We start from the raw sequence: 139,641 nt of genomic DNA, 5'->3' as shown, positions 1-139,641 counted from the left end.
AGAAAAACTGTTTATTAGTTTGGTGTTTTTGTGTTGTTGGTTTTTAAGTTTAAACTTACAAAAAACGTTTTGCATTGTCTACATAAGACACACAAATGGAGACGAAACTATCAGTCGGCAGAGTTTTGATTGTTGACGAATTTCAGACATCCTTTATAACTTCATAAGCTTCTTTATTTATGTTTTGTCCAGTAATAGTTATTGAACAATGAAGTAAATTATACTACACAGCTTAACAAACAAGCGTGTATTAAACAGTTAACAATCTTATACCGATCTGATTGGTCAATGGCTGTTTAGTTATCAACCTAAATCAACGTTTGGGAGATATAAATTCAGGCAAAATAAGTTTTTTGTACATGAAGACCTATTTGATATTATGCTTCTACTTATTTGGTGGTATAATATTTGTAAAAAAGTGGTTTTGGTGGCATATCTTGATTAATTCTGATACATTTGTCTCAATGTCCATATAGATTTGGGACACAACAAGAGCATAAATAATTGCGTAGACACCGTCTGTTGCTCAAAACTGTTCTTTTATTCCTATTTGTCATAACTATAGATTATTGAATATTTTTCAATTGATTTTCTTACTTTATCAAAAATTCTATTCAGCGGAAGAATAATTGTTCAGGTATTGCAAAATAAATCCTATTAAGTAAAAAGAATACGAAATATTCTTATGTTGTATATATATATATATATATATATATATATATAACAATATTCTCTTGTTTCAGCTTAAAAGCAAATACAACTAAAAGGTTATTTAAAGATGATATAGACATATACCTCCATAATATATCAAGTGCCCCAAACTGACAGATAGATAAGAAAACATGTCTCAACTATAAACGGGTAGTCCTGTATGTTAAAAACTCCATTATTCTTCATGATAGGTGTTAGTAGCAGTGGCCTAGAAAGCAATTCATGATAAATGAAAATAGACTAGTATATACTAAAGATTAAATAACTAATTAATACTGATAGATTCAAATATAAAATAAAGACAACTATGATTTTGGAGTCCAAATAGTAAAAAACAACATGACAATAATCAACATAATGGAAGAAATTCTAGAGAAAGTATAAACTCTAAACCGATTTTGCGTTGACAGTATTCTTTGATTTTACAACAAAAAACAAAATAAATAAAGTTTGTTTTTCTTTACTCTTAATGATATTGCAGTCCGTCAATCAAACAGTCTTAAAATTTGTTCACATGGTTTCATACTTTGATCTCTAACTACAGTATGACTGCAAATTATCTGTTGAACATTTTAAAATAACCTGTGTGTTGCTTGTATGTTGCCTTAAATCAGATTTCGAGTCACGTAGAATTATAAAACTTAATATAAATTTCGGCCATCTGTCTTGAGAAAAAGAATTTGGATTCAAATAATAAACATAGATGTAGGTCATCACATAAAGTAATTTTATTAATCTTTACAATAATCAGGGTTATAAGATAAATTAAAACAAACATACCCCTTTTTACTGTTAGCCGTAAGTCCTTAATTTCAGAGTCACCTTATAATTATAAAACTCTATATAAATTTCGTCCGTTTTAAAATAAAAATGTAGGTTCAAATGATAAACATAGATAGAGCATGTAAACGTCTACGTATAAACTGAATTCGGTAATCTTGACAATAATCAAGGTTATTAGATAAATTTAAACTTTTTACAGTGAGACGTGAGTCTTAAATTTTGGAGTTTCAAAATCTGTGTATTAAAGTACACCGTGTAATACCTAAAGTGCAAATTATCTTTCGTTGTCATACAAACAATGTTCACATTTCCAAAATGTCACTTCCTTGTGGAGTTTAAACGTATGTTCGTTCCAATAGAGACAACGCAAATCGACAGAGAAATAGCCATAAATAGAAGATAACAGAAATAAATAGAAAATTAGTATACCTAAGCTTTAATAAAATCTTAGAAAGGGGATGTACCAAGTCAACTGTAACGAGTTTCTTAAAACTAAAATGTATATGACATTAATGGAGCAATGCATGTACATTTACCAAGCTAAGTATAAATACAAAGATGCGGTATGAGTGTCAATAAGACAACTGTCCATCCAAGTCTTAATATGTCAAAAAAAAAAAAACAATTATAGTTCAAAGTACGGCCTTAAACATGGAAACTACTTGGCTCACGTCAAACAGCAAGCTATAAAGGACCCTAAAATGACTCGTGGAAAACTATTCAAACAGGAAACACAACGGTCTTATCTATATAAAAGAACGAGAAACGAAAAACAATTATATATCAACCACAGCAACAAACGACAGCCACTAAACAACAGGCTCCCGACTAAGGACAGGTGCATACAATACAGCGTTATAAACGTCTTAATAGGCTCAAACTTTCACTCTAACCTAAAACAGTAGTGTTACATAACAACATAAAAAGACACACAATAACCTTTATGGGTTGGATGTTGTTTTCTTTAACTGAATACTAGTAATTGTCAAACGATATGTATTTGAAAAAAAATATAAAATATAAAATTTACATGTTTGAATGTTTGTTTCCATGTGTTTAATGTCAATATCGCTTTCGTTATCCTCTTCGGTTTTTTTTTTTTTTTTTTTTTTATTTGCAGGATTTGGTTTTCGTGTTGATAATCAAGTCTTAAATTTTTTATTAGTTGTAAGTGGCTTTGAACTAGCTGTCAGTTTACTGTGAGTACTCTCAGATCTGTACCTAGTGTCTTTTTGTTGTTGGGATGTACAAGTAGCCGGTCAATTCCATTTGTATGTTTATCAATCTGATGAGTTAAGCCTTTTTCATTTGATTTGTATAGTTTGTTCTTATGTTGTACTGTTATACCACTGTTTTAGGTTAGGGGAGTGTTGGGATCCCGCTAACATGTTTGACTCCGCCACAATCTGTATGTATGTGTCTGTCCCAAGTAATGAAGTAAGAAGCCTGTAATTCAGTGGTTGTCGTTTGTTGATGTGTTAAATATTTCTTTTTTGTTCATTTTTTGTGCATAAATTAGGACTTTAGTTTTCTCGTTTAAATTGTTTTACATTGTCATTTAGGGGACTTTTAAAGATGACTATGCTGTATGGGCTTTGCTCATTGTTGAAGGCCGTACGGTGACCGATAGTTGTTTTTTGTTGCGTCATTTTTTTTTTATCTCTTGTGGAGAGTTGTCTCATCTGCAATTACTATCACATCTTTTTTTTTTATTTCTTAAGAAGAAACATGTTCCTTGTTTTAATGGTAACTGCGCTTTTTGAAGTATAAGTATGATTTGTTAGTGAGCATAAACTCGGTAATTATGTGTCTGTCTAAGCTCAGTTTGAGTACAGAATATAGGGTTCATTTTAAGTGGCATGTATTCTCGTTTCATACACCGTGAGGACATGTTAAAAATGTTCCACACTGAAGGGCACAGTGCAACTTGTAAGTTTCTCTTTTTTATAATTACTAGCAAGATAGTGAATACCGGTACTGTTCACAACAGTTGTTGCAATATAAAATGATGCCAGTACGACAAAGATAAAAGTTTTAAAAGCCAATGACATACAACATTATATCTGTGTATATCAATGTAATTAAACATTCAAGATCAATGGTTTCAAAAGCCAATATGCAACATTGTATAGCAATGGAATGAAATGTTGACTAAAAAACAGTCAAAAGTCATCCTTGCTACAGATGTATGCTATATTTGCATAAAAAGGAGATTTTTTTCATCATCATTTTTTCAATTGATTTCTTTTAAATTGAAAGGGGTTACCTGTTTAACTTGTTTATCTTTGAGTGTTTTGTAGCGTTATTTTGTGGATTTAGAACTGGATATCTGACATATGAGATGGAAACGTGCTTATTCCTCAAATTAGTATCTGGCTCTCTAGATATCTTTCCGTTTTTTCTTGTCGTTGTAATCATAAAGAGTATACATCAAAACCATAAGTTAAAGGGCAACAAGAAAGATTGCGGTTGTGTTTGATTATGATAAAAAAAAATGAATAAAAATTATGTTCTTTTCTTTACATCTTTATCATGAAAATTACTAACAAATGTTAAGAGGACGTCAAATAAAACTACAGTATCTGATCAATTTCCAAACTATTCAATAATACAATAAGGAAAACGACTGAACTTTTTAGATATTGAAATATGTCATCGCAAAATGTTCATTTTTACAGTTATCACGTTCTTTGTCATAGCATATATTCTTTACACCTGAATGGAGAAGATGAGAAGAAAAAAACGTTAGTGCAATGTGTAAACGAAATTTTTTTAATTTCAGACTTCTATTAGCATGCCGATGCATGTAAATGATGTTAGATCACATTCTGTATAAAGAAGGTAGTAAGAAAATCGTTAACCATTCTTATATTTTGATTATTCAGACTATTTTCAATTTCAAATTTTTAGATATAATAGTAGTATTTCGGGTTAGTCGACCTCTCGTATGTGGAGGTGAGATAAGCATAGCTGGCGTAGAAAAATTCCACAGCGTTACTTCTGGTTTTTTTTGTTGTCAATGTCAATAATGGCGACTGTAATGGATAATAATGTTCCCAGTTCGAAAGAATGCACGTACCGGATCTGAAGACATTCCTAACAAAACAAGGAATAACATGTAGTCTTTATTGGAAGCAGCAGCTGGTTAGGCTATGTGAAATTGCTGTTGAATTGAGGTTGGAAGTTACGCAAACACAGGACGACTAAAAACAGTCGAAGAGAATGGGGCTAAATATTTTTAACAGAAATTACAACTGTGTTGAACTGGAATTCTGATTTGCGGGATTTGCCTTTGATAGAATCATACGACATTTTAATCTATCTGATGAAAGTTGGTCAATGGAATGAGTCACGTTTATCAAATTACAGGAGAGATAAGGGATTCAATTTATATACATCCAATCACATTCATGAATTTAAATTGCACAGACTCATAAACACTGAATATGTCTATGTGAGAGCAGCATGTGTTTCCGAGACAAGACAGTCAGAAAACCCTTACAACCCCTGGGTTATTGTTGGAACAGAAGGCCATTTAAGAAGTGGTGGATGCACTTGTGTTGTGTAAGTTGATTAGTCTTACCTTAAAAAAACTGGTATATATATATCAAGCACGGCATTCAACTTACCAATATTTTTTTTAATTACCTCTATAAAATTATAAGAAATTAACAAAACCATGTGCAGCTTTAATTTCATTTCTTCATATCAATACAAAATACATATACCTCTGTAAATTAAACATCACATGCTTATTTTAAAGCCATATTCATGCTACATGTAGGTGCAGTGTTGAAGGCTGTTCTTTGACCTTTATTCAAATTGTGACTTGTATGAATAGTTGTCTCATTGGCAGATGCACTTATTCCACATCTTATTTTTTATAAAGATGTTGATGGACTAGAAATTTTGATACTAGAAATATGACTTGATAAATATATAGTTTAACATGAAAACAAGTATTTAATTTGTATCTGGGTTAGGGTAATAATTTACACAGAATTTATCAAAATATTTCCAAACACTAACCATTAAACTATAGAATATTATGAATTTAGTTCTTACATGTATTATGTTGTTTTATTGCAAAAATACAGCATGATATATAATCGGAATCACTTGTACTTGCCTTTTGTTTTGTTTTTCATATGAATTTAACAGGGTTTTTTTCTCAATATGGCAAAACTTTTGAATCCACTTTCAGTCTTCAATTACACAATGACAATTTAAATGCACCCAATAGTTTATAAATTTACAGTTGTTATAATCCTACATGTAATATTGTAAATGTACATGTAGTGTACTTTTCAGTGATAATGGTACCTGCAGGCATATTACAGCTCTCCTGTTCTCATTCGAAAACTCTTCAAGAAGACACAGAGACCACAGAGACAGAAATACAGAAGTTGGTACTGGTGTCCCATGTACCTGATATCGAGCAAGAAAATTGTCAGAACCACTGACAATTAATAAAATCGATATTAGAAATAACCCTTCATCTTCTTTGCCAGTAGAACCGCATTCTTCGCATTATACACCTTCAACAGGATTAAAACTTTCAGAACATGAGATAGAAAAGCGTGTTTATAATTTGTGTAAAATAAATAAATTGGTTTTTTCACATATATTAGAAATTTCCAGTGACGAAAGTGACGGTGAAGTTGAAATCCCTATGTCAATGAAACAATTAGCTGATAAAATCAAAGATAATGGTAGTAATTTTTTAGACTTTATTAAATTGTATCATGATGATGACATAATACACCAAATCCAAGCAAGAACAAGCGGGCAAGCTGAAAATCTGGAGTGGTTTTTTTACAGAGTTGGAAAAATTACAGCATCTTTATTTCATTCTGTTTTACATTTTAAATTTGGAGATGAGAAAGACAATTACATTTAAAGAAATAGTTTACAGCAAAACAACAAAATTAATACACCAGCAATGGAATATGGAATCAACAATGAACCAATTGCAAGACATTTATACTTTCAGAATTATAAAAAAAACATAAATGTGCTAAGATATCTTTATGTGGTCTTAATGTATCTAAAGCTAATCTATTTTAAGGAGCATCACCTGATGGAATAATTTGTTGTAAATGTTGTGGAAAAGGCTTGATTGAAATCAAATGTGGCTTTTCATTTAAAGATTCAACTCCACAAGAAATATGAAGACATACTGACAAAAAATATCACCTATGTTTCGTTAAAATTAAAATGTATGCCTCAAACAAAGTTCGCCATGGTACACACAGATTCAGGGACAAATGGGAGTGTGCAATATAAAATGGTGTGACTTTATTTTTTACCCTTACAAATCTTTCAATTGTGAAAGAATTTACTTTGATGATGATTTATTTTTATGCTTCAATTGTTGACAAATGTGACATTTTTTCCCAACAATATATTGAGAAAATACCATGCAATAAATAAAAGAATAAAACTGAATTTAAACTTTGTCACGTTCATGTTCTTCATGTATTTTGTTTTTCTTTTCAGAGTAAACAAGAAAAAAATCTTTCAATTTGCATTTTATTTTGTTACTAGTGGCTTATCCAAGTTACAAATGAATCTACTGACTTTTACCATTTGATTGGCTTATTGTTTAAATGTAATGTCCATCACCTGAGACAACATACGAAACAGTTTTAGCCTTCGATTTGATCGTTCCACGTGGATTCTATGTTTGGTAATATATTTAGTCTTAATAACATCTGCTACAGAGAGTCGTTTCCCCTTTCCCCATTTAAATTTCTTTGTAAATGGAGGAATTACTAATGTTGCCATTCGATCAGTCAATATATCACGAATAGTTAATCCTTTGTCAGCCGTTATTTCGTCAACAGGTTTAATTGAGAAAAGAAAGCCACTGTGCTCTGTGTTGTATCTTCTGAAATGAATGAAGACATTTGAAAGTGTTCTGTGATTTGTACGAACTGTATGTTCTACTTTGAGCTGTAGGTGATTTTGGCTTTTGAATAAACAGTTCTGTGCAGTCAATTATTCCAGTAGTTTTGGGAAAACTGGTCTGAAAGGATCTAGGCATATACTTCCTAATGTTACGTCTTGATGGCCACTTAATGCAAGGTTTAAGAACCATATGCATTAGATTTATCCATGTGGTAAATATTTGAGATACACGAGATTGCGGTACACTAAACAAATTACCCAAAACAAATGATTATATAGCAAGACGTAGCTTCATTAAAGTAAGAATATATTCATTGACATTTGAAAGTTTTCTCGGCGGTCCACTCTTGCATCTGTCTACACTCCGGCGGTTGACATCATCAGTAGACTGTTTACCTGACCAGTACTTCACTTTTGGTCAACTTCATCTAATACTTCTACAAAACAAATATACATAGTCATAGATTTATTAAAACATGTAAAATCCGACACTGATTTGGCGATTTTTTAGTACAGCTGTACATACATCTTAAAGTATAAAAAAAGAAGATATGTTATGATTGCCAAGGAGACAACTCTCCACAAGAGACAAGATGACACAGGAATTAACAACTACATACCGTCGCCATACAGCCTTCAACAATGAGCAAATTCCATACCGCATAGTTAGCTATAAAAAGGCCCAAAATGACTGCAAAACAATTCAAATTGAGTGTAAATTTATGCTCTCCAACTTTCTATTGACTTATTTGGCCTTGCAATTATTTGATTCAAGCTCCACTGATTAGTGCACGTGTTGCATAGACAAAATGCATGTCTTTTGTAGAAAAAAAGTATATGCCAGGTACCTTTTAATTGTATATATGTATACATTTTGAACATGTATTATTTTAATGTGTACTTACTATAGTGCCCATGCTGTAACAGTTGAATACAATTTTTCATGAGGTCAAGGTCAGATTAACCCACTAAGTCAGACATTTTACAGTAGTAACTACTTATACCACTCGGGCACCGAGGCCCCAAGACCATGTTGAAAAGATATGCCAATTCATATTTCAACGATTGTTCATCACTTTGGCAGGTAAATCTTATTGTCACGCTTTAAATTTAAAACGGAAAGTCCCTAATCAGCTATTGTTTAAGTTATCTACCACGAACCATATATATATATTATCCTTTTATCACATGAAATTCTTAGGATTAATTACCATCAATTCATACAGCTGTCCATCTAAGGACAATTTACCGACTGTCACCTGTTGCGTTTTTTGTTTTTTCTTTTGCTGTTAAAATGTGTATAGACATTCACATTGTCATAACACTGAAAGGCAAACTTATTTCACATAGGGATTGACAGATTTTTCTTTCTTAAACGACAAAAGTATGTGTTTCTTGTTCAAAGATATTGAATCTTACATAGTATATCAGTCGACCAACCAACCAACCAACATACCAAACAACCAATCAATCAATAAAAAAACTACTATGTCTCAAAGGAGAAAAGGGGAACCGTCTAACAATTGTTTTTAAAACAATCGATTTATATTGTAAATGTGCACTTTTAACCATTCTAATTCACTATAAATATCATGAAATGCCTAATTGGCACACACACAATTCTTTTCTTTCCTCTTTTGGAAATTTATTAGTTCTTTCCACACAATTGTATTTGTTCTGATTATTAGGTCTTTCCACTTTTCTGTGAAAAGACCTATTGAATTTGTTCTAATTTTGTACTTGCGATTGATATGTGTTTCGCAATATGTTGCTTAGATATTTCTTATATTGTATCGTATAGTTCATACGCTTTTAAATTTCACCCTGCTAAGAAAAACAATTTTCTTTGTTAAAATTATATCCCCGAACACTGTTTTCCTCGTGACTGCATCTCCTCCGTAAACCGTACAAAAATGTGATACATGTATTTTATATCTCCTTATGCGTTTGATATAAGTGATATGCATTTCTATCTTGTAAACCATAAATGATAGAGACCTAGGATCTTTTGATTTGAAGTCCCTGATCCAAAATTAAGAAAATTAAGTCAAGGTCGGAGGTCAAGGTTATATTTTTTAAATAATTAGAAACCAGTGTTTTTGTCGGTAGAAACAGAGTTATGAGAGACAGGTTTAAGTGGTAGGGCTACCCTCACTTAGTACATTATGTGTATAACGATATTATTATATTTGAAGGTAAAAATTGAATATTAAAGGAGCTGATCGAGATGTATCTTTTGATCCTATTGTTTTCATGTAGCAAGAAGAAACACAGACAATCATTAGTACGACTAATCCACCGTTATCTGACAATTATTTCGACATGCTTTTGAAATTATTGGTAGAACAAAGACAGATTCAAAAGTCACAGGAACAAATGATAAAACAGCTTCAACAGGAACTTTAAAACACAAAAATTGAAATAACGCAGAAATTTCACGATATGAATAAAACATCATGCAAAAAACAGTTTCAACAAATTACCACCTTGAAGGATAATTCGAAAAAATATCCAGGTTTTGGAACATGAAATTGCATCCTTTAGCCCTATGGTAAGATAGATTAATCTGCAAAGTTAGTTCAATGTTTTAAATACGACGAAACATCTGGAAGCCGGGACACATGCAACAAATTATAAACCTGCTGCGATTGGAAATGACGCTGACGCTAGAAAAAATGATTTCATAGCACTTTTTAACAAAGCCGATTTGACAGAGAAAAAATGGAAAGTTTCTCTCATGATCTGGAACAGAAATGGAACGATTTAAATAATAAAGGTGAGTGCAATTTCATATTCATAAAAGTAAAAATGAATCGTTGGTTTCCTTAATGTTTAAACTCTTTGTACTTATTTCATTTCAATTACCCAGTGTTCAAATGATAATGACAAATAATGCAAAACGCAAAAGATCAAATGAAAGCAAGACACACCAAACGGGTATTGGAATAACAAATGTATGATTGTTATGACAGGATCCAGTCTTCTCAGATTTAGTTCTAAACGTTTCGGGAAAATAATGTTCTGCGTACTATAGAACTGTTTCTCTAGTTCTTCGTCAATTTATGCGCCCATTGTATACAAAAATTTAATCAACGTGTGGTTTGATCTCAGTTCTTCATTGGTTTAAATCCGATTATGTCGTCAAAATTTCTTCCTTTCGTCTGAATTTCCTATTGTGACGGCATGAAAAAGGCGACCATGAATGATGATATGTCACATAGAAAGAACACATCTTTGTGCTGGTCATTCGAAAAGAAGGAATACATTTGCCTGCATATTGTTTGAAAAACATTAGAGAAACCGATTCAACCACTGCATCTCGTGTAATACGATATTTATACACTCCCGACAGTTAAATTTTAAATATTCAAAACGCTCGGCGAGCCTCGCGTTTCAAATTTGAAAATTTTTAAGTCTCGAGTGGATAAATATCGTATCACACTCGATACAGTGGTCGAATCTATATTTAACTTACATTTGTACTTGTCCTTTTATATTTTGAGAGTAGTTAGAACTCAAACAATATTCACAAATAATACAGGATGGTTTTGAAGTTTAACTGACTAAAACACAATAATGGATTTAAGGAGGCTCGAGGGTATAAAAATTTCAGAAAAAAATCAAACATTTGTTTTTCATTACAAATTTTATTTATTTCCTTTTGTAGTTGTTACTTTATCATATGGTACAAAAATCATTCAAAACAATCAATTTGTGTTGGCCCCAGATGACTTTCAAAATGTATACATCATTGAAAAAGTTCCAAATTATCTCCCTTTGGTGGAAAAATGCCATTTTTTGGCTCTAAAATTGAAATATCTTTTTCAACTCATCGGTGACCTATCTTTTTTAATATAATTTCCATATAAGCTGTACTAAAACTAAATTATTGTAAAATTTTAGCGATTTCTGTAATAAATTTCTTTTTTTTCATTTCGATATTACCTTTATTTCTCCTATTACTTCAACAGAAAAAAAAAACACCTTTATAAAAATGTATGCTTCTTTTGAAGGCAGATTGTGAGCGCAAATGAACGGTGACCCCACTTTTTTATTTCATCTTTCTATTAACTATAAGATAAAGTTCATTTATAGAAAAATATAGAGAAATCCTATATAAATGATTTAGACCCGCGAACCCCCTTAAAACACATATAAGTGCTGTCAATACCCTCAATACTCTCGATATGTTAAACCTTGTCTTTATGACTTTTTTTGTATATTCATTATCACAATTATTTATTCATTTATTTTTGTACGTAGATCAAATAAAAGAACTAATAGTAGCATTCTCGACACCTAAATTACCCCTTTCTTCTTACAATACAATTCTTAGAAAAGTCGTTTGTATGACAGAAGGAAGGAGTTGTACGATTCTAACGTTATGATTTTTGTTAAAGCTGTGAATGACGTCACCACTGTTTCGGAGTTTGTGATTGAAAGTTAAACTTTCTTCGTTTTAACTGATATTCAGTCCAGGTGAAAATGATCTAATTTGGATTTACTAAATAATTAAACAGGTAATATAAGATCGCTTGCACTTAAATTAGTCTGTATATATATATCAGTTATATAGGACACATTAATTTACCGTAATAAATGAATTGAGAGAAAACAAATCTGGGGTACAATTTTCAACCAAAACAAAAAACACACAAACTATAAGAGGAAAAAAACGGAACAACAGAAATACTGAAGTGCAACAAAAAACAAAACCGCATACAACTAACATAGAAACAAAATTTTCTTTAAAAACTATCAAATATACTAGCTTGTTTTGGTACATTCTAGGAAAAATCCTGGGTTGAACATGTTGATGCTAATGGAATGGCAAAACAATTCCGGCTGATACAAAATACAGCTAAAATAACAACACATATGCCAGAAATACTGCACAAACTAACGCAAAAAGCACTCATCAAAGAGGGACGCATAAATAATATAATCAGGATTTCAGGATTATGAATATCTGTATTCTATTGCTATATCGTTACTTGTTTTGTGCTGAGTGCCTGTCTAATTAGTCCGATCTTACTTTATCTTTTTACCTTATGTTTATAGTTAGTTCTACTGTTTACAACCGTACAAACGTAGGAAACAGTAGTATATCGCTGTTCTAACCTCATAAATCGATTCAGAAAAAACAAATCCGTGTTACAAACTAAAACTGAATCAACGACACAACGGAAACACTTAAAACAACACACTCAGAAACGAACTATAATATAGCAATGGCCATTTTCCTGACTGGGTACAAGACATTTTAAGCTTAAATGATGGGTTGAACCTGATTTTGTGGCTAACGAAACCTTCCACTTTTATGGCAATGTTAAATATATCATTAAAATGACAACATTATATGACAAGACGAAAATATAAATAAACGGGAGAACATACAGGACAGAGACGCACACAAATCAACGAAGCAATAAAACATTACGACAGGGTAATCATTATCATAGTTATCAGGCTTAAAATTTACTTCCCTAATATGTTTCGTCTACATAAGACTCGTCAATGATGCTCAGTTTAAACTACTAAAGAAAGCAAATCAAAGATGAAAGCATTGATTACAAAAAAACAAATCCAGAAAGTAGTGCTTAACAAGCTAAAGTTATCTACCGAGGATAAGAAAATCCTTAGTATTAGAATAATCCTACTTTTGCAAACAGAAAATTTATGAAAATACTATCTAATAAATATACATGTTAACACCGAAGTGATTACATGTACTAACTACAGAATAAAAACGAACACGTAAAACAATCTAAATCAGCACATATGTTAGCCGAAGAGATTGTCGCACAAAAGTGACGACAAATTTAAATTTCTTAAATTTTCATAAATATAAGAGAGAGAGAGAGAGATTAGGTTTGTTATACTGTTGTTACATGTATTAATAACAACGAAGATAACAATACTTATTGATATAGGATCGTGGTAGTTATTAGACAATTAATTGTGTTATCTAGGTATGTCGGTATTTCTTCTAAATCAAACTGTAAACAAAACACATCGTCTGAATTTAATTGACCCAAACTATAATCTTATTAATGAACTGGTTGATTAATTATATTTACCCTATCACAAGGATAGAACAGAAAACAATAAGATTTACAACTGCAAACTATAAGACATTTGACAATATGCGATTAGAACAACAAAAATAACATCAGTTCTTGAGGATGTTCGCTTCTCAGTTTCAAAATATATAACTTTTCAAAAAACTAGTATATATTGATAGGGGATTTATTGAGGAATCAAAAAAGCAAAAAAAATATAGGGGTCACTGGGCTTGTTTTCGAGATATAAGCCAATGGAATTTTTGCGGGAAAATGTTCTCTCTTGATTTTTCATCGCTTTATCATTGACCAATTAAAGTTCTCAAGTACTACTAAAAATAAATAAAATTTTATAAGACAATTGGCTTATAATTTTACCTGTAAAAGATTTATAAAAAGAAAAATGGGAGTCCATGGGAAAATTTTTTTTAAAGGCATTCAAATGGATAAAACAAGAGCATTCCACAAATCTGACAAAAATTCCAAAACATGACAAGAAAACATCTTTAATACATGAATTTTTGATAGCAAAATACCTGACATGTCTTATTGCAATGCGAATTCACACTCAGCAAAACAGTCACAACCATTAATAAGTCACGGTCAGTACCAAAGAAATCAGACGACGTAATGGCAAACCATAATCTAAGATATGGTAAAAATGTCTTCAGTTAATTTGGACACAGACACTTCGTATGGATCAAAAAAAATTACGGAGTGTCATTTTTAATATGTCCTCCTCATATCTTTGATGGAGCAATTTCTGGATAAGGAACACACTTCTGTTTATATAGTCCGTGTAATGTGAACATACACGAGCATAACGTATAAACTGATATATGTAAACACCATACTAATGGGCAAAGGGTATGTTACTGCCAAAAATGGGAAATTGATAATTGGAAAGTTGAAATCGTCCCGTTTATCATAGATCTCGGGTGATATCGTCCATCTCTGTTAATATTGACGAAAATATCTAGGTATGAAGCATTCCTTCTAGTATAAGAAGTTTCCATAGTTTTAAGTTAAAATATAATTATTGGCTGAAATATAGGTAATTCAATAATAGGACATCATCAATATATCTGAAAGTGAAAATTTTGCTAGAAGCTTTTTCTTTTTGCCTTTTAGAAGGTTCTACAAAAATTCGGCTTCATTCATTACGAGTACATAAACAAGTAGGCTAGAAGGATATACAATCAGAACCCAATGGAATACGGACTAACAAAATTTTCCAAAACGCTTACATATCCATTAACGTAATGAATGTCTCTGTCGTGAGTCGAGTTCAGGTAATTTAGTGGTTGGAATGATTGATGTTTTAGAAAAAAGTGTTTTTATTGTTTTACAACTTCAACAGGTGTTTCCCTCATTGTTGAGTGCAAATTTGTAACTTAACTGTTTATTCAAAATACACTCAGACGCAGATTTCCTGCGTAACAGGAGCGACAAATACACATACATTTACAAATAACATAGAAGTGAAATGAGTAGAATACATACAATGAAACATTTTTACAAAGCTAAATGTATACTAAATCTATTGACCATACCACACAAAGTCCGTGCAATATGTAAGCTTAAATAACCACGTGATCACATGAACACAATCAAATAATAGTGGATAGTAACAAAAGGTGTAACATATATAAATATATTCATATGTGCTGATTTACAGAGAGAGCAGTAGTTTTTCAACCTTTTGTATGAAAATAGAAAGGTTAGTTAATACATGTAAATTGCAATATTTCAGCATTCCATAAAGTTTATTGATATTTGGGTTGATTCTGTAGTAATTAGGAATATATGCATTTCTTATTTTAACAACATCAGCATTGTTACAAAGTGATATGTAATGATACTCATCTCCAAGACCAGTTTTACAAAGCTTACATTTTCTTTCAATTTCTGGAATTCTATTCCATCTCCCTGTTTCAATCGGAAATTTGATATTGCAAGTACGAAGTTTGCAAATATAAAGTCTACTAAATTTTCTAAGTCTAATTAGATATGGTTCCATACAAAAGTCAGTCTTAAATTTTGAATAAAACTTCCCCCTTGATGAGTTATCGATATCCGAAAACCATTTTTGTATGAACTGGTCATGGAGTATTTGTTTAACGTTTAATTTAAAAAAATTCAAATTAACGTTTTCTTGTACCTGCCATATTTCGCTGTTACCAGTTTCATCAAATATAGATTTTACATAATTAATCCACTTAAAAGAATTATTTCCATTTTCACATAAATTAAACATAAGCTTGTAGAGTTTTCCAGACAGTTTATCAACATTTGTTACAAGCTTATACCAGAAACAAATCATTTTCATCTTGATGCTAATTTCGATAGGAAATCGGCCAAGTTCACCATAGACCATGAAATTTGCGGTCGATGACCTCACCCCAAGAATTTTTTTACAGAACTGTAAATGTATCTTCTCAATATTCATCTTATTTTCATATCCCCAGATTTCAGAGGAATAAGTCAAAATTGGGGCTACCAAAGAATCAAATAGTTTTATCTGTAAATCTAAAGGGATACTAATATTATTAATTCTTTGGTACAGACTGTATAAAGCTTTTTGAGCTTGATCAGCTAATTTGTTTCTGGCTTTACAAAAATTACCATTATAATTAAATAACAAGCCAAGATATGTATATGTATCTTGGATCTCAATTTCATCATTACATAGATTAAATTTGAATTTCTTGTTACAGTTACGTTTAGAAAAAATTACAATTTTTGTCTTTGAGACATTGACAGTAAGTTTCCAAGTATCACAATATTGTTCAAAGACATTTAAAGAATTTTGTAAATCTTCAGCAGTATCTGCAAAAATAACTGTATCATCTGCATATAGTAATATAAACATTTTCAAATAAATACCTATGTTATGTATACATTCTGAATCTAGATATTCTAAACCATGGGTCAAATATTGGCCTAAAAAGTCTTCTAGATCATTCAAGTATAGTGCAAAAAGAAATGGAGATAATTTTTCTCCTTGTCTAACACCCGTTTCACATGGAAAAAATGCAGTTTTCAAATTATCAAGTTTAACACAGGACTTAATATCAGTGTACATATTTTGTATCAATGTAAACATTTTCCCTCTGATGTTATTTTTAATAAGTTTTTGGAAAAGCCCAGCCCTCCAAACGGTATCAAACGCCCGTTTAAAATCCACAAATGCACAGAATAATTTCTTTCCGGCAGATAAATATAATGTAATAATAGAATGTAAAACAAACATGTTATCATGGACAGAGTATCCCTTGCGGAATCCACCCTGTGAGTCCAAAATAATTCCAATTTCATCAGATAGTTTATTAAGTCTTGTGTTTAAAATTGATGTAAACACCTTGCCCAAATTTGAAGTCAAGCAAAGTGCTCGATAATTATCGAGATCATTTTTATCTCCTTTATTTTTAAATACAGGTTTTATAATACCAAGTAACCATGCATCAGGAATAATACCAGTATCGAATACAGTATTAAATATTTTCACATATATAGGCAATAACTTGTCAACAGTACTTTTCAAAAATTCATTTACAATTTCATCATCACCTGGTGCTTTATCATTTTTTAGACTTTTTATAGCTTTACATATTTCTTCACCAGTTATCTCACAATCTAATAACTCAATAATAACCTGATTATCTAAATTATTGACACTTTCATAAGAATCATCGTAATCATGATCTTCACATTCGTTTTTATTTAGAGACCTGAAATATTCATACAGTTGTTCTATAGTTATATCAATATTTTTATTTGTTTCCCTTTTTCTAAAGCGATTCAAAATTTTCCAAAATTTTTTGCTGTCTTGTTTTGATGTGTTTCTGAGATCTTGTTCACAGCTATGTTGGAATTTATTGTAGCTAGCATTCATCTGGTTTTTGTATTGTTTGCTTGCCTTTCTCATAGCATCTCTATTTTCTCTGTTTTTTACAAAACTGTATCTATTACGTGCTTTGTGGAATATTTTCCTTGTTTCAAAACACTTGTTGTCAAACCAAATTTAAAACTTTTTATTTGTATTTGTTTTTCTTTTTCTACCATTAGACCCAAAAACTTTCTTTGCAGAATTTTTAAAGAGTTCGCCAACTTTGTTCACTACTAAGTTTATAGTGTTTTTTGTGTGTTGACCCTGACCTTGTTCCTCTAGTTCATCCAATAGAGATTCTATTGTCGTGAACATTGTGACGTCATTATTAATAGACTCTATAAACTGGTTTTGGTTTTTGGGAATAGTTGCTTACAACCTATTTTTCTGGTCTTTTGTGTAGACTTATCTCTTAATTTGTAATGCAAGACAAATCAAAACTTTTGAAACATGGTCAGTAAATCTAAATTAATTGAACGGAAACAGCTGAAATTTAAGACCTGGAAAGGGCTGTCATTACACAGACGGAAATATTTCAAACAAAACAGATCAGTTATTCACAGTCACCTAGTACCAATTTTAGTCATGTGTTAGTTGTAATATTAAATGTTAAAACCTAAGCTTTAATGTTCATTTATATTTCAAAGGCTCCATTGAAGATATATCTCAATATATGGTTTGGTATGCAAATTGCAATATTTGTTTTCATAATTACTCACAATAACAACCACAGCTAGTTAATCCTCCACTGAAGCGAACAATAATTAAGGCACTTACATATAATTAATAGATGTAAGTGAAACGCGACAAAGATGTGCACATTTTGTGGTAGTCGTTGCGTCTATTTGTTGACTTCAAACTGTCTATGATATTATTGAAGTGGGATGAAGTGTTGTGAAAAATATTATATTCAATATACAAATGGGATGATAGCCAGTATTACAATGAACACATGTATACAAATATCATTATTTCTAGTATGCTGCATTTTACAAGGTAAATTTGATAGTGTATAATGTAATATCATAAAATTATAAAATTATAAATGCTTAGAATGTCTGCATAGTTACAGATTGGTGACCTTATGCTGTTGTCTGTTATATGGTCGGGTTGTTGTTTCTTTGACACATTCCCCATTTCCATACTCAATTTTATGTCATTGTTTATAAGGCATAAATTACCACAGGGTATCAGACAATAACAATATATTACTCGATTTATTTCACATGACTGGGCGGAGTTTAACCGGTTCGCTCATAATAAACCAGTCCATCTATAGACAGGTGTTTAAGGATAAATTCATCAATGAAGTATCCAGTCATTCTTTTGATAATTCCTTTGGTGACACTGATAGGTGATAAAAAATCGGGAATAATTATAAAGGCAATCATCGTTATCACACACATCTTCAAATAGACTGTCCTTGTGCAAATTAAAACGTAAGCTCCGCCCGATCAGTTGAAATAACATTGGTAATAGTAAATGTATGTCATACAACACTGATAATTTATCATCAGGAATTGCCAATTGTATATTCCTTATTCATGATTTAAATAAAAAGATCAAAATATAAAAGGATAATTAATGTGTAGTTATGTTGTACAAAAAAAACGAAAACCTTTACAATGTAAGGATACACATTCCCCGTTTCCATTCTGAATTTTATAAGTAACATAAACACATAACTTGAAAAGAACTTATACCTCGGGATAGAAAGCTGTTCGCAATGTTAGTTACATGTAAAAAAAAAATAGTGAATACGGGGGAAATGAGAGGTAAAATGCAACACATTAATAAGTAGCTCGTCAGTTATGAATTTAGTAGATTAAGTCCTTGTTGATAGTCTATCTAGTTTCCTACATTGGAACAGTATGTATCTGTATACATCTGGATAATAACGGTCAATAACAAAACTGTGTTTTTAATTTTGTATACAAAACTTAGAAAGCACACAAAAACAGTGGTTTTTTTCAGAATATAAATTAAAGTAAAGTACATGTGTTATCTTCTTCTTCACTCTATTACTTTTCTCCATAACACTGTTGTTTATTGACACCAAAACCATAAGAACCCACTACAGAGAAAAAAACTAGACTAAGTGCACTTTACGTATACATTCTTCTGCTTTATCATCAAAGAATTGATACTAAAGAAAAGTACAAATGCGTCATTCAATTATTACTTGACAGAATTCTGTTACGTAACACTTTTTTGTTGCTGTTGTTGTTGTTTTGTTACTGCGTAGAATCTTATTGACGATTCTATATTTTACGTTTTAGTCTTGTTTATACAATATGATGTTTGGAGCGCTCGCAGTAATTGTGTTTTTATTTTTAGTGAGTGACTGTCATTCTAAATCTATTCAGCAACAAAATGTTTCGGTTGATGAAACCCAGGATGAACACATTTTTGCACTCGAGAGTATCATTAAGAAATTGGAAATCATAGTTCAAAATGTGACTAAATCAAAAGGTAATATTCATAGCCTAAGGTTTTGTTTAGATTTGATAAGAAGGACATCAATATGCCTTAAACAAATAAATGATAATAATCTGATTACCAAACACAGAGGACTACAACATAACTTTATAACTATAAAGACTTTATATTGTCATCTTTGAGACCCATTTTTAATTCTATTTGCTCAAATTGGTAAAATCGTTAGTAAACATAAAGTTTAGAGATACTCGACTTGATACTGGATATATATATTTATATGTAATAAAAAATGCTACCTGTTAAAATGCCGTCTACGACCATATTTGTCGATTCCTGATAGTCAAATTTCAAAATATTTAAATGATCAGTTAACATAGAGATATCTATTAACAGTTAGCCTTTAATGACACAGCTTCAAATTTAATTCCAATTCTTTATATCACACATCTTAATTATAATGAGATAGATATTTGAAGTAATGTGGTTAGTTAAACGGTGTAACTTAGATATTTATGTTTATTTTATGTAGATAAATCTGAGCAACCAGTGATGTTTTACGCGAAGATAGCTAACAGAGACTTTACATTACAGACATTATCGACAGTTGTGTTTGAAACCGTCATTCTTAACATCGGTGGACATTATGATCAATATGATGGAATTTTTGTTGCTCCGAGGAAAGGCGTCTACATGTTTTCCTGGACCGTGTCTATTCAAGGTTCGAAATATGCTGTTACAGAACTTGTAGTTGAAGACAAAATCATATCAACCACCGGAAGTACGGATAATGCTGGAGGGATTCATTCTGCATCGATGACGGCATTATGTAACATGGATAAAAACGAGCATGCGTTTATCAGAACCGCAAATCATGGCAGTGCAAATGATTTTTACAGCAAACCGGTTTATCCCCAAACGTCGTTTCTTGGAATGCTTGTATATGATGAAAAGTGAACATTTACAATTCAAATACTGAAATCGATGTTTATAAGATGTTGCTAGTGCATCACGCAAGGAAAGTTTCACGATATATAGAGTATTAAAATGTTGCTTGAAACATGAAAGTTATGAAACATTTATGTGTGAAGATTCTTTGCTGTTAAATTATAATATGTGCTTTTGTATATATATGCAGCGATAACAGTAGATGTGTATTACAATAGACAGTACATTAGTACTAGCATAAGCAAATCGATATTGCTTTATTAAAGTTTACTAATGGAAGGTTTTTGGCAATCATTTTGAATTAAGGAATGATTTTTTTTTCTTATCTAGGTCTTAATCTCTGTCTGTGTTTGGCTTTACTTCTGGTCCGATTTGATTTTAACCGCTATTAAAAGTATGTATTTTAATTTGAATTGCAATAACAGCCATTAATAATCAATGAGTTTATGTGAGTGCAATTTGTTCAGTAGCCATAGGTTCGATATTGTCTGGTTTAAATAAAAAGTTAGAAAGGAACGGGGAAAGTATTAAAGAGACAAAAACCCGACTGAAGAGCAGAACATGTATTTGTCATAAAATTAACAATTCAACTTGCTTATAAAAAAAGAAGATGTGGTATGATTGCCAATGAGATTACTCTCCACAGGAGACCAAATGACACAGAAATTAACATCAATAGTTTACCGTACGGCCTTCGACAATGAGCAAAGCCCATACCGCATAGTCGGCTTTAAAAGTTCTTTTCGCAGTTAAATTTTACCAGTCTTGACTGTTCTTTTCAAACTGGACGTATGACCTTCAACAATGAGCAAAGAAAAAACGTAAAGTAAGCTCCAAAAGGCCTCAACATAACAAAATGTTAAATATTTCAAGGAGAAAACTTCAACAGTTTGATTTTTTTACCGCTGATATTCAATAATTAACTTTAAAACATAAGCTTCGATTGTCTTCATTGTTGTATGTTATGAAACTTCATTAATAGTATTCTAAACTACGTTTGCACTTATAACTATGTTCTCGGAAGTACATCAGTGCAGTATTTTTCAAATGCATGAAAGGGAAAGTTTGAAATACATAAAGTAAATGGCAATGTTACAACACAACGAAACCAGATAAGGCACTTATATATATACAGTATATATATGTGTTTTTGTATTGTGAGTCAGTCTTTCAATTTACCTATTCCAACGCATGTTGATAGCTAAAACTATATTCTAAAAACTTAAATTTTAAATTCCATCATCATGATCATGGTAAAGTTATAAAAACAAATTTCCATTTCTACTTTGATTTTTAATAAAGACACTACGATTTGTTAAGGCTTTACTCGATGAACAGGTAGAAAATCAGAAAACTTTAACGTTCCGAAAGGAGGTGTTTATAACACGTCAATTTGTAAGCAACTCAGTGACACTATAAAGCCAAACGGTTAAAAGTCAACATTGGTCATTTTGTAGCTTTTAATAGGTCGGCTTTCTATCATTTTGTGTGACCGAACTGTCCATATTGTGTGAAATTGATGTAAACACCTTGCCCAAATTTGAAGTCAAGCAAAGTGCTCGATAATTATCGAGATCATTTTTATCTCCTTTATTTTTAAATACAGGTTTTATAATACCAAGTAACCATGCATCAGGAATAATACCAGTATCGAATACAGTATTAAATATTTTCACATATATAGGCAATAACTTGTCAACAGTACTTTTCAAAAATTCATTTACAATTTCATCATCACCTGGTGCTTTATCATTTTTTAGACTTTTTATAGCTTTACATATTTCTTCACCAGTTATCTCACAATCTAATAACTCAATAATAACCTGATTATCTAAATTATTGACACTTTCATAAGAATCATCGTAATCATGATCTTCACATTCGTTTTTATTTAGAGACCTGAAATATTCATACAGTTGTTCTATAGTTATATCAATATTTTTATTTGTTTCCCTTTTTCTAAAGCGATTCAAAATTTTCCAAAATTTTTTGCTGTCTTGTTTTGATGTGTTTCTGAGATCTTGTTCACAGCTATGTTGGAATTTATTGTAGCTAGCATTCATCTGGTTTTTGTATTGTTTGCTTGCCTTTCTCATAGCATCTCTATTTTCTCTGTTTTTTACAAAACTGTATCTATTACGTGCTTTGTGGAATATTTTCCTTGTTTCAAAACACTTGTTGTCAAACCAAATTTAAAACTTTTTATTTGTATTTGTTTTTCTTTTTCTACCATTAGACCCAAAAACTTTCTTTGCAGAATTTTTAAAGAGTTCGCCAACTTTGTTCACTACTAAGTTTATAGTGTTTTTTGTGTGTTGACCCTGACCTTGTTCCTCTAGTTCATCCAATAGAGATTCTATTGTCGTGAACATTGTGACGTCATTATTAATAGACTCTATAAACTGGTTTTGGTTTTTGGGAATAGTTGCTTACAACCTATTTTTCTGGTCTTTTGTGTAGACTTATCTCTTAATTTGTAATGCAAGACAAATCAAAACTTTTGAAACATGGTCAGTAAATCTAAATTAATTGAACGGAAACAGCTGAAATTTAAGACCTGGAAAGGGCTGTCATTACACAGACGGAAATATTTCAAACAAAACAGATCAGTTATTCACAGTCACCTAGTACCAATTTTAGTCATGTGTTAGTTGTAATATTAAATGTTAAAACCTAAGCTTTAATGTTCATTTATATTTCAAAGGCTCCATTGAAGATATATCTCAATATATGGTTTGGTATGCAAATTGCAATATTTGTTTTCATAATTACTCACAATAACAACCACAGCTAGTTAATCCTCCACTGAAGCGAACAATAATTAAGGCACTTACATATAATTAATAGATGTAAGTGAAACGCGACAAAGATGTGCACATTTTGTGGTAGTCGTTGCGTCTATTTGTTGACTTCAAACTGTCTATGATATTATTGAAGTGGGATGAAGTGTTGTGAAAAATATTATATTCAATATACAAATGGGATGATAGCCAGTATTACAATGAACACATGTATACAAATATCATTATTTCTAGTATGCTGCATTTTACAAGGTAAATTTGATAGTGTATAATGTAATATCATAAAATTATAAAATTATAAATGCTTAGAATGTCTGCATAGTTACAGATTGGTGACCTTATGCTGTTGTCTGTTATATGGTCGGGTTGTTGTTTCTTTGACACATTCCCCATTTCCATACTCAATTTTATGTCATTGTTTATAAGGCATAAATTACCACAGGGTATCAGACAATAACAATATATTACTCGATTTATTTCACATGACTGGGCGGAGTTTAACCGGTTCGCTCATAATAAACCAGTCCATCTATAGACAGGTGTTTAAGGATAAATTCATCAATGAAGTATCCAGTCATTCTTTTGATAATTCCTTTGGTGACACTGATAGGTGATAAAAAATCGGGAATAATTATAAAGGCAATCATCGTTATCACACACATCTTCAAATAGACTGTCCTTGTGCAAATTAAAACGTAAGCTCCGCCCGATCAGTTGAAATAACATTGGTAATAGTAAATGTATGTCATACAACACTGATAATTTATCATCAGGAATTGCCAATTGTATATTCCTTATTCATGATTTAAATAAAAAGATCAAAATATAAAAGGATAATTAATGTGTAGTTATGTTGTACAAAAAAAACGAAAACCTTTACAATGTAAGGATACACATTCCCCGTTTCCATTCTGAATTTTATAAGTAACATAAACACATAACTTGAAAAGAACTTATACCTCGGGATAGAAAGCTGTTCGCAATGTTAGTTACATGTAAAAAAAAAATAGTGAATACGGGGGAAATGAGAGGTAAAATGCAACACATTAATAAGTAGCTCGTCAGTTATGAATTTAGTAGATTAAGTCCTTGTTGATAGTCTATCTAGTTTCCTACATTGGAACAGTATGTATCTGTATACATCTGGATAATAACGGTCAATAACAAAACTGTGTTTTTAATTTTGTATACAAAACTTAGAAAGCACACAAAAACAGTGGTTTTTTTCAGAATATAAATTAAAGTAAAGTACATGTGTTATCTTCTTCTTCACTCTATTACTTTTCTCCATAACACTGTTGTTTATTGACACCAAAACCATAAGAACCCACTACAGAGAAAAAAACTAGACTAAGTGCACTTTACGTATACATTCTTCTGCTTTATCATCAAAGAATTGATACTAAAGAAAAGTACAAATGCGTCATTCAATTATTACTTGACAGAATTCTGTTACGTAACACTTTTTTGTTGCTGTTGTTGTTGTTTTGTTACTGCGTAGAATCTTATTGACGATTCTATATTTTACGTTTTAGTCTTGTTTATACAATATGATGTTTGGAGCGCTCGCAGTAATTGTGTTTTTATTTTTAGTGAGTGACTGTCATTCTAAATCTATTCAGCAACAAAATGTTTCGGTTGATGAAACCCAGGATGAACACATTTTTGCACTCGAGAGTATCATTAAGAAATTGGAAATCATAGTTCAAAATGTGACTAAATCAAAAGGTAATATTCATAGCCTAAGGTTTTGTTTAGATTTGATAAGAAGGACATCAATATGCCTTAAACAAATAAATGATAATAATCTGATTACCAAACACAGAGGACTACAACATAACTTTATAACTATAAAGACTTTATATTGTCATCTTTGAGACCCATTTTTAATTCTATTTGCTCAAATTGGTAAAATCGTTAGTAAACATAAAGTTTAGAGATACTCGACTTGATACTGGATATATATATTTATATGTAATAAAAAATGCTACCTGTTAAAATGCCGTCTACGACCATATTTGTCGATTCCTGATAGTCAAATTTCAAATATTTAAATGATCAGTTAACATAGAGATATCTATTAACAGTTAGCCTTTAATGACACAGCTTCAAATTTAATTCCAATTCTTTATATCACACATCTTAATTATAATGAGATAGATATTTGAAGTAATGTGGTTAGTTAAACGGTGTAACTTAGATATTTATGTTTATTTTATGTAGATAAATCTGAGCAACCAGTGATGTTTTACGCGAAGATAGCTAACAGAGACTTTACATTACAGACATTATCGACAGTTGTGTTTGAAACCGTCATTCTTAACATCGGTGGACATTATGATCAATATGATGGAATTTTTGTTGCTCCGAGGAAAGGCGTCTACATGTTTTCCTGGACCGTGTCTATTCAAGGTTCGAAATATGCTGTTACAGAACTTGTAGTTGAAGACAAAATCATATCAACCACCGGAAGTACGGATAATGCTGGAGGGATTCATTCTGCATCGATGACGGCATTATGTAACATGGATAAAAACGAGCATGCGTTTATCAGAACCGCAAATCATGGCAGTGCAAATGATTTTTACAGCAAACCGGTTTATCCCCAAACGTCGTTTCTTGGAATGCTTGTATATGATGAAAAGTGAACATTTACAATTCAAATACTGAAATCGATGTTTATAAGATGTTGCTAGTGCATCACGCAAGGAAAGTTTCACGATATATAGAGTATTAAAATGTTGCTTGAAACATGAAAGTTATGAAACATTTATGTGTGAAGATTCTTTGCTGTTAAATTATAATATGTGCTTTTGTATATATATGCAGCGATAACAGTAGATGTGTATTACAATAGACAGTACATTAGTACTAGCATAAGCAAATCGATATTGCTTTATTAAAGTTTACTAATGGAAGGTTTTTGGCAATCATTTTGAATTAAGGAATGATTTTTTTTTCTTATCTAGGTCTTAATCTCTGTCTGTGTTTGGCTTTACTTCTGGTCCGATTTGATTTTAACCGCTATTAAAAGTATGTATTTTAATTTGAATTGCAATAACAGCCATTAATAATCAATGAGTTTATGTGAGTGCAATTTGTTCAGTAGCCATAGGTTCGATATTGTCTGGTTTAAATAAAAAGTTAGAAAGGAACGGGGAAAGTATTAAAGAGACAAAAACCCGACTGAAGAGCAGAACATGTATTTGTCATAAAATTAACAATTCAACTTGCTTATAAAAAAAGAAGATGTGGTATGATTGCCAATGAGATTACTCTCCACAGGAGACCAAATGACACAGAAATTAACATCAATAGTTTACCGTACGGCCTTCGACAATGAGCAAAGCCCATACCGCATAGTCGGCTTTAAAAGTTCTTTTCGCAGTTAAATTTTACCAGTCTTGACTGTTCTTTTCAAACTGGACGTATGACCTTCAACAATGAGCAAAGAAAAAACGTAAAGTAAGCTCCAAAAGGCCTCAACATAACAAAATGTTAAATATTTCAAGGAGAAAACTTCAACAGTTTGATTTTTTTACCGCTGATATTCAATAATTAACTTTAAAACATAAGCTTCGATTGTCTTCATTGTTGTATGTTATGAAACTTCATTAATAGTATTCTAAACTACGTTTGCACTTATAACTATGTTCTCGGAAGTACATCAGTGCAGTATTTTTCAAATGCATGAAAGGGAAAGTTTGAAATACATAAAGTAAATGGCAATGTTACAACACAACGAAACCAGATAAGGCACTTATATATATACAGTATATATATGTGTTTTTGTATTGTGAGTCAGTCTTTCAATTTACCTATTCCAACGCATGTTGATAGCTAAAACTATATTCTAAAAACTTAAATTTTAAATTCCATCATCATGATCATGGTAAAGTTATAAAAACAAATTTCCATTTCTACTTTGATTTTTAATAAAGACACTACGATTTGTTAAGGCTTTACTCGATGAACAGGTAGAAAATCATAAAACTTTAACGTTCCGAAAGGAGGTGTTTATAACACGTCAATTTGTAAGCAACTCAATGACAATATAAAGCCAAACGATTAAAAGTCAACATTGGTCATTTTGTAGCTTTTAATAGGTCGGCTTTCTATCATTTTGTGTGACCAAACTGTCCATATTGTGTGACATTCCGTTCTTAGAACTCGTTTTCGAATAATTATTTATATATTGAAATATACTAATATCTATTTGACAACTGATCTTAATTCGAAAAAAAAAAATCATTGAATACTGATTAGTCCTACATATACACGGGTGTCATTCGGTTTAACGAGAGAAATGATCGTGAGAGAATATCTAACGGGAGTCAAGTATTGCGAGACGATCGTGAAAGCTCTGGTACCGGATCGTGAAAGACATTTAATCGAGAATCTATAATACTAAAATTACGAGGTCCAATTTGTCAGCCGTCATCACGTAAAAACGACGAATCAAAGAATTCAACTTTATATATAACTAATATAGTACAAAGATGTAGATTAAAAATTACACCACTCCAGGCCCTTTTGTTTTCAACGTAATTAATATTGACAATAATTAAGAAGTTCCGAGTCGAGTCCGATACCGATACCAATAGTATATTCACCTGTTACCTATTACCTTATTTGTACGTTCCGCATCTGACAGGCGCACCAACAAACGGTGTATTCATGATTAATATGATATATACACGGGTCATAATCACAGGGTTGACACTACTAAAATGTCGAATTGTTACCTATAATTGTAGTATTTTAATCAGTAAGACTTTCTAAAGATAACAATACGAATACTAAAAATCTGGACTAAAATAAGGCGTATAGGTACAGTTTTCAATTTGTTAGCGGGCATGACGTAAAACAGCGAATCAAAGAATTCAACTTTATTTATAACTAAATTATAGGACAATGCTGTTGATTAAAAAATACTCCATTCCAGGACCTTTTGTTTTCCAAATAATTAATATTACCAATAATTGATAATTAAGTTCCAGTTCGACGGGTTCAAACAGAAAGATTTGAAAGCAGAGAAAACTGTGTATCTTATAATCGGCATGACTTTATCAGATGACAATACTAATACTAAAATAATGCTTGCGCATAGTTATATTCTTTAATTCAGTCACGGACCCGTGATATCACGGGTGTGTTCTAGTACATATAAATATTCTAATATAATTAATTACACAGACAAATTAACAACAAAAAAAAACTGTCTGTCAAAATGGTTCAACATTTTGATCAGTATGTGAGAAAATCCAGTTTTAAAAGTATATAGTTTTAACAAAACAACAAAAGGCAGATTTTCTTCTCGACATTTTAATGACATAAACAATGTAAACAAACAGGATTTTTTCACAAATTCAAATTAAATAAACTAATTTTATCCGAATGAGGGCATTCAATTTGAATAAATCAAATGGTTCTCATAGTTATTTTGTATAAACATAATCTGAAACTTAGTAAAAGAAGAAATATTTACACAAAATTGATTTGTCGGATCGTGAAAGATCACGTACCACTTTTTGAAGATCGTGAAAAGGATCGTGAAAGATCTGATGCTACGAAAACGTTCAAATTATTCTTCAATTATATGAGAAAAACTAGATAGGCCAAGATCCTCAATAAATTTAGGCATTTGAAAGTATCAATATTTTCAGAAAATATTACCTGTAATGATGATTTGGTGCCACGCAACTTCCAATATCACTCTAGGACTTAGTGCAGTTGCCAAAAAAGCAAAATTTATATTAGCTGGGAACAGTATATCTAAATATATATTTTCCTGATATTATCAACCAATGTAAGTATTATTAGGAATTTACTGACCCCATATATACCGTATTACGTCACTAGCACACTATGTAACGAATTTATCTTACCGACTATCTTTACGTGTGAAATTAAGACTAGTGATTCTCAAAATAGCAAATCTTCAATACTGTTAGCACTAAGAAAATACTTCCATTGATCCTACAAAACAGATGCCAACAATACCAATTTGTAAGGTTTAAATGTGTTTTATGAATTTGTTTCAATCTTAATCATCAATTTCTTCGTCTGTTGGAACTTTTAAGATTCTTTCTCAGTACCGTCATGTTTTTATAAAGGGACATAACACCATTACTAACCGTGTATGAAATAAGCCCCGCCCCCTTCTTACCTAATAAGGAATATAAAGGGACGTAACTTCACTACTAACCGTGTATGAGATAAGCCCCGCCTCCCTACTAACCTAATATTAAATATACACGGTTTGCACGCGGACGCTTTTAACCAATCATATTCCTGGAAATGTATAGGAGGTAAGATAAATTGTTATTATCCTGCAAGTTACACCCGGCACTTGAAACGTTTATTTAAACATGGACATCGAAGAGGAGCCAAAAATAAACTGGTACGCATAATGACAATCCATATTACCGCTTGCTCAAGATATAAGCGGGGTAACAGGAGATTTTATTTGTACAAGTACAAATAATACAAACAAATAATTATTTGTGCATTTGAACATGTTATTTGTATAATAGTTGGCTGATTGTAGGATGAAGGTTTTTAATGTCATGGGAAGTACTCACTAAGCACGAGTTATAAGATAACTACATTTTGAATATTGGGTCCTATAATCACATGTCCGTAAGACAGGATTCATCTGACCTCGACTTTGCCTCATTTCAAGGATGAAGATTTAGATTTGTGGTCAACTCCGTATCGAGGATTCGTTAATCTTTAGGATAACTGTCTGTTGTTATGATTGTAAGGTGTACCTTTTTTTACTTCTGTAAGGTTTCAAATAACATTGATCTCATTATCATGCATCATTCAGCAATGTTCGTTTAATGTTGTTTGGCCTTTTGTTTATATACCTGTATGTTATAGCGCCACGGTATTTGGTGTATGGTGTACATTTCTGTTTGCATGGTTCATATATTACGTCAATTGTATTTGATATATTGAATGATAGTAAGATGTCTATGTCTGGCTGTCGGTCAGGGTTCATATACTTTCGACCGTATGTTTCGAATTAACATAACTATTACATTTGTCAGTTTCTAAGGCACTGTAAAAATCGGAACACCTATATTTGGTGAACGGGATGTTTGTAGAGATCTGTGTGGCCTATCTGACCTTGACCTCTTTTTATGAACCATTGACAATCTTAAGCGTATTGAACACTTTTATTAAAACCTTTAATATCACAGACGTTCAACAAATATACAATCATAATATAAGTAAAGCAGACGAGACATTTTAGCATTTTCGCTCTGGTATTCTTTAGTCTGTAGTATATAGTTATCTCATTAGAAATCAATCCATATCCGCTACGTTGTGTATAAAGATACATAGAACTTATTATATAAGACGACAGTACTGTTGCACAAATGTTGGTTATCGTTCAATCTCAAATTGTTCATAAAAGAATTTCACACTGATTTAGACATGTGTTTAGTTGTTTTTTTAACTTTCGAGGTAAAGTGTTGAATTAAAAAAAAATAATAGGTTTAAATAAATATTCATTCTTATCAAAATAGTTACAGGATTCAATCAGTTGCAGGTATATCAAATGGTGAAAGAAATATTGACTTCTGATTACTAGTTTTAGATCTGGTCACGCATTATTCTGATCGTGCATTGCCTGATCTTTCACGATCAAATTTGATAAAAATCAACAAAATTCAAGGTTTGCATAAACATATCAACGCTTTTAAGGGAAGAGCATACTTTTATTTTACTGTATTATCAGATACACCAAAGATTAAATTTCAAATATATCATGATATATTGAAATAAGACCATCATTATAGGTACAAATAGCGTGATTTTTAGATTAATTCCACAGACATACATTGTGCCTTTTGTGTTTTTTCATAAAATACTGCATATTTTCTTTATCTTATTGCACAGTAATGTTGAGGAACTTGAACCATTTTGACAGACGTATTTTTTTGTTCGGATTTGTTCCGCGTTTTGAAAATTAAGCGATTTTTCACAGATTCTGAACTAGAATTTACAATAAATGTCTTTCACGATCCGGTACCAGAGCTTTCACGATCGTCTCGCAATACTTGACCCCGTTAGATATTCTTTCACGATCATTTCTCTCGTTTAACCGAATGACACCCGTGATATAGGATGTTGTATTGCAGCCTCGAAATCATGAACTCTATGCTTACATAAAATTGTATTTTATAGTTGAATTTCATATGATGAATTTCACGACACAATTTTTATTCATCCGCGTAAAAAATCCCTGCACCAATTCAAATTTAAAAATTAATGAGGAATGATGTTGAATAATTTCCAATGAGATAGCAATTAAACGAGACAAATAGTAAACATGATAAAGAGACATCAAGGTCAACTTATAGTCTTCAACTAAAAGTGTTTAATAATAATTTGTTAACTACACTAAATATTATAATCTCTTGATGCAGTTTTAACAATAAATCGTCTCATCTGTTTCTTTCTAGTACTGCTTTTTCACTGAAATAATGTAGAATATAATATACTATGATTTAACCTTGGAACTACTGTGCCTTGAGCAACTCATTAAAAACATTGTAATATTATTTTCATATTTTAATATATGTAATATTAAAACATTGTAATATTATCTAAATGATAATAAATGCATACAACGAAATAAATTTGAATTGTGAAGTATACGCCATTATGACAGCAACCCAGCAACACACATAACCAACATGCAGATGCTTAGTCAACAGAGGCAAGTATCTGCGCAATATTTTTAGCTCTTTACCTCCGATTATCATTGCGTTGAGAAACAAAGAAACTATTAAAAAGATCTTCAACACCAAATTCTCCAAACGACTAAAGAAATTAGGACCAGGTTCATGATATAGACAATATTATTAGCACCCTAATAAATCACACTGTAACTCCTATTGGCGAACATCATCTTATCTTTATATAAAGCCCAAGTCACACTGTCAAGTTTTACTACGTTTTAAAATGCTACGTTTCAACTACGTTTTGAATAAAAATGTCCCGTTATTTTGAAAACTAGGTTTTACTAGGTTTGTGCTTCGTTCTAATCACGTTTTGCTACGTATAAGAACGTGTAGACCCACGTTTCCACCATGCATTGATACATTTCGATACGTAGTTTGCACGTTTTGTAACGTTCTGCTAAGCTTTGATACTTATTTACTAGGTTTCTACTTCGTTTCAATTTTCGCTACGTTAGTTGTTAAATTTTTAAAACATACGGTGCAGGTCCCGTTTTGAACAAAGGATCACTACGTTTCGATACGCTTCGTTACGTATATTCCCGTTTCGATTCAGTTTCAAGACGTAGTAAAACGTAGCTCTTAAAACGTGACATGTGGCTGGGGCTTAAACATATACAGGGTTTAAATTATCTGAAACGTCTTTTCAAGGCCTGGTGGTCATAAAACAATTCAAACACGATTTTCCTACTTAGGTATCAACAAATCAAAATACTGGATTTGGTGTTTTGAGCGCATTTACTGTACTGAGTGTACTGAATTTTTATTACCGAGAGTCATGCTTAATTTTGATCAGAGGTCTAAAGCAAGGTACTGAAAAAAGACAATAAAAATTGGAAATGGAGAACATGTCCAAGAGACAACAATCCGTCCAGAGAGCAGAAATTAATCGAAGGCCACCAATTGATCTGTAACACAGCGAGTAAATCCCGCTTCCGGAGGCGTGGCCCCTAAACAAAAATGTGTACTAGTTCAGTGACAATGGTCGCCATACTAAACTCCGAAATATATATATGTACTTTAGTTTAAAAAAAAAGCATACAAGAGTAATAAAGGTCAGAAGCTCCTGACTTGGGACAGGCGCAAATATGCGGCGGGGTTAAAATGTTTTGTGAGATCTTATACCTCTAGCCAAAATAGAAACACAAACGCACAGCAATATATACACAATAACTTTAATTACAGGAGGCAGAAATAAGACTATCCTAAGGAAAATTGTGTGATTATTTTATATCTGTCCTGACAAATGTGTGATTAGAAATGTTTTATGCAATTAGATTTTAGTTTATATGCTTAATTTAAGAAAATATATACTTAAAGGTGCAGTACATTTTAAAATTACGATACAATTTTTTTTTCTTTCGGTAGCCATGCATGATCAGCACTGTGTGAACCCCACACAAAATACGTGATGTTATTGTTCATAGTGAAATAAGTTAACGAATAATGTTCGTCAAGTTAAATGTCTTTATTCCGTTTGTTATGCTAGTTTAAGACAAATTGTATTTTTAATTAGAATATAATATACAATTGTTTGAAATTCTTAATAAGCCGATGTACCAATATTTGTTCATTTCAGCTGGTGGTACTCGACTTCATTTAGTTAAAAGATAGATTCGAACCAACTTATAAGGATGTTATCCCGAATTTAAATATGTTACAATTGATAATTACTAAAACATCAAGTGATCAATTTCAGTGCAAAAAAAAAAGAAAATATATTGACGGGTCAAAAAGTTAAAGCCAAACAATAATATGTACATATTTATAATGACGACAGCATATACAAATCAAATACTCTTAAATGTAAATTCAAATATATAAACATTACAAATGAAGGATTAAAATTTTTTAAAGGAATGTAAGTAGTAGTTTTTAAATGTTTGTAGATAGAAGAAGATGTGATATGAGTGCCAATGAGACAACTCTCCATCCAAGTCAAAGTTTATAAAAGTAAACCATTTTAGGTCAAAGTACGGTGTTCAACACGGAGCCTTGGCCTGACATGATTAAATAATTTGATCTGTTTGAAATCATTTTATAGGTATAGAGGCTCAATGGATGGTCGTAGTCACGTGTCAATAAGTTAGGAACATCAAGTATTCTCTTTTTTTCGGCAAACATTGTGCGTATTGTTATGCGTTTACTTTTCAACATTGGCTAGAGGTATATGAGGAGGGTTGAGATCTCATAAACATGTTTAACCCCGCTGCAATTTTGCACCTGTCCCAAAGTATCCGAAATATTGCACAATAAAGGACTGTCTTGGAGTAAAGGCATACATTGTTGGCATCAAGGACCCAAATAATATATTAATAGAAATGTTCAATAAAAGTACACACCAAGATTCAATTTGTAGGTTTCATTTGCTTTTTTTTATGTAATTGGTTGATTCTAAATCTGTCTCTATTAATTTTGTGATGTGCATGTCTATTTACCATGAATTTATTTACCTTAAGTTATGGAAATCGATTTAATAATTTTTACCTTAAAATGTTGTATTGTCGTAAGTAATGAACTTGAAGGAAGGAAAAATGGGACAAAAGTATACGGTATTCAATAAATGAATTATAACAAAACTTTAATCGCAGGTTGCTAAAATTGCATGGTGCATATCATTTGTCATTGTAAATTTTTCATATCTTGATTCAACCCTAATACAAATATATCCGACACTCTGCAAGTAAATAAAAACATACTTATCCTTGATTAATTTGAGTTGAATTGTATTAAAAATTTGCTTGACACATTACTTGTCAAAATACAACCATTAAATAAAATTACTATAGGGGTAAATTCAGTAAAAAATCTCCCATTGACTTTAATGCTAATCTATGTGTGGAAATACATTTATACCTGATTTACCTTTAGAAATCAAAAATTTTCATATATCATTCATGAAAGTACAAATGTAGCCCCATCTTTTGCAACAATAAAAACATAGGGTCATATGGCATTTTTGGGCATTCACATGGCCTTGTTTACAAACAATGTAGATTCGCACTGAATTCCTATACTGACCCCCATTACTTTTCAACCCTGTAGGGAAAAAAAATAGTACATTCAGCATTTTTTTTTTTTTTTTTCAACTCTAGTTTTGATCCATCTACCATAAAATATTTATTACAAACATTATCTACCAATCAGAACAGCACATGACTTCACTTTTAGACAGAAAGCTCTCCCCCAAATGGGCGGTCCCTGATGACGTATATTTATTTACTGAATTTACCCCTATAAGGGACTTTTTTAATTCTTTTCCAACTTTTTTTGTAATAAACATGTAATGTATCCAATTTCCAAGTTCCAGTTTCAAGACAACCTTCATAAATGCTGAATTTGTAAAGATAGAGCAAAATTTATACTACAGCCCATACTGCGGCCAATGTATATTTGGTATATAAAGTTGCGCATTGACTGTTTTTAAAAGAATGGTGTAAAATACTATGTTTAATAAATATGAATTGTTTTCTGTGTTTGCTTTGACCAGTATTGCAAGTACATCTAGAAACTAAAGTCTTGGTGTACTCTTAGTTAGATTTTTCCTTATATGGAGGTTTTTGATTAAATACCATGAAAAGACCACAAAAAGACTTTTCAAAGGCTTTTTTAAGCAGTTTCATACCAAATAAAACAACAATTATGTTTCATTATACTAAATCTGTGTTTTAATTACTTGTAAATTTCACAAAATGTCATTGACAATCACTCTGCAGAAATTCCTGTTACCCCAACATCAGGATGGGTTCTTCGCCAAAACTAGACAGCCAGAACTGAAGTAGAAAAAAGTGCCAAATATGAACAAATAAGATTAGGTATGACCAAACTTTGCATTTGGGAGATTCAAGTAACAATTTAAAATATTTAAAAGCCATTATTTAACATAAAAATCCAATTACAAACATTTCAACACTTGTTTCATAGATGAAGGACATGTAATCATGAAAAGTTGTCTAGTATATTCTTTAAATAAAGAAACGCAATGCGTTATGTAAAAATAAATGAATACCTTCATGCGGTTAGATTATTCGAGTGTTAAAATACTAGAAAAGTGCTTATTTACCACTTGTTCTACAACTTAACATGGGGAACACAGCTAAAAAAAAAACACTATGTCAAAGGGAGGTAATCCATTTTTTTCATATGATTTTATACTTTATGAGGAGAAATATGTGCAAAATATGATGTAAGTGGGGAGAATATTTATGCCTTTCATTGATATCATAAACCTCAAGTGTAATTTCTATTGTTTCTTTCAATCTGGACACAAAAACTGATTTTTACAATATTCTCTATGCTTCTCTCACAGTACACTGAGTGCATCCTGGATAGCCGCAGTTAAAGATAGAAATTTGTGTAAAAAGCAACTTCAAAAGGTTCCAAAATCCTTCCATTACATTAACATTTACAGGAAATGAGTTTTGTGATTATTGTGTGGCCTTGGACAAGTACAGTGAAAAAGTGCATATTTTCCTATAGGGGTAAATTCAGTAAAAAATCTCCCATTGACTTTAATGCTAATCTATGTGTGGAAATAAATTTATACCTGATTTACCTTTAGAAATCAAAAACTTTCATATATCATTCATGAAAGTACAAATGTAGCCCCATCTTTTGCAACAATAAAAACATAGGGTCATGCGGCATTTTTGGGCATTCACATGTCAAAAAAATGTCAAAAAAATTCTGCAAAACTTACTGCTGAGGAGAACATGAAAAAAGCAAGACGATCACTCTATAGTCTTATGGGTACAGGTCTACATGGAAAGAATGGTTTGGATCCTGGAACAGCTATAACGATCCTATATACTTATGTCATGCCTATTTTAACCTATGGCCTTGAAATCTTACTTCCATCTGGCCGTATTTTGGATACTATACATCAATTCCATAAGAAAATGATAAAACAAATACTGTCATTAGCCAAAAATACAGCTGATCCTGCGGTATACATTTTAAGTGGATCTCTACCTATGGAGGCTGAACTACATCTCAAAGCATTATCTCTATACGGAAATATTACAAGAGCAGATAGATCTACCATTGAATGGAGACTAGCAGAAAGACAACTACATTTAAAGACAAACCAAAGTAATAGCTGGTTCATCCAAATCAAGAAAATATGTTTGAAATATGACATTTTGGACTGTCAGGATTTTTTAAATAACCCTTTAGGAAAATTGCAATGGAAAAGTTTAATCACCAAAAAAATACATACCTATTGGAATGACAAAATTAATAAAGAATCAGAGAAATACTCCAGCTTAAAATACATATCTGGTGAATATATGGCAAAAAGAATACATCCAATTCTTACAACAAATACATCAAATTGTAGAGACATAATCAAATTACCCATTAGGACCAGATTTGCAACTGGCAATTATATCTTACAGACAAATAGAGCAAACTTTAATCAAAATGATGTATCTGCCGTCTGCAGAGTTTGCGGTAAAGAGGATGAAACCATTTCACATTTTCTGATTTCATGTACACCTTTAGAAGCTGAAAGAATGTCTCTCTTGAAATCTCTCCGAGAACAATATATCAAAGTGCTAGAACTACTAAACATTAATATGCATGATATAGATGTAGACTTCATCCATGTTATTATCAATCCATATCATCTAGTAAATTATTGTGGTACCTCTCTAACCAGTGAACTTTGTGCTTTTATTAACATCCATATAGAGCCTGCTTGTAGAACATTAATATATAAGCTTCATTTACACAGATACAAACTTTTAAATTTAGATCAGAAAAGATCTAGAAAAAATAATTTAAGATCATAGCCCTATTTAATGAAAAAAAAAAAAGTTGTGTGTGGACTGCAAATCCCATATTTTCTATTAAGGACTCATTTTTAGATTTTATAGATGAGAACGTGTGTGATTTGTGTGTAAAGATATACCGACATTTGTAAATAGTGTACATCGTTATATATATTCTATTGGTGATTGGATATTGTAATTCACTACTGTATGACATTCTATTGGTGAAGGGATATATTGACTTCATACTGAAGGTGTGCCTATATTGGCAGAAAATATACAGATACAGAATACATGGCCTTGTTTACAAACAATGTAGATTCGCACTGAATTCCTATACTGACCCCCATTACTTTTCAACCCTGTAGGGAAAAAAAATAGTACATTCAGCATTTTTTTTTTTTTTTTTTCAACTCTAGTTTTGATCCATCTACCATAAAATATTTATTACAAACATTATCTACCAATCAGAACAGCACATAACTTCACTTTTAGACAGAAAGCTCTCCCCCAAATGGGCGGTCCCTGATGACGTATATTTATTTACTGAATTTACCCCTATAACCCGATCTTGAAAATTATTTTCCCAGTCATTTGAAGTTGCTTGCTTTTAAAATGTACTAATCTTCTCCTTAATCGTCCGTTGAATACGGGGTTGCATTAATTCAATGAAACTGTTTTTGTCGCTGTTTGTGATAAGTCTTTCAGTTACATCCGTTTCATGCACAACATGCACCGTGGTTTTTTTTCGACAACCAGCTTGTTTTTTTATTATTTCACAACGCGATTCATTTTTAGTATCAGGAATATACGAGGGAACAAATTTTGCACATGTAACGTCGAAAAAAAGCGTTTGTTTGGATTTTTCGACGTTTGGACAAAATGGCTACCGTTTTGTAATGTTTCGTAGCATTTTATTCCTGTAAGACCCAAACATGCAGTTAATAAAAAAAGAATCTAGACTTTATGTACTTTTCGTGTATCTAACGTTTGTTTTGGTAAATTATAAATTACTTAAAATTGAAATATCAGGTAAAAAACACGGATTAATTGTTTGGACAAATGAAATATCAACTTGGACAAAATGGCTACCGCTTGAAAAACGACTGTGTAGAGATGGTTTCATAGAATCTACAATTTTTGAACTCACGAACAATGAGGCAAATGTTTGTTCTTTCGGTAGATGTTATAGTTATCGCACATTTTTTAGACATGTTTAGCTATGTCTACTTATAAAACTACCTTTCAGCCGTTAAGTCAACGAAAAACGTCATTGGACATTTTTCTTATTCCAGCTTAATATGCAGCCACCGAGTCAAACGAAATTCGACAAAAGAACGGCTTTAATTTAACCGAGAACTGACACACTTCGTTGCTTCTGTCAAGTTTCTGGAAGATCAGAGAATAAGAAATAGGATCACTATACATAAGAGATAAAACAGTTGTTTAAAAATGTAACGTTAGACATCCTTTTTTTCCACATAGCTTTGTTGTTTCAATCCTCAAATATACTAGATATTACTAAACATATAACCAAGAGCTAAAAGAACATAAAGGCAAACATATACTGAATTAGTTTTTATAGTGGTTAATGTTTGTTAACATTTTATTTTGTTTTGCGGAGGAAATTTCGAAGATTCTGTTTTAAATCATAGGGGTTGTAGGAACAGCGTGCGTGACGTTTGTGTGTTTGAAACATACCGTTAAAGATATTGCGAAAGTCGTAAAAAACAAAGATAACACGTGTATCCGTATTAGATTTTATCATCGGTATAAGGACATCATTCGTAAATATAGCTCAACATGCAGACTTCTTACACGTTCAGGTATTTCACATCCAATATTTTATGGAAAAATGTCAGAATTCACCTCAGAAGCTAACAAAACCTTTTAAAAGACTTATTAAGAAGGGATATACATTGTAGTTACGATACTGTTGTCAGGTCATTAAAGATTGCATATTTTGGCGTTAATATTGATTCACTTAGGCAGCAACCGTTTGATTTTCGGGGGGGGGGGGGGGGGGGGGGGTTTCTGGACACATTTTTTGTTTTCGCAACAAGTCGAAAACATTTTTTTTCTTTCAATTTTAGCATTACATATAGTGGCAGCTGAGGGTGAAACAAACAATTTTTTTTCTCAGAATTAAAACAAATTATTTTTTTCTCCAAAAAGGAAACAAACTTGTTTTTCCATTTTTATTTATAAACCTAGCATCATGTGCTCCTATGCAAAGGAGGTTTATACACAGAAGAATCAAATTTCGTTTCGTAACGAAGGAATCCGTTTTTAGATTGGCCAATTTGAAATTTTGAACGCAATGTTGATGAATGTTGATGAATGTTGATTTGTTATGTTATGATATGACACATTTTCATTGGATTTAAAGCAATATTAGATGATATTTCACTTCTAAGTATGATTGGATACACTTAAAAACCAGGTACAGATGTTGATTTGAGAACTTTTTTATGCTACGCGAATTCTGCCTATTTCGATATGACCTCGGATGGCACATTGATAGTAAAAAACAAATATCAGAACAGTAAATAGAAATAGTAAATAATGCCCCCGAGGTAATATGATATAGGACTAGACTTTTTGCAGATGACTGTTTATTGTATAGAAATGTAAATAATAGTTCTGATGCACAATTACTTCAAAAAGATTTATTTAGTTTAGTACAATGGGAAGAGGAAACAGGCACTTGTTTTCTATCCATGGGAAGATCTACTATCCCTATATATTACGAGAAGGTGGCTAACATTGTAATAGCTACTTCCACTTCAAAACTCTATTTCTACATAGTTACTCGTCGTATATGTGTCCTACCTTGCGCTGTTCACTTCATTATATATTTATCTTTCGCTGTACAAGTTACAAAAATCCCATTGTCACCCTCGTCACAGTAATCATGAATTATATTTACATAAACTATGATTTTCTTGACCTAGTAAACCCTCACTATATCAACTTCCGGTTGTGGGCAGAATGCTATCTTTTTAAAAACGAAATGATTCTGTAAAATTACCAGGTTATTATTTTCATTATCAATATATTTTTAAAGATGGAATTTCACCGAAATAAGTACATTTATCGTTGTTATTAAAAAAATCAGAAAGTCAGAAACTAATTTGAATGAATTCGATAATACTAGAGAATTCCGAATGTTTAAGGTAACTCTAAAGATTTTCATCGATCTTTTATTTTGGAGGTAAAAAACGTATTCAGATTCATAAGAATTAGGGGAAAGAAACTGAGTCAATGAAAACAAAATAAATTTACTGCGATGTCAACCGGAAGTAGATACATTGAAAATATAGTAGTTCAAGTTTTCGACATGGTTTGGTGAATTGAGAGTAGATTACCGTGAAGAGGAACACTGTGAGGATTATGAAATTAGTTTAGTGTTAAAGGAAAATATTCACTGAATCGATTCATATAAGGTAGGGATTTTTAGCATTAAGTTGAAGGGTAGAAAAAGGGTCCGAAGCGGAGACTGTCGTGACCTAAAAAAAAATCGTTCGCCACCTTCTCGTAATATATAGGGATAGTAGATCTTCCCATGGATAGAAAACAAGTGCCTGTGGAAGAGGACTGGCAAATGAATGTTAATCCTGAAAAGTGTTTTGTTTTACATATTTCTAAAAAAAAAAAGTAAACCTTTGGCTTTTGATTATATATTGCACAATCATGTTTTAGAAGCAGAATAAGACAGTAAATATTTATGCGTAACTATAATCCACGATTTGTGTATGTGTGTTCTCCAAATTATATTACCTGTAAGACAAATAAAACCTTAGATCTTCTTCGTAGGAACTTGAAAACCTGCACACGTAAGGTTAACAACCTTACGTGCACATCACTTGTCCGTCCAGTCGTCGAATACTCTTCCTCTGTCTGGGATCCGTACAAAAAACAACATATCACTCAGACAGCCAGGTTTGTCTTTAACATGTTTAACGATTTTAAAGACAGATCACCTGGAGCAGTTTCCAACTTAATTAAATCTTTAGAATGGAAAAGTTTAGAAATAAGAAGAAAAAAGCTAGAGTAACTACGCTATATAAAATAAGTTTAAGTTGAAGTTCCTAAGGACAATTTAACAATTCTACATTATGTATATATATATATGTAATTGTTAACTATTTTTCTTTGTCATATTAATTTTAAATTAAGCCCATATGTACATGACACTCAAGTTCCGGGGAGTTTTACACTCAGCCTACCTAGGAGTCTACTCCCGTATTCGGAAGAAGAATTGGATTTCAATGTAGCAAGAAACTCCCGCACCCGGAGGCGTCTTTCAGCTAGTAAATATGAGAACTAGTTCAGTGATAATGGACGTCATACTTAACTCTGAATTATACACAAGAAAACTAAAATTTAAAGTGATACAAGACTAACAAATGCCAGAGGATCCTGACTTGGGACAGGGGCAAACATGCAGAGCGTTGTTGTAATAAAAAAAACATATTACTTTCAATATTCTCCTTTTAATTATTTTCTTTTTTTTTTTTTTTTTGCTATTGTTTTTCGGCAATTTGATTTTTTTTCTTTTTGTTTGATATTATTTTTTGAAAAATATTGGGGAAGGTAGCACTAGTTACCCGAATTTCACTTGAACGAACAAAAACGCATTAACGCTATTTAAATAAGATTGATCATCATTTGATAAAGATAGACAAAAATTAAAAATTATGTTTTAATTCATTTCAATTCCTAACAGTTTATTTTAACGCCAGTCAAATAGATTCCTTTGCGGTCAATCATTTAAATCAAGATGGTGGTAAGATGCGTCAAACACATAGGCCACGCCCCCGTTAAACTATGTCAAACTGGCATTAATTCGTTTTAAACATTGATGAGACCCGAGCTTTGCACAGGTAAATCACTCAAGCAAAACGATCTCGATGTATCTATCGTTTTTTGTTTCAAACTTTATCGACTTTAGTTAAATGCGTATATTCTTAGTAAAGTCACATGCTTCACAATTTCGGTCTGCATTTTAGGCATTTTTGACATAAATAGCTTTTCGACGATTTTCGGTACTTATCCATCTTCGGATTTCAAATGTTTAGCTTTGATATGGCACGCCGTTTTTATATTTATTCAAATTTGAAGATATCTTATTTATTTAACAAAATATCTTATTAAGTATTAAGATATCTTTAATTTTTATAAGATATCTTATTTAATTTGAAAGTAAATACGATATCTCTATTAGTTTATAAGATATCTCTATTAGTTTATAAGATATCTCTATAAGTTAAAAATATATCTCTATTAATTAATAAGATATCTCAATTAATTAATAAGATATCTTATAAAGTATATAAGATATCTTACTTCTTTATAAAGATATCTTTTAAATACATACTTTATAAGATATCTTATTAATTAATAGAGGTATCTTATAAACTAATAGAGATATCTTATTAACTTATGGAGATATCTTATATATTAAATAAGATATCTTCATAACCAATTAAATAAGATATCTCTATTAGTTAATAAGATATCTCTAAAAGTTTATAAGAAATCTCTATTAGTTTATAAGATATCTCTATTAGTTTATAAGATATCTCTATAAGTTAATAAGATATCTCTATAAGTTAATAAGATATCTCTGAAAGTTTATAAGATATCTCTATTAGTTTATAAGATATATCTATAAGTTAATAAGATATCTTATAAAGTATATAAGATATCTTACTTCTTTATAAAGATATCTTTTAAATACATACTTTATAAGATATCTTATTAATTAATAGAGATATCTTATAAACTAATAGAGATATCTTATTAATTAATAGAGATATCTTATAAACTAATAGAGATATCTTATTAACTTATGGAGATATCTTATTAAGTAAATAAGATATCTCTATTATTAACTATATAAAATATATCTTATATAGTTAATAAGATATCTTATAAATTAATAGAGATATCTTATATTTTAAATAAGATATCTTATATATTTAATAAGATATCTTTATAAACATTTTAATAAGATATCTTATTTAATAAATCAGATATCTCAATTAATATATAAGATATCTCATTTTGTTATTAAGATATCTCAATTAGTTTATAAGATATCTTATTTAACTAAATAAGATATCTCGAAATTGAATAAATATAATAACGGCGTGCCATACTTTGAGCGTTCCTGATGAAGGTAAATCCAGAAAAGCGCTTCGGACGCAATAAATTATTAAACGTGTTGTTTTCCATTTTTTTTAACAAATGAATAAACAATATATGATTTTAAATAAACACATTAAAATGTAGATGTACGGTTTAAAAAATGCAAGACTTGTGAATTTGTTGAAAATAAAATATTAAGATATGACATGTATAACATAATTTTAAATTGCTCAAATGCAGTAGATCTTTATCTCACATATGCATTTCAAAAATTGCTAAGTGCTATGAAAACTCGTGGCATGTAAGTAACGTGCGGTCCCTTGCAATAACTTACAAAACTTTATATATTCCTGTATATTCACCGTTTCTTTTTTTTTTCTGGTTTACTATATTGTACTCGTAAATTAAATATGTCACGGCAATAAAAGTAACTTCACAGAAATTATTCATTGTGTACATAATTTAAATAGATGTATCTTTTATTTTTGGTAAACAACATACATTTGTATATTCACTAGCTGCATATTGATATTTATCATCTTTCAAAGCAATGTTTTTAATCAAAATTTCCTTTTTTGATAATTTTGCTGGAATTGTTATTACCGGAGTGTCTCTGTTGTTACTAGGCAACACACGTCATCGACTTATTAATGTAGCTGTTTATGCTTTCAATCAATTAAAGTTCGAAGACGGGTTTAAGTTTGTATAAATTTTATTCAATCGTTGACGTTCCAAATCAAACCAAACCGTAAGAACTGAAACATACAATAATAACATTGTATAAGTAAATTTCACACAAAACAATGCATACACATTACAAATGTGTAACCCATTCAAAACATATTATCCGTTAAACATTATTAATGTTGAGTATATCAAATAAATTGCGTACAGTGTTGCCTCGTTGTTGACTATGAGTATTCATATTGTTATATTTATCTAATTGTTCAAAAGGTACATGTAACAGATGCTGAGTATACAAATTATTGCAAAGTGTGTCCTTATTTTAAATGATGAGTATACTTGCAAAAAGAACCATAACTCTTGATGGATTTTAACATACCGACTGAGAAATAAATAATGCAGCTTGCATTTTCGTAAACAACTTATGCACATATCATAATAAAATGTTACAAGCATAAAACAATATAAATGTGTAACGAGGGGGGCAAGGGGTTTAACTGTTATGCTGTTATGGGGTAATTTTATTCTTTGTTATCTGTTATTCTGAAAATATATTTACTGTTAGCTGTTATTGTCTTATTCCTTGTTAGCAGTTATAGGACTATTATTTTTATTATTATCTGTTATTGTGAGATTGTATTTGCTGTTAACTGTTATTGAAAATTGAAATGTTACCATTTTGACAGCCAATCTTAAGTAGAAATTGAAGAAAACTTGAACATTGTGATTTGGATGGAGAGTTGTCTCATTGGCACTCATACCACATCTTCTTATATCTATTCTATTGGGGTCTTTCCGCTGGTGATATGGAGGTCACGTATTTGCAGAAGGATTCCAGTAACATACATCACATCAACATATCTAAAAACAGTCGGGTCCAGGACCATTCCAGTATACATTAGTATTATTCTTTGTAATAAATTCCATTGTCTGTGAACAAGTTTTTGGATGTATAATTTTGTACAATTTGTACAAAAAATAAGGTACAAATAATCGTTAGTTTTTTTTACTTTGTACACATTTTCCTTACAAATTATAATTTGTATTTTGCCTTTGTACACATTTATTGTACAAATTATAATTTGCAAAAATAACAATTTGTATAAAATTTGACTAAAATTCACTTATAACTTTTACAATAACTTATCATATGGATTTTGTTATAAAAAAAGCATTGATACACCTTATATAATTTTAATTCAATGACCAAATAATAAATGTTATGTTGTACTGTTACACCACTGTCCAAGGTTACTTAGGGAAGGGTTTGGCACCAACTGACATGTTTAACCCCGCCACTTTCTGTATGTGCCTGTCCCAAGTCAGGAGCCTGTAATTCAGTGGTTGTTATCGTTCATTATTTTGTAGATAAATTAGGCTGTTAAATTTCTCGTTTGAATTGTTTTCGTTTGTCATTTCAAGGCCTTATAAATGTCTGACTATGCAGTATTGGTTTGCTCATAGTGGAAGGCAGTATGATGAGCTATAGTTGTTAATTTCTGTGTCTTTTTGTCTCTTTTGGAGAGTTGTCTCATTGGCAATCATACCACATCTCATTTTATACTTATTTACAAAATACAAAAATAGTATATACGTATCATTTGTTTGCGCATGTGAGTGAAATATTGCCTTTGGGAATTACATAACATCTTTTGCTTTTAGCATTCAAATTTGGAAGTGCTACTCCTCCTCTTTGCATTTACATGAAAGAGAACCCTGACTATCAATTTTTTTAAAGCTTTTTAACTGGTTCACACAGTGAAAAGTGAAGCTCATAAACTGTCTGCTAATAACGATGTGTCTTTTACAGCTTCAATTAAATTTCTCGACAAAATATCCTTTAAATAAGTGAATACTAGTATATATGTCTCTGTTAAGGCCTAGCTAGATCCATACATGCAACCAGTTATATAATAAGAACTACTGTATTTGTCCTGGACCGGACTGATTTTACGATTTCATTGACTGTTATCTGTTATTGTCCCTTTTCAATTCCTTGTTATCTGTTTTAAGCCAAATCAATTTACTGTTTTGCTGTTATTAGAACCCCCTTCCCCCCACCCCCTCTGTAACGTTTGCTAACAATAATACGTTCTAATCGTCAATACACAAAAAGGGGGGTGCGTTGTTTTCAAAAGCGAAAGTAAACATGGTAAATACGTTTCGTGAAATATCCTTGCGTTAACGTTACAGAACCTTGAGAAAAATGATGAATCACTAATAAAATATTGTAAGAAAGAATATTTACCTTGTTACTTCTTTAAGAACATAAAAAACTAGTTTAAACCTTGGCGTTTGGTGCCATGCCTTGTAAAACAAGCAATGCGCATGTGCGATATTACAAACTAGAAAAGGATAATTTTTGGCGGTAAATTCAAATGTTAAATAATTACTTTCAAAAATGCTATTTAACATTTATAAAATAGAAAAGAAAAAATGCAAACAGTTACAATTAAACCGCGGAACACCTTGCGGCCAAAATACGAAGGGTAAAATATCCCAATTTTAAACAACTAGTTTAAACCGTTCATTTGATCGTTTGGCGTTTGGTGCCATGCCTTGTAAAACAAACAATGCGCATGTGCGTTATTACAAACTAGAAAAGGATAATTTTTGGCGGTAAATTCAAATGTAAAATAATTACTTTCAAAAATGCTATTTAACATTTATAAAATAGAAAAGAAAAAATGCAAACAGTTACACTCCCACCAAAATCAAAATTGATTTTCTACATTATGTGTTATAATAAAATCTTCAAAATATCATTCAATATAACTGTGTGCTTCAATAAAGTATTGTTCAAGTGTATACACCACATTCACATAAGAAGAACTAATTTGTGAACACTACGTTCTAAAACTGAAGGTTTTGTAGAACCTCTTTGTCCCAACAGCACCTTGACACGTCGTACTAATCTGTCGTCATCAACCTTGACTTCTACTACCTTCGCAAGAGGCCAATGATTTCGAGGTAAATCGAACAAGAACTATATCTCCTAAACACATATTACGAACGGGTTTATGCCATTTTTGCCGAATCGATATTTGCGCAATATATTCCCTTTTCCACCTAGACCAAAACTGCTCCAGAAGATATTGTACACGTCTCCATCGTTTACGCAAAAATAAATCCTCTCTTACAAATTCACTGGGTGGAAAACTAGGAATTTCAGATTTTGCAGTTAGAATGTGATTTGGTGTAAGGGGTTCCAAAGCCCGAGGATCATCAATTTCACTGACTGTAAGTGGTCGACTATTAACAATTAACATGACTTCATAAAACATGGTTCTCAAAGAGGAGTCGTCCAATCTTCCTGGACATAATAATAGCACAGAATTAAGAATATTTCTTTCGGTCCTTATTTGCCGTTCCCACACTCCTCCAGTGTGACTAGCGCTCGGCGCATCCATTATGAAATCACATTGTCGTTCGGTAAGAAAAGAAGTGAGCTTGTGAACATTACATTCCTTTTCAAATTCATTCTTTGCTCCAATAAAGTTTGATCCTTGATCCGATCTTATCTGCCTCACGGCTCCTCTAATCGCAATGAAACAACGCAAACTATTGATGAATGAGTCAGTGGACATGTCGTCCAACATTTAAATATGAATAGCACGTGAACACATGCATGTAATCAGTAATCCGTAACGTTTTATTTCCTTTCTACCTTGTCTCACGATAAATGGACCAATACAGTCCATGCCACAGTATGTGAAGGGTGCAGAGGATTGTAATCGATCCCCTGGCAAATCAGCCATTTTCTGAACTTCGGTTGGACGTCTGAGTTTTCGACAGATAACGCATTGACGTATAAAGTTTGCAACAGTTTTACTGCCTCCTATGATCCAGTATCCACGTGATCTAAGTTCATTATGAGTGATTCCTCTTCCTTGATGCTGTACAATTCGATGGACATGACTCAAAATTAATCGTGTTATGAAACTATCCTTCGGCAAGATAACTGGATGCTTTGCAGAAAACGATTGATCAGATTTTCTTAATCTGCCACCAACACGTAGAATTCCATCACAAAGAAATGGGTTAAGTGGTAAAAGCTGCTCCGTTTGCGGTAATGTAGTAGATTTCCGTAAAACACACATGCAATCATTGTATGCCTCGTTTTGCACAAGTCTTAGTATTGCCATTTCGGCTTGTTGTTGTTCTTCAACTGAAGGAGGTTGCGTCCCTTTTTATTCCATTAGAAAACCTCTGAATTCTTGCAACTATTGACACAATCAATCTCCAATTAGAAAATCTTTCTAGACGTTCAAGTAAGTTAAAACTTGTAAATTGTACAGTACATGTATCTGTCTTCAGTGATTTTACAGTCCTAACTTCTGGGTCACCTAATTGTAACTCGTTTTTAACCTCGAGCGTTTCAATTTCTCTTGGCACAAAAACGACGGAACCTTTAACCAATTTGAGTTTGAAATTCCAGAAGCTGATAGACCTCGCGATGCATGATCTGCAGGATTATTCTCAGTCTTAACATAGAACCATTGATCTGGTGTCGTGATATCTCGAATGATTTGAACACGGTTTGCTACGAACACATGAAAACGACGTGCCTCATTGTTTATGTAACCTAATACTACTTGTGAATCGGTCCAAAAATATTCACGGTCTATCTTAAGATCAAGTTCCTCTCTTAGAAATGAGCTCATTTTCACGGATACAACGGCCGCAGTTAATTCTAATCTCGGTATTGTAACTATTTTCACTGGAGTAACTCTAGCCTTTGCAATAAGTAAGGAACAGTGAACATTGTCATCAGTTATGTATCTAATATAGGAGCATTGTCCATGTCCGGCATTACTTGCATCTGAAAAGTGATGCAGTTCAATAGTTGTTGAGTCTCCAAAGTCGACTGGTTTCAAACATCTCGGGATTTGAACATTACGCAGATTCTGAATGTCATTTATCCAGCTTTCCCATTCTAAACACTTAAGTGTTTGGAAGGGGGTCGTCACATCCAATACCCTGTTGACACATGCCCTGTAGTATTCTCTTTCCCTTTAATGTAAACGGTGAAAGGAATCCTAAAGGGTCGAATACTGACGCTACTATTGACAGTATGTTTCGTCTTATAGGCTCTACGTCTTTAACTTTTACTTGAAACTTGAATGTGTCGTCAATTGTACACCACTGCACACCAAGTGCTCGTTCCATGTGCGACTGTACTTGCTTCAAATATAGACCTAAGTTTTGTGCATTCACAGCTCTTTCCGACAAAGGTATAGATTCCATCACGTTTTTGTTATTGGAGATAAACTTATGTAACCTTAGTCCACCTGTGGCGCAAATTTGTTGTACATCACCTATGAGTTGTATAGCCTTAAACTCCGTCTCAACACTCGTTAATCCATCGTCCACATAGAAATTACGTTGGACAAACTCAGATGCCTCTAAAAATTGTTCCTCGTTTGTTTTAGCTAAATACTTCAAACCATAGTTTGCACAGCCCGGTGATGACGCAGCTCCAAATAGATGTTTAGTCATTTGATACTCTAACGGTTTGTCACTAGATTTCAAGTCACCGTTCTCCCACCATAAGAATATCAGGAAGTCTCGGTCATATTCTGATACAGAGAATTGATGAAACATTTTTTCAACGTCGCACATAATTGCAATAGGGTGCGTTCTAAACCGACATAGGACTCCAGCAAGCCCATTTGTGAGGTCTGGACCTGTGAGTAAATATTCGTTAAGAGATTGGCCACGGTACCTTGCCGAACAGTCGAACACAACTCTTAATTTATCTGGCTTCTTAGAATGAAACACGCCATGATGAGGGATATACCAAGTGTTACCATCTTTACCTTCTGTTGTTACTAGCTCAGCATCTCCTCGCGTGAGCATTTCGTTCATGTAAACCTTGTATTGTTCATGATATTTCTGATCATTTGTGAGCCTGCGTTTTAAGTGATTCAACCTAAGTTCTGCAAGTTTCTTGTTGTTTTCCATTTTAGGTCGTTCTCTGAATGGAAGTGGCATTTCAAGATGTCCATCATTACGTTTTCGTATATTATCGTCCATAATGGAGAGAAAGGTAATGTCTTCTTGAGATACCTTTTTGAGCTGACTTTTGTCATGAGCAAAGTCCCCTTCAAGAGAGTTTACCAAATCCTTCATAACAAGAGGAGGTAACTCGGTTACAGCTGTACGATGACTTATGCCTTTCACGTCACTAACATCAAGTGCTGAGCTAGTGTAGCCGACAATACTCCATCCAAGACTAGTTTGAACAGCACATGGTTCATTCTCATTTCCTGTTACAATTTTCGTCGGGGCTAAAGCAGCAGGGCAGTTGTAACCCAATAGAAGTCCGATGTCACACGACTGTAACGGCGGAATTTCATGAGCTATTTCTTGAAGATGATGCCATTGTCTTGCAGTTTCATTAGTAGGAATATGCGCACGTTCTACAGGAATGAATCCTCGAGTATAAGCACAGTTTATATTAAGCCGTTCTGGTGAGGAGAAGCTACGGACGGTTAGACCAATTATCCTCTTACTTTCGATAAAGGTTTGTTGCGAAGTCATTGTCGATAATCTAAGTCTGATAGGTTCACACGGTATATGCAGTGATGCAGCTGTATCATCTAGAATGAAAGTTGTATCGCTCTGAGTGTCTAGTAATGAATATGTAAGAATCTCTCTAGAGGGCTTATCTTTGTGAGACACCCACACAGGAACAATCATGGATGTACTCTGGACGTTATTCTGACTAACCCTTAAAGAGCTTGCTGGTTTTAACTCTATATTGTTCACAGCATTTGAATCTGGCACGTTTGATGTCTGTTGCCTAACAGGAGGGCGTTCTTCATGCAAGCATGATGGATCCTTGCCTTTACAAGTATTACAGATATGTTTCCTTTTACAGTCTTTGTTCAAGTGGCCTTTACGTAAGCATCCATAGCACAAATTGTTTTCAGGCACGAATAATCTTTTATTTGTTATTGAAATAGACAGGAACCTTTCACATTTAAAGATATAATGTCCAACCTTCTTGCAGTATTCACAAACTAATGTTTTATTTGCAGATGTGTCGTTGTTAGGCCTGGTGTCATTTGAGGCTGATGTAGCAAAAACCTTCACTTTGGTGTTTGTTCTTGGGTCTCTTGAAATCTTGCGTTCCTTGTCATTTAAAGCATAAAGTGATGATATTGGATTGCAGGCAACCTTTGCCTCTTTGACAACAAAATTTACGAATTTGTCAAAGGAGGGATATGTAGCACTTATATCAAGGCTTTGAGTTACTTCTCGATTCCATCTTAAAGATGCCCAGTCTGGAAGTTTTTGGTTTTCAGTACAGTCATTTAAAATACTTAAACTTGGAAAATGAGGTATTGCATCTCTACACCCTTGCAAAAAGTCACCAATGTCTCTAAGAGCTATAGGATCCTTAGGTGCTATTTTAGGCCAGGATGCTAATTTGTCTCGGAAGGCCTTCTGCATTATAAAAGGATATCCGTACCTTTCCTCCAGAACCTTTCTGGCATTGTAATAAGCAGTCTGACTATTATTATAAAAGTATCCCTCTAATGCCTTTCTAGCGGCTCCACCAACATATTTCTTTAAATAAAAGATCTTCTCTGTTGTAGGAATACCTTAACGTTCAATGAGCACTTCAAATGATGTCTTCCATTCCATATACTGTAAAGGATCGCCATTAAATACGTTTGGCTCTGGCACTGGCAGACGATTAAGATTCACAGTTTCTGTCACTGCCTTCACAAGTGTAATACTGTCATTAGTATCCTTTGAGGTATTATCAAGTGGCTTGGAGTTGAAAAAGGCCTACGCGGCATCGCCTGGTTGAGCATTTTGTTGGTTTGGTTTGTCAAAACTAGATACGACATTAAACGGGTCCATGCCTGCAGCAGGAGAAGCTGGTTTTTGATTCATGGGTGTTTCCAGGTCCTGTTTCATATTGTTTAAGGTATTATCAATATCTGTAATAAGCGTCTTTTTGTGGTTTTGAACCAGTGTGTTCACTTGAGAGTATGCGTTAAGACGTGCATGAGCAACTTCTAATTCTCTGCGAGTTTCAAGTCTCTTAAGTTCGTTTTGATGTGCTTCCACTGCCAATTTCTGTTCATACTCAAGTCGAGAAAGTCTTTCTTTCTTAATCTGTTCTTTCTTTAACATATTGAGCTCTATCTGTTTAGCAGCAAACTCTGCTGAAGCTTCCACTAATTTTTTCAGAAAGTTTTGATTGAGTTGAACCAGCATCTGATTTACTGAAAATTGATCCGGCGTATGCAGCATTTTTTATGTCCCTCAGACGTGCGGTTTCACGTTCGGCATCGAAACTGTCAATTTCATATATTCTCTCGCTTATTATTCTTAACATGTCTGCAGAAACTGCGCTGCAAGCATCTACCTTCCTTACCGTCTCTTGTGATAGGGTTCCTATTGAACGTAATTCCTTAAAGTGTTTGATAACAGATTCTTCATGTGTCTTTACTCTATCGATTAGTTCTTGTAATTTATCTTCCTCACATACGCCTTTCAGAACATTTCTAACTTCTCTGATCATTTGTCTCCACTTATCGAAAGTACTAAACAATTTATTTTCTCTCTTTTCTAGCTCTTCTGATTTATATTGAACCATCTTTTCAGTTGGTTGACTTATTCTATCTGAACGTTTAGGCAAGTCATCTCGAGTGACCGCTTCGGGCTTTCCTTCTGATGCCTTTACTGTTTCGACTGATGTATCACTATGACTCATGATTATGGATGGCACAAACTTTCTAGGTAGTGAGATTTATTTGTCACATATAGATCTTCTTGAGTCAAGTTCTTACTGTAGCTGTTTATGCTTTCAATCAATTAAAGTTCGAAGACGGGTTTAAGTTTGTATAAATTTTATTCAATCGTTGACGTTCCAAATCAAACCAAACCGTAAGAACTGAAACATACAATAATAACATTGTATAAGTAAATTTCACACAAAACAATGCATACACATTACAAATGTGTAACCCATTCAAAATATATTATCCGTTAAACATTATTAATGTTGATTATATCAAATAAATTGAGTACAGTGTTGCCTCATTGTTGACTATGAGTATTCATATTGTTTTATGTATCTAATTGTTCAAAAGGTACATGTAACAGATGCTGAGTATACAAATTATTGCAAAGTGTGTCCTTATTTTAAATGATGAGTATACTTGCAAAAAGAACCATAACTCTTGATGGATTTTAACATACCGACTGAGAAATAAATACTATCATGCACCATTCTAAATTAAAAACAGCACTAAAATATTTAAAGTTACTTTTCTTATCCTTCATTTTAATCTTTACACAATCACTTCCAATCATGTAAAATTTGTTTATAGCATATACAAATGTTGACGCATATATATATTTAACTGTCTGTGAATATATTGTTCTAAATTTCATTCAACAATATAAGAGATATTCCATTCAATTTCTATATATATTTTATTAAAAATTGGGCGAGAACATGTAGGGTGCGAACAGACGTGAGGGGCGAAAATGTGAGGTGCGAACGTGTAGGGTGCGAAATTGTATTGGGCGCGAACGGACCTGATACCCTAGGAGTGCGTTGTTTTCAAAAGCGAAAGTAAACATGGTAAATACGTTTCGTGAAATATCCTTGCGTTAACGTTACAGAACCTTGAGAAAAATGATGAATCACTAATAAAATATTGTAAGAAAGAATATTTACCTTGTAACTTATTTAAGAACATAAACAACTAGTTTAAACCTTGGCGTTTGGTGCCATGCCTTGTAAAACAAGCAATGCGCATGTGCGATATTACAAACTAGAAAAGGATAATTTTTGGCGGTAAATTCAAATGTTAAATAATTACTTTCAAAAATGCTATTTAACATTTATAAAATAGAAAAGAAAAAATGCAAACAGTTACAATTAAACCGCGGAACACCTTGCGGCCAAAATACGAAGGGTAAAATATCCCCATTTTAAAACTACATGAAGAAAAATGTTTTTTGTACATGATAATTCATATATGGGTGTATAATATTTGAAGATGGTACAAAAAAAAAAACAAGGCTTAATGAAAGTTTGAAAAACAAAAGTATTTCATATCACCAGAAGAAGAAAATATATTCGCTGACTGCCGAACAACTTTTAAGCATACGCTTCACAAAAAAAAATTTCCAGAAATATCGCATCAAAATGTTGTTTGTATTAAGTCTGAGAGTACTTAAATATTTAGTAGTCGTAATTCGTTAAGTAGAAGTCAATTTGAGAAAGACGGATATTGGTAAATCGACCTTTTTAGCTCACCTGGGCCAAGTGAGCTTTTCTCATCACTTGGCGTCCGTCGTCGTCCGTCGTCGTCCGTCGTCATTAACTTTTACAAAAATCTTCTCCTCTGAATCTACTGGGCCAAATTAAACCAAACTTGGCCACAATCATTATTGGGGTATCTAGTTTAAAAATGTGTCCGGTGACCTGGCCAACCAACCAGATGACCGCCATGACTAAAAATAGAACATAGGGGTAAAATGCAGTTTTTGGCTTATAACTCAAAAACCAAAGCATTTAGAGCAAATCTGACAGGGATAAAATTGTTTATCAGGTCAAGATCTATCTGGCCAGAAATTTTCAGATGAATCGGACAACCCGTTGTTGGGTTGCTGCCCCTAAATTGTTAATTTTAAGGAAATTTTACTGTTTTTGGTTATTATCTTGAATACTTTTATAGATAGAGATAAACTGTAAACAGCAATAATGTTCAGCAAAGTAAGATGTACACATAAGTCAACATGACCGAAATGGTCAATTGACCCTATTAGCAGTTATTGCCCTTTATAGTTAATTTTTTATTATTTTTCGTAAATCTTAGTTATCTCTTACAAAATCTTCTCCTCTGAAACTACTGGGCAAAATTTAACCAAACTTAACCACAATCATCAATGGGGTATCTAGTTTAAATAATGTGTTCGGTAACCCGGCCAACCAACCAAGATGGCAGCCATGGCTAAAAATAAAACACAGGTGTAAAATGTATATTTTGGCTTATATCTTTAAAACCAAAGCATTTAGAGGAAATCTGACAAGGGGTAAAATTGTTTATCAGGTTAAGATCTATCTGCCCTGAAATTTTCAGACTAATCGGACAACCCGTTGTTGGTTTGCTGCCCATAAATTGGTTATTTTAGGGAAATTTTGCTGTTTTTGGTTGTTATCTGGAATATTATTATAGATAGAGATAATTTTTAAACAGCAATAATGTTCAGCAAAGTAAGATTTACAAATAAGTCAACATGACCAAAATGGTCAGTTGACACCTTTAGGAGTAATTGCCCTTTATTGTCATTTTTTAACTATTTTTCGTAAATCTAAGTCATCTTTTACAAAAATCTACTTGATCCAAACTTGGCCACAATCATCATTGGGGTGTCTAATTTAAGAAATGTGTCCGGTGACCCGGCCAACCAACCAAGATGGTCACCATGGATAAAAATAAAACATAGGGGTAAAATGCAGTTTTTGGCTTTTAACTCAAGAAACAAAGCATTAAGAGGAAATCTGACAGTGGGTAAAATTGTTTATCAGGTCAAGATCTATCTGGCCAGAAATTTTCAGATGAATCGGACAACCCGGTGTTGGGTTACTGTCCCTGAATTGGTAATTTTAGGGAAATTTTGCTGTTTTTGGTTATTATCTTGAATATTATTATAGATAGAGGTAAACTGTAAACAGCAATAATATTCAGAAAAGTAAGATTTACAAATAAGTTATCATGACTAAAATGGTCAGTTGACCCCTTTAGGAGTTATTGCCCTTTATAGTCCGTTTTTAACCATTTTTCGTAAATCTTAGCAATCTTTTACAAAAATCTTCTCCTCTGAATCTACTGGGCCACATTATTCCAAACTTTATCAAAATCATCTTTGGGGTATCTAGTTTAAAAAATGTGTCCAATGACCCGGCCATCCAACCAAGGTCGCCGCCACGGCTAAAAATAGAACAAAGTAGTAAATGCAGTTTTTGGCTTTTGACTCAAAAAACAAAGCATTTAGAGGAAATCTGACAATCAGTAAAATTGTTTATCAGGTCATCATCTATCTGCTCTGAAATTTTCAGATGGATCGAACAACCCGTTGTTAGGTTGCTGCACCTGAATTGGTAATTTTATGGAAATTTTGCTGTTTTGGTTATTATCTTGAATACTATTATAGATAGAGATAAAATGTAAGCTGCACTAATGTTCAGCAAAGTAAGATGTACAAATAAGTCAACATGACCAAAATAGTCAATTGACCCCCTAAGGAGTTATTGTCCTTTATAGTCAATTTTTAACCATTTTTCATAAAAATTTTACTAACATTTTCTACTGAAACTACTGGGCCAAGTTCATTATAGATAGAAATAATTGTAAGCAGCAAGAATGTTCAGTAAAATAAGATGTACAAATACATCACGATCACCAAAACACAATTTTGTCACGAATCCGTCTGTGTCCTTTGGTTAATATTTACATAGACCAAGCTTAAGGTGAGCGACACAGGCTCTTTAGAGCCTCTAGTTGTATGTAATACCTCGACATCTCGCACCCGCCATGTGTACGTGAGAAGACATGGAAGGTAGGTGTTATTTTTATACCGACTTCCTCACCAAATTGCTTTGGGTTCAAGTTATTGAGTAGTACTATTTCCTAAACGTGCTTTGCCTAATGTCATCATTGAGAAAAACATATTTTCCGGGGGTATGTTCTTTACTGAGGAACAAAAACAATCAGATCACCTGAAATTTTGGAATGTTTTTTTCAATATTGCTTCGCTGCATACTGTTGGTCCATGTACATTAATATAAATCAGGAGCCTCTAATTCAGTGGTTGTCGTTTGTTTATGTGTTACATATTTGTTTTTCGTTCATTTTTTTTACATAAATAAGGCCGTTAGTTTTCTCGTTTGAATTGCTTTACATTGTCTTATCGGGGCCTATTATAGCTGACTATGCGGTATGGGCTTTGCTCATTGTTGAAGGACGTACAATGACCTATAGTTGTTAATGTCTGTGTAATTTTTGGTCTTTTGTGGATAGTTGTCTCATTGGCAATCATACCACATCTTCTTTTTTATATGACTTTTTTTTGTATCATTCTTTTGGTATCATGTTTATTATTCTTGAAAAAATGTATATATGCTTTCAGTGTATTCAACTAGGTAGCTCAGGGGTCCGAAGATCTCTAGGAGAAGGTCTTAGGTTCAAATCCTAACTTAGTTACACTGAAACAGTTAAATACTATAATCATGATAATTGGAATCTAAACATGTTGAACATGTATTCGTCAATTAATATTTTGCCTACTTGAATCTATCTCATGTGAATGATCAATGTACACTAACATACATAGCCAATATCAATATGATTTACACAAGTTTTCACATTGTAACTTGAACTGATATTTTATACATGTATCAATAGAAAACCTGACAACTTATACATGCTAATTGATAATCATAGAAAACCAAGTAAGGTGAACATTAAATTAATGTATTGATATCACTTTAATTTCAGATTTGATTTCAGAGTTCAGATTTGAACAAAGTATTTTAAATTATCAGTTTTTATACTGATGCATAAATGAAATATAGAATACTAGTATAGTAAACTCCAATGTTCATGAATGATTTCGGTTTTAGTTATCACTATCATTATCACTGTCAATAATACAAGTACGTTTTCGTTTGTTCACTTTGTTCAAGTTGTTCTTATTAGAGGGTTGCTGATCGGATGATGTTCCATTGTTAAAAGTAAAGTTAAAATTTCCACCATGAAAGGTTTCATTTGTAAAAAGACCAGTCATTGCAGGATGCACGTTAGGAAAATTAAATTCCCATGATAGATCGACTGATTACTGTTACTGTTAATAATAATTTCTGCTAACTGAGACTGTGTTATTGTTTCTACAGGTTTAGTAATAGTATGTGTTTTACTGTTTGATATTTTTGGATTATTTTTTGATAACATTAATGAAGTCTTTTTCTGCTGCTCTAAGCTAGTTTTTGAATATGATAAGAGACTGTTCACAATTTCAGTGTCCTGAACTGTTGCATCTTTTTGTTTTTGTATACTAGTAGACCCTTTCCTTGCACTGTGACCTGTGAGCCTCTTGTCCTTATTAGTCAGTGCTTCAGTTGCCATACTTTTGATTATTTTTTAAATTGATTTTGTACCGAGCCTTTGACCTTTGTACCACAGTAATTTTGAGCCATAATTATCGTCTTGGAATGTTGTGGCTTGTATATAAAATGGGGAATCATCTTTTTTTCATTGTTTCTGGTCTTTTCTGTCTATAAAGTTTGTATGCGAATAATGGACATCTAGAGTGGTCATTTTTATTCTCCATTGCAATGGGTTCTGACTTCCGTAAATTGGAAAGATTGTCACCCTGCCTTGTTTTTGTTTGTCGTTCGCGACAATACTGGAGATATTCAATTTTTCTGGTATCATTATGTTTAGTTTTCAAATATGATTGAAAGATGTTGAGATCAGATTTGGTTTTTCTGCAGGTATTTTTGCTTTCTTGTTCTTTTATGAATGATTCTAATTCAGCGTCTGTCACATCTCTGAATCTTTGATGGTCTGTTGATGTAGTGGTTGCTTGTTTTTTGTTTACATTTTTTGCTGCGATATCTTCAATTTCTTTTTCTGAGTGTGCATTTTCATCTTGTTGTTTTTGTGTAATTTGATTGGATTGGATGTTTACCGGGAGATTTTTATACCGCTCAATTGATCTAGGTTTTGAAAAGTCCCAATAATTACAACATGGGCTATCCATTTTACTTGAGAGTTTATTTGTGTCTTCTTTTGATTCCCATATTGCTTCATCATCAGTTTGACTTTGACTCTCATGTGCGGAATTTCGCCCTAATTGATGTAAAAAATGTCTGTTTGATTGGTCTTCAAAAGCATCATCTTTGTCAGGAGCAATTTTGTATGTTTGTTTTGTTTTATTTTAGCATACGAAAATAAGACCTTAGACTTGTCAGAAAGGAGTTGTTGTATTGCTGTAGATTTTTTTTGGGCCATTTTTTTATTTGAAATGAAACGTTCAATCAAGAGTGTATATAACATGTGCATTTAATTAATCAATTTTTATTATTAATTTTACTGTGAATTTGATATTCACTATACGTTTTTTTAATAATTTAAACTGCCACCCCCGCATTGTTGACAATTGTGTCGATAGATTGATCTCGATACAGGTCAGATCAATAGTTCAAATCAGGTCAAATAGTTCAGTTTTGAAAAAAGTAGTCCCGGCAGAACTTATCAAGACTGCCGTCGACACCGTTTTATCAACATCTCGTTTTAGAATGTAAAGTTATTTTAGGAAAAAAGAAATGGTCAATTGTAAAATAAGTACTGCAAATGTAATTTGTTTATTAAAAGAATATATTTGGTGACTTATCACCATTACAATACAAGGCAATATGTTGGGAGAATTTGTTGATAAGTCCTGCTCACTTGATAATGTCTCCTCACTTGCACGTGCTAACTGGACACGAGTTTTACGGATATGTTGAGGAAGCTGATATAGCGGTAGGGAAGGATGACAAATTGGAATAGCTTGTTTTGAAAAACAATGTTGTGTTAAATAATAAAATTGATGAAGATAGTGTTGACATTGTTGAATTTAATAAACAGTTTAGTCTTGCTCAAAATTGTAAATGAAGTAACAGCACAGTGAACTTTTAAAACAGCATGTGTTAAATTGTAATACCGGTCACTGGAGCAAAACGGGCGTTAATTGTGGAAGAGCAGCACATGTCAAACGAAAATATTGAAGCGTGGTTACGATTCTGTAAAGGGATTATCGTGCTTTCATGCACCGTGACGTACAAAAAAAATTCTTGCAATAAATTAACATGTATTCTGTATATATGAGAAAAATTTAAGTCTGCGATGACGATGGATAGGTTTAAGTTTAACTACCTTGACAGGCTATCAGTCGGCATTCTCTTACGCCTTTTAATGCATTTCAAAAAAACTTATATTTACGGGCATTTAATACAATTCGTCCAACCAAATTAAAATGGACAAAAACACTGTAAAAAAATCAAAAATTGAAAAGAAACAATTCTGCATTGTTGCTCTCATATAATTTAATTAACTATATTTTAGCGATGATTTCTAAATGAAATCAAACTATCGTATAAATAAAATATTTCATCTAGGTGTTCTCGTCGAAGTCCGCGTTACATATTAAAATGAATTTCATTGATTGGAACGTTTGCAAACTTTCAATCCAGGTGCTCTAATCGAAGTCCGCGTTCATGTTTCAATTCAATACACAATATACACTGGTGGTAAGCGGATGGTCGTAACTAAAAGTTACGACCATCCGGAGATGGGAGACAACTCTAGGCATAAGTTTTTCTTTTCCGATTTTTGTGCACTAAAAGGTTCATTTGAACCAAACCGCTTGTCTCGTACATACTATTCGACAGTCCGGTGATAATAAAACCAAATTTGATGGTCGTAACTAAAAAAACAAAATATTGAGGATGGTCGTAACTTAAATTTGTGATGGTCGTAACTCTGTTTTAAATAAGACCGAATAAGGCAAGTCAAGAGTTTTAAACGTGTCTTTTATTATATGCATACTAGTATTTCATATGATGTACTTCTGAAGATTTTTTTTTTCATTTTTTACATACAATGTAAAATAAAGCAATTTCAATGCGTGTAACACTTATCAATTCAGAAATTTTAAAAGTTTTCAAATATTAGTTTTGGGGAATTTTGATTAAAGTTCGATTTAAAATTCCAAATTTTTCAAATGTAACCGAACCAGTGAAGAGTTCTAAACGTGTCTTCTGTTATATGAATATATCATATATCATATTATATATTTGTGAAATTGTTTTCACCAAATAATAAAAACTAGATGGAGAGAGGGATACCTGTAAAGAAGAAAATTGGAACGAATCGAACGAAACGATACAAAATGAAATGAACAGTCATATATTCTTAAAATATAATGTATAAAATTAATAAAGAGGCAACTAGTTGAATTAATGTAAGCGGTTAAATTCATAAACAATGTAAATTTCTCAAAAGTGGAGAAATCATTTTAAAACAAGAAACACATCTCTGGTTATGATCATTCTTTGTTAGAAATAAAAAGCACAAAATGTATCAAATACATGTAATTGTTTTAATTACAAAATAAATGAGTTTAAGAAACAAATTAACAAATTGGACATCACATGAAATAGCAGTATCCTAATTTTTTTTCCGATTGGAATTCGCATCTATTGCAAACATAAACTTTTTGAGGATGTACTTACTAGTTGATTTTTTTAAATCTTCAATTGAAGAATGATACATTAAGTCGAAAGAGTATTAATAAGGAGTCAAAATAAGCTTAACATATTGATAGGTTATGAAGGTCGTTATCGAGACTAGAGCATACCCGCGAATTCGCAGGTCCGTACCTGAGTTTTAAAAAGAACATACGCTTTATTTTTAGCCTGGATGCTTAGACGTCATATTGTTGTTTGGTGAAATCAAGCTGATAATCAGGTGCACAGTAATGCCCAATGACGAAGTCCATGAGTAGCTTGTAGCCATTCATACAATGTAAACATATAACTTACACATGATTTTCAACCTGCATACCGGGATTTAAATGTAATAATTGCCGCAGTACATTTAGTTTGACCTAAGTCTTTGTAACATTATCCTGGCTACAAACAAGTATTTCATTTTACTCTTAAATTCAGTGCATGTAGCAGTGTAAAATATATATCAACAATTTTCCTACTTTCGAAGTTAACACAATGATCATTGCGACACCATGGATTCAGTTTTCATTCCGTACCAATACTTAGAACTAATATCAATACTATACAGCAATATATAATCGTTATGTAATCGATAAAAAATTACGACAACACGTAATAAAATCCTGGGTTGAGTTCAGTATCGTAGCGGCTACGTAGCTGCTATCAATATCTATGTAACAACTAGTCTATAGCTGCATGTTCAATCGTCAAGATCTACGTAGCACTACGTAGCAGCTACGATATTGAACTCAACCCTGACTCAGAAGTGCATTTGTGGATTTTATTTCCTCATGAACGACCAAAAGACGAATATTTGAAGGCCAATAGTTTATAAGACAATAACAATTAAAAAAGTCAAGGGGTAAACAAAGACCCAAAAACTCTAAGACATAAGAGCTGCAATAAATGATTTAAAGATGATTGTTCAGACTGTACGTTTAATAATTTCATCTGCCGACATGATTGCAGATAAAAAAAAAAGTCGTGAATAAAAAATACTAAAAACAAATATAAGGGAATACACGTGCATTTAATAATTTAATGCCTTAACGTACAGTAAAAAATATATCAATTCTCAACCCTAACATACTTTTTGGCTTAATGCGAGTTGATTAAATTGATGCACTTAATAAATTTGTAAAATCAAAGTTACAAAGGGGTAGTGAAAAGTTCATTATACCAGAAATGAGCATTTTAGATGTAAATATGTATTTAAAAAAACTTGACAAGTCGAAAGCAACTGGTTTAGATGATGTCGGACCAATTATTTTGAGTATGTGCAGCAATGTCATTTTACCAGCTTTGACATATATCTAAACATCAATTATGGTAAATTTCCAAGTATTTTTAAAACTGCAAGAGTATGCCCAATTTTTAAAAGTGGCAATGCCTGTAATCCTGATAATTATAGACCAATAGCAGTTTTGGCTTGTCTATCTAAAATCATAGAACGACATATAGCTAATAGTTTGTATATATTTTTAAATAGTAATGACCTTCTTAATACTACACAGTCAGGTTTCAGAACTAAACATTCGTATACTACTGCACATACTAAATTAGTAGATGAATGGTTAGCAAAAAAAGATAATGGAGAGATAAATGGAGTTATATTTTTAGATTTAAAGAAAGCTTTTAATCTGGTTAATCATATAATTTTATTGAAAAAAACTTGAATATTATAATGTTTCTAATAGTACACTTGACTGGTTTAAGTCATACTTGTTTGAACGAAGCCAACAAGTTAAGGTCAATAACGTCATGTCTAATACTAAATGCAGAAAAACTGGTGTATCACAAGGTTCTATCCTGGGCCCTTTGTTATTTATTTTATATATCAATGATTTACCACTTAATATAGAACATTCATTAATAGATTTATATCCAGACGATTCTACATTACATTGTAAAGGTAATGATGTAATTCAGTTAGCTTCTAACCTTCAAAATGATATTCATGTAATTGAAAACTGGTGCTCGCAAAATTGTATGAAATTAAATGCCAAAAAAGAGTAAATCAAAGATTATTGGTTCAAAACAATGGCTTTGTTTAACTGGAAACAGTTTTGATATCAATATTTCAAATGAACAAATAGAAAATGTAGATTGTGAAAAACTACTTGGTTTATATATTGACAAAAACTTTAATTGGAGTCAGCAAAAAGATAAAATGTCAATTACTATATCAAATAGAATCAACTTATTACAAAAGATAAGAAAATATTTACCTATGCATATACGTATTATCTATTTTAATGCTTATGTTCTGCCATTATTTGATTATTGTTGCAATATATGGGGAAGTTGTTGTGAGAGTGGAATAGATAAACTTAATAAATTATTAAAGAAATCTGCTAGGGTTATAGTAGAAGCTGACATAATGACATCATCCAGTTTATTGTTTAATAGTTTACACTGGTTAAATGTTGAAAAACGAATTCAATACCAAAAGGCAATACTTGTATTTAAATCAATTAATGGTATGGTTCCTAACTATTTAGAAGAAAATTTTCATTTTACTGATAATCAAAACTATAACTTACGTTCAGCTGATAAAAAACTATTAAATCTTCCAAAACCAAAAACAATTTTTTTAAAGAAAACATTTACATATTCAGGTTATCAAATATGGAACAGTTTACCAAATGAAATCAAAATGAGTGATACACTTGTATCTTTTAAAACAAAATGTTACAAATTTTTCATCAATTGTGCAAATTAATATGCCTTTTCATTATTATTTCCATTATAATTGTATATTGTGTATAATATAACTTTATAATACGGTGTGTACTTATAACTATGTTATTATTATTTTGAGGACTCTCAGGAAGGTTAGTTTTAACTAATGGGATCATCCTCTTGAAATAAAGATTATTTATTTATTTATTTATTTTTATTTATTAGTTTTCACTGTTGCTCCTATAAGATGAGCGTTTGAAATCCATCAGAAATGTGTATGTTTAATAATTCTCTAGCTTGATTTCTGCATATCATTACCAGAGTTACAAATAGTATTGTTTGTAGCAAATCATATATTACATCTGAGTCTATTACCTTAACAATTAAAATACATTAATACAAGTTTGTCTAAATACTCGAGTTACGGTCATCTTTCAAAGTTACGACCATCTTGTGTCGGTTACGACCATCATCCAAAATACTATAGTTGAAGTTACGACCATCACACATTTAAAGTAACGACCATCATGCTTGAATTTTTGAATGACTATTTTACGAAAATTGGAATGTTTTAATGCATCAAATTTGGTTTTAATATCACCGGACTGCCGAATAGTATGTACGAGACAAGCGGTTTGGTTCAAATGAACCTTTTAGTGCACGAAAATCGGAAAAGAAAAACTTATCCTTAGAGTTGTCTCCCATCTCCGGATGGTCGTAACTTTTAGTTACGACCATCCGCTTACCACCAGTGAATATAAAGTCAAACATTGTTAAAAATATCAATTTTAGACTCTATACGATGTCCGAGTAAACAAATAGAATTTAGAAAAACAACACTTTTACAATTCTTCCAACACAACAACTGTAACAATCTTTTTGGCCGATGAAAATTATTGATATATATATTAGAACAAGGATTTGTATACTATGCAATTCATTCCACGAGAAAATAAGTATAAAGTTTCGTAAGTAATTGCAAGGGACCGCACGTTACTTACATGCCACGAGTTTTCACAGCACTTTGCAATTTTTGAAACGCATATGTGTCAAAAAAAGAACTACTGCATTTGAGCAATTTAAAATTGTTATACATCTAACTATTTTATTTTCAACAGATCCACAAGTTTTGCATTTTTAAACCGTACATTTACATTTTAATGTTTTTATTTAAAATCATATATTGTTTATTCATATTAAAAAAAAATGGAAAACAACACGTTTAACAATTTATTGCGTCCGAAGCGCTTTTCTGGATTTACCTTCATCAGGAACGCTCAAAGACACACATTTGAAATCCGAAGATGGATAAGTACCGAAATCGTTGAAGAGCTATATATGTCAAAAATGCCTACAATACAGACCGAAATTGTGAAGCATGTGACTTTACTAAGAATATACGCATTTGACTAAAGTCGATAACGTTTGAAACAAAAAACGATAGATACATCGAGGTCGTTTTACTTGAGTGATTTACCTGTACAAAGCTCGGGTCTCATCAATGTTTAAAAACGAATTAATGCCAGTTTGAAATAGTTTAATGGGGTCGTGGCCTATTTGTTTGACGCATCTTACCAACATCTTGATTTAAATTGATTGACCGCAAAAGAATCTATTTGACTGGCGTTAAAATAAATTGATATGAATTGAAATGAATTAAAAAAAAAATTGAATTTTTGTCTTTAATTTATCAAATGATGATTAAATAGCGTTAATGCGTTTTTGTCCGTTGAAGTTAAATTCGGGTTACTAGGTAGGTAGGTTGATATGTTGTTTATTGGTGTTTTTCGACACAATAATTGACTACGATTCTGAATTGTATGCATAGCTGTACATATTTTAGTCAAGTCTATGAAAACACTGCGGCTGGTTTCGGTGTGTTTTCTAAAGACAAAAACATTGGGTCAATACGTCAATTTGTAAACATTTATCCGTTTTCATCTGTATGTTTATACGATTACCTCAAATGACACCAATTAACAACTGTCATAGTCTAAATGCAGATATTAAAAATTGAAAGAGCTGCTTTGTTCAATCTGAAACCAATATTGATAACAAAAATAGTGTGGTATATGATTCAAAGACCTTTTAAAACGTTTATGCCAATCCATCAACCATCTTGTTTCCATCATTGTCGTAGAAATAATTCATAAACGAGATTATGTGACACATATGTATCCCTTGGATATATGAAAATCTTGATATAGATAACCATCACCTTCATACACCAGTCCATCTGAGGATAAGTCACTGCTTGACTGTAGGCTTTTTTGTTTGTTCATTAAGCAAGGGTACAAATCCAGGATTTGTCTTCGCTTCATCGATTTATAACTATTGAAACTGCGTTGTACAGCTGTTGCCATTACAGACATACAGCTTGTTGTCACACTGAAAGGCAAAATGTGTGGTATAAGATTGGATACTTCTTTATCTTACCTCCTATACATTTCTAGGAATATGATTGGTTAAAAGCGTCCGCGTGAAAATCGTGTATTTAGGATATTAGGTTAGTAGGGAGGCGGGGCTTATCTCATACACGGTTAGTAGTGGTGTTACGTCCCTTTATAAAAACAAAACGGTACTGAGAAAAAATCCTAGAAGTTTCAACAGACGAAGAAATTGATGATTAAGATTGTAATAAATTCATAAAACACATTTAAACCTTACAAGTTGTTATTGTTGGTATCTGTTTTTGTAGGATCAATGGACGTATATATAGTTTCTTAATGCTAACAGTATTGAAGACTTGCTCATTTTGATAGGTCACTAGTCTAAATTTCACACGTTAAGATAGTCGGTAAGATAAATTCGTTACATAGTGTGCTAGTGACATAATACGGTATATATGGGGTCAGTAAATTCCATATGAGGATTTGAGCTTAGCTCTCATCCCATATGGAATTTACTGACCCCATATATACCGTATTAGGTCACTAGCACACTATGTAACTAATAATCTTCCTCCACGACCAAATATGATGTTCGGAACATATTTCTCAATAAATACAAAAGAGTTTATATGGATTTTTACAACAAATTGTGTTTTGTTTTATCCCCGTTTCGTTTACTGTTGCAAAAACGCAATTGTTTATTTATACAACAGGATGTTTCAAGTTTTATTGTAATCACAAAAAGAAATACCATCACTTCACTCCCATATTTGTGTTCAATCAGAATCACTCTTTATAAAATGATGATAATACTCGGTTTTCCTCTTATCTAATGTAATGTGTAATGATTTCAATTTAGCTATTAAATTGTAGATTCCCAAAAACTATTATATACAACGAATTTGCGTTAGCAATTACAATTATAAAACTGTTACATTCTAATCCCTGTCTTAATTGTCGTCTATTTATTGAACTCAATCTCTATGCCGGAAAATACTATGTTTACTCATGATATTGGCATGTTCAGTTGTGATACAGACCCATGATGTCTATTCAAAAAAGATTTAAAAGTTGTTTTTTTAATAAAATGTGAACAAGCTAAATGTTTGTATTATTATAATGTATTACCCAATGGTCTAATAATAAATTTTCAAATAGAATATTTAAGTAAGTCCTGTAACTTGACATAAAGCAATCAATACATATTAGTTGAAATATAAATTACTACATCGAACTAAAATTAAGAAAAGGAAACTGTCTATACATCCCATACAAAATTAAAAGCACGCAAAAAATCCAATGGCAGTAACATATTACCATGACTATGTTCATAAGTACAAATGTTCGATGGGTTTCAATAATAATTATTATCATTACGGGGGATTAGGTGGATCTGGCGGCGGTGGAGGAAGCCACGCTACTGGATATGCTTCCTGTTCTTCACGTACGTCTAGTACTGTTAATGATGGCTTCATCGCTTCTGTAAGAAACAGAACATTATATGACGAGGAATTTAATTTCAATTGCAAATTAAAATTATATTGTTATTATATAAGTTAATGTTGTCGTTTGATTTGTGACTAGGTACACATCTTTATGAAAATGTATTTTTCAGGAAAAAAGTATATGCCATGCATGTATTGATAGATGCGAGAAACTGTATATAAAATGTTAAGGATAACTTCGTTATTTTAAATATTGAAACTGTAATTCAGCGAATTATAGAAATTATGAAAAACGTGGAATATAAAAGATGCCATACTCTAATGGAAATTAAAAATGGAAAGTCCCTTATTCAATGGTAGAATCAAAAGCTCAAACGCATCAAACGATTTTGACATTAACTGAAAAAAAGAGTTGTACACAAATAAGGACACCGGCAATGTTTGATATACCGAAAAAATAATTCAGAAAACACTAAATTTGATGTCATACAAGTGAGAGATTAAGTTCGCTATAAAACCAGGTTAAGTTCAATATGTTCTACATAAATCATGATATGACAGTTGTTATCCATTCGTTTGATGTGTATGAGCTTTTGATTTGCCATTTGATAAGGAACTTTCCGTTTGGTTTTTTTATCGGAATTCAGTATTGTTTTGTAATTTTATTTTTCATTTTACTCCATGTTTTGACATGCTCTTGAAACTGAAGTTATTATATAACACTAGTACATATACAACATTATATAAGAGACGGTATCTCTCCGTCAAACAATCACAAAATAGCAGCCTAATATTAATCACGATTTCGATTTTCAAAGACATTGTACGTGTTGCATTTTATGCACTTGTGCTAGTTCCCAATTCACATATAATCCGGCTGACCTCAACATTTAAAAAAAACAATTCCCTTCGAAATGTGTTGTCGAAAGGTCCGAAATATCGTGAGCCTAAATCCATCAATTGGAAATACAACTTTAAAATTTTGATGGATTCAGTCGAGGATTATGCCAGGCAATGGGCTAAGCGCGAGAAGGGAGTCTCTTTCCGAATGGATTAAGATGGTGATGTCGTTGATACAAATCAGAATTAAGAAACTGAATGGGTCTATCAATGCCCATGCTACGTCAATTTTTAAAGACTCATATGTTGCAAAACACTTATCCTTCCTCCATGACAAATATGTTGTTGTCCCCGCGGATAAAGTCCCAAATAACATCGTTTGTGTGTGTAAAACTCATTACATTAACTGCTTGATAAACGAATTAGGTATTGACAATTCACTTGAACACTCAACATATACCCTCACGACACTTACCAAAGCGGAAGTCCTGGATAATCAAGTTCTATGTTCCTTCGGAATTTCAACCAAAAATGAAGAACTGGATCTTCCATCACTGTATTTGATACCTAAACTACATAAGTGTTCTTACAAACAACGGTATATTGCTGGATCTTCCAAGTGCTCCATGAAACCTCTTTCTAAATTATTTTCATCTATTTTATAGGCAATCAAAGACGGGCTTCAAAGTTATTGTGAAACTGCCTATTCTAGAAGTGGCGTGAGTCAGATATGGATACTTAAAAATTCCAAAGATTTGTTAAGAGTAGATACAATCTAACTCTCTTTCATCTTAAAACATTTGGCTTGTCTACACTTTACAAAAGTATTCCACATTCCAAACTAAAAAAACAAATTGAAAGAGGTAGTTTTGCTTTGTTTCATAAAAAAGAATGGCCAACGTAAATACAAGTATCTTGTCTAAGAGAGGGATAAATCCTACTTTGAAAAGGATCACTCTTATTCAAACAAAAAATTCTCAGAAACTGACATTATCAAGATGCTGGGTTTTTTTTATTGAAAACATATTTGTTACGTTCGGAGGACGTGTTTTTCAACAGACTGTCGGCATTCCAATGGTAATCAATTGTACCCCTCTTCTTGTCGACATGTTTCTTTATTATTATAAGGCTGACTTCATACAGGAACTTCTTAGGAAGAAAGAAAAGAAGTTAGCAATATCCTTTAACTCTACTTTTCGCTATATAGATGACGTTGTTTCACTAGATAATTCAAAAATTGGTGACTATGTTGAACGCATCTATCCCATCCAACTAGAGATAAAGGATACAACAGATACAGTTAAGTTGGCCTCACATCTTGACTAACATATAGAAATTGACAGTGAGGGTCGATTGAAAACAAAACTTTATGACAAAAGAGATGATTTCAGCTTTCCGATTGTGAACTTTCCCTTTCTAAGTAGCAACATTCCCGCAGCACCTGCATACGGGGTATATATCTGCTAATTTATAATATATTCCAGTGCTTGCATTTCCTATCATGATTTTCTTGTTAGAGGGTTGCTGCTCACATGGAAGCTTTTAAACCAAGAGTTCCAAATGGTGAAGTTGAAATCATCCCTTCGTATCTTTTACGGAGGCCATCACAAGTTGGTTGAACGTTTAGGAATAACCGTTTCACAAATGATATCGGATATGTTCCTTACGTCGTAACTACAATCCCCTTTCCTTTTCTTTCATGAATGTAACCTACCGAATTAGACTTTTTACCGGATTTGTTATAACATAAGTAACACGACGGGTGCCACATGTGGAGCCGGAACACCTGCGATCACCTCTAGTTTTTGGTGGGGTTCATGTTGTTTATTCTTTAGTTTTCTATGTTGTGTCGTGTGTTCTATTGTTTGTCTGTTTGTCTTTTTCATTTTTAGCCAGGGGTTGTCAGTTTATTTTCGATTTATGAGTTTGACTGTCCCTCTGGTATTTTTGTCCCTCTTTTATGACAACACAAAATCAATTATGTTGAAGTTGGTATACTGTTTGTCTGAGCTTGCTTTCCCATGAGGAACTACTTGTTGGCATCTTCTTATAGCCATATTATTCGGAGTTCCTTGATCAAAATAATATGATCAAAGAATCTAGATCATTTTATTCCAAATTCATGAATATTGACGATGTTCTTTCCATTAACAATTCAAACTTTTTCTGCTTGTGTTTAATAAATTCATCCCCTAGAACTAGAACATGTATTTTATCATAATACCTTGAGCATAACACCAACGTTTTTCTTCAGGTTTTGTTGGACTTGTCAAAATCGTGGTTTGATAGTCTAAAAGAAACCCAAATTAACACATTAACAATAATCAAGACAGTTTTCTATATGTCATAGATTTAGAATAAATTAAATTTGTTAAACATATTACGTTTTTATATCAAGTGCAAGAATGTCGAGCAAATGTTTTTTTTTTGTGAATAAGTATAAAACGATTAACATGTTGTTCAAAAACTTTGTTGGATCAAACAAATAATTATAATTTTTTAAAACAATATATTCACAGAGAAGAGATAATGTATGTAGGAGAATAATAGACAAAGGTTCATTTCACTTTGCAATTTATACCTGAAATATTTTTCAAGCTCAAAGTGTTCACGTGTAGAAGCACAGATCAAATGTGTAAGTTTGACTGAAACACACTGATGGAAATGTAAAATAACAAAACATATTTGAAATGAAAAACTATTGTATAGTCAGTGAACTTAATAAAAGATCCCCTCATGCTACACTCTGAGTTGATCATAAGGTTAATTAATATCGATGCGTGCTATCGTGTATATGCTGTATAAATGAATTATTTTGAAATGTTATTACCTGTTCCGCCAATCCAAGTGAAACCCCGCTCTTCTGACGGGTCGGCATTTTCTGCATCTATAAGGAAAAATAGATATTTTTAGAAACGTTTCGTTTATTTCATACACACATTTGATATCTCTTTAATATACAAATAAGACGTTGCATTATGACCAATGAGATCACTCTCAGATAGAAGAAGATAACAACTGTAGATCACCCTACAGTCTTCAACAATGAGTCACTTAGCCATGTATATTTTATGAATTTGAACATGGAACTATCAGCTTTCTTCTAAGTAAATCTAACATGTAGGAGGATGGTATGATTATTCATTTTATTGTAAAAACATTTAGTTTACATTCATGAGTCGTGTTATATTTTTATTGTCTTGGAACTCATTTTCCTAAAGAAATGTCAGTGATTAAAAACCTCAGTTTACAATTCGATGTGGGTGGTCTAATCATATCGATTATTTGAGAACGTTTTTAAATCAACGTAATTAAGCATTCTTCTATAATATACAAAATGTGAGACCGAAAACAAAATTATCTCATTTATAATGGAACACTTCAGATGTCAGACAATACATCATACTATATAAAATTTCAATAATTACCAGCACAAATGATACCGACATGTATCTTATTTACCAATTTCTATTAAAATATTTTTTTCAATAGAGGTTTTTAGAGTCAAACATATGAAACGTCTAAGAGCGGACTAAACGAATTTCACAGTACTTGTATGTAAACCAACTACATAGTCTTAATGTTATATCTTTCAATTAAAGGTTATCGGGTTTCATATGACAAACGAATGTCTAATTAAGCAGAATTATTTCATCTATGAATATATTTTTTTGTTACCAATTAAAATTGTAAAATCTTTGATCCCTTAATTGTAATAAGTTCTAATTTAAAGCGTTCAAAATAAAAACCAAACAACACAAGTACAACAATGGGCCGTCATATTCGAATTTTATCCTGAGCGTTAGCGAGGGATACAATTAACGAATATCACGGCCCAGGCCATGTGTAAATTTACAACAAATCTATGGCTTCCATGAATTATTTCGATTCTAATAGGACAAATACGATCATTAAAAAACTGAAGCGATGATGGGTATACCGTGTGTTTGGCTGTTCTATTTAACCCACTGTTCGATATTTGTAAAACTAATAATCTAATAATCCTGCATGAATGATTTCTGAACTAACCGCTAGAAAAAAAATGTGATTACTTTTTTTACTTCTCAGTAAACCCAACATTTGCGATTTTAAATTCACATTTTTTATCGTAAGCTACCGTTAAATTCACTGTTGACATGTTCTAACCAAGGAGCCGCCATGTTGACTTGCTGAAATTAGTAAATGTGCGAATAATGCAATAGAACAGAAAACCATATATTTTTGGAATCGGTGTGCAAAACGCTATCATTTGACGCTGTATATGATATTTCAAACTGAATTTCCTTAGTTCTATATCAAAATTGATTTTTATGGGTGGAAAGACCTCCTTTAATTATTATTAGAAAAATATCAATAAATTTTGTTCTTAGAAAAATGTTTGTTTCGCAATTTGTCGCTAAGTTATTTCTTTTATTGTATCATTTAGTTTATGTGCTTTTAAATTTCACCCTGCTAAGAGGAACAATTTTCTTTGTATAAGAGTTATCTCCATATTCACTGTTAATCAGATATGTGCATCTTCTTCGTAACAAGAAAAGAAAAGCGACAAAAATTCTTTTTTCGAAATCGTTCGCTACATCTTCAGAAAAGTTTGGCTAATTTGGATCGAAGTGATTCAATGACATTTTATAGGAGTTATTTCCCTTTACCATATACATGTACATTTTTAGGTATGTTTTTTTACTCATAAACTGTTTAACCGTTTAACCCTGGAATGTTTTTATTTGAATCCCCTAGATTCTAACTTAGAAAATTAGATCAATGTCAAAAGTCAAGGTCAAGCTCTCAATTTGAATTTTCTCAAACACTATTCAAGATATCTATAAAAGAACAAGTGCAAAATGTTTGGTTTATTGTAAAAAAGATATATTACTTTTGGTCTGAAACAATCTCATGGCATCTTATAAGAAATAGTGAACATGAAATGTCTAATCATAAGGTATATTGATTATTACTTTAACTTAATTCAATATAAAGAGATTTGACCTTTTATAAAAAGGTTGGATGACATTTGACCTTGATAAAACGACAACCGGAAGTAACATTGAGAAAAACGGAAATAGCCAATTTTGCACTTTTTTCATGTAAAAGTACTCAGAATCCATATATATATTTTGTAATTTAAATACATAAACCTATAACTAAAGACTAGAAGTGATTTTCGATAAACCTAGAGTGGCCAATTGTGATGATTGTCTCCTAATTTACAGGCAAAAGTAAATAAAAACTATATATTTTTGGAATCGAAGTGAAATAAGCTATCATATGAGACCGGAAGTGATATTCACGTCACCGGAAGTAGCATATTATCTACCATATTTCACTCTAAAGTAATAACCACTTCTTCTTCGCATCAGCAGAAAGAAGCTTAAGATTTGATGCCATTTTCAATTTTTAGTAAACAGGAGCTAGAATCTTTTCAATAATTGTGAAAATTGATTTTGGAAAGATATTCAATTGTTCTTTTAACAATTTAATTATTTTTAATTCTTTAAAAAAAATGTTCCGGATGATTGTCAAAAATGATTATAAAAATGGCTTGTCGATAGGTAGAAACAATGTCTGGTATAACATGTATAATTCTTTGTTTTAGGATCTATGAAACTGTATAATTATGCGTTTGTCATTATCTTGTTGGGTAAAACAACCTTACGATTGACAACAGATTTTCACAATTAATTCAGACAACGTTTGTTCTGTTTATTGACATACTTTTTTTTATTTAAAGTTATCACGTGGTTTTATAACCGGAATGCCGTCCATACTGCTACATGTAGAGAGTTAATGTAGTGATGTATGAGAATAAAACTTTCATTTTTAATAAATTTGTGGTTTTGTTTTATACATAATGAACATAGTATTCTTTTTTGCGGAGTTTCCCTTAAATAAAAAGGAAAGTAAGTTAACAGGTTACCTATCGAAGTAGGGCGCTTTTGTGTTTTTGTCTGATCCTCATTCTTTGATCCTGTGAATTAAATTAAAAATCATTCATCCTTACATCCCGTTTAATTCATATAAACCTAACGTGTTTTAAATTGCACTGCATTGTGAACAGCCTTCTAAGGTGGACATACGCGTACCTATAATAATACGATCTTGAACAATAAAATACAGAGTAACAATAGGATGTGTTCATACAAATGTGTTTTTTGTTTTCGTTATTCGTTGACTACTTTTTTCAGTACCTGATAGTCTTGTTAAAAAAACTGGACAGTGTTTATGTACGAAGTTAAATTAAAGCATGTAGGTGACTAACTGTTAGTTCCCATTATACTGTTTGTATTGTACAATTTGAATAAATTAAATAAAAAATTAAATAAAAAAAATACCGAACTGCAAGGAAAATTTAAAACGAATTGTCCATATTGAAATTGCAAAATGGAAAGGCCGAAAACATTAAAAGAATGGATACAAACTGAAATATCATGGACTGGGTATCAGTAATTTTTTTATGTAAAAATGTTAGATTTACACAGGTTTTATAGCTAACCAAACCTCTCAATTGTATGATTTTCGCATTAATGTCAATTATATTGACAGCAATGTGTAAACCAACACAAACAGACACATACATACACAGATTTCGATTTGTTAGTACAGTAATGACAATTCAGATTGATGTTAACTGGGACAGCTGACAAATAAGGCCAATCTCTTTAAAATCTGTCTAAGTATACCATAATGAATCAATTTACTTTCCAAAACAAAGGTTACGCGCATCAGTACTTAAAGTCACTAAACATATAGTACATTGTAACAAAACGTCATTAACATATTTTCTACCATATACACATTTGATTTATACGTTGTATGACCAATATCTGAAACCATCTCCTGCCAAAACCAAAAAACTTTTGTACTTACATTTGTGTTGGCTTTCTTTGGAATCATATGTTTTTCATTTGATGTATTTATGTTAGTTTCTGTGTCTTTAATTATATACCAAAATCACTGTTTACAAGTAGGAGACTACTAAATATCAAAATTTGACTGAAATTTGTTAAAACTTTACTATACTAAAATATGAGAGATCACTTATCTTAAAAAGTAGAATATAAGTCGACATATAAATCACAATGCGTATACAAAATAACCGCCGATATGTATATTGGAAATATTTTGAGACCATAGAGAATATGTCAAAGGGACAAAAATCCGATCAAAGAGCTTAAAAAGATGGTTTACTTATCGCCGACTGCCAATTAAATTCGAATTAAATTACAATTCATGGACAGATATATTTTCGAAATCTACCGTTTACTAAAATGGAGAATTGGTTTGAGTAAATTCGTTTTGTTTCATTATACATGTTATATATTATGTAATCTCTGAAATATCCTCTTTTTGTCGAACAAGCCTTTTTCACAATAGTTAATCATCATTGACTTGCCAGGTATAATATGTCGTGAGAATTTCTTACCCTTCCGAAACAGATAAGTACAGTTCGTGTTGTTCAATACTAGATTGCACCAAAATGTATAAGGGGTTCTTGAATCCATCTTCAGATTGATTTTTCTACCAACGATGCTATATTTCTGATTCACATTCGTAAATTGTTGTTTATATTTTGTTTTAAACATTGATTCAAATGTACATAACATTGCCAAATTAAATGTTGACTGTAGTTCAGTGGTATTTGTAATGCTAACAAGAATAAAATATGTGAGATCACTTCCACAAAAATTAGAATAAGCGCACATTCACTTGCCAGTGAAACTGGCAGATACAGTAAACAAAAACTTTAACAAGGTAAATATTCTATACATCTTGCAGAGATAAATTAGGCGTTTTAGTCTTAACCCTTTTATGTTATTTTCTTTACAACAATCTTCAGAAGATTAATATTTTCCAAAATACGATTAAATATAATAATATTACATCAGAAATCTATTTAATTTTTAAAGTTCATAATAGCACTTAGTGTCAGTTCGTCTATACTAAGTTATTGAAATACTAGACAAAATACTCATTTAGTCATTTGTATTTCAAGCATATCATTACAAGCCTTTATCACAATAATTTATCATTATTTACATAACGCGTGTAATATGTCACAAGAACTTCTTATCTTTTTGAAATTGATTTGTGCAGATCGTGTTGTTCAATCGTTAGATTTCACTTCAGTGTATTAAAGGTTCTTGATTCCATGTTCAGAGTTATTTTTCCAAATGATGCTAGATTTTTTATACACATTTGTATCTTATTCCTTACATTTTGCTCTAAACATTGTTCCAAATGTTCATAAGGGTGTCGCATAATTTGTTGACTGAAGGTAAGTGGCATATTAAATGTAAACAAGAATATTCAGTGTTATTAGATAATATTACGAAGCCTTTCTTCAAAACAATACAACGTGAAGAGAAACCAATTAATTAAAAATTGACATAAACTATATGTCAAATAAAACAAAACATTATGTTTCTGTTGTTATGCATCATGTTTTATTAAAAGTAATTGTCATGTTGTATATGTCATGTATACTGTACATTTGGAGTTAATGAGAAATCATGAGGGAAAACTTTCAACATATACATCACAATGCGTTTACAAAATAACCGCTGATATGTATATTGATATTAATTTGAGACCATGATATAACTATGGATACATGTATGCAGTTGTAAATGACGTAAATAAAAATGAGTAAAAGAGGGACGAAAGATACCAAAGGGACAGTCAAACTCATAAATCTAAAACAAACTGACAACGCCATGGCTAAAAATAAAAAAGACAAACAGAAAAACAATAGTACACACGACACAACATAGAAAACTAAAGAATAAACAACACGAACCCCAAGTAAGAAATAGGGAATAAGTCAAAGGGACAAAACCCCGATCAAAGATCATAAAATGATGGTTTGCTTATCGATGACCGCAAATTAATTTCAAATTAAATTATAATTAACGGGTGGATATATTTTCGAAATTTACCGTGACGTAAAAAATACAAAGAATCGTGATGATTACTTATTTCTTTTAAAAATAATACGGGACAGAATAATGTCCACCACTGAAAACTATATAATGAAATGTAAGTATGGGGCGGAATCGGTTTTTGTTTTATAATATTTGATGGAATTTCTGATATTTCGTCTCTTTGTTGAACGACTTCATGAACACCAAACCTCTTTTTTTCTCAAATTCAAATGCAAGTTTAAAATTACCTTCATTCATACGCCTTCGCCTTCTCCGTGAGTCGTGGTCTGTTCTGGGTGTAGTTTCTTTAAACCGATTCATTTTGTCTTCGTCTGTTGAAGTAATCAAACAATTAAAGAAGTCATATTGAAACAATTAATTTCTATTTTTCATCGAACAAGCCTTTCTCACAATAGTTTATCATTATTTACATCACGCGTGTAATATGTCACAAGAACTTCTTATCTTTCTGAAATTGATTTGTGCAGATCGTGTTGTTCAATCGTTAGATTTCACTTCAATGTATTGAAGGTTCTTGATTCCATGTTCAGAGTTATTTTTCCAAATGATGCTAGATTTTTTATACACATTTGTATCTTATTCCTTACATTTTGCTCTAAACATTGTTCCAAATGTTCATAAGGGTGTCGCATAATTTGTTGACTGAAGGTAAGTGGCATATTAAATGTAAACAAAAATATTCAGTGTTATTAGATAATATTACGAAGCCTTTCTTCAAAAAAATACAACGTGAAGAGAAACCAATTAATTAAAAATTGACATAAACTGTATGTCAAATAAAACAAAACATTATGTTTCTGTTGTTATGCATCATGTTTTATTAAAAGTAATTGTCATGTTGTATATGTCATGTATACTGTACATTTGGAGTTAATGAGAAATCATGAGGGAAAACTTTCAACATATACATCACAATGCGTTTACAAAATAACCGCTGATATGTATATTGATATTAATTTGAGACCATGATATAACTATGGATACATGTATGCAGTTGTAAATGACGTAAATAAAAATGAGTAAGAAATAGGGAATAAGTCAAAGGGACAAAACCCCGATCAAAGATCATAAAATGATGGTTTGCTTATCGATGACCGCAAATTAATTTCAAATTAAATTATAATTAACGGGTGGATATATTTTCGAAATTTACCGTGACGTAAAAAATACAATGAATCGTGATGATTACTTATTTCTTTTAAAAATAATACGGGACAGAATAATGTCCACCACTGAAAACTATATAATGAAATGTAAGTATGGGGCGGAATCGGTTTTTGTTTTATAATATTTGATGGAATTTCTGATATTCCGTCTCTTTGTTGAACGACTTCATGAACACCAAACCTCTTTTTTTTCTCAAATTCAAATGCAAGTTTAAAATTACCTTCATTCATACGCCTTCGCCTTCTCCGTGAGTCGTGGTCTGATCTGGGTGTAGTTTCTTTAAACCTATTCATTTTGTCTTCATCTGTTTAAGTAATCAAACAATTAAAGAAGTCATATTTAAACAATTAATTTCTATTTTTTATCGAACAAGCCTTTATCACAATAGTTTATCATTATTTACATCACGCGTGTAATATCTCACAAGAACTTCTTATCTCTCTGAAATTGATTTGTGTAGATCGTGTTTTTCAATCGTTAGATTTCACTTTAATGTATTGAAGGTTCTTGATTCCATGTTCAGAGTTATTTTTCCGAATGATGCTAGATTTTTTATACACATTTGTATCTTATTCTTTACATTTTGCTTTAAATCTTGTTCCAAATGTTCATAAGAGTGTCGCATAATTTGTTGACTGAAGGTCTGTGGCATATTAAATGTAAACCAGAATATTCAGTGTTATTAGATAATATTAGAAAGCCTTTCTTTAAAAAATACAACGTGAAGAGAAACCAATTAATCAAAAACTGACATTAATTATATGTCAAATGAAATCTTTTTGATGTAGGTATGTTATGTGTTCATCAGCGCCCAAAACTAAAAATTGCAACTTAAGGGTAACGTTTAACATGCCAACAAATACATAATACTGTTGCACATAACTTTATTTCATATGGTACAAACTCGAGTCTAAAATTACAGATTATTGATTATTTAGGTATTATAATAACATTGTTATACGCGCGTCTGGCGTATCAAATTATAAGCCTGGTATCTTTGATAAAGGTTGAGACATAGATTTATTTTTTTCAGTACTGGAATGACTATTCAGATTGAAGTAAAGTAGAAAAGCGAACAAATAAAGGACAACCTCTTTAAAATATCACTAAGTATACATGATCGATGCCGATTTCTTGACATATAGTATTAGTTTTCGTAAACAATTTTGTTCATAATGAAGCAGTTTATCTTTTAAAACAAAGGTTACGCGTTGCCAACATTTATGGCAACAAGCATAATCATAATTATTTAACATGTTTTAGTATTTCCTTGATTCATCAGTAATTAAAGTCACTAAACATATAGACCATTGTAACAACAAGTCAATAACATATGTTGTACTGAAATCAACATTTGACGTAAACGTTCAGTGGTATTTTTAATGCAAAAAATGATAATATATGAGAGATCCCTTCTCAAAAAATAAGCGCACATTCACTTGCCATTGAAACTGGCAGATACAGAAAACAAAAACTTTAACAAGGTAAATTTTCTATACATCTTGCAGAGATACAGTAGAAGATTTAATCTTTATCCTTTTATATAATTTTATTTAAAACAATCTTCAAGAGAAGATTAATATTTTCCAAAATATGATTAAATATAATAATACTAAATCAGTAATCAGTTAACTTTTGGAAGTTCATAATAGCACTTAGTGTCAGTTCGTCTATGCTACAGTTTTTGAAATACTTGACAAAAATACACTTTTAGTTATTTGTATTTAAAGCATATCATTCATTGACATTATGTTTCTGTTGTTATGCATCATGTTTTGTTAAGAGTAAATGTTATGTTGTATATGTCATGTATACTGTACATTTGGAATTAATGAGAAATAATGAGGGACAACTTTCAACATATACATCAAAATGCATATAAAAAATAACCGCTGATATGTAAATTGATATTAATTTGAGACCATGATATAACTACTGATATGCAGTTGTAAATGACGTAAATAAAAATTAGTAACAAAAAGGGAATAGGTCAAAGGGACAAAACCCCGATCAAAGATCATACAATGATGGTTTGCTTATCGATGACCGCAAATTAGATTCAAATTAAATTATAATTAACGTGTGGGTATATTTTCGAAATTTACCGTGACGCAAAAAATACAAACAATCGTGATGATTACTTATTTCTTTTAAAAATAATACGGGACAGACTAATGTCCACCACTGAAAACTATATAATGAAATGTAAGTATGGGGTGGAATCGGTTTTGTTTTATAATATTTGATGGAATTTCTGATATTTCGTCTCTTTGTTGAACAACTTCATCAACACCAAACCTCTTTTTTTTCTCAAATTCAAATGCAAGTTTAAAATTACCTTCATTCATACGCCTTCGCCTTCTCCATGAGTCGTGGTCTGATCTGGGTGTAGTTTCTTTAAACCTATTCATTTTGTCTTCATCTGTTTAAGTAATCAAACAATTAAAGAAGTCATATTGAAACAATTAATTTCTATTTTTCATCGAACAAGCCTTTATCACAATAGTTTATCATTATTTCTTTTTTTTCAGAAATTGATTTGTGCAGATCGTATTGTTCAATCGTTAGATTTCACTTCAATGTATTGAAGGTTCTTGATTTCATGTTCAGAGTTATTTTCCCAAATGATGCTAGATTTTTTATACACATTTGTATCTTATTCTTTACATTTTGCTTTAAACATTGTTCCAAATGTTCATAAGAGTGTCGCATAATTTGTTGACTGAAGGTCAGTGGCATATTAAATGTAAACCAGAATATTCAGTGTTATTAGATAATATTAGGAAGCCTTTCTTCAAAATAGTACAACGTGAAGAGAAACCAATTAAACAAAAATTGACATTAATTATATGTCAAATAAAAACTTTTTGATGTAGGTATGTTATGTGTTCATCAGCGCCCTAAACTAAAAATTGCAACTTAAGGGTAACGTTTAACATACCAACAAATACATAATACTGTTGCACCTAACTTTATTTCATGTGGTACAAACTCGAGTCTAAAATTACAGATTATTGATTATTTAGGTATTATAATAACATTGTTATACGCGTCTGGCGTATCAAATTATAAGCCTGGTATCTTTGATAAATGTTGAGACATAGATTTATTTTTTTCAGTACTGGAATGACTATTCAGATTGAAGTAAAGTAGAATAGCGAACAAAGAAAGGACAACCTCTTTAAAATATCACTAAGTATACATGATCGATGCCGATTTCTTGACAATATATTATTAGTTTTCGTAAACGATTTTTTTCATAATGAAGCAATTTATTTTCCAAAACAAAGGTTACGCGTTGCTTACATTTATGGCAACAAACATAATCATAATTATTTAACATGTTTTAGTATTTCCTTGATTCATCAGTAATTAAAGTCACTAAAAATATAGACCATTGTAACAACAAGTCAATAACATATGTTGTACTGAAATCAACACTTGACGTATACGTTCAGTGGTATTTTTAATGCCAAAAAGGATAATATATGAGAGATTACTTCTCACACAATAAATGCACATTCAATTGTCATGGAAACTGGCAGATACAGTTAGCAAAAACTTTAACAAGGTAAATATTCTATACATCTTGCGGAGATACAGTAGAAGATTTAATCTTTATCCTTTTATTTTATTTTCTTTAAAACAATCTTCAAGAGAAGATTAATATTTTCCAAAATATGATTAAATATAATAATAGTAAATCAGTAATCAATTAGTTTTTTGAAGTTCATAATAGCACTTGTGTCAGTTCGTCTATGCTAAGTTTTTGAAATACTTGACAAAAATACACTTTTAGTAATTTGTATTTAAAGCATATCATTCATTGACATTATGTTTCTGTTGTTATGCACCATTTTGTTATTTAAAGTTATTGTCATGTTGTATATGTCATGTATACTGTTCATTTGGAATTAAGGCGAAATCATGAGGGAAAACTTTCAACATATACACAAAATAACCGCTGATATGTATATTGATATTAATTTGAGACTATGATATAACTACGGATATGCAGCTGTAAATGACGTAAATAAAAATGAGTAACAAAAAGGGAATAAGTCAAAGGGACAAAACTCCGATAAAGGATCATACAATGATGGTTTGCTAATCCATGACCGCAAATTAGATTTAAATTAAATTATAATTAACGTGTGGATATATTTTCGAAATTTACCGTGACGCAAAAAATACAAACAATCGTGATGATTACTTATTTCTTTTAAAAATAATACGGGACAGACTAATGTCTTCCACTGAAAACTATATGATGAAATGTAAGTATGGGGCGGAATCGGTTTTGTTTTATAATATTTGATGGAATTTCTGATATTTCGTCTCTTTGTTGAACGACTTCATGAACACCAAACCTCTTTTTTTTTCTCAAATTCAAATGCAAGTTTAAAATTACCTTCATTCATACGCCTTCGCCCTCTCAATGAGTCGTGGTCTGATCTGGGTGTACTAAAAGTAGTTTCTTTAAATCTATTCATTTTGTCTTCATCTGTTTAAGTAATCAAACAATTAAAGAAGTCATATTTAAAGAATTAATTTCTATTTTTCATCGAACAAGCCTTTATCACAATAGTTTATCATTATTTACATCACGCGTGTAATATGTCACAAGAACTTCTTATCTCTCTGAAATTGATTTGTATAGATCGTGTTTTTCAATCGTTAGATTTCACTTCAATGTATTGAAGGTTCTTGATTCCATGTTCAGAGTTATTTTTCCAAATGATGCTAGATCTTTTATACATATTTGTCTCTTATTCTTTACATTTTGCTTTAAATATTGTTCCAAATGTTCATAAGAGTGTCGCATAATTTGTTGACTGAAGGTCTGTGGCATATTAAATGTAAACCAGAATATTCAGTGTTATTAGATAATATAAGAAAGCCTTTCTTTAAGAAATACAACGTGAAGAGAAACCAATTAATCAAAAACTGACATTAATTATATGTCAAATGAAATCTTTTTGATGTAGGTATGTTATGTGTTCATCAGCGCCCAAAACTAAAAATTGCAACTTAAGGGTAACGTTTAACATGCCAACAAATACATAATACTGTTGCACATAACTTTATTTCATATGGTACAAACTCGAGTCTAAAATTACAGATTATTGATTATTTAGGTATTATAATAACATTGTTATACGCGTCTGGCGTATCAAATTATAAGCCTGGTATCTTTGATAAATGTTGAGACATAGATTTATTTTTTTCAGTACTGGAATGACTATTCAGATTGAAGTAAAGTAGAAAAGCGAACAAATAAAGGACAACCTCTTTAAAATATCACTAAGTATACATGATCGATGCCGATTTCTTGACATATAGTATTAGTTTTCGTAAACGATTTTTTTCATAATGAAGCAATTTATTTTCCAAAACAAAGGTTACGCGTTGCCAACATTTATGGTAACAAACATAATCATAATTATTTAACATGTTTTAGTATTTCCTTGATTCATCAGTAATTAAAGTCACTAAACATATAGACCATTGTAACAACAAATCAATAACATATGTTGTACTGAAATCAACATTTGACGTATACGTTCAGTGGTATTTTTAATGCAAAAAATGATAATATATGAGAGATCCCTTCTCAAAAAATAAGCGCACATTCACTTGCCATTGAAACTGGCAGATACAGAAAACAAAAACTTTAACAAGGTAAATTTTCTATACATCTTGCGGAGATACAGTAGAAGATTTAATCTTTATCCTTTTATATAATTTTATTTAAAACAATCTTCAAGAGAAGATTAATATTTTCCAAAATATGATTAAATATAACAATACTAAATCAGTAATCAATTAACTTTTGGAAGTTCATAATAGCACTTAGTGTCAGTTCGTCTATGCTACAGTTTTTGAAATACTTGACAAAAATACACTTTTAGTTATTTGTATTTAAAGCATATCATTCATTGACATTATGTTTCTGTTGTTATGCATCATGTTTTGTTTAAAGTAAATGTTATGTTGTATATGTCATGTATACTGTACATTTGGAATTAATGAGAAATAATGAGGGACAACTTTCAACATATACATCAAAATGCGTATAAAAAATAACCGCTGATATGTAAATTGATATTAATTTGAGACCATGATATAACTATTGATATGCAGTTGTAAATGACGTAAATAAAAATTAGTAACAAAAAGGGAATAGGTCAAAGGGACAAAACCCCGATCAAAGATCATACAATGATGGTTTGCTTATCGATGACCGCAAATTAGATTCAAATTAAATTATAATTAACGTGTGGATATATTTTCGAAATTTACCGTGACGCAAAAAATACAAACAATCGTGATGATTACTTATTTCTTTTAAAAATAATACGGGACAGACTAATGTCCACCACTGAAAACTATATAATGAAATGTAAGTATGGGCGGAATCGGTTTTGTTTTATAATATTTGATGGAATTTCTGATATTTCGTCTCTTTGTTGAACAACTTCATCAACACCAAACCTCTTTTTTTTTCTCAAATTCAAATGCAAGTTTAAAATTACCTTCATTCATACGCCTTCGCCTTCTCCATGAGTCGTGGTCTGATCTGGGTGTAGTTTCTTTAAACCTATTCATTTTGTCTTCATCTGTTTAAGTATTCAAACAATTAAAGAAGTCATATTGAAACAATTAATTTCTATTTTTCATCGAACAAGCCTTTTTCACAATAGTTTATCATTATTTACATCACGCGTGTAATATGTCACAAGAACTTCCTTTTTTTCTGAAATTGATTTGTGCAGATCGTGTTGTTCAATCGTTAGATTTCACTTCAATGTATTGAAGGTTCTTGATTTCATGTTCAGAGTTATTTTTCCAAATGATGCTAGATTTTTTATACACATTTGTATCTTATTCTTTACATTTTGCTTTAAACATTGTTCCAAATGTTCATAAGAGTGTCGCATAATTTGTTGACTGAAGGTCAGTGGCATATTAAATGGAAACCAGAATATTCAGCGTTATTAGATAATATTAGGAAGCCTTTCTTCAAAATAGTACAACGTGAAGAGAAACCAATTAAACAAAAATTGACATTAATTATATGTCAAATAAAAACTTTTTGATGTAGGTATGTTATGTGTTCATCAGCGCCCTAAACTAAAAATTGCAACTTAAGGGTAACGTTTAACATGCCAACAAGTACATAATACTGTTGCACCTAACTTTATTTCATATGGTACAAACTCGAGTCTAAAATTACAGATTATTGATTATTTGGGTATTATAATAACATTGTTATACGCGTCTGGCGTATCAAATTATAAGCCTGGTATCTTTGATAAATGTTGAGACATAGATTTATTTTTTTCAGTACTGGAATGACTATTCAGATTGAAGTAAAGTAGAAAAGCGAACAAATAAAGGACAACCTCTTTAAAATATCACTAAGTATACATGATCGATGCCGATTTCTTGACATATAGTATTAGTTTTCGTAAACGATTTTTTTCATAATGAAGCAATTTATTTTCCAAAACAAAGGTTACGCGTTGCTTACATTTATGGCAACAAACATAATCATAATTATTTAACATGTTTTAGTATTTCCTTGATTCATCAGTAATTAAAGTCACTAAAAATATAGACCATTGTAACAACAAGTCAATAACATATGTTGTACTGAAATCAACACTTGACGTATACGTTCAGTGGTATTTTTAATGCCAAAAAGGATAATATATGAGAGATCACTTCTCACACAATAAGCGCACATTCACTTGCCTTTGAAACTGGCAGATACAGTAAGCAAAAACTTTAACAAGGTAAATATTCTATACATCTTGCGGAGATACAGTAAAAGATTTAATCTTTATCCTTTTATATTATTTTCTTTAAAACAATCTTCAAGAGAAGATTAATATTTTCCAAAATATGATTAAATATAATAATATTAAATCAGTAATCAATTAACTCTTTTTTCTTCAATTCAAGGCAAGTTTGAAATTACCTTCATTCATACGCGCTAGCCTTCTCCATGAGTTGTATTCTGATCTGGGTGAAGTTTCTTTAATCCTATCCATTTTGTCAGCATCTATTAAGTAATTAAACAATAAAAGCAGTCATATTTATACAATTAATTTCTTGCTTTTATCGAGCAAGCCTTTCTCACAATAGTTTATCATTATAAACATCACCATTCCATGTTCAGATTTTTTTTTCAAATGATGCTATATTTGTTGTTTTTTATTTGTATCTTACTTTTTAAATTTTGCTTTAAACATTGTTTCAAATGTTCATACCAGTGTCGCATGATTTTTGACTGTAGGTCTGTCGCATATTAAATGTAAACCAGAATATTTAGTGTTATAAGTTAATATTGGGAAGTCTTTTTAAAACAAATACAACAAAAAGACAAACCAGTTAATCAAAAATTGACATTAATTATATGTCAAATGAAATTTTTTTTATGTAAGTATGTTGTGTGTTCATCAGCGTCTGGCGTATCAAAATATAAGCCTGGTAACTTTGATAAATGTTGAGACATAGATTTTATTTTTTTAAGTACTGGAATGACTATTCAGATTGAAGTAAAGTAGAAAAGCGAACAAATAAAGGACAACCTCTTTAAAATATGACTAAGTTAACATGATCGATGCCGATTTCTTGCCTTATACATAATAATGTAGTATTAATTTTCGTAAACAATTGTTTTCATAATGAAGCAATTTATTTTCAAAAACAAAGGTTATGCAATGCCAATATTTATGGTATGAAACATAATCATGATTATTTAACATGCTTTAGTATTTCCTTGAATCATCAGTAATTAAAGTAATTAAAAATATGAACATTGTAACACCAAGTTAATAACATATGTTGTCATAAAATAAACATTTGACGTCAACGTTGTAAGACCAATATCTGAAACTATATCTTGGCAAAAATCGTGACATATGTTACTCAAAATTGTCTTTGCCTTCTTTCAGATTATGTTATTCGCTGTATGTATTTATGTTAGTTTTCGTCTCTTTGATTATATACCAAAATCGCTTTTAACAGGTAGGAAACTGATGAATATCAGCATTTGACTTATAACCTCACTTGAGCTTTCAAAAAACAAATATAAGATAACACGTAACACGATAATTAGAATAAGCGCACATTCACTTGTCATAGGAACTTGCAGAAACAGTAAACAAAATAGTTTACAACGTAAATATTCTATAAATCGTGCAGAGATAAAATAGAAGATTGAATGTGTCATTTATTCTATCCCCTTTATAAAAAATTTCAAGACAAGGTTAATACTTTTGCAAGTGTAATTAAATATAATAATATTAAATCAATGATCTATAATAAGTTTATAATGACACTTATTGTCATTTGGTCTATACTAAGTTCTTGAAGTACCAGACAAACGATAGACTTTTATTTCTCATGGAACAAGCCTTTTTCCCAATAGTTTATCATTGTTAACGTGACGGGTGTAATATTTCGTGAGAACTTCTTTCCCATCCGAAACGGACTAGTACAGTTCGTTTTGTTCAATCGTTAGATTTCACTTCAATGTATTGACCTTTTTATTCAAAGAATCTAATATATCGTCTTCCTTTTTCTGATAATTCTGTATGGATTTCCATAAGTATGTTACTGTCAACACCAAAAAATATTTTTTTGTTGTGAGATTTGCGGTTCAAAGTACCACACGTGGCATCGAACGCTTTGCTCACTGTTGAAGAACTTCTTTAGATATATATATATACAACTCGTCTAAACATCAACCCAACAATGTTAGATCTGTAAATTTGCTATCGCAAATTTATATATATATATATATATATAATATATAAAAGTCTATAGAAAAGACCAACCAGCAAATTTACTATGTACCGGATCGTCTAAAATAGGCGATACTATGCAGATAAGGAAAAAATTATATCAGTCTAAAGATTTGCACAACGGTACTGATATAAGATGTTATAATACGAAAATGTTGTTATTAAATCGTGTTGACAAATATTTCGGCTCAACAAATGGCCTTCTTCAAGTGTCACAAGTTTTAACTATATTGATACATAATGTATAAGGTGTATATATATATATATGTATATCTGCATCTATTATGCTGGAGACATCTTCCTTTGCGATTACTTTTCTTTGAAAGAAAATCTTCCTCTTCAGTAATATTTTTTCTTTTTTTCGCGGGCTGCAGTAAATAGGCAAAATAGCCCACTTCTGACAGTTATCGTAAACTATATTAATATAAATATCAATAACGATGATATGCGTGTTTGTGTTATCACTCATTGTCAACTTCGGAGATATGAAGAATTTTGACTAAATAAATAATTTTATCTATCATGATAAATTAAGTCTGTCGTATTCGAACTACGCAAACAAATGGAGAAATAATTCATGCGCAAACACTATCTCATTTAATTCCCGGAGGGATTTTAGGTGTCACACCACCAATTACTCCCTCAAATTTAGAACGTATGTGAAAGTAGGCCTACTCGGACAAAAAATAGTGCATTTGATGTCATTGTTTACCTAAACTAACCAACAAATTTGCAGAAATGAAAGTTTTGTTGAAAGAGAAATATATTAAGACCATTTTAAGCCAAAATTTACCTGTTTATGAGTTTGCATTAAAAATTGAGGATTAATGCGCTCCATAGTATACTAATATAAGATTTCCAGAAAACCCGGGGTTATTTTTAGTGGTACCTCCTTTCGGAAGCTCTCTTCTTTCTTATATGATTTTGAATGTATGTTGACAATTGGCATGCAGAAAGGTGACACCTGAACGATTCAGGATATACCTAGTTTCTATGAAGTTAAACTTAAGGTACAATATTTAGAAAGCTGTGAAAATTGCAAAATTTGGTTGAACAGATAGGGACTTTTAATTGGTGGTATGACACCTTAAAGCAAAATGCGGTGAAACATCAAAATCAGAAAACAATTGTTTTTTTTTTTTGTCTTAACTGATCATTTGACATAATAGTAGCCACATTTCAATCTTTTTGGGGGCAAAATGTCACATATTGCAAATTTAGAGCCTAAAACTTGAGTTTGTGCTATTTTTAGCTTTTCCCATCCTGACAATATGCTTTTATAAAAAAAATTCCTAAATAATGTTATAAATGCACAGAAAGTTATTCTGTGGTGTTAAACATTGAAACATAAGTTGTTTACTACCGCCAAACAAATTTTGTCATGCAGATTTAATGAAATTATTTGATTTTTACCCCTTATATCATTGCGTCATACTATGTACTTGGCAGATAGCATAGCCTAATGTAAGCACTGCAGAGACTCACAAAAGTACCATTTATTATTCCAAATGAAGTTTTTATGTCTTAAATTTTATTAACTGATGTAAATATACACAGTTAAATGACCATGACTGCTCTTCTGATCAATTTGTAGTACTTTACTGACACCAGATGAAAAAAAGAGGGGTCAATATTCCTTGACACTTCAATACCTTGGATTTTTTACTAAATTCATTGCAAAAATTGTTGAAAGTCTTTAAAGAAGTAGAACAAACAAGAAAAAAATCAGCAAACAATGATCTTGATATTGAAAGTTTATGTTCCTGTATAGCCCAAAATGAAATTTTCAAGAATTTTCTATCAAAGTCATACATTACAGTCAGTTTAAATTGAGCTGTGAAATTTTTAATATAAGTCGCATAATGCTCAGATAGGCTGTTTTTAACTTCAAATTGACTAAGGATTAAGAATAAAGCAAAATAAAAGATTTCTAATCATCTTTTTTTGTCTCTTTAGGTGTCACACCACCAATTACTCCCTCAAATTTAGAACGTATGTGAAAGAAGGCCTACTCGGACAAAAAATAGTGCATTTGATGTCATTGTTCACCTAAACTAACCAACAAATTTGCAGAAATGAAAGTTTTGTTGAAAGAGAAATATATTAAGACCATTTTAAGCCAAAATTTACCTGTTTATGAGTTTGCATTAAAAATTGAGGATTAATGCGCTCCATAGTATACTAATATAAGATTTCCAGAAAACCATGGGTTATTTTTAGTGGTACCTCCTTTCGGAAGCTCTCGTCTTTCTTATATGATTTTGAATGTATGTTGAAAATTGGCATGCAGAAAGGTGACACCTGAACGATTCAGGATATACCTAGTTTCTATGAAGTTAAACTTAAGGTACAATATTTAGAAAGCTGTGAAAATTGCAAAATTTGGTTAAACAGATAGGGACTTTTAATTGGTGGTATGACACCTATGACGTAATAGAATTCATAAATCAAACATACCTAAAATCTACATGTGGAGCTGGAAATGCTTACCATTCAGAAGCACCTGATTTAACCCCCATGTTATTTTTCAAATTCGTTTGTTTTGAATTATGATTAATGAATGAATATATAAAGGTTATAATAAACTCCAATATAAAGGTTATAATGAACTCGTATTTATTTATAAACACGCTATGTGGTAGGTATTCTTATCTTACCTCCTATAGATTTATAGAGATATGATTGGTTAAAGGACTACACGTGGTGACTATGCATATTTGATATAGGGTGTCCTAAACCATACATGGTTAGTTACCATATCGGGTTAGTAAGAAGTTACTTCCCTTTCAAAACAAATCAGATGCCACAACCCTTTAAAAAAAAAACACGGTGTTGAAGAAAAATCTGAAAGAATTCAACTGACGAATAAATTGATGATGATTGAAATAAGTTCATAAAACATAAAGCTAACAAGTTGTTATTGTTGGCATAACAGAGTTACTTCTCTTTCAAAACAAAAAAAAACTCTAAAAGGATTCAATAGACAAAGAAATTGAATCATGTAATGAACGATTGAAATACATTCGAAAAGTAATTAAAAAGATATATGTAAAAATATGTTATTGTTGGCATTTGTTTTCTGTATAGACGAATTGAAGTAGGATCTTAATACTAAGTATTGAAGACTTGATGACTTTGATAGGCCACTTGTTAAAATACCACATGACTTGTGAAGATGGTCAGTAAGATAAATTCGTTACACGGTGTGCTAGTGACCTAATACGATACATATAGGGTCAGTAAATTCCATATGGGGCGTATAAGGTATACCATGTAACTTATATTATTAGGGAGAGGCTGGGAAAGTGTTGAAAGTGGATCTGTGTTAGCGTTCTTATTATGATGATTAAATAATATGATAAATATTACGTACCCTTTTTCTTGCTATCCATTTCGGTGTATGCTTTCAAGTCTGAATTGAAGTTCCCTTGAAATCTGAATTCTAAATCATATATTATGAAATACAAGTTTAAGGTATTCAATAATACAATAAATTAATTCGAACCTCGTTTATTCGAATTGTTCAAGGTTCGACTCATCCGAGTAATAAATTTCGAATGCATGACATACAGTGACAGAATTTTAGAAAAAAAACATATTTTAACAGTGGGCCTCTTTCAGAACAATCAGACGCTAAACAAAATATAAAAGATAACTTATGAAGGTGATTTGTCATTTAACCTTTCATAAAATCATTCAAAATATGTTGATAAAACTAGTATATCCAAAACTATTAACGTTTATTGGGTTCCAAATTCTTACATAAACAAACATTTTCAATGTTGGTATGTAATCTAAAGAACAACAACACAAATTAAATATACATGATCAAGTGAACAAATTTACTCTTTCTTCCTAATATCATACCAATATGATAGTTAGTATATTCGAACGATAAATGAACCCAACAGTTTTTAAAGTTAGTATAATACTTTTTACCTCTTGCTATTAAAGGTTTTGGACTACTTGCGAGTTGTTGCGATACATCTTTTAAGTGCTGACTCAACGCTAAGCGGTCATAAGTCATCTTTTTCCGGGATATCAATTCTTTTGGTAAATCCTTTCTTTCTACACCTGTAATTAGATATTTAAGTAAGCAAATGATACATTTACACATTGCTTTCCTTTTTATACACTTTGATTTTCGTCCAAAGTCAATTTGTGACAAGTATCTGCAGTACGTAATTTTAATTGACCATACATTTCATTCCTTATCATCGAACACGCCTTTTTACAATAGTTCAACATTCACATTCACATTCACATCACTACTTGTGAAATTGTTTGAAAAGAACTACTTACCCTTACGACGCTACTCAGTTTAACACATATTTTCTACGTTAAACAATTTTTACATTATATAGGGAATTGCCTTCAGATTTTTTTGTTCTTTTTGTCTATTAAATTGCTCATTACATGAATTTCTATGTCTGTAGTTTTCTCCTGAATGCCACGTCTTATTCTCTTTTAACCAGATAGAGACTGGTAAAAAAGAGAATGACATTGAAATTCATATTACCAAAATAATGTGTTTCTGATATTCCTATATGTTGTTGAGCATTGTGTCTCATCGCATTAACATAAATTTCATTTAAGTGTGTTTCAATTTAATTTGAATACACTAAAAGTACACTATGATAATGGTCTTCCCATTTTGCAACATAAATGGTACCAAATTTACATGAGAGTGTGTTTTATAATCGTGTTTCTACACCGGCATTTAGTATGATGGCTTGTTATCAAAATTCCGTTGATATAGTTTGAAAAGATACATCTTATACAATTTTCCGTAAACTAATTATCCGTCTTTTATCAACAGGTGATAGGAAACGTACCTTTCAATTTTCTTCCACAATTAATCTTGAACCACATTGTCCAATAGACTAATAAACAAACCAGAAGTGTTATCATGCATATATCTACATTGTCCATGGTCAGTGCACATTGATGTGGTCTAGCTAATAATCAAGAATACATGTTAACTGTATATTGTCATTTGGTTGTCCGTTGTCTAAAAGAAACTAAATTTATGATTAAAAATCGTATTGTATACCCCTTTCTTTCGTGGTTCAATGTGTTTGTGAGAAAGGAATTCGTTCGTAATTGCTTATAATAGTTATCAAAGGTACCAGGCTTATCATTTGATACGACAGACGCGCTTTTCGACAATATAAGACTCATAAGTGACGTTCAGATCAAAATAGTTAGAAAACTCAACCAGTATGAAGTTGAAGAGCATTGAGGACCAAAACTTCAAAAAAGTTGTGCCAAATACGGCTAAGGTTTATATATGGCTTGGATAAGAAAATCCTTAGTATTTCGAATAGTTCATACTTTTGAAAACAGTTAATTTATAAAAATGAAGGACAAAAAACTTAATTCACATAGTTTTTTCGCTGAAACCCTACCCCCTACCCCCACCCCCACCTCCACCCCTACCTCCACCACCCCAACCCCCACCCCTCTTAACTTAATTCGGGAAAATTGATTGACAATTTTAACGCTGAAAAGAATTGAGGAACCAAAATTCCAAAACGACGGAGCAGACAAACAGATTATATCACAAAAAAAAAACTAAAATAAGTACACACTTCAACGAACAGCACAAACCCCTCCCCATCCCCCCCCCCCCCCCCCCCAACCTCTCAAAAAACAACAAAAAAATGGGGTGAACTCAGATGTTCCGAAATTATTAGTAGTTCCTGCTTCTTGCAAAACACCCGTCGTGTTGCAAGTTATGATATAAGTGATGTCCAGTAAAAGAGGTAAGACATCTATGACAATTCATTGGAGATCATTTAAATCAGTTCAGTGAAATAATTATTCAATTATTCAGTTGAAGATCTGATGTCCGCAGAAAGTAACAGTAATACAAGAGTTCACAAATAAGCTGCAATTACAAGTGTACACAAGTTAGGCCGTTAGTTTTTACATACAACAAATGGAAGATTTTAACGATCTCGACTGGCTATACAGTCCTTGCACGGTCGGTAATTGTTACATTTGTCGTTTCGGGGCCTTTTATAGCGGACTATGCGGTATGGGTTTTGTCATTGTTGCCGTATGGTGACCTATAGTTGTTAATTTCTGTTTCATTTGTTGTCTTGTGGAGAGTTGTCTCATTAATATAGTTAACGAAAATTTGGTAAATAAATGTTCACACCATCTTATTTTGATAAATTAATTGCAGAACCTGTGATTTTATGTTTTACAAAAAAGGTTATAATCGCTGGTCGTACTTTTCAAGCTTCGCCAAAAGAATCTTTAAAAAAAGTAAAATATCCAAATATTTCGCTCGCCCCAATTTCTGGAGTGGAAAAAATCCGTAGAACAAGAAATAAAATTGGTGTGGCCTAAATCGACAATACATATTATACGTAGTAGATTAGTTACACGTTAGCATGTGTATCTGAAGGAAAATGACCTATTTCTTTCTTTAACTCACAATATCATTAAAAACGCCGGAATCATATGAGAGGGAACTGATAATCGTTGTTTGTAGAAAAATAGAAAACAACATGACAATCAAACGAAACCCCTATAAAAGGAAAGGCATCAACACTGTCTAGTGAATATTTAAAACGAGAACAACGGGTGCCGTACAATTCGAATCATGGCATATGGAATCTGTTTTAATTGGGGATGTCAACGAGTACTCGAATATTCGAGTATCGCTCGGTAGTACCGAGTATCGATTACCAAATGGATACTCGACTAATCGGTTTCCTGTTAGAATGTTGTTACTTTCTTAAGGTTTATGACCCCTTCTGTAGCCATTTTTGTACCAACTTTTCAAACTTCAATTGTATCAAAACTACAAATATAATAAATGATAGAGATAGGCCCTTTTGTACATATACTAAAGGGAAACTTGATGCAAAGTATCATTATTTACTGCTTCACTGCATTTAATAGAAAAAGAGTACTTTGTGGCAAATCAACCAAGATTTTTATAGAAAATCCACAGCCTTTAATACAGAGATTGTGGCTATAAAATTTGAAACATAGATAACCTCATTGGTTGATATCTTTGGCGGAAGTACATGTGATACATCCTCAAATATTTCAATAAATCGTTGTCAAAGCCTATCCCAGCACCCCAACGCCATAGATCATAAGGTGTTTCGAACATCTATCTAGACCAATTAGAATTAACTAATTGACCATGGCCATGTCCATCGTCAGGAGCCCAAGCCATTGCATAGTGACACTTATTATAAAAATACTGTAATTTTTATTAGGGGCTCGACACCTCATGATCTGTTCTATATTTTTCTATATTCTATATCTACTTAACTTTGTTTATCAATTTAACGAACAAAGTTTAGAAACTATTTTCATAATCTGCAACATACTGTGAAAGTACTTTTATTCGTTGGGTACCAATTTTCGTGGTTTTCGTGGATGACTTTATCCACGAATTATAGTGTCCAACGAAATAAAACAACCATTGTCCAAATCAAGACACGGACAGATCCCCATCGGAAGGTTTGAATACTGATATGATCTAGAGAATATATTGAATAACGCCAAATCTGAAAATACTTTAATGGCAGTCACAGAACTACAACCGCATGCAAGATTATACCCATTTAATCTTTAGTAACCTAAACTGCATAACTTTTGATCTTTAAATTCTCATAAAAAATATTTTGATCGATAAAAGTCAGATTTCCGGTATTGATATGCTAGTATGATGAAGTGTTCATTTTATATCCTCATTGTTCTCGTACATATGCGAAATAATGATATCATGCTGTGCTTGATTTTGATAAGAAATATTTGATAATTAAATTTACGTTTATGGCATTTGTTTATGTTACTGTTTTCTTAAGGTGACATGTTTATGACTTCATTAACACCTTTGATGGTCCTTAATCCGTTGATCACTTTAGCATGGGTTAATTAGTGTTATCACTACAATTTACACGGTCAATGTTTACTTTGCAATTTCCTTCAATCCAGACTATTTGTAACCTTCTTTTTTATAATGTTTCTTTTTTTTTTCTTCAAAAACACTAAAATCCACGAATTTAAAAACCCACGAACATGTAAATATTGCTCAAACCGCTCTCTTAAAGTGTCTGTTAGCCATGCTTACAGATCGGAGGAAATCGCCAGAAGGCAGTGTGCAATTCATTTCTTGATGTAATATTGATTCTTTATCAAGCCTGTATGAACTCACCAACCAATCAGATATCAGTTACTCGTTAGGAAACTAAATAAGGGGAAGAGGAGAACATCCCTCCTAGACATTGCAACCAATCACCATTCATTGCTTTATAAACTAACACGTTTACCAGATGCATTTTGACAATTTGACTTTTTAATTTATCAGACAATCAAAAACCATACATTTTTGTTTTGCAAATCTCAGCACTTTCTTATCAACTTATTCCTCTCACTAAAAAATCTCTGACGTATTGGTTTTTACATTTACTTTCCTTGTATTATCATGTATGTATTACAACTTTAACATGAAATTGACATAATTAATCAACCCTTAAACCTTTCGGTATAGATATTTTTCAAATTTAATATCTATTTTGACAGAAATGAAAAACACATTATCAATGCACTATAATTGCTATTGCCGATAATAACCGTTGCATTTAATTATAACGTATTAATTATGACCACTTATCGTAAACAAATATCAAAAATTATCTTTGATGGTTTTATTTCTCAACTTTAAATAAAGATATATTTGTAAACATTTGTTTATCATCATAATTACATTGGGTTCATTGATAAACTAACCTTCTTTGTTCTGCTCTATCAATTATCTATAAATTAAGCGTAACTCAAGAACTGATAAGATATTACACTTTTATTTACACACTTTACAGCTGTTTGTCAAAAAACATCACTAACGAAGTGTATAGGCACACGTTACATGTTTTATCTTCTTCCAATGACTTATCTGATGTTACACAGTTCAGTTAAATCATATCCATCGCTAGTTGCATTTATGTAATTCAAGTTTGTTTATAAAACTGTATAAAATATAAAGCCATAACAGATCACTGGTGGGACTGCCCTTAAAGTGTCAGATTGCAATTTGAGACGATGTGGGTAAAACCCCGATTTTTTAGCATTGCTGATGATAGATATTTCCTCCAGTGAATAAGCAAATACAGGAAATTGCAGCAGTGTTCAAAATGCACCAAATAACCACTTTATTGTGGTACGAGGAGATCATAAAGTCAACAAGATGTCAACTAAACAATTCTCAGGCTGACAGCGTGATAATAGCTCAAATATTTCAATAAATCGTTGTCAAAGCCTATCCCAGCACCCCAACTCCATAGATCATAAGGTGTTTCGAACATCTATTTAGACCAATTAGAATTAACTAATTGACCATGGCTATGTCCATCGTCAAGCCATTGCATAGTGACACTTATTATAAAAATACTGTAATTTTTATTAGGGGCTCGACATCTCATGATCTGTTATTTATTTTTCTATACTCTATATCTACTTAACTTTGTTTATCAATTTAACGAACAAAGTTTAGAAACTATTTTCATAATCTGCAACATATCAATTACCCAGAGTTGCTGATGTTACTGTGTCTTTCAAGTTTTTATGCATACGGAAAGCAAACAGATGTCTTTTATCAAATAAAATAAAATGTTTGCCTCTTCGTCATCCTTCAATGTATCCCATTGATTTAAGATATTGTTCTTTATGTGTGATTTCTGTCTTGAAAACACTGTTGAGAATACCAAGGGAGGCGACTGTAATACAGATTTGGGCTTTACCATTAATGTGTCTTTTCTTTGTTTTGCAGTCACTTCCTGCATAACCGGTTCATATCCAGATTTTGTTATAAAGGGATGACGTTTAAAAATTTCACCCTTGTCAAAATGATATTTACATCTTAGTTTTCTTGCAAATTCATTGAAATCTGATGCAATACTAGATTTTGCAAATTTGGTCGAAGGAGACGGTAGATATTTTAATCCTATACTGAGTAACAAAATCTCATCGTCTTTTATTTTTACAGTGGTGAATATTTCAACATATTCACGTGCTTTTTCAATTGATTTTTTTCCTCTTGAGAGAGCGAATCTATATCTTTCTATTTTCTGATAGGAGGCCTTTTTCATGATAGCCTTTTTTGTTTTTTTCGCTCTCTTAAAGTGTCTGTTAGCCATGCTTACAGATCGGAGGAAATCGCCAGAAGGCAGTGTGCAATTCATTTCTTGATGTAATATTGATTCTTTATCAAGCCTGTATGAACTCACCAACCAATCAGATATCAGTTACTCATTAGGAAACTAAATAAGGGGAAGAGGAGAACATCCCTCCTAGACATTGCAACCAATCACCATTCATTGCTTTATAAACTAACACGTTTACCAGATGCATTTTGACAATTTGACAAAATAACACCACAGTGATCTGGGATAAAACAGAATATATATATATGGAGGTCTGAGGCAATTAAGTAGTGCTACTCACTTCATGGAAATTGCAAAATTAAACATAATAGAGACTAACAAGAAAATCAATACTATTATCTTTGAAATGCATAGAAAAGGGGTCATGGATGAAATCACCTTTAAATATCTTTCTGCTAAGAGAGATCTCAAACCAGGAAGGTTGTATCTTCTGCCTAAATTGCACAAACTTGATCCTGAACTAATAGAAAGCGTTCAACAGAATCCTACGCTGTATAAAAATGTCAGAATTCAAGGAAGGCCTATTGTTTCATTATCGGGTACTGTTTTAGAGAGAATAGGGCAGTATTTGGATAAATTCATGCTTCCAGCAGTATTAAAACAAGAAACACATTTAAGGGACTCATTAGAATTTATAAATATTATTGAGAAATTGCAGGTAAAACCTGACGCCTACTTAGTCAGTTTTGACATAAAAGAAATGTACAACAATATGTCCCATGTAGAAATGATTGACGCAGTCAAGCATGCTTGGCCTACGATAATTAAATGTAAACATGCGATACTTTTGCCTCCGTTGCGATATATATTGGAACTTCTTACGATAGTTCTTGAAAATAATGAATTTATGTTCAATGGTAAATTTTATAAAACTTCAACTGGAGTTCCAATGGGTAATAGTTTATCACCTGAAATTACGGATCTGAGAGTTTATGAAGTCTTAAATAGTATTTTAAGGACTTTTCAACATAAACAGAAAATATCAAGTCTCTACAGGTTTAGGGACGATGGCTTTTTTATTTACAATGAAGGTACAGATGATGAAATATCACAATTCTTTGAACATGCTAACAGACAACATGCACTTCTAAAATTTACACACGAGAAATCACAAACTAAAATGCAGTTTTTAGATGTGCTGGTATTCAAAGGTCTAAGATTTAGAGAAACAGGAATCTTAGACCTCACGACATTCAGAAAAAAGACTGAAAATTATCAGTATTTAGAGAGATCCTCATGCCACCCATCCTCTACTTTCAGAGGCATAATTAAAGGAGAAATGCTTCGCTTTAAGAGATTTACGAACGATCCAGTAGATTTGCAAACACAATATGCGTTATTTTCTGAGCGCCTTATTAAAAGGGGATATCCAAAAAATGAAATTAAAACTGTTATGCAGGAAGTGACTGCAAAACAAAGAATAGACACATTAATGGTAAAGCCCAAATCTGTATTACAGTCGCCTCCCTTGGTATTCTCCACAGTGTTTTCAAGACAGAAATCACACATAAAGAACAATATCTTAAAACACTGGGATAAATTAAAGGATGACGAAGAGGCAAAACTGTTATTTGATAAAAGACCTCTGTTTGCTTTCCGTAGGCATAAAAACTTGAAAGACATAGTAACATCAGCAACTCTGAATAATTAATATGTTGCAGACTATGAAAATAGATTAGATACTTTGTTCGTTAAATTGATAAACAAGGTTAAGTAGATATAGAGTATAGAAAAATATTAGTCAGACAGATCATGAGGTGTCGAGCCCCTAATAAAAATTACAGTATTTTTATAATAAGTGACACTATGCGATGGCTTGGACTCCTGACGATGGACATGGCCATGATCAATTAGTTAATTCTAATTGGTCTAAATAGATGTTCGAAACACCTTATGATCTATGGAGTTGGGGTGCTGGGATAGGCTTTGACAACGATGTATTGAAATGTAGAAGCATTTTGGGAACCTGTAATTGAAAGGAGAATAATAAATTGTTTATAGCGTAAATAGTTTCTTTTGTTTCTTTTGAGTGTTGTGCACTTTTCATTGATAATTACATCGTACATACTGATAAAAATGCTTTAAAGACTTTGTTAGAAAAGAAAAGAAATATTGAGAAAGTGAAATAATTTAGTTAGTGTGACATGTCACTTGATATTATTGTTATTTACCGGAGTGATGTGTATTGAATTATGAGGTGTCTTCGTCGAGGTCCGCGTTCAGCGGTCTGTTTAATTGTTCATAAAAGTGAATAGAATGAATGGGAAAAATACGGATATATTAACACTAAATTATGTATGTCTGTGTTGAGAAAGGCAAAAGAAGTCAATATGGCACGGTATTAAAAAAAAACAAAGAAATAATAATAATAATTGATGGAAGCAGCTTTATGGTCAAGCTTTCCATATGCCGAAGATGTTATTAAAAATGACAATGTTCATTTTGATATGATTTCATTGCCTTAACTCGAACTTTAAAAGTCTATGTGGTCACATTCATGAGAATTTATTGGATTATGAAGTATTTATACAGAACTGTGTACATGTATCTTGAAATTTTTAGAAGTGTTTTAAAGTAATTAAGGAATAATATTTAATAAATGTGTTAAAAGATATTTTTGTTTTGAGTATTGGGAATACTATTACTTCGGGGAAAGCCTTGCTAGTGGTGTAATTTGAGATTGGCCTGCAAATATGCTGTATGGACTATAGAGTTTTCTATGCCCATAACTTAACATGAACTGGATGCAAGATTATATCAATCACTGAGGATATGTGTATAACCTCATTGGTTGATATCTTTGGCGGAAGTACATGTGATACATCCTCATTCTTTCAATATCCAAGTGGTGGTTGGTTTAAGGGCTATGTTTGGTCAGGCAATACATATTGCCTAATGCCTGTTTGGGTTGATGAGAATCTTGATAAGTTCCCACCTCTCCCACCCATAAGTACCAAAATGTGGATTTGTTTTTTATATTCATATTTTAATATTGGTATTACATGTATGCATTTTGGGTTGATGAGTACGAGAAAACATTAAAAAAAAAACCAAAGCATTACCATGGGATCATGTTGATGGAACACTCCTTCGCTTTATCGATTTTTAAGGGAAAGGTCAAATAGGTCAAAAAGTAAGATCACAAAAATACCGAACTTAGAGGAAAATCAATTCGGCAAGTCCATAATCACATGGCAAAATCAAATAAAAACGCATCAAAAACGAATGGACAAGAACTGTCATATTCCTGACTTAGTACAGGCATTTTCAATTTTAAAAAATGGTGGATTAAACCTGGTTTTATAGCGCTAACCCTCTCACTTTGATGACAGTCTCATCAAATTCCGTTATATTTACATTGATGCGTAAACTAAACAGACACAATAAATAAGAGTCAAAATATGGGTACATCAATCATCATCGTATAACAATCAAGTGTATTGGTATGTCTGTGCTTACTTTTTCATTACAATGGTAAAAATAAGATTATATATCTCGGATGACAATAATGTTGATTATAATGCTTAATTTTATGAGCTCCAGAGTAGTTGTATAAGAAACAACTGCGCACTTTATCCAGTGAGCTCTTGTGCATTGCATTGTGCATAGTTTGGTTTCTGAAACGTATAGATATTATCTTGTATTCGGTTCTTTCCTCTAGAGTTTTCTATGCCCATAACTTAACATGAACTGGATGCAAGATTATATCAATCACTGAGGATATGTGTATAACATACTTGTTTTTCTATGATGTGCAAGTGGTTTTTTTTTCTACTAAAAGTTCTAACCAACCTGTAAATTCCAAAATACCTCATGTTGAGTCACTAAAGTCGAGCGCACCCTAAAAGGTGTACTTGATTAAGTCCACATTTTTATTTGTTTTAACCAATAACTACATTAATAAACTTGTTTTAAGGAATTCAGGCTAGCACTGCATGCAATAATCCTATATCTATCATTCATCAAATTGCCAAATATGTGGGTACAAGGAAAAAGGCTGTGGATTTTCTATAAAATGTCCATATGATTAGTATTGTCAATACTATTGAATCAACACAAGGGTACATAATCCTTTAGTTTAAATAAAAAAAATGTTTTATAGAGAGTGCCTTCCGAGAAATTATATATTAATCAATATTAATAAAAATTTGAATAAGATTCAAATGTTTGCGTTTAGCTAGCATTACTCCAAACAGAAATACATAAAGGATATAAGAAGAAGAGCATTTTTACACTCTTCACTCCCGCACCCCTGTACCGTCAGATCATTTATTTTCATCAGCAGGACTGTTAGTTAACTAACAAATTTGAGAAATCGCTAAGTCAAAGAAAGTTGACAAGATAATATTTTTAAATCAACACAAATTTGTTGCACCCTGTATCGACCCTCCTAAAATTATTAAAGGCATTAGTAAGCTTTATTCATCACCCTTTTGTAGGTCATTAAATGTGTTGTTTTACGGTTCCTAAATACGGTTGTTTGAGTTATAGTTCTTGTATAGAAATTAATAAATTACTTAATTAGATTATTTCCAGCTTAATTAATACATGTAGTAAATGCAAATGAGCTATTAATTATGGTATAAACTGCCTTGGACTATTTAGTCCTAAGTACTACTGTTGAGGGTTTTACGATCCTAAAACAACGACATACGATACATAAAATGAGTATAATTTTGTGTTTCCATTTTGTTTATGATTTAGCGAACGAGTACTCGAGTGTCGCTCGGTAAATCCAACGAGTAATCGATTAGTAGATCTTCACCGAGTTGACATCCCTAGTTTTAATGTCCATTATAAAAATAATCAGGTAAATAAAATGTTAAAAATTTAAAGTTCTGAAAATAATCAAGGTCATCATAGTAACTTTAACATTTAAAATTGACAACAATAATGATTTTAGTATAATTTAGAACAAACATACCCTACATGTCAAATTGAGCCTTAAATGATGAATAGTGAATGTGTAGTAAATTCGCAGACTGACATATGAACAGCCATAAACATGTCTTTTCCAAATTAAAATTACATACTGCTTCCAAAACATAAACTTGCGTGATGTTGAGATAAACGAGACGATTAGTTACTACAAATAGAAATTACTAGACCGAAAAAATCGATTTCGCATTTACAAAATAAATATGAGTCGACGTTTACAAAATAGGATAAAAGGAGAAGGTTCACGACGGGTTATAATTTGTCTCAATATTCTGAAGTTGATAATCAGGCCAACATAGTACAAATTGCTAATAGGAGTAGTTATAAAACTAAATACTTTTAATATAAAACAAAACTGTTTTGGCTTAAATTATTTTGAATAACGGGGTCACCTCATAAAATTATAAAGAATGCATTATTTATTTCGAAACGTCAGCTTTGGTCATGCTTGTCCAATTGTTCTTGATTTAAACCAGTGTTTGATTTATGATTTTGGCCGCAATCTCTGATCAAGAAGATCAATGTGTATAAACCTTGATACCTTTTGGTGAAAAGTAATACGATGATATACTAGTATATCATATGATATGTCAAAACGGTCATACACAGTGGCGGATCCTTTTTTGGACGATCAATGCATTTGCCCCTGACACGTTGGTTCGAAATTAGTATTTTTCAAGCATTTATGCTCAGTAAAACAGAACCTTTAGAAAAGAGTACGTTATCGTGCTCCAAATTTAGCATATTTTGGATAATTTTGTTGACAAAACACAATATTTTTAGCATTTTGTAAGCCTGAAATTAAAAAAAAAAACACCAAAAAAAACCAACAAACAATTAAACATGTTCTGTTACTTGTTTATAAGGTGATAGGTATCATATAGTGCCTTTTAATTTACACATGCAACATGCAGATCCAGGATTTAGATAAAGGGAGTGGGGGCAAACTAGACAACGTTTGGAGTGGTATATGTTAAAAGTCTTAACATAAACCATAAATGTAGTTTAATAGGGCGAGGCTCTACTCTTCCCCCTAAATCCGTTTCTGAATGCAGCCTCCCTCGCTGTCTTTCTTGTCATTTATATAAATTTCCTGTTTACAAAACTTCGAATTTGTCGAAAAACTAAGGATTTTTTTAACTCATGCATAGATTATCTGAGCCGTATTTGGCACAACTTTTGTAATTTTGGATCCTAAATGCTCTTCAACTTTGATCTTGTTTGGCTTTGTAAATATTTTGATATGAGCATCGCTGATGAGCCTTACGTAGACGAAACGCATGTCTGGCATACTAAATTATAATCCTGGTACCTTTGATAACTATTTGGCACTGTTTGTTAATGTTGTTCAATCTGATAATCGGATATGAACGTAGATAACTTATATTCTCCACTTTGTTAGGAATCTCCTGTGATGAAGAAAATTCCTTAGTCATGATTATTCTTAATAAATGTTTATAACATTTTTTCATTTTATAGTATATATGCTGTAGTTCATTAACGTATTTGCATATAAATTTGCGCAAATTTACAGATCTAACATTGTTGGGTTGATGTTTAGACGAGTTGTATATACATTATGTACACAGCCATGTATCACCATCATTGATGGCGATCCGATGGATACATCTGTTGTAGGGTTGTCACTGACTCAGACGTACTTATGAATATAATTATTTTCTGTGACTGTATCTTACATTAATTTGTAGGATCCTTTACTATAGATAATTTAGCTGATCTGTAACAATAACATCTTCATGCCTTATATATCATGTACTGTAGTACGCCGCTAGATTAAAACTGACGTGGAAAGGTAACATATGGCCACCGAAAGCTCTTTTATTTTGAGAGCCCAGGTGGTCGTGTGGTCTAGCGGGACGGCTGCAGTGCAGGCGATTCGGTGTCACGATATCACAGTAGCATGGGTTCGAATCCCGGCGAGGGAAGAGCCAAAAATTTGCGAAAGCAAATTTACAGATCTAACATTGTTGGGTTGATGTTTAGACGAGTTGTATATACATTATGTACACAGCCATGTATCACCATCATTGATGGCGATCCGATGGATACATCTGTTGTAGGGTTGTCACTGACTCAGACGTACTTATGTATATATATATATATTGTTTAGACTTGTTTGTAAAATATACTTATTTCTAGTGACTGTATAATGAAATGAATCATGATCCTATATGATATATAAAAATTGTTGAGTTAGATTGCTGACAAATAATAAATACATTGTGTATGAAAATTATAATATAACATCTACACACGCTTAAAAAACACGTGTCTCATGTCTATCTCTAGATTCACCTTCCGTGACAAGGTAACACTACGACTATTGAAGTTATATTTTTATATAGCGGATGTGGTCGAGTGGTCTAGAGCGTTGGACATGAGGCTAAGCGATTGGTGCTGTAGTGTATCAAAGGTGTGAGTTCGAATCCCGCTGAGGGACGGACAAAAATTTGTCAGTATAAAATCTAACTCTAACACTGTTTGGTGTAATTTTCAGACTTATATATATATATATATATATATCTGCCTTCAACTGGGGACTTCAATCATAGATAGGATAGCCAACCAAATGTTTATTTTACACAAACAAATGTAACAGACAATCAAATAATCGTGACTTGCTTTATTTGTACATTTTATACCTGTACAAATAAAGTCTCCAGTTGTCCTGCTTCACTCTTGAGCGAACCTTAATGTCAACTTTCTGGTCTCTCAGTTGAACTTGCGTTTAACAGTGTCGGTTTCTTAAATTTGATAACTACATTTTGGAATTAAAACAACTTAACAGTAGGGTACCAGGTTAGCTGTGATTCCTCGGCACCGGGTACAATAAGCCGGTTTGGCGTATATTTTCTCAATTTTCAAACAGCGGTATTTATCAATGTAATGCACATGTAAGTTTCTGCAAAGTCTCTACTTCAATTAGATGCTTTTCACAAAGAATAATGTGTGCCTTTCCTAAAAGAACATACTAGAATATTTTATAATAACCTCATTAGGGAATTACTGATAAATAACAGAATAAAGAACAAAGAAGTTAAAATAGAGTTCTAAAATTTTTGCAGCTGTTGTCACCTTACCCAGACACATCATTACGACACCTTGGTGCCTTGAGCTTTGCAATTGCTGATGAGTAAAACTAGAGGCTTTAAAGAGCCTGTGTCGCTCACCTTGGTCTATGTGACTATTAAACAAAGGAAGCAGATGGATTCATGACAAAATTGTATTTTGGTGATGGTGATGTGTTTGTACATCTTACTTTACTGAACATCCTTGCTGCTTACAATTATCTCTATCTATAATGAACTTGGCCCAGTAGTTTCAGTGGAAAATGTTAGTAAAAATTAACAAATTTTATAAAAATTGTTAACAATTGACTATAAAGGACAATAACTCCTTAGGGGGTCAATTGACCATTTCGGTCATGTTGACTTATTTGTAAATCTTACTTTGCTGAACATTATTGCTGTTTACAGTTTATCTCTATCTATAATAATATTCAAGACAATAACCAAAAACAGCAAAATTTTCTTAAAATTACCAATTCAGGGGCAGCAACCCAACAACGGAATGTCCGATTCATCTGAAAATTTCAGGGCAGATAGATCTTGACCTGATAAACAATTTTAACCCATGTCAGATTTGTTCTAAATGCTTTGGTTTTTGAGTTATAAGCCAAAAACTGCATTTTACCCCTATGTTCTATTTTTAGCAATGGCGGCCATCTTGGTTGGTTGGCCGGGTCACCGGACACATTTTTTAAACTAAATACCCTAATGATGATTGTGGCCAAGTTTGGTTTAATTTGGCCCAGTAGTTTCAGAGGAGAAGATTTTTGTAAAAGATTTCTAAGAATTACGAAAAATGGTTAAAAATTGACTATAAAGGTCAATAACTCCTAAAGGGGTCAACTGACCATTTTGGTCATGTTGACTTATTTGTATATCTAACTTTGCTGAACATTATTGCTGTTTACAGTTTATCTCCATCTATAATAATATTCAAGATAATAACCAAAAACAGCAAAAATTCCCTAAAATTACCAATTAAGGGGCAGCAACCCAACAACGGGTTGTCGGATTTATCTGAAAACTTGAGGGCAGAAAGATCTTGACCTAATATACAATTTTACCCCTTGACAGATTTGCTCTAAATGCTTTGGTTTTTGAGTTATAAGCCAAAAACTGCATTTTACCCCTATGTTCTATTTTTAGCCATGGCGGCCATCTTGGTTGGTTGGCCGGGTCACGCCACACATTTTTTAAACTAGATACCCCAATGAAGATTGTGGCCAAGTTTTGTTTAATTTGGCCCAGTAGTTTCAGAGGAGAAGATCTTTGTAAAAGTTAACGACGACGGACGACAGACGATGGACGCCAAGTGATGGGAAAAGCTCACTTGGCCCTTCGGGCCAGGTGAGCTAAAAACCAAATTTAAAGTCTCTGATTTGACCTGGCCAGGTTTGGAATCCCTGCCTCCCACTCTGGAGCAAACACACTACCATGAGATTATTGAGACAGTTGGCTAGTTCTGTAAATTTAGAAATTATTGCAATGTTTTTAATATTGTGAAAAATTTGACAGGGTTATAATCAGAATAATTTAAAAAATTGCATTTTGAAATTTTTATAAATGAATTAAACAGGATTTTTCTCAAAATTGCAAAATTTAAAATTGAATTTTGGTCTATAATGACAAAAATCACAATAATAAATGCACGGAATAATTTTTAAATTCACAGTAATTCTAATGAACAACAGAGCAAAGAATTTAAATAGAATTTTCTTTAATGACGATTATGACAACATAATATAAAATTATTTATCTTGTTTCTCTGTAAAACTAATGACTACACAGTCTATCAAAAAACTATTAACAAAATATGAATGGACAATACAATTAAATGACTTACAATGTTAGATTAATGTGTTTAATGTACAACCTGTATTGTGTAAAAAAAGTTATTTCATCTATAAATCCAAAATTATCATTTTTTAAATGATAATTTCATAGACATCAGAAATTTATTAAATTTGCACAAAATATATAATACAAAGTTTCTTTTATAAAATGCCATCAGTATTTTCCAATAAATTATATAATATTATTCATTTCAACTTCCAAAATGCAGAGTTCTTAAAATTGCCTAGATTTAACATGAATATGGAACCCCCTTCAATTTTTTATTTTATTATGCATTTGCATCATGAAGTGTAGCTCATACTGATCATGTATACAAATATATCAGCAAATTTGCTTATACTCTTGAAATATTTATTCCTTACTAAAAGAATTTCTAGAGGAATAAAAGACTTAAAATATAAAATATTAAGATTTAAAGTCCCTTTTTAAAGACATTTACCTCACATTTCAAAACTATGCAAAATTGGCATATGCAATGATATAAAGTACTGCTAAATGTATATATAAAAAAGTCTCTGAAATTCTAGATGTCTACTTAAAATTAGTCATGATTTTGCAGCTGAGCAATAAATATTCATAATAATTATCATATAATGTCATAAATTGTAGTTATCTTTTTGTATGAAGCCAAACATGAAGTATAAAATTTTGCAAGAGTCTGATGCTGTTATCCGAAAATCTTAAACAAATTTTTAAAAATTTAAAATAACTTTGGTTTTCATAATTTGATAACTGATGTCTTGTTGCTAAAAAGAAATTTTCTTAAAACCAATAAACCTCAATTCTCTTTTTACTTTCATTTCTTATAAAAAAATAATTGTCTTTGTACAAATTTATCAGAAGTTTTAAAAGATGAAATTGAAAAAAAGGAATTAATAAAAATGGAACAGAAATAAGAGTTGTCTTCTCTTGCAAAAATATTTTTTAACATTGGACTATTCAACATGTTTTTTATTCATGAATAAGTTAAAATAATAAGGATTCTCCTTTCAGTGTATACCTTTTTGCACCAATATAATCTAAAACATTTATAAAGCTTTGCTATATACATACAAACAAATATTGCACATAAAATATTTAAAAAATCATGATGATTAGAGTAAGAAATATAACTTGTTTTATAACAAACACAAATATTCATTTTAAATAATCCATCAAGATGATTATTAAAATTCATATGAAGCAGTTTTTTTTTTATTATCATTTAATAATGGTTTACTTTTTAAACGTATCAGAACTAACTTAAGGTGGTAGACCTAGGTTAAGGGAAATAACTCTTAAAATCATCAGTACGTTTGTGTCAACCATTTTCAATAAAGGGCTGCGCTTTAGCGCATGATACGCCCGTTGCTCTTTTAACTTGTCTTTTATGCTTTGAATGAATTTATATGATCAACTAGAAATAGTGTGAGCCCTGTCAAATACCCCCCCCCCCAAATAATAAATAAAAATGCACAAAAAAATTGGCACTATTAAGGCTACCTCAAATTTAACTAAGTTTGTTGTCTTAAATTTTTCATCCATACATAAAATTTTGTGAAAGTGTTAGTTATTGTCCCAAAATTGGAAAAATCCCCCCTTTTTTAAGCATAAAAATTCATAACACGGAAATGTAAAATCTGAAATTTATAAAAATTGAAAGGGAGCTTACATCAATAGATATAAACAATTCACCAAAGTTTCATGGACATTGGTGAAAGCCTTTTTGAGTTATTGTCCGAAGTGTTAAAAATCACCCTTTTTTTTTATGAATAAGCCCCATAAATCCAAAACTTAAAATCTGAAATTTATAAAAATTGAAAGGGAGCTTACATCAATAGATATAAACAATTCACCAAAGTTTCATGGACATTGGTGAAAGCCTTTTTGAGTTATTGTCCGAAGTGTTAAAAATCCCCCTTTTTTTATGAATAAAGCCCCATAAATCCAAAACTTAAAATCTGAAATTAAAAAAAAACGAAAGGGAGCTTACATCAATAGATATAAACAATTCACCAAAGTTTCATGGACATTGGTGAAAGCCTTTTTGAGTTATTGTCCGAAGTGTTGAAAATCCCCCCTTTTTTATGAATAAAGCCCCATAAATCCAAAACTTAAAATCTGAAATTAAAAAAAAACGAAAGGGAGCTTACATCAATAGATATAAACAATTCACCAAAGTTTCATGGACATTGGTGAAAGCCGTTTTGAGTTATTGTCCGAAGTGTTGAAAATCCCCCCTTTTTTATGAATAAAGCCCCATAAATCCAAAACTTAAAATCTGAAATTAAAAAAAAACGAAAGGGAGCTTACGTCAATAGATATAAACAATTCACTTAAGTTTCATGGAAATTGGTGTAGGTGTTTTTGAGTTATTGTCCGAAGTGTGGACGACGGACGGACGGACGGACAGACGGACGGACGGACAACGGTATACCATAATACGTCCCGTCCCGGGCGTATAAAAACATATTCTAAGCTTCTAGGTTACATAGATTATTTTCAATCTGTTTCAGGTAAATGCTTAAAATACATTGGTGAACTTGACTTGTACAAACGCTTGACTGATTTAAAGAGTTATCTCCCTTAACCTAGGTCTACCTCCTTAAGGCTAACACAGATATCTGATTTTCCAATTCTTTCATGTGATTCTGTATACATTTATATGAATGATGGTCAATTTACAATGTTTAACATGTGTAGTTAGGGGTCATCCATAATTGTCAAACATTTTCCGAAGTGTACAAAACGTACACTTGGGGGGAGGGGGTTAAAAAATCAACATTTTTACCGTACACTTTTTTTTTTATCACTGTATAAAACAGTCAGAAATGTTTCAGTTTTTTTTCAATGCAAATTTCTATATTAAACTAAACTATGATAGACAGGATATTTTTTTAATAAAAATGATTGCTTCTTGTCTTGAAATCTGAATATGGTTGATGTACACTTTTTGAGGGAGGGTGGGGGGTCTGAAAAAGTGTACGTTTTGTACACTTTGGAAAATGGTTGACAATTACGGATGACCCCTTACATGTTTTCTAATCATTGGTGAAATGTTAGTTATAAAATAATAATTAAGCATTGAGACAATATCCATATTATCACAAAAAAATGTAATACAAGAGAGGGGTGACACAGGGGGTGCTATTTCCAAAATCCCAAATATAAGTTTGTTTTTTTTCACTTCCAACTTTCTACCCTTTTTCCCAGCTTCAAATTGTTCCCCAACCCTCAGTATCCAACATTCTCACGTTTTAATCCCCTTTATCACACATCCCCTGTTTTTTTTCACTCCCCTTCTTCCCCAAATGAGTGTCATCCCCCTAATACAATTACAACACAATGGTTAAAATAATAATGTAAAAATGTAGAATTCAAAATACCACAAAAATCTTCTATATCACTAAATTATTTTGTATGGCACAGCCATGAACTACACTCACTTACAAAATGTTAAAGTTTTTAAAACTACAACCTTGAACACCACACACCAAGGAAAAGACAACTATTGTTCATTTATTGTAAATTCAGAAATTATTGTGAGGTTTTTATTATTAAAAGGGAATAATGCAGCTGGTTGGTCTTGATAATAAGAACTCCCTTTATGGTCAATAAAACAAATACCTGTTTTCAGATTTTTTCAAAATCGCAATAATTTAAGTCGCATTCATCTCACAATTCTTTAAAAATTACAATAATAAAAGCATAAAATAATTTCTGAATTTTCACTATTCATAACTTATACGCTTGTATGTAAAACTTTTTCTATAGGTTAATTAGCAGAGACAGTGATAAGAAAATGGCTTTCTCTTATCAATTTTTTTTTTTTAAATATTATATATTTGTTTAAGGTGGTACCTAACACTACAGGGAAATAACTCTGTAAAATCAACAGAACGTTTTAATGACGTTGTGTTGTTAAGGGAACATTAAGCTTCTCAATGATCAAAATAAGTTTTTGTCAAACTGCTATATAACCAGTGTAATTTTTCTGATTAAACGGTTGGTTCAAATTTTTTCAAATTTTTAAATTTTGGTAAAGGGTCAAAGTAAATACTTTGTCAAAATTTTAAGAAAATTAAACGAGCCAAATTAGTTTTAGTTCAGGTGTTAGGTACCACCTTAAATCAATTCAATCTATCATTTAAATGTAAATTAAACAACTTTTGCTTCTAAGGCAAAACTTATAAATGTGTTACAACCTTCTGTATAAACAATTATTCTGTATACCACTTTGTAAGAATCAGGGCTTGTAGGCTGTTTGTACATCGCATTACCACTGTCCATAATAAATGATTAGGTAATTCTTATTGAATAATGCCTATTGCTTGCAAATACCAACTAAATTAAAAAAAAATATATTTCATGAAATTTTGAAAAATGATGAACATAGCATATAGTGAACTACATGTATTGCTGAAGTGGTTTTTTTCTTCTTTTGAAACAATTTTTTAATAAGAGTTACATTTTAAATGTCTTGTAAAATAAATTATACTTTTGGTCAACCTGTTGCTACAAATTATTCTCTGTTATGGAAAAGCCGTTAATACACAACAAATATACACAATACACAGAATGAGTTAAAAGCTAACATACTATGATGAATAAACAGTGTAATACACAAAATGAGTGAAAAGCTAACATACTATGATGTATAAACAGCACAATACACAAAATGAGTGATAAATACCATACTTTCTTTTTATGTGTAAACAGTGTACTACATCAATTTTGTGTGGTGTAAACATATAATCTTTATGGCGATACAACAGATCTTTCAACAAATATAAAATACAATAATATCAATTATGAAACATATGCAAATTGAATATGTGAACAGATTGCACATGTAATTTGATCCCTGTACATCTATTTCAACATTTGAAAACTTTGTCTTTCAAATATTTTTGAAAAAAAGGAAAAAAAAGCAGATGATCAATAAACTATTCCAAACAACAATTATAATCTCATAAATACACTGATTTCTTTGGGAGGGCAGATTGTTCTTCTACTTCAGAAATCCTTTTTTTTTTAAATTGCATCAGCTTCATAAACACACTTTTTTTTTTAATTTCTTCTTTATAAGGTGTGCAATAATAGATTTTTGTAATTTCAAATTACAGTTAAGAATTTTCTAAAAGATCTTTAAATTCAGCTGGTGTGACTTTAAAAAAAATCTTGAAATTTGTTCACCCATAATGGGAGATAACTCACAATATTTGTAATCTAATTCTTTATAATGTTCAAGTTTGCAGTTTTGCTGTACAGATATAATGTACATGCATTTCAAAATTTTCCAACATAAGGTAACTATCAGATTTGTTAATGATATATGAAACGCTAAAATAGCTTTTAACAAAAGCAATTACTATGCATATAAAAAATTTGTAATCAACAAATCTGAAATACTAATAGATAAAATCTGGTAAAAAGTAATATAGAATTAGAATCATTTCTCAGTCAGACTTGTTTGTGAAGGGTTAATAGTATAAAAATTAGACACTTACAAACAATGAGAATATCAATACTGTGGATTTATTATTATTTATGGGGTTTCAATTTCCTGGATTTTATGGGAAAAGGTAGACCACAAATTTAAATGTTTAAGATTTTACAAAATTGCAACTTTTTTTTATATAATCCAGGAAAATTAGTTTCCTTAAACATATACATTCATATGCATTAGCAGTACTTTTTTATAAGGTGTGTAAGTTTCAGTGCAATTATTTATTCCTATATTTGAATTATTTTATCAAAAACATTCTTACAACAAAAATAGATGAACTCTAACAAATATGACATAAAAATATATAAAAAAAATGTTGGAATGATTTATTTGCAATGAGACAAAATACTATTTGAAAATTATGCTTAAATGATTTTTTGGTTTAGCACCTCAATGGTGGGATAAAAAAAAAAACAGAAGAAAAAGTAAGTAACCCTGTTTGATTTAAGATCTGTTGAAGAAATAAAATTTAGTGAAAAGAATTGAGCAGAAATCCCACAAAAATCGGAGTCATCTTTAAATGACATAAAATTAAATGTGTCTATACAATTCATACTGTACAATGTACAAAAAAGTAGAAATAAGAAATGTGTGACAAATGTTGGCGAGTCATAATTACAACTTTAATCATGTTCACTTCTACTTCAAGGTTTATTTTTTCTGTCAACAAATTGGAGAGGGCTAAGATTTTTTTAAACTTCTAGCCAATTGATCTGTGCAGTATCATATTTTTATTTGTGTCAGAAAAGTAATGTACATGAGACTGTATTTTCATAAGTATCTTTTGGTATATTTAGGTGGGTAGTCTTTATTTATTAACTTCTATGCTTTTTCAGATGCAAAACTAACGAGCAATGTCCTAATTGACTGATTGTTGTTAGCTTAGCATCCAGTGGCATATATTTCATGCAAATTCAGAACAAAGGCACATAACATAGTATACCAGATATTAAACAGATTCTGAAAAGCCATGTGGACTTGTATGCAGGGCAAATTTTGTACAGCCATTTGAAAAAGATGGTGAATTTAAAAAAAATAAGGCTTGTAAAAGGCCACCATAGGAATTTTAATGAAAGATTTATTTATTTTTCTATATTTCTTCCTTTAAAACTATATCAGACTATCAAATTTGAAATAAATGCACTTAGCAGCATAAAGCAATCTGTTACTAAAAGAAATAGAAAAGCACTATTAACAGAATTTACAAAGGTCATGGATTGTTCACTAGAAATTTGGTCCACCATACAATTTTTATTTATTGGTCCAAACATAATTTCACTTAATAATCAACACTACAAAAAAACTTTTGGTTGAAAAAAAAACATCAGCACGACAAATCTGAAAGGATTTTAATTAGTTGTGACTATTAGACTGGTATCCCATACAAACTCTTGTGGAGAGAGATTTTTAATCAAAATTTATATAACAATATCAATGATCAACTTCCAAAATGAAGTCATATATCAAAAACATTTCAGAAAGATTAGTAAAAAAAAAAAAAAATTAGAAAATTTTTATACTTTTCTATCAAACTATTTCAAACATTCATACAAAAAGGGAGATAATATATAAGTATAAAAAAGGGAAATAACTCCATTTAATTTAAATCTCACAATCATTGACTAGAAGCTAGATTGTCACATTATTGTTATCACCAATTATTACATGCACCAGTAGATTGTCAAATATTTCTTAGGAATTCCCAAAGACTTCTGGATTCATAGCAGTACTGTATACATATTAATTTAGCTAACGTTCAAATTTTGCTCTTTGAAATTTTAAGACGATCTCATGGGTTTGTAAGTTTTTGTAAGAACTATAAATAAATTGAAAAAAATGTTATTGAGTTTTTTTACTTGTAGAATGTACACAAAAAATAGTCTTTAATGTTTTTTTTACGTTAAATACTGTTTTGCAGGTAATTTTCTAGAAGACATTTCTTAGTTTCCTTATTCAAAGGTTTTAAAAACAACAATTCCTATAAAAGTGTTCTAAATTACAAGAAATGACTTGTTTCTCATACACATATAATAACTCAACAATAACAAAAACTTTTTATTGTCTGAACCTTATTATATGTACTGTATCATCTTTAAAAAAAAAGACTAAATTTAATTAATATTGTTCTTTTTCAAAATTTAAATTCCCATGTACTTAACAATTGATTGTATACATGATATCTTTACTGAAAACCAGAATAATTATAGGGTTGAACAATTGCAGAAAACAAGTTTAGCTTTTAACATACTTCCATGAATTAAAATACACTGAATTTTAAAAACGTTGGACCCAATTCAAGTTATGGTGAAATTTTATGACTTATCTACTTCTACTAATATAAAAATGATAATAACAGTATTGAAATTCACTTTCGCTCAATCTCATTTCTAAACAATACTTGTACATGTACAAACTTTTTATTATCTTTCTCAAAAACTGTAAACCAACTTATTTTCACGGATCCATACTTTATTTCGTGTTAGGCGCTAACTAGCCCATTTGGCAGAGATTAAATTTCGTGGTTTTCAAACTTGACTTATGTAGCTAAATGAAGTTTTACATATTCACAATGATTTATAATTGTGTTATTTTTCTATTCGCAAAGACACGAAATAAATCACTCGTGAAAACTAGTTGGTTTACAATAATACTTCAAACATTCATAACAGATCTATCTAAATGGGAATTCTTCTGACATAAGGGTTACACAAATCCATTACCTAACATGATTTTTTTATAGTCATTAAATGGTGACTAAATGCGACGCACTAATAATTCAACTATTGTACAAGTTAGCATATGGGCCTCTGGTTGGATAAGGTGACTTCTCTTGGCTTCTTGCCATCTCATAAACAACATCGTCGTCATGGTTTGACATCAATGGTGGCCTTCTTAGTTTGTGGATAAGGGCTGATGTTAAGCAAATGGCTAACAGCAAGACCTGAAAAATACAAATTCAAAATAACATTTGGTGAAGGCAAACTCAAGTTAGAGAACGGAAACCAATTTTGGGATGTTTGGGATGTATGGACGTATGAACCTATGAACAGACTAAAGAGGGTAAAACTTAATACTCCCTTCCGCTATGGCGGGGGCATCAACACTGTGAAACGTTAAATCATTTTAAAATTACTTCTATGTTAACAGATATTGTATAATTTTATTCTTTTATTTTTTTTTTTGCAGTTTATAAAAATGATTTTGCTTACTTTCAGAAACTTCCAGTATTTTCGAGCTCTATTGTGGAACTGCAGCCCAGCTTATTGTGGCAGATACTTAATTCAGATTGAGCCCTTTGCACACAACTGCATGATTTAGTTTCATGATCTCCAAATTTTCTTGACATATTTACATATACATGCATAAAGCTCCAAGAATGTGTATATAGTACCAAATGCTTTGTGGTAATAAGCATTGTGTATAAGTTTCATAGCATTTGGTTGTGGCAAATCAAAGTTATAAAACGGAAACAAAAAATTCCACAAATTCAATGTTTATAAAAGAGCACAACTCATTAATGGTAAAAGTGACCCCACACAATTTCAGACTTAATCTGTCTTTTGTGGAAATAAGCATTGTCATTTTGTTTATTTTCATTGGTTACATCTTCTGACATCAGACTCGAACTTCTCTTGAACTGAATTTTAATGTGCGTATTGTTATGTGTTTACTTTTCTACATTAACTAGAGGTATAAGGGGAGGGTTGCGATCTCATAAACATGTTTAACCCTGCCACATTTTTGCACCTTTCCAAAGTCAGGAGCCTCTGGCCTTTGTTAGTCTTGCATTAGTTTTAATTCTAGTTTCTTGTGTACAATTCAGAGCTTAGTATGGCGTTCATTATCACTGAACTAGTATATTTATTTGTTTAGGGGCAAGCTGAAGGACGCCTTCAGGTGTGGGAATTTTTCGCTGCATTGAAGACCTGTTGGTGATCATCTGCTGTTGTCTGTTATGGCTTGGTTGTTGTCTCTTTGACAAATGTCCCCATTTCCATTCTCAATTTTATTGTGTATACGTTACATAACATTTGGTTGAGGCAAACTAAAGTCAGGTAACAGAAACCAATTTTGGGGACGAATACTACGAACAAGGGTAAAACTTAATGCCTCCTCTACTATGGCAAGGGCATAGTTAATACATGAAGGGTATGATTCATCCAACCCATTCCCCATCCCTCCAACCTCATAAATTTAGAGAGAAAAGGTTAGCACAAATAAGTTCAAGAGTGTTTACACAATTCTTACCACAAGTACTGTTATTGACAATGCCACTCCAATTACTGAGAGCACTGTGTCCTCTAAAAACTGTACTATGGACTCTCTACAACCCTGAAATTAAAAAAAACCCTTAAACATGTCAAACTGAAAACAAAATTGGCAAATATAAACTTGCTTAATAAGGACAGTAATTCATAAATGTTACAATTAACATGATCAATTAACAAAAAAAAAATATAAAAATAATTTTATAGTTTTCAGATTCTACATGTTCTATAGATAATGATGTTGATGGCTGCTTAATGTCCACTTAATGTCCAGCAGCAAATTAATAATATGCATATTCAAAACAAGAAAATGTTAATGTTATACCACTATCATACATGCCATTTACTAGACCACACACTCTGAACAGAAGCCAGAGTGCATGAAAAGAAACACTGATCTAAGGCAGGAAAACTGTCAATTCTTGTCAATAAAGATTGACCATGTGTCAAATATATTTTGAAAAAATACAACAGCTAATTTGTAAAAAAACATTGTTTAGATTCAGGGTGATTAAGTGTATTTAGTATAAACTAGTTCTATTGTGGAAGACCATGTGTATATATATTGACCTCTAGGAGACTTATTTACTCATTGGTGAAGTCAGCTTGCTGTCCAAAAGACATATATGTCCAACTTTTCCCTCATCAAGCCCCAGGAGCCTGTTGTTCAGTGATTGTCATTTGTTGATGTGATTCTCATTTTTTTATATAGATAAGATCATTGGTTTTCCTGTTTGAATTGTTTTACACTAGTCATTTGGGGCTCTTAATAGCTTGCTGTTCAGTGTGAGCAAAGGCTCCAAGTTGAAGGCCATACTTAAACCTACAAAAGTTTACTTTTTCGCATTGTGACATGGATCGAGAGTTATCACTTTTGCATGTCATACCACATATTATTTATATCAATTCAGATGTTAAAAATGCTGATGTACTGATATTAAATTATTGACTTGCCAGACACTAATTCGCCAATATTTTCCCGTAGACAGTGACATTAACTACGAGACTTATTGTTATAACTTCAGTCACAGCACAGAGCAAGTATGAGGGGGAAAGACTGATGAAAGAATGTAAACAAATGGGCTTTTGATGTGTACTAGTAATAACAGTCTCTTAAAGAACAAATTCAATACAACAGATCACACATTCTAATAAGGTGAGGCTAAGTAAAATAATGTGTGTTTCCTATTACATCTTTGAAAAAATAGGATAGGTAGGAATAGAACTTTTTTTTTATTTTACAATTATTTTTTCGATTAGTTTATAAGAGAAAAATTCTGATTTTAACAGTCACAACAGTGGGCATTTAAAATTGCTAAAAAAAACAAAAAAACTTTAAGGTATGCCATTTCTATGCTTAAAATATAGGTAGGTATTGAAATAGGAAACACACATATTTGTTTTTAATTTGGCCTGACCTATAGTTGTTAATGTCTGTGTCATTTGGTCTCTAGTGGAGAGTTGTCAGATTGGCAATCATACCACATCTTCTTTTTTATATTATAGGCACTTACTTTCTGATACATATCAGCATTAGGTTTTGGCAGCACAGCACCAGATTGGTCTTCAATATACATTAAACAATATTGATAATGTTCCACCTGATTTTCATAATAATAAGAATTCTTGCAGCAAGACAATGGTACTTTTCCTTTACCATGTTTGTCACAAACTTCAGGGTTTTGCTCATTTGAACAGACTGTACTTATCCAGTTGGACTCGGCGTAGTCTGTGTAACTCACACCTCCACAGCAATGTAGCTGTCATAAAAAAGATATGAAAATATTAGGGCTATTCCATTAAAATGTTTGTGAGAGGGTAGGACATGAAGGGAGGAAAGTTTAATTATTGAATGTGGGTCATCAGTCTTTTTTTCAGTATACCTCTATTACAATTATGATAAATTGTTGTATTGAAATCATTACATTTTTTAAAGTTTTATGTTAATTTTTTGTTTCAAGAGGAAAGCTGCTATGGTCATGCACGTCAAGGTGGTTGGCAGTTTGAAATAGTAAATAATCAACAAGGCCAGTTTTGTATTTCCTACATGAACTTAGAAATCAAAAGCTTGTTAGCACTTATAGGTGGAGATTGCATTCATTTTGAAGTTGGAACTTAATATTTCACATAACTATGATTGGGTTCACTTAGAATTATTCACAAATCAAAGGAAGATAACTCCAATTTTACATCTTGTAATTTTCTATATCATAGTTTATATTTTATTGGTAAATTTCTTGAACAGTTATGGGTATGATTTATAGTATGTTGTGTTCAATGCACTATGGGTTTTCTCATACTATTAGGGATGACATCAAAAGTTCAATGAAGGATAAAAAACTTAATTCACATAGTTTTTTCACTGACCCCCACATCCCCCTCTTAACTTAATTTGGGAAAAATTAATTGACCAATAGGGAAATATGTAAAATCGATTTTAAATTAACAAAACTTGCAGCAATGTTGACCCCCACCCCCAAACTATTTGATTTAAGTTTTTTATCCTACATCGATCTTTTGATGTCGCCCTTATTGCACCAAAACTACATAAAGAGCAATTTTTAAATCTATCAAGGACAATAACTCCTGGGTCCTGAATGCTAAATGTAAAAATCTTCAATTTTGTTCAACAAATTGCAAATTTTCTATAGGTTTGTTTGCAGAATAAGGCAGAACTACAAAAACAAATTTCCATGAAAAAACCAGCATTCCTCAAAACACAAAAATTGGTACCCATGAAAAAATAAATGAATTCACAGGAAGTTCTTAATATTGACTACAATTTTCATTTAGAATGCCTCATGGTTTTACATCACAACATTCATACTAAGATCATGAAGATGTATACCTCTCTCTGCATGTAATTAAATGCACTGGTAACAGCACTATTTGAACCATATTCTTTCCTAACAATCCTTGCCATAAGCTGAGAATCCTTAACACTTTGCTTGATCTGAAATGGAAAAAAAATTGTGCTCATTTGACAAAAAATAACTCTAAATCAGTCTGAAAGAGTACCTATGAATTTTCAAATCATACATGTAGGTCACTGCTCTTATAAGGTCACTTTTCTCTGGTGCCAAGCTTAAGGGTGATCTTTAAACACAGGTGTTCTCTTCTTAAGGAATGACTGTGATATATATGTTTTCTGTCTATGAAGAAACAACATTAAAATTATAGTGACCACTGAATAACACCATTTTTTTTCGGTAATTTTAAATAGATGTTTTGCCAACTTTTCAAAACTTTCTATTTAGAATTTATATTGTCAAGTGTTCTTAAATACCATGAATACCCTATTTAGTTAGCAGGTCTGCAGTGTGCTCACATAACCCTGATCTTAAACATGTGCAACCTTATGTACACTTAAATCCTAGCTATAACAATTGATCTTTGTGCAGCAGTGAGTACATATTAATTGTAAAATAACACGTATTTAATTCTACTTGTTTAAAGCTCTAAAAAAAGTATGATACATAAACCACATCCTCCTTCTTCTCATTTCACCATATGCTTTTTATACAATACTGCACCTTTGCTTCTAAATTAGTATTTACGGTACAGCTAATTTCCTAATGCATGAAGAGAAAAACTTTGGATAGCTTGCTTGCTTTGTTTGTATATTGTACAATCATATTAGGATAACACCCAATTAAATTCAAATATAATATATACAGGTTAAATTATGCCTATACATATAGTTTGAAGATTTCAATCTTATTTACAAAGCTTGTATAAACAATTATACAAGCAAAGCAAGCAAGCCAACCAAAGTTTTACTTTGCAAGCATAAGGAAATCAGCCGTAATATAATGAGAACATTAGTGATATATATCCACAGTCTAATACCTCTTGATTCAAGTGCTTCTCAACTTGCCAATTAAAACTTTTACATACAATTTGAGGTCATTTAAATTGTATTGTAGTACATGTAATATGTTTTACTGGCAGATAAGATGGAAATCTACTTGTAATGCATGCAGGTACTAAGTTTTCAACTGTATTAAATTGGAAATTTTGGAACCCATGTATACATTTCCTATTTTGGGCAAAATTATTGTACAAAATGCATTTGAAATGTAAATTGCAATTTCCTTTCCAATAAATTAGTCATAAATGATACATGTATTTATACATGTATATGTATAAAATGCATGATTTTCACACATTTTATTAAAGAATTTACTGCAAAGGTAGTTCTTGCATCAAGTATGTTACCATGGTTACTGCAAACATCAATCAGAAATTATTTTATATTTATTGAACATGTTGAATAAGGCTACTGAATGAAAATGGTAATACATGTAATAATAAATAAGTTGTTTGGCATGCATTGTAATTTGATATAATATGGGCGTTTTTCAATAAAAACGTATTTTCTTGTCCTATCCACTTTAAAAAAAATGTGTTTGATCTTTGCAAGTAATTTTTTGTGCAGTCAGTACATTGAATTAGATTTAACATTTTTAAGCAAAGAAACAGTTTATCTTTTAGAGGGATTGATAAGATATTGACTCCTGAATGGTCCAAAACAACCAAAATGGCATGTCCCTAGACCGCCTGTCCAACATTCATACTCTAAAATATCGTAAAAAAATGAAGAAATTAATGGGTTTTTTACTTTACATAAGTTCTTTAATAATTCAAAAGTATGTTCAGAGCCAACATATTCTAAAAAACAGCTTTCAATATAGCTTTTTTAATTTCAGAAGGTGCGTCCCTCACAAATTGTCCACTACGAAACGAAGTCATTAAAATTTGCCAATAAACAGTTTTATAAAATCAATGTAATTTTTTTTGCAAGAGATATAAACATTAGGGTCTTACAAAAGAAGTGATGCTTTTATAATGGCAATTAAATTGTTGGTAAGAAAAATTGAGCACATCAAATGGACCAGAGTGATACCGTATTTTTGATAATGTCCCCTACGAAACGGGTCAAATATCCTTCAGTATCTGGTTTTAAAATTATGAAAAAAATATCAGTGTACAGCTTGATAAATGCTTTGATGAATACAATCAGTCTTGTTACTATTACAATATAGGGATTGTGGGGAAAAAATAAAGCATGCGATTACGTCCCTTACGAAACGGTCCCCTACGAAACAAGTATGGGAGAAAAACGTTTCGTAGTTGACACTACCACTACCATGGAGTCTTTTTTTAATCTTTTTTCAATTATATTCTTGCAAAACAAATAACAAGGGTTAGTTTCATGTAATTTTTATTATGTTTTTATTAACATATAATAGGGTTGATGTCAACTACGAAACTTTTTGTCCACTACAAAACGCATCAAAATGTCCACTACGTAACATGAGTTGAACCTTCATATGTGAAGTACTGTCTAATCTTTATCGATAAAAATGATTTTCTAATTCAGAAAAAAAATGATATTTTTCTAGTATTTAAAGTAAACAAACTGGAATGTCTATAGGAGACATTTAAAATTGCAAAAAATATGTGTATTTAGAAGAAGTTTCGTAGGGGACTTTTGTCCCCTACGAAACAGTACACAAATTATGAAAATAATATCATTTTAAAGAATATTTAAGATTGCACTTTTTGTTTACAAACAGGTCTATTATAGAGGTATTCAAAATAACTCTTGAAATTAAATTTTAGACAAGTTGATTTTCCATTTTTTTAAGGTCTGAAATGTACGCTTTTATTGAAAAACGCCCATATACACATATGTACAACTTACAGTTGTTGGCATGACACGGGTTATGTTCTTCTCATATTTTTTATGATAGTATGATACTAAACCCCTAACGGGAGGGATTGTACATGATATTCATATGATGAAGACATAATCTTTCAATCAGTTTAATTGAGGTCTGGAGCTGGCATGTCAGTTAACTGCTAGTAGTCTGTTGTTATTTATGTATTATTGTCATTTTATTTATTTTCTTTTGTTACATCTTTTGACATCAGACTCGGACTTCTCTTGAACTGAATTTTAATGTGCGTATTGTTATTCTTTTACTTTTCTACATTGGCTAGAGGTATAGGGGGAGGGTTGAGATCTCATAAACATGTTTAACCCCGCCGCAATTTTGCGCCTGTCCCAAGTCAGGAGCCTCTGGCCTTTGTTAGTCTTGTATGATTTTAATTTTTAGTTTCTTGTGTATAATTCGGAGTTTAGTATGACGTCCATTATCACTGTACTATTATGCATATTTTAGGGGCCAGCTGAAGGACACCTACGGGTGCGGGAATTCTCGCTACATTGAAGACCCATTGGTTGCCTTCGGCTGTTGTTTGCTCTATGGTCGGGTGGTTGTCGCTTTGACATATTCACCATTTCCTTTCTCAATTTTAACTTAACAGTCTGCACCAAAAACTTTTTCAACTTCTAGTCCGAAGACCAATATTCTGACATTTTTCTTATTGCAAAATTTTGCAAAAACTCACTAGTCCTAATGAAATTTTACTAGTCTGGGGCATTGGACTAGTGGCTAACCGTGCAGACTGCAACTATGGATGGTCATTGTTCCTACTTACTTCAGCTTGATAGAAAAAGCAGTATATTGTTCCTCCAAGAAGAGTCAGTGTGACACAAACCAGACAAATTAAAAACTGAAATTAGAAAAAGTATAACCATGTACATACATGTCATAACTAAGATGAATTAATTTGTCTAACCATATGAACTTTATATTCAGAAGCAAATGTAAATAAACCTTCTTTTTTTTTTTAATGTAGTCAGCAACACACCCGCAGTGTACCTACTATATCATGTATATGTTATCAAAAATAGATGGGTAGGGGTGAGCTGTTTGAATTATTAATCAAAGCCTTAAAGGCTGTAAAAGCAATTGCTGCCATGTTAATGTTTGGGGACTTTTATTTTTCATCCACATATATACAAGAATTAAACCTGACATGAGTGTTGTCTAGTTAAAAGTAAGAAGGTTTTAACTTTATATAAATAAAAGACTTCAGCAGAAAGTCATTTTTAATATGTTTTATATTTCACAAGGAGACAACACGTTTACCAGGCTAAAGTTGGGGGCAAATATACATGTGCTGAAACATATAACTCAAAAAGAAATCATCATGGATTATCCCCTGGTAGTGTTTGTAACTTCCTTGGCAATAATTTCCTTTATTGATTTAATTTTAACAATTTTCATTATTAATTTATATTTAACCATTAACACAAATGATTAAGTTAAAACATTTCAACTTTCCAGACGCAAATGTTAAAAAAACGGGAAAGAAATAAAATATCTTACAAGACATAAACATGTAAAGAATAAATGTATATTTCAGCTTAATAAAAATATTTTCATAATGTTACTTTGTCATCATTTTTAAAACTAAGTTCCAAACATTATTGCTCAGTTGATATGTGTCCTTCTGATGCGGTACGAGCACAGACACTTGTTTCTATCCATAGGAAGGTCGATTATCCATATAAATAGTTTTATATGGATAGTCGACCTTCCTATGGATAGAAACAAGTGCATGTGGTTACGAGATAACTACAATTCTCATGCAATCCCGAAAAGGGGGGTCATCACAGACAAACATGACATTAAATCGTTATCACTGAACTAGTATATATATTGTATAGGGGCCAGCTGAAGGACGCCTCCGGGTGCGGGATTTTTTCGCTGCATTGAAGACCTGTTGGTGACCTTAATTCTGCTGTTGTATGTTTTTCTATGGTCGGGTTGTTGTCTCTTTGACAAATTCCCCATTTCCATTCTCAATTTTATTATACGAACAAGAACAAACAGCTCTACGTTGCTTTGATATTTATCAATTTTCAGGAAACATTGCAAAAAATGATCTTCAATATTTCGAAAACATGTGAAATAAAATTGCTAACACGGTGGACCGTCGAGTGTCAACAAACGTAGTAGACTTGTTCACTGAAAAGACGAGGATAATGGTTTCATCTGACATTTGTTATGCAAACCCAGTTTTGATCATGATATTTAAAAAGACGTACTTTTTTTCAATCTATGTATTAATAAACTAGAAAATTCCAAATTGTAAATATCTCTTCATCTGGACCGACTTGGCATCTACTACTTTTGGACGGGTCCATTTCATTAGTAAGGTGATCGATAAATATTACGGAGTTTTGACAGAAAAGGAAAACGAACTTATTGTTATGTGTTTTCAACAAGGGTTTCGTTCCGCTAAATTATTTGCGCAAATAAAGTTTGTCTATTTTTAGATTACAGGTAATAATTTGACACTACGCATTAACCTGTGTAGTGATTTTGATTTTACGATAAATGTATGAATGAACGATAATTTTATGAATGAACAAGAGCACCTGACCTCTTAAAGAAACACAAATTAAACATAAAAAACCGTATTTATTAGGAGATAATTCAGTTAAATTTTCAATACTAAATCAACAACTGAAATGAATCCATATTTTGTTGAAACATCGTACGAACGGCGGAAAACGGAATCGCATTTATAAAAATGTACTTTTTTTCACTCGGACTTCTATGTTATTTGATAGTCAAACGGTTGACCCTTTAAATACAAAAATACATCTACAAGAACATATTCTGAAACTTCTTAAATCCACTAACTTTTTTTTAAAGTTTCAAGCTATGTATTGCATTAGAAAACATACATAGGTGTTAAAGAATGACTGACCAGGAGCCTGTTTAACAAAATACTATGGCTTGATCTGGGCGGAGTCTCTGATCTGGGTCACAAAGATGGCCATACGCGACGGCATAAAAGCAATTGCTTTAAAAATTCATTTTCAAATTACTTGAATTTTTTATCTATTATGTCAATGTATAATTTTATTTTTTATTTAATTTCATTTTTAAACATGTCAGTCAGGGGTACTACTTGTACAAGTTATTCCTAATTACTTGAAGAAGAAATCATAATATACTTATATAAGTAAATTTGAAGGATACTTATACAAGTGAATTTTATTTACTTGTAAAGGTAATAAAAAAATATTGGCTGAGTTATGTCCCTTAGACATTTAGATTTTGTTTACTTCACAGGCACTTAGGGGCATAGATCCCCCTTTTTGTGTTCTTCAAGATTCTTCATTAAATTTTCTTATAATATATATTTAAAAGTAATTTATTTCAATTCTTGTTGACTTCACAGATAAAGAGCACATCTTGTGTCATGATTGCAGAAAATTTAAAACATAAAGATAAAGTTTGTAAACATACAAAAAAAAGTCCTGTAATGTATTGTATCAATAGAGGACCAGATTCCAAAACCAAATCTCACAATTTCATAGTTGGAATCCTATAAGAATTGAATGCTTCTTTTTGTAAATTTATTGGGGTGTAAAAGCGTTGACCAAAGTACATTTTGTATGAAGCGCGGAAGCACTTCATTCTAAAAATGTAGAACCCTATAAAGTTACAAAAAGAAGCATTCAATACTTATAATTACATTTTTTAGCTATGATTATGAAAACACGAATTTTATATATTTTATTATTTAATTCACCTGTGCACTTTATTGTTGGAGCACGTGTTATCATGAATGAAAAGTTGTATTGAGCAATGCAACTGCTTACGGAATAACATGTGATGTGCAGTTAGCCAACAGAATAAAATATTATAATGAAACATACATCTAATGTAATTATTTGTCTTTAAAACAATTTTTTCCTTCTGAAAACATCAATTTTTGACAAAATATCCCAATTCGTAGAGCATGTTAATCTGTGTCTTATACATGTATGCTTTCCTGCATGCTTAATCAAGGTACTTCCCAAAAAATTTCAAAAACACTTTATTTCAACACTTGGCCAATTGTACCACATCTTCAAGTTTATGTAATACTTACCATTATAAGTGCCCATCTTCTCGGTCGAGCTGCTCCATATATACCAATAATACCAAATATGAGTAATGCCACGCCCACTGCTATTATGACATGGACTATGACAAATACAGTCCTCAGTTCATCTGCTGACTTCACATACTGGTTGATAAAGAAATCTAATAATACCCATAGACAAAATCCAACAATGCCACCTCCAAATAACTGAAATAGATCAATTAATATAATTTATTAAGTAAAAAAAAACATAATAGAAGTATTTCCACTACCATGTTGATAAAAATTGGGTACATTGTAATTTGTAGGAAGGTAGGCAATCTCATTTATTTCACAAAACATTATTTAGCAGCTTGCTTCTTCTAGACAATCAGTCTGTTGTTAACCTTGCTTGTGCCTGCTATAGCACAGTTGTATAATGAAACATACATCTAATGTAATAATTTAAATATACAATTCTAATGTATTCCATGTATACCATGCATACATGATGTAAAATATGTTTTTAAAAGTATGGTTGATGGATGTCATACTTGAGGGTTTGGATGGGGTTAAATGATTAAAGAATAATACCCTTACAAAATGAAGATTAGAGAAGAATAACGGGCAAAAAAAATGAAGATTAGAGAAATGCATGGTCTATTTTTTTTGAAGATTAGAGAAAAAAGGGGTGAAAATTAAATGTTTACCAAATAACAACCCCCCCCCCCCCTCCCTCCCCATCCAGACCCTCATACTTGTGAAGATCCTATTATATATGAACTTGTAAAATATGAAAATTCAAATTGGCATCATTACATGTATATAATATCTTTACTTTTTGTATTGTTACTTGTTTTGTAAATTATATTTACCTAATTATACTGACAATAGTGCATTATAAGCCATGTAAGCTAAGGATTGTGCCTGATGTTTATATGATGAAATCATAATCTCTCAGTTAATTTAATTGAAGTCTGGAGCTGGCATGTCAGTTAACTGCTAGTAGTCTGTTGTTATTTATGTATTATTGTCATTTTGTTTATTTTCTTTGGTTACATCTTCTGACATCAGACTCGGACTTCTCTTGAACTGAATTTTAATGTGCGTATTGTTATGCGTTTACTTTTCTACATTGGCTAGAGGTATAGGGAGGGTTGAGATCTCACAAACATGTTTAACCCCCCTGCATTTTTGCGCCTGTCCCAAGTCAGGAGCCTCTGGCCTTTGTTAGTCTTGTATTATTTTAATTTTAGTTTCTTGTGTACAATTTGGAAATTAGTATGGCGTTCATTATCACTGAACTAGTATATATATTTGTTTAGGGGCCAGCTGAAGGACGCCTCCGGGTGCTACATTGAAGACTTGTTGGTGACCTTCTGCTGTTGTTTTTTTCTATGGTCGGGTTGTTGTCTCTTTGGCACATTCCCCATTTCCATTCTCAATTTTAATGCTATTAAAAGCAGGGAAGGATTTAGACACCTTAAATTCTGCACAAAAGTAATTTGAAATTTGTATTTTGTTAGACACTAACACAGTTGTTGCACTTTTTTATTTCTTTAAACATGTTAATGTCAGTCTGCGCCTAAAACTTTTTCATCTACTAGCATGACTAGTGTGGAAACTAAATATCAAAATTTGTCCCTATCAGACTACATTTTTTTTTTAAACAAGTAAATGTATATCATATGCATGTATATAAAATTTTTAAAATTTTCACTGATCCGAAATCAATATTTACTAGTCTGGGGCATCAAACAAGTGGCTAACAGTGCAGACTGTAATGTACATGTAGTAAAGACACATTGAATACCTGATGATGTAATCAGAATAACAACAGTAACCATCATGACCATAATAACAGTCATTATATTTCATATATTTTATGACCAATAACAAATTAATTTGGATATCCTATTGATGTTTATCCAATTTAAATGAAATCAATAACCCATATTATTACATCACAATGTCATGTTAATTACAACCGTGATGTATTTTTCACCTAACATTATCTGTCATTTCTCAATTTCATCATTTCCTAATTTGCCTAAAGCTAGTCATGTGACTACCATACACGTACAGGTGTGTTACAACATCATGTGGATTTTTTTTTAAGAGTTTGAATAAGTACACAAAATACAATGAACATGTAGTGAAGCATCACTCAATTCATTAAAACAATTTCTGATGTTATCATGGTTATAGTAAACAATTATTATTTTCAGGCCCAAGTAAAAACTTTCCAAAAAGCTTGTTTGGCTTAACCATAGATTAATTTTTTCACTTCATTATAATCATTTCCTTTTATGCCTACATCCATACAGGTGTTGATGATAACATCATGCTAAGAAAATCATGAGAACAATCTAAAGTACTTGTGATGGTTTAATTTTGAATTAGGATTTTGGCATAATTTGACATGCAGTGAGGCATCATAACATGTATATATACATTGTACACAGTGTTCTCCCCAGGCCCTTAAAGGACCACGGGCCCGCGATGTATAATTTTCTACCGTGGTGGTATCTTTCTTGCCGCGATGTATAATTTTTCACCGTGGTGTTAAAATTTTCGGTAAAAAAAATCATATATTTAAACGTAAACCTTTCCGTGGGGTATAAAATTTCAGATGAAAATTGACCAGTTCAAACCAGTTCAATCCAGTTCTGACAACGAAGATTGTTTACACCACGAGATCGATTTACCTTTTGAGGTTAACCTTGATGATTGGATTTAATCGATGTACAGGATTCTTGTGTTTTAATTAATTAAGAGATCATAACTTAATGATCACAGACTTATGAGACTTTTGAGGGACAAGCAGACATTTGTTAATAAACTCTATTACTCCAGCCTTTGGTCATAAATGATTTGCGTATTTATAAAACGTGAGTTACTTCCCCTGATTTAGCTTATTACAAAAATGTGCTCCTAAAATATTATCCATCATTTAAAATAGAAATAAAGTACAAATTGAATGCAAAATTATATAAGGATGTTACCTCAAGGATAGAGACTTTCTTTGAATATACCAATAAAAATATATTGCAAATTATTTTTGACAATCATACTTTTATTAAAGCACAGGCATATTATGTTAAATAGGTAGCATATCCATTCAACATCAAACTTTTACAAAATAAATTACAATGATTGGAACTGAGCTAGAAATGACAACCTTTCACAAGTGTCCACATAGATAAATAAGTATACTTTTCATGTCTATCATGAAATAAACACAATAATGATTTTAATAATAATTTTTTTGATGTCTAAAAGAATCATGTCTAAAGCTATGGAAAATAGTATTTAATTTACTAAAGGTTCTACATTAAAATTTAATCTTGTTTAAAGTTAATTGTTATGGTGTAATCTAACAAAAATGGGGAATGTGTAGTGTAACTATTCAAGTATCAGGACAAAATTGGCTTGATCAAAGTATAAAAAGTGATCTATTAGTTTAAAGACTGAAAGTGCTTTCTATTATTTATTCTTAAAAGATATTAAAGTATATAAACTGTTTGATTTACTTTTTTTTTACCAGTATTTTTTTACCCAAAGTCAAAATAACACAGTAAACAAAACAAAAGACAAAAAGGTAATGGCACAAAAACTAACAAGAAGAAAAAATAAGCGATGCAACGCGACACGACATATTGTACAAATCATTTCGACACACGTTACCCTGGTGCTATCCCAAAATCCTGGGGAGAACACTGGTACATGTACATATATATATATACAATTCATTGAAACAATTTTCTACATGAATGTACTTACATATAGCACAATATATAGTATTCAGGGCATATTTAGCACTGTTCTATAGGACAGAACGCAGCGCTACTATTTTTTAATTTTCAAATTTCCAGTGTTTAATTGTAAATTTCAATTACATAATCAACTGGTTGATGTGTTTAAGATCAATGCCCTTTAGTCAAATATGGGAAGAATCAGTTCAATGAAAGAACAAAATGGCATCATTGACAGATCTCGAACTGCATAAACTGTCAAAAAGACCTAATCATTTCCTAGAATCTTTTCACGTTTAAGAATAAAAAGGCGCATACACTTCATGAAATGGGTAGGTAGTGCTCAATACAATGTAAATCATTCCCAAAATATTTGAAGAAATGTTAATCCTTCTATCATATCTATGACAATGTGGTCTGTGTCTATTTTTTCAATCATTACCAATTATTTCATGACTGTTTAGTTGTTACAATTTCAAGTGTTTCGAGAGGTTAGTAAATTTATTTGTCATTGAACATCTATCTGTTGTACTTTCGGCAAAGTACAGTCCAAACGCTGGTCATATTTTGACAACTTTGTCGAAAATGTCTTCACTGGTTCCACGACTTGTTTATTTGGCATTAGAGGGTAAAATTTCTACTGTAAACCAGTCACTATATATATAGTCAACTCAGCATTAGATTCCTAAAATTGAGCACAACAATAGACATGACAGATATTTTGATCTTTCTTGACTTGTAAACCCAAGAGAAAATCATGAGGATAATCATGATAATCATGATAATAGGAAATGAATAAAAGTATCTACTTAATTAACACAATCAGCTTTGACCACATTAATTTGAAGAACTGGCCCTCTGGAGCAAAAGTTTGTTACACTATCAAGAACCGATAACACTATATATAGTGATACTTATGATCAATCTTAGTCTTCATTTTTTTTTTTAATTATTTATTTATTTATTTTTCTCTGCAGTGCCACATCATAAATACAAATGTACTAATGAGTTTTATACAATAGCGACATAAAATTACCAGGGTGTTTGAAATTACAGAGAGATTATAGTGTCAAGTTGACACTTCTAAAGACTAAAGACTTGTGAAACTGACTACTTACAGAAAAAATGGCTTCAGTGTAATGACATCGTAGGAAAGTGTCACAGAAAAAAAACTTTAAAATAGCCTAGGCATCATAATTATTTGGACTAATTCCCGACCTGTTAATATTCAGAGATGATGTTTTTGTTGTTTTTTGTTTTTTGTTTTTATTCATGCAATCATGGTCATGCATTTTTGAAACATTTTTAAAAAGACACTCTTTCGTGCAAATTGGTTAAGCTTGACACAATGGTCAGTGAAATCTATGATTGGTTTCTTGAAATATTTTTTTAAAATATGTATCAATCAATTTTAATGTTTTCTTTCTTTCATTATGATAATTTTATGCAGGACAGACGGAAACTTTGTTCTTTTATACAGTAGAATGGCATCCATCCTTAGAGTCTTGCATGACATAATATCCTAAACCTACCCATAAAACAGCAGTTACAATAACAGTAAATACTCTTAAACAACAGACAGATCGTTCCCAGGTCATTTTCGTGGATTGTTGTTACATCCCAAAATAAAAAATATATATACTTCCGGTTTTTATAGGATAGGTGGCGACACTATCGTATAAAAGAAATACAGCCAGTCCCGATCCAATGCTAATAAAATAACGCAAAACGAAAGGTGCGTTTTATCAAAGACATTTAATATGTCTCTCGTTATATACAACAACAAAAAAAAAGCATAGTACAATTCTTATCCGTAGCACGTTAAAGTCATCTCAGCTACGACAGCTCATTTACTGAGTGATTTTAATACTGTGACGTTTAACCTCCGAGGCCGATATCACAAGTAAATCCGAGTTAAACCTGCGACTACTATAAATTATAGTAGTTTCAGGTTAAACATAGAGGCCTCGGTGGCCGAGTGGTCTAATTGCCAACTTTATGTATCACTAGCCTGTCAGAACTAAGGTTGAACATTCAAACCGTACACGTCGAAGGTGCGTTCGACTCCAATCTTACTAATTATGAAAATAAGAATGTGTGGTAACTTAATTAATCCGCATACGAAACGATTATCTCGCATTTTGTAATGCCAAGAAAATGATTGACTCAATACATGTATATGTACATACGTAGTAAACTAATCCCTCTATATATGCATGATTCTTTACACTTATATTACGTATCCATGACCGATAATCAACAGTATAATCATTTAGTGTATTACAATTTTCGTTCAGAATCAGTTGTATAACACTAATTAAATTCAACATAATTGTGTTTACTTTTCTTCCATCACTTTAATATTTTTCCTTTGCACTTGTGCTGATTAAGGCACAAACAAACAAACATATACAAAAACAAAGATATTATAAAAAGATTCGTTGCATTTTCGTCAAAACTTTGGGTTTAGGTTTTGTAATCCAGCGTTTAAACCAGTTTTTAATGTAAACGTATTTCGGCCTATGTCAACCGTCGGACGACAGAATATCACTTGTGTTTGGTACAGGAAATGATTTTTTTTATTAATTTGAAACTTCATTATTTTGCTGCTGTATATAGAAATAAAGATTGATTGATTGATTGTTGGTTGCTTAACGTCCAGTGGCAAATATTTCATGCATATTCAGGACGAGAACAAGTTAACAATAAACACAATAGGTAGGTTGTTATAATAGAGGATGATGGTCGGGGAAATTTGGACTGCCACTGGAAAAAGAGCGTATATTGGATAGACAGAAATTTTGCCTTGCAACCGGCCACCTACGGACCCCTCAGAGAGTTGTTGTAAGGGTTCTTAACGTGCAAAGAGCGTGGCACTCTCTTTACACGAGGCATCGGATTTAACGTCCCCCTTCTGACCGGACGTGACTGCAAACTTGATACATCCCGCACAGCCAAACGGACGCCCACTTCGGCAAGCGTTTTACTGGCGGTCGGGAGAAGACCAAGTAACCATATTTCTATACCCCAGTCACCCTTGGGATGTATAGAAATAAAGAGATGTGGTATGATTACTAAGAATTGTTTAAAACTGATATAAAGCAAGATTGCATGCATGCTAAACCAGTTTCTTCCGAATGGGAAATTCGCTTATAAAACAATCGTCGCGGAATGCGAGGAATGTTTTAATATTTGACAGACTTAAAATATGCATTAAAAGTTTGTTCTCTGTCGATTTCGAACAAATTACACTTGCCAGGAAGGGGCAACGCGTATAGTGAAAACAGTTTTTGCCACCAAATTCAATGGTACAATCGACAAATTGGAGACGCATATCATGATAGCATATTCGAACGAACTGTTTAACTTTTCGATAAAAAAAAACCAACCTAAAGAGTATTTTACTACATAAAATTGAAAATGGATATAGTCTTGAATGAGACAAATAGACATCAACCCGACCAAAGATCTAGAGCCGACGAGAAAACAGCCGAATGCCACCAATGGGTCTTCAATACAGCAAGAAAATCGCTCCCTCAGATGCGTGCTCCAGCTGACCCTTGAACAAAAATGTGTAATAGTTCAGTGATAATGGACGTATACTTAACTCCGAAATATATGAATTAAGTAAAATTAAAAATCATACAAGACTTAATGACCTGACAAACGTATCATAACTATATCCTTTCTAGACTGTTTAAAGACCTTGTTAGCTTTTGAGGTTTGTAAAGAATATATTACCATAAAAGATTGGATGTAAAATACCTTAACGTTTAATTTCTCAGTAATACATAGATTTCTTTCGTTAAAATCTAATACATTGTTGCAATTTATTTCTATTCCGTTATATTTGGAATTTCCCTATTCTATTTCTATCTTTAGACTTGTGGTACAAGTTTGGCTAGTATGTAAATCAGAAGTGGTCTGATGTTACTGTTGTTTTCTGCACGAATATTTCGAGGGTGGTAGTACGGGTGGGGTTTTATAGGCATATATAAGTCCTGATTACGTTTGATTATTATCGATGTGCTCGAGTAACTTTGATAGACGAAGTTAACGTTAAGCTCTGCATAATATATTACAGTTATGTTTGTATTGATATGTATTTAGAGGACATTGTGAATGTATATAGATGGAATTGTGGTATATTTTTGTAAATTGTAAAATGTTCACAAGATATGAAATGTTGTTTCGCTGAGAAAATAAGAAAGTTACTGCGAGCAAACAAACCTAAATTATGACTTGTCTCTTATTTAGCCATGTATTTAGTATAGAAATGTTTTAAATTCGGACGAATTCATGAGGGAGAATTTAAACCACGAGAATATTTATAAAACGTTATGATATTGTTAAATTTTTGGAACTTTTGCTGAGTTCCAGAAGGATTTTTTTTTAATATTGATACTCGTGTTTGTCTTCCTTGCTAGTAAACTTTTGTAAAAGAGAGTCGAAAAGTACTAGAGGAACAGTCAGACTCATAAATCGAAAATAAATTGAAAACGCCATGGCTAAAAAAAAGACAAAGGGACAAAATAGTACAAAAAACACAACATAGAAAACTAAAAACTAAGCAACACGAACACCATCAAAAACTGGGGATTATATTTATATCATGTGCTTAACAATTAAGGGTAATCAGATTCTGCTCCACATGTGGCATCCGTCGTGTTGCGGCTCATGTTATTACAAACCCGGTAAAATGTCTAATCCGGTAGGTCACATCCGTGTTTGAAAATGGAAGTGGATTGTAGTTACGACATAAGGAACATATCCTTTATCATCTGTGAAACAGTTATTCCATAAAGGCCAACCAACTCGTGATGATTTCAACAAGTCTTCACCATTTGGAACTCTTGGTTAAATAACTTCCTTGTGAGCAGCAGTCCGCTATCAAGGACATCACGATAGGAAATACAAGCCCGTGAATATCGTATCAATACGGAGATAAATACTTCATATGAAGACGCTGCTGGAATACTATGATAGAAATGGAAAGTTCACAATTGGGAATCTGAAATCATGAGCAACACGACGGGCGCTACATATGGTGCAGGATCTGCTTACCCGTCCGGAACACCTGAGAGCAACCCTAGATTTTATTTGGGTTCGAACTTCGTGTTGATCAGTCTTTTGTTGTCTTCCTTGATAATAACTTTTGTAACATGAGCAACACGGTGGGCGCCACATATGGAGCAGGATCTGCTTACCCGTCCGGAACACATGAGATCAACCCTAGATTTTATTTGGGTTCGAACTTCGTGTTGATCAGTCTTTTGTTGTCTTCCTTGATAATAACTTTTGTAACATGAGCAACACGGTGGGCGCCACATATGGAGCAGGATCAGCTACCATTCCGAAAGACCTGAGATCAACTCTAGATTTTCGTTGGGTTCGTTTTGATCAGACTTATGTTTTCTATGTTGTATTTTGAGTACAAGTGTTTGTTTTTTGGTCTTTTAGCTTTTTTAGCCATGTCGTTGACACTTTATTTTGACTGATGAGTTTGAATGTCTATTTGGTATCTTTCGCCTCTCTAGATCTTCTAAAGCTTTATAATAGCGCCTGACATAAATGTATATAGCCTAGTCTTTATCTTAATATTGTGACCTCCTTACCGCTTTTTCCCGGCTCCGATTTACATATAAAGTTTTGCTATTTTTCTTGTTTTATAATATTTTGAGATTTTCAGACTATATGAAATGCAAAAAGTTATTCAAACTAATTCTGCAAAAATGATATATTCTGCAATCAGCCAGCTTGCTATTTTAAAATAAACTGGTACTCAAATAATGTTTTGCGTTATTTGTACTGGAACAAATAAAGTCTCCTGTTACATCGGATTTATAGACACATTTCATAACTTTTGAATTGTTTGAATATAATTTAAAGCATTAAACTGTGACTGATGGGAAAAAGTAAAAACACAAAAATACTGAACTCCGAGGAAAATTCAAAAAGGAAAATCAAAAATCAAAAGGCAAAATCAAAAGTCCAAAAACATCAAACGAATGGATAACAACTGTCATATTCCTGACTTGGTACAGGCATTTTCTAATGTAGAAAATGGTGTATTGAACCTGGTTTTATAGCTAGCTAAACCTCTCACTTTTATGACAGTCGCATCAAATTCCATTACATTGTCAACGATGCATGAACAAAACAAACATACTCAAAGAGTAAAAATGTCAAAAATAGGGGTACAACAGTCAATATTGTGTTATCATCTTAATATCACTACATAAACAACAAATGTAACAAAGTAGCACAAAAAGGCATACATCAAATTTAACATTCTCATTTTGCTTATCTTATACGGCTGAATTTATCTATGTAAAGTCTACCCATAAATGAAAGAAGGTTTTCATTACTGGTGTAAAATTGCGCGTTTGAAATTCGCACAGGTAGACATAAAAATAATTTTGTCGTATGACGGCATACATAAATGCAGACTCACGTAAAGTAGATATAACAAAAAACAGACTTACAGCAAAAATAATAAATAAAATAATGGTGTGGTTCAAAGTATGACGGGACACATAAGTACAGTTTCACGTCAAATACGGCTGAATTTATCTATGTAAAGTCTACCCATAAATGATAGAAGGTTTTCATTACTGGTGTAAAATTGCGCGTTTGAAATTCGCACAGGTAGACATAAAAATAATTTTGTCGTATGACGGCATACATAAATGCAGACTCACGTAAAGTAGATATAACAAAAACCAGATTTAACAGTAAAAGTAATAATAATGGGACTTTTCGAAATTCAGAGTACATATACGTACGTAT

The 139,641-nt window shown here is 31.6% G+C and overlaps 4 protein-coding genes and 4 long non-coding RNA genes across 10 annotated transcripts; 4 read left to right on the top strand and 4 right to left on the bottom strand.

The window, feature by feature from the left end:
* Window positions 1-4,730: 4,730 nt before the first annotated feature.
* Window positions 4,731-7,022, top strand: LOC139482005 (uncharacterized). The gene is made up of 2 exons (XR_011654749.1): window positions 4,731-5,058; window positions 5,806-7,022. It is a non-coding gene; the product is annotated as an uncharacterized lncRNA (long non-coding RNA).
* Window positions 7,023-18,208: 11,186 nt separating this feature from the next.
* Window positions 18,209-21,146, top strand: LOC139482004 (uncharacterized). Of its 2 annotated transcripts, XR_011654748.1 has the most exons (3): window positions 18,209-18,351; window positions 19,693-19,827; window positions 20,324-21,146. It is a non-coding gene; the product is annotated as an uncharacterized lncRNA (long non-coding RNA). The 2 variants fall into 2 exon arrangements; XR_011654747.1 differs by lacking the exon at window positions 18,209-18,351 and having other exon boundaries at window positions 19,490-19,827.
* A 2,503-nt stretch (window positions 21,147-23,649) lies between these two features.
* On the top strand, window positions 23,650-26,586 carry LOC139482003 (uncharacterized). 2 transcript variants are annotated; one of them, XR_011654746.1, is made up of 3 exons: window positions 23,650-23,792; window positions 25,134-25,268; window positions 25,764-26,586. It is a non-coding gene; the product is annotated as an uncharacterized lncRNA (long non-coding RNA). The 2 variants fall into 2 exon arrangements; XR_011654745.1 differs by lacking the exon at window positions 23,650-23,792 and having other exon boundaries at window positions 24,931-25,268.
* Window positions 26,587-48,503: 21,917 nt separating this feature from the next.
* On the bottom strand, window positions 48,504-49,049 carry LOC139483337 (uncharacterized). Its single transcript, XM_071267361.1, has one exon. The coding sequence runs from the start codon at window positions 49,047-49,049 to the stop codon at window positions 48,504-48,506; it is 546 nt and encodes a 181-aa protein (XP_071123462.1).
* Window positions 49,050-49,848: 799 nt separating this feature from the next.
* LOC139483336 (uncharacterized) lies at window positions 49,849-53,055 on the bottom strand. Its single transcript, XM_071267360.1, has 2 exons — window positions 52,762-53,055; window positions 49,849-52,479 (listed from the first exon to the last, which is right to left on the bottom strand). The coding sequence occupies exons 1-2, from the start codon at window positions 53,053-53,055 to the stop codon at window positions 49,849-49,851; spliced, it is 2,925 nt and encodes a 974-aa protein (XP_071123461.1).
* Window positions 53,056-68,070: 15,015 nt separating this feature from the next.
* LOC139482002 (golgin subfamily A member 6-like protein 6) lies at window positions 68,071-104,754 on the bottom strand. Its single transcript, XM_071265635.1, has 14 exons — window positions 104,717-104,754; window positions 94,329-94,451; window positions 93,433-93,567; window positions 92,867-92,935; window positions 87,663-87,746; window positions 86,215-86,298; window positions 84,090-84,182; window positions 82,017-82,100; window positions 79,899-79,982; window positions 78,739-78,822; window positions 75,487-75,537; window positions 72,403-72,459; window positions 71,797-71,862; window positions 68,071-68,767 (listed from the first exon to the last, which is right to left on the bottom strand). Exons 2-14 carry the CDS (start codon window positions 94,423-94,425, stop codon window positions 68,661-68,663), a joined length of 1,095 nt encoding a protein of 364 aa, XP_071121736.1. The 5' UTR covers window positions 94,426-94,451; window positions 104,717-104,754; the 3' UTR covers window positions 68,071-68,660.
* A 5,612-nt stretch (window positions 104,755-110,366) lies between these two features.
* On the top strand, window positions 110,367-113,370 carry LOC139482001 (uncharacterized). The gene is made up of 2 exons (XR_011654744.1): window positions 110,367-110,811; window positions 112,154-113,370. It is a non-coding gene; the product is annotated as an uncharacterized lncRNA (long non-coding RNA).
* A 298-nt stretch (window positions 113,371-113,668) lies between these two features.
* Window positions 113,669-134,525, bottom strand: LOC139482000 (tetraspanin-3-like). The gene is made up of 7 exons (XM_071265634.1): window positions 134,385-134,525; window positions 129,125-129,325; window positions 125,828-125,902; window positions 122,169-122,273; window positions 120,835-121,080; window positions 119,301-119,384; window positions 113,669-117,993 (listed from the first exon to the last, which is right to left on the bottom strand). The coding sequence occupies exons 1-7, from the start codon at window positions 134,448-134,450 to the stop codon at window positions 117,829-117,831; spliced, it is 942 nt and encodes a 313-aa protein (XP_071121735.1). The 5' UTR covers window positions 134,451-134,525; the 3' UTR covers window positions 113,669-117,828.
* Window positions 134,526-139,641: the final 5,116 nt, after the last annotated feature.

The sequence above is a fragment of the Mytilus edulis genome, chromosome 7 (assembly GCF_963676685.1).
Source record: "Mytilus edulis chromosome 7, xbMytEdul2.2, whole genome shotgun sequence".
Classification (NCBI taxonomy): Eukaryota; Metazoa; Mollusca; class Bivalvia; order Mytilida; family Mytilidae; genus Mytilus; species Mytilus edulis.
This window is presented reverse-complemented; position numbering and strand designations above follow the sequence as displayed.

What these genes read in the sequence shown, in the direction of transcription:
- LOC139482002 (XM_071265635.1), bottom strand. Translation starts at nt 94,425, where the DNA reads ATGGACAATGTAGATATATGCATGATAACACTTCTGGTTTGTTTATTA. An exon ending in GCGAAGGCGTATGAATGAAG is followed by an intron (nt 84,183 to 86,214) that starts GTAATTTTAAAC and finishes TTACTTAAACAG; the next exon opens with ATGAAGACAAAATGAATAGA. An exon ending in AAAGCGCCCTACTTCGATAG is followed by an intron (nt 72,460 to 75,486) that starts GTAACCTGTTAA and finishes TTTTCCTTATAG; the next exon opens with ATGCAGAAAATGCCGACCCG.
- LOC139482000 (XM_071265634.1), bottom strand. Translation starts at nt 134,450, where the DNA reads ATGACCTGGGAACGATCTGTCTGTTGTTTAAGAGTATTTACTGTTATT. An exon ending in GAAGATGGGCACTTATAATG is followed by an intron (nt 125,903 to 129,124) that starts GTAAGTATTACA and finishes TTCTAATTTCAG; the next exon opens with TTTTTAATTTGTCTGGTTTG. An exon ending in ATGCTGATATGTATCAGAAA is followed by an intron (nt 119,385 to 120,834) that starts GTAAGTGCCTAT and finishes TTTTAATTTCAG; the next exon opens with GGTTGTAGAGAGTCCATAGT.
- LOC139483337 (XM_071267361.1), bottom strand. Translation starts at nt 49,049, where the DNA reads ATGGCAATACTAAGACTTGTGCAAAACGAGGCATACAATGATTGCATG.
- LOC139483336 (XM_071267360.1), bottom strand. Translation starts at nt 53,055, where the DNA reads ATGTTAAAGAAAGAACAGATTAAGAAAGAAAGACTTTCTCGACTTGAG. An exon ending in GCATGGACCCGTTTAATGTC is followed by an intron (nt 52,480 to 52,761) that starts GTATCTAGTTTT and finishes TTTTATTTAAAG; the next exon opens with AAATATGTTGGTGGAGCCGC.